This window comes from Typopeltis vanoorti, chromosome 4 (assembly GCF_054136105.1).
Source record: "Typopeltis vanoorti isolate ZY-2024b chromosome 4, IOZ_Tvanoo_1.0, whole genome shotgun sequence".
Lineage (NCBI taxonomy): Eukaryota > Metazoa > Arthropoda > Arachnida > Uropygi > Thelyphonidae > Typopeltis > Typopeltis vanoorti.
Window position 1 is genome coordinate 45,637,793 of NC_143552.1, and position 121,761 is coordinate 45,759,553.

A 121,761-nucleotide genomic window follows, 5' to 3' on the forward strand; every position below is an offset into this window, starting at 1 on the left:
GACCAGTTTCTAGTACAAATGTGAAAATTTGTGGACAGATATTTATGCAAGTTACTCTACTTCTTTTCTAATTTTTATGTTAAAGAAAATAAAATTAATAATACTAAGTTATAATTAACCTATAATCAGTATCTTAATTATTCTAAAAAGAATCAACTCCATAAGTCTTCCAATGAGGCTTTTATCCAACCATCAGTGAATGAAAGATATCAATCGTCTTACACTTTGTATCATGTTTGGTCAACATCTACACACTTACTGGAAGCAGGATGAATAAATGCTGACTTGCATTCAAGTTATAGTTAAATGGAACAAATAACACATTTTCAAAAAATAAAGCAATTTGGATCACTATTCTGATACAGCAGCTTATATATACCTGGACATTTATTTTCCAGCTTGCACTACCAAGCAGTTATCTCTGTCATGCAGGGCTAGGAGCTAACCCACCATCACATAATCCACTGGCAGAGATTACCAGTTTTTACCATGCGACAGAAAATGAACAACAGCTATTTGCAGGAATTACTGATTTTGTCTGGATGTCCAATTCAAACAAATTTGCTAAATTTAACCCTTAACCACCTTACCGGCCATTAAAGATCAAATACGCATCCTCAAACGCTTCATATCCATAATAAATTTCAATGTAATATCAATGGTATTACAATTTTAACACGCATTTCGCATCCATGGAAATGTGGGCATATATATATACGTCCTGGCCAGTAGCGTGGTTAAAGGTTGCAGGGTCTAGTAAATCTAGCAAATCTGAAAAGTCATTTAACTCTTATAAATTATTTTTAGCCTACTACCTTCAAGCCAGGCAATATATTTCGCATCATAACACAGTTGATTTGACCTTGGTATTTTTTAAACTTCAGACAAACAGATTTCCTAGGAGTATAATTGGTACTATGAGAGTAATTATGCACATTGCTTAGAAATGGTAAGTTGTTCAAAAACTACTTCACAATGACGAAACAGAAGAAAGGAAACAGAAACATGGACAGAATAAGTGAATTTAGTGGTACAGATGAAGCAAACTAATTTCAAAAAAATGAGTATGGAATAAGATAGAATACAATCTTTCCAAGATTCTGTTATACTCTGAGAAATTCGGGTAGTTTAATAATTTTTTTTTATTCTGGTATCTGTTAAATCAAAGTACACAGAAGATAAAAATTCAATGTTTCTCCCACAAATGTTTAAATAAACTAATTTTTAAACATTATATGATCAACTTCAATTATATCAGATTGCTTGAGATAACCATTCAAGATCGATTGTGAGCAAAGTCTGTTATATTTGAGTTATAGTAAAATTATATTTTAAAATAAAATGAAAATAAGCATCAAAATATTGAGTTACAATCTTGAAATCTTTTACAACCTCTGCACTGCTATAGCAGGGTCTATCTTGTTATACACTCATTAATTTTAGTCTCATCATCATCAAATTCCTGATATTTCTCTTAGATAGTGTGCAGGATATTATGATATGAAGTTAGTATATGTAAAAATTTTCATGTGATACTATCAACAATCTGACTCAAAATTAATCTGTTATCTGTCAAGACTTCAATATTGTCAGATCATATACTTCAGTCTTCTAAGGCACTTCTGTATTAATCCAGCTATATCTTAGTCTTCCTCTGGGCTTTTTCTGGCCATTTTCTAGCAACAAACACCTGTTTCGCTAACCATTCCTCTCCCATTCTATTATAAGTGATCATACCACCTGAGAGTAGCTATGATCACAAATCATGAATGCTAACAATGTCAAGTTCCTTTCTAATTATCCTCATTTTTAATATGATTCTGCCACTGATGCTATCTATTAGTCTCCCATCTTTAAGTATTTTATTTCTAACCTAACTCTCAGATTCATAAGTTAAAATTTGTATATAGCTAATTTAATGTTTTGACTAATTTGTCTCTTATTCTATATGAAAATATTCAAATGACTGCCTACTATACCAACTTTGCAAATTCTTGTCTATTTCCATATTTAATTTGCCACCTTCACTAGAAATTGTACCTAAATAGCTGAAATGATTTATTTTTTCTATAGGTTCTTTATTCAGGATGCAATTTCATTATCACTTTATCAATCGTAACACGGTCAGAGAAGGCAATTGTGTCACGACCAGAACAAGTATCAGAGGATAACAATACAGTACATTCGCATCATTTTCCTCAAGTCAAAGGCTAGGAAATCTGAAAAATTATTCCTTTCATCTTTAGAAGAAACTTGTAATGATTAATAATAGTTTCTAGTTGTAACAAACCAGGTGAAATCCAAACAATGGCATAAACTAAGAGAATCAAACTCAGATGGACCTAGTTTATCAACAAGTAACTATGTATTCACAAAGTAGTTGCATTTTTATACCATATGGAGCTGACCAAGGAATTGTAGAGGGGAGGGAGCTAATCAGATTTTAGTTATTTGCTAAGGTCAGCTAGACCATTTCTTAAAAGTTCTAGAAAGCATTAATTATCAATTAATCTAACTATTGCAAAATGTTTTTAAAGGCTCAATAACAAGTGATGTCATTTATATCTCCAGATTACAATCCAATATTTTTGACATTTAATTTAAATGCAACTAAATACACAAAGTGAAATATTTAGTGCTAAGCAGATTTAAAACATTGCAAACACAGACTAATAGTTCTGAATCATAACATTCAGAAAAACATTATAACAGAAGTAAATTTACTGAGAGAGAATGGCACAGAAATACATTTAGATGAAAATTCCACTATGACAAGGTTATAAGTAAGTAACAATATAGAAAAGCAATCAGGAAATTAAGGAAAAAAATTCATTATAATTATCTTTTGGGAATGGGGAGGGGGGTTTCTATACTACTTAAACCTCCATCTACATAATATGCTGCATCCCACCATTACAAGAGTAATTATTATTATCATCAACAGACCTCCATGAAGTCAAGAGACAACATGGGAAGTCCCAATCTCACATGCACAGCTCTTCATACCACAACTTGAATGCATTCCAATCACTCACCCACTCCATGCAAAATATCTACTCCCCCCCCTTGCTCACACCCACATAACCTCTCGTTCTCTCCCTGTCTCCAGATATTCTATGAAAAATCTCATCCGAGCTAATTTGGTAATTACCTCCTTACCAACTTATACATCTCGATCATGTCTCACCTCTTCCTTCTATCCACTAGGCTCAGTAATTTGCATTCTCTCAATCTATCCTTATATTCCACATTCCAAAGAGCAGAAATCATCTCTGGACCCTCTCCAACATCTCATCATCCTTTTTAACCCTCTCAACTAAATCAGACAACAGATTACTGTACACAGTAATCCATATGCAGCCTGATCAAAGTATTGTACAATGGAATCAAAACATCATTACTTCTACATGTCAGTGTTCTCTGCATTATTCCCATAATCCGCTGTGCTGTTCTCACAATTTTAGCAAAATGTCCACGAAATTTCAAGTCTCTATCCACCACAATCCCAAAATCCGTCATCTCCTCCACCTCCTCCAAAATATCCACAATAATCCTATAGCCTGCATCCAAAATTTTAGAACCTCACACTTTATAACATTAAACTAACATCCCCCACACACACACCATTCAGACAGTCTATTTAGGTCCTCTTGCAAAGCTACAACATCTGCTCTACTTCTCATAACTCTCCCCAAGTTTGAATCGTCTGCAAACAACTGTATATCACCATTTAAGCCCTTTCAAATGTCATTTACATACAATTAAACAACAATGGTCCCAAAAGAGATCACTGAGGCATGCCACTAGTAACTTTCCTCTTCTGGGATATCACACCCATATACACAACCTATTAGACATCCAATCCCAATCCAATGCACTAATCTACTATCCAACCCCATCTGTTCCAATTTAACTACTAGTTTGTCATGTGGTAATCTATCAAAAACCTTCGCAAAATCTAAATATACTATTGTCCAATGTATTCGTCACCTTGTTATAAAAAGTAAGCAGATTGCTAAAACGCAATCTTCTTTTAGCAAACCCATGCTGTCCATTAAAGAGAATTCTTCTGCTGTCCACCCAGGTCTGAATCCTTGTCCTCACTAGCTTCTCCAATACCTTGACCACAACTCCAGACAAACAGATTGGCCTATAATTCAAAACTTTAGTCTAATAATCTCTTTTATGAAGTGTATGTCATTTATTGTCACCTTCCCATTTCTCTGGGACCTGGAATGAGCTAAGACTAGCATTGAAAATGTATGTTAAAGGTGTTGTTAACTCCCTGGAACATTCCCTCAAGACACGTTGTGATATACCATCAAGTCACACACTCAATTCCTCATATACTTCCTGCTCACTCACCATCAGTGGTTCCTCCTCCATTCCCACTGCTTTCAAGTTCTGCATTATGTTACAATTAGAAGGATGCAATACTTTAATAAATTATTGAACTGCTTCTACAACATCCACCTCAGTGTTTATCATTCTCCCTTCCTCATTGACCAACATCATTCTCCCATAATCAATCATTCTTCCTTCTACTGGCCACATATCAAAAAAACTTCCTAGGATTTCTTTCAGCATCATTTGCTAACTGCTACTCATAGTGCACTTTTGCCACCCTTACTAAGTGAATCATGCTTGCTCTTTGTACTCCTCATGTAACTGATTATATCTCCACTCATCTTGTGCTGCCTCCACAATGCGTTTTCCTTCAAGACTGCATACTTCAACTCTTCAGTCATCCATTTTTACACCTACCTTATTTAATTTCCTGATCTTTGGAATACACTCAGTCAGGCAGTTTGCAGTGATATCATGGAAAGAGGAATTGCATGGGAAGGAAATCAATGTTGCTTGGTATCACTGCAAGCTGCCTCCTGAGTTTGCCATAATCATATGCCTTATAGTTCCACATATAACTCTTTCTCACAAAAGTCCTGATATGACTAGCCACCAAGATCACTTTCACCATCTGGAGTACTAAATTCTATAAAATCTCATAATTAATTTTTAGCATTAAAATAAAATGTTTAAAAGAAACACGTATCTCCTATAACAAGACTTACATCTAAAAAAAAGAAAAAGGAGGCTAGGCTAAACCTCTTATATCAAAAAATGCTGAACTTTGGTGAAGTGTGGCTATTCTGCAGCATATAAATCTTATGACTACACCTTCACATTAAATATATCCCCCTAAACCCAGCATGCAATAAACCATCAAACTGGATGAAACTATCTAGACAAATAAGTGCAAGCAAGGGTTTTAGTGTGCATCCATATTACCCTTCAGAAGAAAGTCTAAGCCTATTTGGTAATAGGAACCACTCACTAGGTGGTGGAAGAATTTATTTGCTTATTGTAATACCATTGTCTGATTTACTAAAGGGCTTCAAGTTGTTAAAGCAGAAGACGCAATTTACAGAAACAAAAAAAAAACAAAACAAAAAAAAACTGTTGTTGGTAGTAGTGATGGGCAGTAGATGGCATTGATAGTGGTTGTGTGTACTAGAAAAGTAAATGAGATGAGTGGAGTATAGTGCCCTCCCATGAAAAGTCCTTGGAGGTGTCACATAATAATTTCAGAGTGGGAAACATTTCCAATTGGCTTTCCCCTATTTCTTTCTGCATGCAAGCTAACTCTTTCTGAATGATGCTAGACATTCACAGAGAGAGAGAGAGAAAAACCCAACATTTTCTTTTCAAGGGTAGGTGCAGTTTTAAAAAAATGATTATGCACCTGGCCACTAGACAATATTACAGGACTGAATTTATTAGTGACAATGAGAGGTTTCCAAGTGGGACAACTGATTAATCTTGCTAATATTTGGCATGTGTATCTGGGATCCAATATAACATGTGGGGGTTAATGTTGAAAACCCCATTTGTAGAGAAGTATTAATACCTTCCACTCTCCCCCCCACCCCCCTCTAAAAAAAAAAAAAATCCATTACAATGCATTTCATGCTTCTCCCAATTTCAATTTGCTTTAAACAAACAATGAAAGCTTAAGCAAAGTTAAACAGATTACATCCCGAAAATAAATAAAAAACTACTCGAAATGAAGTATCCTTCTTTGACTACAGGAGAGTTAATGTAATAATAACAATAATTCTAGACCTTCACAAACATGCATATGATCTTAATTCCAATTTCAGTGATGTGTATACTTTCACCTCCAGGCTGCAAAATTAACAGTGATGGAAGAAGATGGAAATATCAGCTTCTTGCATCACTACTCTTCTCACTTTTCCCCCACTTATATTTTCTTCAACTGTTTGCTTCTCAAATGTGGAATTTATGCATTTCTTCAACTTAATATTTCCTCTACCTTCATTTTGGGCTAAAAATCTCACTGTATACAATTTGTTTGCAGTCTCTTAATCTCCAGATGCCAACATTCTGAAATTTGATTTTTCTAAATCTATAATTTTTTTTTCAGTACCAATCTTCCTAAAAGTAGAGTTACCTTCCTCAAAGATTATAATATTCACAACTCCATGTGGCTCCTATTTTCAACTGTCTGGATCCAGCAGGTGGAGAATAACTAAGCTTTTACTCATCAATCATCTCATGTAAATTGTTCACATGCCTACCAGAATAACCTTAACAACTCTACAAACATTCTTTATCTCTTCTCATCAATCATTTTTCTAAGTACATTACAAATTTTGTATGCCTTTTAAACAATTCAGATAACTCCGTGTTGACCTCTTCATTGGGCAACACTCTACACTTAAATATAATGTGTGCAATTAACCACCAAGAGAATGACAGCAAACTGGCTTCTGTGATTTCTGTTAATTTTCTTAGATTACTATTTCTTCTCTTCTGATCCAAACGAATATTTGCACCTCAAACAATTCTTACATGTCATGGAAAAATTTATTCCTGCATTCTGCTTTATATTTTCATCAGTCTTAGTTCTTCAAGTAGTGGGATAAGCTGTTGAAAGTTAATTTTTTTTGATTAGTTATAAATTAAATTAAAGATGCCAAAAAATTATATTCTTGTTTAATCCTTTATCCAAATGTAAGCAAACAAAGTTTGTGCATGAAGTATCTTCATGACTAGGCATCCAAAAACATCAGAAAATAGAAAAAAAGAGATACGCACATACATCATAAGAACAATGCAAGAAGGAGCACACTTTCTAGAGATGGAAGAAGAAATAAAGGAAATTAAATGGGATATCACTGAACTCAGAGAAGTAGGAAGAAGTGGAAAAACATGCACATAAGAAACAATGGGCAATAGGAACGGAGTTGGCTTTCTAATTCACAAACAAAGAATACAACAGATAATAAGTATACGAGGAATATCAAACAGAATGGTTCAACTGATTCTGAAAATAAACTCAAGATATAAAATTAAATCATTCAATTATAGGCATCAACAGCCATGAAGACAAATGAAATAGAAGAATTTTATAAAAAACTGGAAGAACTTATGAACAAAGAAAAACTCACTATACACCTTAATCATAGGTGACAAACTCAAAAATAGGAATAAAATCAAATGCAAGAGAACTTCTGACAGGAAAATTTAGATTAAGAAACAGGAATGACTGTGGAGAAAGATTAATCGAATCTGCAACCAAATATCAGATAAAAAAAATGCCAACACCTTCTTTATGAAAAGACCTAAACAAAGATGGACATGGAAAGAACCAAATGATTTAACAAAAAATGAAACAGATTACATTATAACAGAATGAATATAATAAACGATATAGGTATCTTAAATCATTTGGTTCTTTCCATGTCCATCTTTGTTTAGGTCTTTTCATAAAGAAGGTGTTGGCATTTTTTTTTATCTGATATTTGGTTGCAGCATGTACAATGGAAACGACCATAAAATGCAATAAATACAAGAGTAAAAAGAAGAAAAATTACACAAAAGAAAACAAGATGACTCCATAACAAATGAAATGCTTAAACAGAATAGAAAAATATATCACATATAAAAAAAAAAAAAAAAAAAAAAAAAAAAAAAAAAAAAAAAAAAATACTGGAAGCAAAAGAAGAAAGATTTAAATACTCTAAACCATCGGTTCCCAACCGATGGTATGCATACCCTGGGGGTACATGCTGAGCCATTCAGGGGTACACAAAAAATAATCAGTAATGGCGGAAAAACAAGTAAAGTAAGCAAATTGTAAAACATTAGTTATGGAACAATAAATGTTAAGTTCGAATCACCGCTAATAGAGACACGTCAAAACTAAATCATATTAGCGAATGACAATTGGTGAGGGTGTGGCTATGAACCCCCTCCCTCAAACCACTCTTCTACCAATCATTACACACAACTCATGCATACAAGGGGTAAACAAGATGGAAAAAGGTTGGGAATCACTGCTCTAAACCAAGATATTATAGATATAATTATAAACAATTTAAATATGATAAAAATAACCTAAAAAAATCATCAGAAATTAACAAAAGAAACTGCACCTGATCGAAAAAAGAAACTTGAATGAAGCAAAACTTAAATCAATAGAAAAAGCGGAATAAAACAAAACCACCATAAAGAGAATAAGAAAAGAAATAAGAGAATATAACACAAAAACTAAAACTATTGAAAAAAGTAAAAACAATAAAACTACTATGAGAATATTACATGAAAGAAAAGCACAAATAATAAATATTAAAGACAAGAATGGTAAATTGATCCAGGAAAGACAAAAAAAAAATACAAAGAACTGCAGAATTCTACAGTAATTATATAGTTCTAAACAGCCCAATCAGGACATTAAAATCCACTACAACATGAAAGTACCATCAATATTATTATTATATATAATAATTATGTAATATTATAATATTACATTGTGGGAGGTTCATTCAACTGACAACATATTTATCACATTGAAACTTAAAATTCTTAACATATTCTGGTAATGTGTTCCATTCACTGACAATTCTCCATGTAAAAAAATCTACTCCTCATATCCCTCTTCACCATACTGTTACATAACTTTCAGGGATGACCTCTAGTTTTTCCTCTCTTGCCTTCTACTCTTTTCATAACCATTAACTTAAATATCTCTATTATATCACCTCATTTCCTCCTATCCACTAAACTCTGCAATTGCACATTTTTCAACCTCTCACCATAGACAGCAGTCTGAACTTCTGATACTGCCTTCCCCAAATGCCTCTGGACCCTCTCCAATGTCTCCACATCACACTGCAAACCAGGTGACCAGTTTTGAACACAATAGTCCAAGTGCGGTCTGACCAGTGCTTTATACAGTGGCACAACCACTTCCTTATTCCTACATTATTATTATTACCCCAAGACCTCATGGAGTCAAAGACTCATCTGGGAGGTCCTTTTATCACACACATACATCTCATCATACCATGTCTTAAACACACTCAAACTCCTTGCAGACACCACACTCTCAGGCAAGCATTCCAATCATTCACAACTCTGCATGATAAAAACCTGCCTCTCACTCCCCTACTCACACCCTCTTTATACAGTTTCCAGGGATGACCTCTGGTTCTCCCCTGATCTCCTGCTATTCTCTGTAGAACTTCTCCACCATTGATCCTATAACAACCCCTTACCAACTTGTAGGTCTCTATTATATCTCCCCTCTTCCTCCCCTCCACCAGACTCTGCAAATTACATCTTCTCAATCTTTCCTCATATTCGACATTCCAGAGGTCAGAAACTACATTAGTCAGGTGCCTTTGGACCCTTTCCAACATCTCTTCGCCCTTCTGAAAACCTGGTGATAAAATCTGGGCACAATAGTCCATGTGTGGCCTAATCAAAGCCTTATACAACTGAACAAGAATCTCTCTACTTCTACACGTCAGTGTCCTCCGCATCATTCCCAGAAGCCTTTGTGTTGTCTTCACAATTTTGGCAATGTGTCCCCTGAATTTTAGATCCTTATCCACTATCACCCCCAGATCTCTTATTTCTTCTACCTCCAACAATATATTCTCACCAAGCATAAATTCTGCATCCCATCTTTGTTTTCCAAATTTTAAAACCTTACATTTTGCAACATTGACCTTACATTACCATTTCCGTGCTCCAATCACTCAATTAATTCAAGTCTTCTTGTAAGGTCACAACATCTTCACTGCTCTTTATGGTTCGTCCCAACTTTGCATCATCTGCAAACAACTGAATATCTCCATCCAAATCTTCACCTATATCATTAACATACAAGTTAAATAGTAATGGTCCTAAAACAGATCCCTGAGGCACTCCGCTAGCGACTTTCCTTGACATCGCTCCCCCCATACACAACTTGTTGATACCTATCAGACAGCAAATCTCCAATCCAATGCACCAATCTAATATCCAACCCCATCCGCTCCAGTTTGACTATCAATTTATCATGAGGTACTTTACCAAAAGCCTTTGCAAAATCCAAGTATATCAATGTGTATCCTTCTCCTCTGTCCAAGGAAGCAGTCACTTTATTGTAATATGTAAGAAGATTACTAAAACATGACTTCCCTTTAGCAAATCCATGCTGTCCATCAAAGATAATACCATTGTTGTCAACTCAACTCTGGATCCTAGTTCTCAGAAGCTTCTCCAACAACTTAACCACAACACCTAACACACAGATAGGCCTACAGTTTGATGCTTGAGTTCGATCACCTCCTTTATGAAGTGGCACAATCTTGCCCATTGTGCCACTTCATAAAGGAGTGGCACAATCTTGCCCATTGGAGTACTTCATAGCAGCCTTTGCAACACTAGCAATATGCCCTCTAAACTCCAGTCTACTGCCCACAATATCTCACAAATCTCTAATCTTATCCACTTCCTGCAGTATGGCAACATCGATATAGTACACAGCGTTATATTTTTGCACTCCAAAATTCAACACCTTGCATTTATTGATATTAAAGCTACAAACCCACTGTTCTGTCCAAGTCGAAAGTTTATTCAAATCTTCCTGAAGGGAATTAACATCAGGAGTTCTCCTTTTAATTCTTACCGACTTTGCATCATCAGCAAACAACTGAAGATCCACACTCAGTCCACAACATATATAATTTACAAATAAGTTAAACAGCAGGTGCCCAAGAACAGAATCCTGGGGCAAGGCTCTGGTTATCCTCCTTTTTGAGACACTGCTCCATTATACAAAACTTTCTGTATCATTCAGAGACAGAAATCTCTGATCCATCTAACCAATATACCATCTATTCCCATCCTTTGCAGCTTGTACACCAAGCTGCTAAGCTTGGTGTAAAAGTGTAACTTATCATAATAAATTTAGTTTAATCCTTTATCCAAGTGCGAGCAAACAAAGTTTGCACCTGAAAATATCTTCAGGACTGGGGTAAGGTAGTACAACACCAGGCAACTCGTTGCAAAGGTGGAGCAAGCTAACATCACTCCTATCTCAGTATCTCCTATAATGCAAAACACATCTCCTTGCAGATATGTCTAATGTTATGCATTAAGGGAAGGGCCACTACCCAGACTAGTTTCGACCTTTATTGAGGTCTCTTCAGTGGGAGCCAGGCCCAAGTGGAGATACCAGGCAGAAGCATTAGCAAGGTCATCTCTAAACTAGTCTGGGTAGTGGCCCTTCCCTTAATGCATAACATTATACATATCTGCAAGGAGATGTGTTTTGCATTATAGGAGATACTGAGATAGGAGTGATGTTATCTTGCTCCACCTTTGCAACGAGTTGCCTGGTGTTGTACTACCTTACCCCAGTCCTGAAGATATTTTCAGGCACAAACTTTGTTTGCTCACACTTGGATAAAGGATTAAACTAAATTTATTATAGTCTAACCAAGTGAAAAATAAACTTGTAACTTATTATGTGGTAATCTATTAAATGCTTTTGCAAAGTCCAAGAATATCACTGTATGTGATTCACCCTTATCTAACACACCTGTTACTCTATCATAAAATGCAAGTAAATTGCTAAAATAGGACCTACCCTTCACAAATCCATGCTGAACATCATAAAGAATGCTATGCCCATCAACCCAATCCTGTATTATATTCCTAACCAATCTCTCCAACATCCTGACCACAATTGTAGTTATACAGACTAGTCTATAATTGGAAACTTCTGTCCCAGACCCATTCTTCTTAAGTGGTACTATTTTGCCTTCTTTCCACTCCTTAGTAACCCTATCCACTGCAAGACTTTCATTAAATAACTAACTCAGGGGCATAGCCAACTGTGATGCATTTTCCTTAAGAATACATGGTGATATGTCATCCATTCCAACAGCCTTATTAGTTAGCATCTAATCCAACCAACTCCTGATTCTTTCAATTTTCCTAATATTTGCCTTCCTTCTATATATTGCACTGCATCATTTACACCAGTATGATATATGCTGATAAAGTGCTTGTTCAATAATTCCACTATATCCTTTGCAACTGTTGTTCTGCTATCATCCACCGGTGTCAACAGGTCATAATTTTTCTTTCTCCTGCTTGCCATATAGTGGAAAAATTCCCTTGAGTTAACCTTGGCCTAACCTGCCAATCTCCTCTCACACTGCATCTTTTCTTTCTTTACCATGTTCTTCACATCTCTAGCCTGCATTTTATACTCTTCGTGGATCTGATTAAAACTAAATGTCTTCTACTTCCTCCATAACATTTTCTTTTCCAGCATAGTTTTGCTTGATTTCACTGTTCTTTCATTTCACTCCTACTCTATTTAACTTGCTGAACCTTCGGTATGCAGTTATACATTGCTTTTGTCAGATACTGACTTGTGAGTTTCCATGCACTGTCACCATCTTTTCTGCTCAGCTCATCTACACAATGTACTGATGCTAACTGACTACAGAGCTTCCTATAATCACTTACTTTATACTTTCACATATATCTATTTTTGGCAGTAACCTTTTCTTATGTCGTCACCTCCCAAACAAGCACCTCACGGTCACTCTCACCAACCAGTGGCAGTGTCAACACCTTATTAACAACTACATTTTGTGAAAATATCACCAAATTCAAAACATTAAAGTCTCTAGTTGCTTCAATCACACTACTGCTTAAGATATTTCTCTCTCAGAAATTCAACAAATTCACTCTCCTTGCTTCCATACATTATCTACTCCTTCCATTCTATATTCCTGAAATTCAAGTATCTCATAGTGCATACACAGATTCAAAATCTGTGTATGCACTACTATCGACTTCCACACTTTGCAGACACAATTCCTATACAATCATTAACATCACTTCCCCTCCTATTTTCACATTTCTATCCTTCCAGAAAATTATATCTTTCTATTCCCAGCATTACATCCTCCTCACACAACCAAGTTTCACTTATTCGAATTACCTTTGAGCATACCGACTCAATCAATGCAAACACCCAGGTATCTTGTTTCTAATACTCCTTATATTTGTGTATAAACATAACAATATCTGTGACCTTGAGACCATTCTACCAGCACCAACATTCTCTATTCTAGCTGCTTTCCACACCTCTCTCTCTCTGGTCTGACCAATCCCGTTTCCCTAATCCTGACTATGATTTCCATTTCGACCTGTCTCATCCTCACCTTTATGCATTCCATCACTATGTGCTGCTGTGACTACATCTTCATATCTATATTCCTCGTATCATACAATCCATTTAGTTGTGCTATCCTGCTTCACAAGTAGACTCCAATCATTTACTAGAGACTTATGTTGGAGGTATAATGGATTTTTTACAACTCTCAAAAAGAATTAAAATAGAATTTAATACTTCCTATATTTCGTCCTAGTCACTAGGACATTTACGGGATTACAAAAACAATTAATGTAACATGCACACAAAAACTTACAATACTAAGCCTAACCACGTGGGTGACACTAAAGTCCTATCTAGGTGGAGCGCCCTCTAAGGGCGGTAGTAGGTGGCCTGGAATGTAAGGTGGGACCTCTGGTGATGAGTGTTTCCCAAATCTTCGGAAGCTTAATGCAACCGTATTTATTAAGATTAGGTTGGTTTCTGAGAGCTGCTGCTTCTAAGAAAAGTCTCTCTTTCTTGAATTTGCTGTGGTGGAGCATGGTGGTTTTCTTCCATGATACTCTGTGGGTGGTGTCCAAAACATGGTCAGCCAAGCCTGAATGGCCATAGTTGTGTTTAACAATGTACGACTTGTGTTCCTCCAGGTGGATGGATGCTGATCTGCCTGTCTGTCCAAAGTACGCAAGCTTACAGGAACAGGGTACTTTGTAAACTCCAGGCAGAGAGAGAGGAGGGAGCTGATCTTTCGTAGAACGGATAAGGGTAGCAAGTTTGCGGTAGGGCTTGTATGCTGTGTGTGTAGGTTATACTTTTTTAGTATCTTGGCTATTTTTTCCGAAGTGCCATGGATGTAGGGTATGGTGATGGCATTTTTAAAATCTTGTTGACGAGAGGGACAAGGAATAGGGGAGGAATTGATTATTTTTTTGATACTGTGTTCGCTGTGGCCATTGGAGAGGAAAGTTCTGTGTATGTGGTTAAGCTCAGTAGTGAGGGCGGTTCCACTGGAACAAAGATTGTGGGCTCTCTTGGTAAGAGTTTTAATGATGCCATATTATTGTGAGGGGTGGTGGTGGGAGAGTTTGTGAATGTATCTGCCTGTGTGTGTGTGTGGGTTTTCTGTATACAGTGAAGGCAAGTGTATCATTAGGCAGGCGTGTGACTAAGGTGTCTAGGAAGGGTAAACAATTATTCTTTTCCTTTTCCATAGTAAACTGGATTCTTGGATGTAGGCTATTGAGATGACTGAGGAAGAAGTCTAACGTGTCTGGGCCATGAGGCCAAATAGAGAACACATCATCTACATATCTTAGCCAGATAGAAGGTTTGAGTGGGGCTGAGTCTATGGCTCGTTTTTCGAAATCTTCCATATAGAAATTGGCAAGGGGGGGTGAGAGGGGGGGAACCCATGGCGGTTTCCTCTATCTGCTTGTAGATTTTGTTCTTCCAAGAGAAATACCCAGAGTTGATGGCAAAGGAAAAGAGATCTAAGATGTCAGAGGGAAAAACGTTTTCTAAGAGAGATAAAGTGTCAGTTAAGGGAATATTGGTAAAGAAAGAGGAGATATCAAAGCTTACTAATATGTCTGTATTATTCAAGGTTAAATTTTCTGTGTAGAGACTTATTAGCTCATTTGGTATAGGTTCAATTCCTTTCCATGACATGCCTTTATCTGGTCTTGTTTGACTAAAGGCAAGTTAGCCGGTCTCATACAGAGGTAGAAAGTTTGTTTCTCCTGGAAACTAGGGTTTTTTTCATCCCTCAGAACAAGCAAACTAGCCAGGAAAACATATTCAATAGACAGACAAAAAACATTATAACCAATAACTTCGTGTTGGTTTCATAAGATGGTGCCATACTATCCATATGTAGTAAATGATCAGAATTAATTAATTCTGATCATTAACTTCTTGACTCTGTGCCTTCTCAGAAAATAATAGCCTTTCTAAATACCCAACACCAAACCATTCAAATGTAATCTATCAGTTTTAAACCATTCCAACTACTCTTCAAATTCACTTCATAGATTTACAAATTGAACTCCTTTTGCCTCACGCTACTCAGCCATCTTACTATTCATTACAGCGCCTCCGTAGTGCAATTGGAAAAATTACGGTACATTGCGCCCTTTGATTGGAATAGGCCTAAGTTCGATTCTCGTCGCAACGGGAGGAATCTTTATGTGGACTTTTTCGACCGAAGGTGAGTTAGCCGATCTCATACGAAGGTAGCAGGGTTTTTTCTCCTGGAAACTCTGGTTTTTCATCCCACATACAGACAAATCGGCCCTTCAGAACACACGCAATTTACAGACAAAAAATACTAGTTGTGGTTGTGGGAGGTAGATGTCGTTGATGGAGATGATTGGTAGAGGTTCAGTGTAGTGGTGGAGACACCACTACACTGAATCTCTGATTGGTGGAGACAGTTGTATAGTAGGTGTCCTCCCATAATGAGTCTTCGGACTCCTTGGAGGTGTCACGAATAATAATAATAATAATTATCTCTGCTCTCCTTCATTCGCTGTTGTCATATCTGGGCAACATGCACTTTTCCGACAACACTATTCTTCTTTACCTGCTGTAACAACTTCCTGAATCTCTATCAACATTATTTTTTTCCCCAACTAAGTCATTTGTGCCCAAGACTATCACTAATTTTGATCCCTAGTCTTTCCTTTTCTGCAAAGCATCAGTTATTTGCTTCATTGTTCCACCAGGTTAGCATATTTTGTGCACTTTATTAGTCATCACATCCCTAATGATCAAGTTCCCATACAACGATATACAACTATCCTTTGACTCCTTCTACTATCAGCCAATCTCTTCTTTAGATTTTAATATCCTCTTCCAGATGCTTCATTTCACTTTTCATTTTCACTAAATCTTGCCTAAGCTCTTCTATGGTTCTGCTGCTTACTCCCATTTTCTAATCACTCTAATCAAGACACTTTTCACATACGTTAATGCTTTCCTTCTTCTCCTTTAGCCAAACAGTTCACAAATCTTTCACATTTTTTCAGTGCATGCATACATATAGCAATTTTCACAATGCATCTACTATGAAAAATCCAAGGCAGAGATAGATCTTCATACCGAAGCCTTACATACCACTGAATTGTGTTTCTTTATGGATGCCATTTTCAGAATTGATTGTAGTTTTTTCAGTTTTGATTGAAGAAATAAAAGCCTGGGACCAGATAAAATTACAGCAGATATAATAACACATAGAGGAGGAGAATTATTAAAAAAAAAAAAAAAAATTCAAATGCTTTAATAAATGCTTGACAAAATCTAAAATCCCAGATGACTGAAATAAAACAACATTAATATACAAAAAAGAGATCATATAGATCTAAAAAACTACAGACCAATCAACCTGCTTTCACATATAAATTATTTTTAGAAATAATTCAGAAGTGGATATTCAACTAATAACCACCTCCAAACTTTTAACCAGATAGTAAAAAAAAAAAAAAAAATGAATACAAAGTGGTAACATTGTACAGCATTTATCGACTGAAAAAGCATGTGATACAATAGAAAGAACAGCAATAATAGAGGCACTAAATAACCAAGGTATTAATAAACCAGACATAGAACTTGTACAACCAAAGTAAAAATAAAATAGGCAGAGGAATAAGACAAGGGGATACAATGTCACTGAAATTGGAAGTTGGCCACTACAGGGCTACATGGTATGTAGGGTTTGTAGAGAGCTCCTGAACAGATAAGTATCATTTTAAGTAATAATTGGTAAATTTGCTTGAATTACGTAGTATTATTTACTTTTTGTATCTTAGCATGTCTGTGTGATTTTTGTGTTTTCTGAGTTATTTTAATTAGTAATTTGATAGATACGATTGTCAGCATGCACATGGCACCGATAAGAAGGAATACAATGTTGTCCAGATCACCATCTTTGTCCAAAAATTTTAATATAAAGGATTTTATTCGGTGTACCGTTTGTGAAATGTATGCTTTGAGGAGAGCGGTTGGAGTCTGGTTAGACAATGATAGTGGAGTGAATGTGTGCAGAAAGTGTAAGGAATGTGAGGATTTAAAGTGCGTTTCAGGTCGTGAGAGTATATCGTTGTTGAAAGTGTGAATGTAGAAAATAGTGATATGGGAAGTATGAATAGTGATATTTGTGAGATAGTATCAGATAGCTGTGAGAGTGCCGTTGAAAGTGAGAATGAAGGTAAAAATACAGAACGAATGAATGAATTAACAGATGATAAAAATGATGAGACAGATGCAATGAGTGAGATTGCACGGTTACGCGGAGCGATACATAGAGCAAATCGGCAGCTGGAGCGTTGGTAAAAATGTTTACCGAGTGTACCAACTAATAAATGGCAAAAGTATGATAAGAAAAATAACAGTATGTCAGTGAGTGTAAACAAAATGAAAGAGCGAGTGTTGTACGGAGATTCTTTAGTAAGAGGTGTGATAGATGAGAGTTTGACAAAATCGTACCTACCTGGTGCGAACGTTAAGGATGTAAGTGAGAAAATTAAAATGCAAAAGCAGAGGGTGAAAGAATTGATAGTAGTAGCAGGAACGAATAATTTGAAAGGAGACAAAATGGCTATGAGAGAGGATTTGAAGGAATTACTTGTGGCAGCAAAAGAGAAGAGTGAGAGTGTTAGGATGGTAAGTCTGTTGCCACGGTATGACAGTGAAGAATATAGAAGGAGGACCAAAATTGCTAATGATTTTATGTGCGGATTATGCAGGACAAGTGGTGTGGAATTTGTGGATGTGTGGAGTGAGTTCGATGGGCGAAAGGATTTATATAAGATGGGTGGTTTACATTTGAATGGATTTGGCGTACGGAGACTTGAAAAGGTGTTGTTGAATGAAGTGGATGTGCAGAATCAGGGAAACTAGAGTTATTAAGGTGGGGGAGAAGTAGATACGCAGACTTTAGGGAGACAGTTGAGTGTATGAATGTGTAATATGCCCGAGCGAGTATGAAGGACAAAAAATCAGAATGGGATAGTTAGTATAAGGCATCAAAATAGGGATGGGACAAATCGGCTTCTGCAATTCATGTATACTAATGCCAGAAGTATTAAGAACAAGAAGGAAGAATTTTTTACCTTGGTTGGCACTTCCAGGCCACAGGTTATTGGCATTAGTGAAACATGGCTGACAGAAGATGATATAGCTAGTGGGACTGAATGTGAGGGGTATGGTGTGTTCAGGAGTAACAGGGAGAATAAAATGAGGGAGGAGTGTTATTGATGATAGCTGATGAGCTGCAGCCAAGGAGAATAGAAGTGGAACTGCAGGATAGAGAAAAGAGCACATTTGAGGCTACTTGGTGTGAGATTGAGACTAGCAGAACAAAATATACAGTTGGGTGCTGCTATAGACCAGGAGATGGAATAGATGGTGGAGATAGTATGCATAAGCAAATAGAAGAAATGAGTGGAAGGAGGGTAATTATTATGGGAGATTTCAACTATGGTAACATTGACTGGAAGGAGGAGAGGACGCATGGGAGGAAGGAATTGAATTTTATGCGGTTATTAAGGGATAACTATCTGCGACAACATGTAATGGAAAACACTAGGGGACAGAGAGTGCTTGACCTAGTAATTGCATCTGAGAATTTGGCTGTAACGAATATGACCACGTTGCCACGAATTTGTGAGTGTGATCATAGAGTCTTGAATTGGAAGGTGGCTTAACGTGTGGAATTTACAATTAAGACAGGGTCATCATCATGCGTATCAAGGATTTAGGCCTAGCATGGCCTGTTCCAGCCTTAGAAATCATCGTTGAATTGTTTAAGAGGACGTACTGATTTTTTTCCCCTAATGGCTTGTACTTTAAGGCTTGTTTTGGTAATCTTTCTGTTTTCATTCTTTGAACGTGTTCCATCCATTTATGTTTATATTTTTTAATTTTTTCTATTACTGGTTCTTGGTTTAATTCTTTCATAATTTCTTCATTTCTTTTGTGATCAAATAGGGTATACTTTGCAGTTTTTCTCATAAACTTCATTTCTGCTGCTGTTAATCTTTGTTTGTCTTTTTGTTTTATTGTCCAGATTTTGCTTCTATACATTAAGACTGGTAGGACTAATGTATTGTATACTTTTAGTCTGGTTTGTTTTTGAACTAGGTTTGGTTTAAATATAGAGTTAATTACACCTGTTATTTTTAAATATTTTGCAATTTTTTCATTTATATCTTTTTCATTTTCATATGTGATCGTACATCCCAGGTAGTTAAATGAATTCAGCTGTTCTAAGATCTTGTTATCTATTACTATTTTAGTTCTTGCTGGATCTTGTCCTTTAAAGGCCATAGTTTTTGATTTTTCTATTGATATTATCATACCATAATCTTTGGCTATCTCATTTAGATCTAAAATAGCTTTCTGTAGTTTATCTTCAGAATTTGTAATTATTATTTGGTCGTCGGCAAAGAGTAGAGTGTTTAAGTTTACTGTAGGAGAAAGTTTAATTCCTTGATGTAAATTTTTATTCCATTTTATTATTATTTCATTTAAGTAGATATTAAAAAGAGTTGCTGAGAGGAGGACATCCCTGTCGGACCTCTTGGTTTATCTCTCTCGTATATGATAGCTTGTGATTTAATCTTATTTGTATTTGATTATTTTCATATATATACTTGTGATAGCTTTTAGGATATTATTTGGTATTTGTCTTTCTTTTAATATGTAAAATAATGTTTCTTTTAACTTTGTCAAATGCTTTTTCAAAGTCAATCCCCCCCCCCCCCCACCCCCCCCCCCCCCCACCCCCCCCCCCCCCCACCCCCCCCCCCCCCCACCCCCCCCCCCCCCCACCCCCCCCCCCCCCCACCCCCCCCCCCCCCCACCCCCCCCCCCCCCCACCCCCCCCCCCCCCCACCCCCCCCCCCCCCCACCCCCCCCCCCCCCCACCCCCCCCCCCCCCCACCCCCCCCCCCCCCCACCCCCCCCCCCCCCCACCCCCCCCCCCCCCCACCCCCCCCCCCCCCCACCCCCCCCCCCCCCCACCCCCCCCCCCCCCCACCCCCCCCCCCCCCCACCCCCCCCCCCCCCCACCCCCCCCCCCCCCCACCCCCCCCCCCCCCCACCCCCCCCCCCCCCCACCCCCCCCCCCCCCCACCCCCCCCCCCCCCCACCCCCCCCCCCCCCCACCCCCCCCCCCCCCCACCCCCCCCCCCCCCCACCCCCCCCCCCCCCCACCCCCCCCCCCCCCCACCCCCCCCCCCCCCCACCCCATATGGTGGGAAGTCATCATCATCTCATCTCATTCTCATCATCAAATTCCTGCCATGTACCCTCAAGGGGTGTACAGGATATGACAGTACTACATGAAAAAATTACATCATTACTAACTTCCTATCTACAATTTTCCTCCAAATCAGTCTGTTACTTGTCAAGACTCCAACATTATCAGATCTTATATTTCTATCGTCTAAGGCACTTTGTACCGTATCAATCCACCTATATCTTGGTCTTCCTCTGGGTCGTTTTCCTGCCAACCTGGCAGAGAACACTTGTTTTGCTAATCTTTCCTCTCCCATTCTATTTAAGTGACCATACCATCTGAGATTAGCTCTGCTAACGCATTCCTGGATGCTGACAATGTCAAGTTCTTTCCTAATATCCTCATTTTTAATATGATATTGCCATTGATGCCATCTGTTCACGCCTCTAATCTTTCTCAGGACTCTCATATCTGCGGTCTCTAGTCTTTGGTCAAGTGTTTTACTTCTGACCCAGCTCTCAGATCCATAAGTTAAAATTGGTTTGAACACAGTCTTGTATACAGCTAATTTAGTGTTCCGACTAATTTCTTTCTTATTCCATATGAATTTATTCAATTGACTTCCCACCATACCAGCTTTGCTGATTCTGTTGTCTATTTCTATATTTAGTTTACCATCTTCAGTAAAAATTGTGCCTAAGTAGCTGAAATGTTTTACTTGTTCCACAGGTTCTCCATTCACAACACAGTTGACATTTTCAATGATTCTGCCTATTTTCATTGTCTTTGTCTTTTTATTGCTGACCTTCATACCATATCTATTACAACAGCTATTCAATTTAGTCAGAGAATCTTGCAGACGTGTAGCGGATTTATTTAGAAGTATAACATCATCCGCATAAAGCAAAGAGCTGACATTAACATTTCCAATTGTGATATCAGGTTTAATACCACATTCCTTCATAATGTGATCCATATAGATAATGAATAACAGAGGGGATAATGTACATCCTTGTCTCACACCAGATTTAACATTAAACCATCTTCCTGTACTTCCTTCAATTCTAACTGCTGACTCACAACTCAAATAAAGACTAAGTATTGCTTGATATAATGCCCCATTGACACTATATAACTGCAGCGTATTGAATAGCTTCTCTCTTGGCACCTTGTCATATGCCTTTTCCAAATCAACAAAACTTAAATACAGATCTTTGTTATATTCCCATGCTTTCTCGACTATTTGTCGTAAAGTGAAGATCTGATCCTGACAGCCTCTATTTGGCCTGAATCCAGCTTGTTCTTCACCAAGCTTTTCTTCCACAATTCTTCTCAACCGTTTCTCAAGTATACTTGCATAGATCTTGCCAGGAACACTCAGTAGGGAAATACCTCTGTAATTCTCACATTCAGTTTTATTTCCCTTTTTATATATGGGTACTATGAGAGCTCTACTCCAATCATCGGGAATTCGTCCCTCTGTCCAGGCTTTCTGAACTATGCAGTGCAGCCACTGTAAGACTTTTATACCACCATACTTCAGCATTTCTGGTCGAATATCAACTACTCCTGCTGCCTTTCCACATTTCAAGCCTTTGATGGCTTTTTCTACTTCAAGTATGGATATGTATTCCTGACTGCATGCCTGGTCAGTGTTTTTTATCACTGTGCTGTCATCAGTGCTTGTTTCATTTAGCAGTTTTTCAAAGTAATTACTCCATACTTCAAGGATATCTTTTTCTCCTGTTTTCATTTCACCTTTATCATCTCTAATTCCTTTTACAGCACTCTTTCCTCCATTCCTAAGCTTCTTCAACAACCTCCAGAATATTTTGCCACCTTCTTGATATTTATTTTCTATATTCTTGCCAAAGTCCTCCCATGACTTTTGTTTAGCTAGTTTTACACACTGTTTAGCTTTCTTACATTTGTCTCTGTATTCTGTAAGAGTAAAAGCTGACTTATTTGCCAGGAACTTTTGATATGCTTTCTTCTTTTCCTTCACTGCCTCTTTAACTTCCTGTGTCCACCAGGGAGTTCTGATTTTTTTATCTTTGCACACAACCTCACCACATGCCTCTCTGGCAGAATCAATCAATGTTTCCTTCAGAGTTTGCCACTGAATCTCCAAGGTTTGATTCCTGTTCTCAAACTCTTTCATTTTCTTTTCAATAATATTTCTGTATTTTAGTCTACAGTTCACATCTGAGAGCTGCTCAACTTTTATTCGCTTTAAAACTTTCTTACATGTTCTTCTTTTCAATATGAAATTCAATTTTATCCTGCTCAAGACTAAATAGTGATCACTTCCAATTTCAAATCCTCTGTACACTCTGGTGTCCTGCACCAGGGAGAAAACATCACTATCAACAATAACATAGTCAATGAGACTTTTCTTATTCCTAGCCTCTTCTCTCCATGTGAATTTGTGCACATTTTTATGTTGGAACATGGTGTTAGTAATAACCAGTCCATGTCCTGAGCAGAAATCCAACAGATATTTGCCATTATTATTAGCTTTGCTCTTTTCTCCAAATTTTCCCAAAATATTTTTGTATGTCTCACAATCATTTCCTACTCTACTATTTAGATCCCCAACAAGGACCAACTTTTCCTTTTTCATTGTGTCAGTTGCTTTTTCTAAAGCCTCAAAAAATTCCTCCACTTCTACCTTAGTAGAACCTTCTGTGGGACCATAGGCACAAATAAGTCTCATTGTCCAGTTCCCCATTCTCATATTTGCCCACATTACTCTACTTGAGACTGACTGCCATTCAAGAAGATTAGCCTCGTATTTTGTGTTGAATACTATGGCTACTCCTTCTTTTCCTTGATTGTTATTGCCTGAATATAACATTTTGTATTTATTGCTCAGAAAGATCTCACCAGTTTTGGTCTTTTTTGTTTCAGTCACCCCTATTATGTCGATCTGGTACTTATCTAATTCCTCAGCTAGCTCCATTTCTTTGCCATTCAGGCTTCTTACGTTGATAGTACCGATCTTTAACTCTGGTGATGTTGAGTTGGGGTTTGTTTTCAGATTTGTTCCAGTAGCTGACTTTTCGCTGTTCGCCCTGGTTCCCTGGCGAAAACAACGGGGGCCTTGTTTAACCGGGCGACGCCCCAGCCGGCATGAAATTTTGTCATGTTGTACCATCATTTTTTATTTTGGTTTAACCAATAAGAATACAATTTGGTCGGCTAAATCCCAAATTGCCAGCCCATCCTCGTTCGTTCAGTATCAAAGTAGATACCCAATAGGGTGCACCACGAGAAGGTAAGGATTGGACATTAGGTCAGAAGCCCTGGTCGGTTCTCCGCATTCCTTTAAAGGCTATGTGGAGGTCTCCTCTCAGTTATACAGCTTTGACCCTTAAGCACCCCATGGTGGGAAGTCAATTGAATAAATTATGGAGTAAGAGAGAAATTATTCGGAACACTAAATTAGCTGTATGCAAGACAGTGTTCAAACCAGTTTTAACTCATGGATCTGAGAGCTGGGTCAGAAGTAAAACTTTACTAAAGACTAGAGACCACAGATATGAGAGTCCTGAGAAAGATTAGAACAGATGGCATCAATGGCAATATCATATTAAAAACGAGGATATTAGGAAAGAACTTGACATTGTCAGCATCCAGGAATGCGTTAGCAGAGCTAATCTCAGGTGGTATGGTCACTTAAACAGAATGGGCGAAGAAAGATTAGCAAAACAAGTGTTCTCTGCCAGGTTGGCAGGAAAACAACCCGGAGGAAGACCAAGATATAGGTGGATTACGGTACAAAGTGCCTTAGATGATAGAAATATAAGATCTGATAATGTTGGAGTCTTGACAAGTAACAGACTGATTTGGAGGAAAACTGTAGATAGGAAGTTAGTAATGATGTAATTTTTTTCATGTAGTACTATCATATCCTGTACACCCCTTGAGGGTACATGGCTGGAATTTGATGATGATGATGAAAAGACATCAAAATTTTCACTAGATGTTAGAATTAGAGTTCACAGAGGATATGAAATAAGCAGTGACCACTTCCTTGTTAAAATAAAATTAAGATTACCACCTAAATGGCTACAAGTAACAAGAACAGAAAGAAAATTTGAAACATTTGTTTATAAAACTATACTATTGAATGACACAAATGTACAATGGCTATATGAACAAAGAATTAACCAATATCTAGATAAAATAAAACAAAATGAAGAAATAGAAATATAATGGCTTAATATAAAAACGATAAAAATTAAATGCAGCAGCAAATGAAAGCTTAGGAAAGTCCAAAAAATTCAATAAAAGGAAAAAACTGAGGATCTTGAATGATACAATCAAAGAAACAATCTAAAAGAAAAAAGAAGCCTATCAAAAATGGTTAAGCAGTAAAAGATTAGAAGATGAAATAGAATTTAAAAGAATAAGAGCCATAGCTAAAACAGAAGTCAGAAAAAGACAGAGAAAATCATGGAACAAATTTGTTTCTAATTTAGAACATGATTTATATAAAATAAGACCCAATGTATATAAGATTTTGAAACACTTAAATGCAGATACCAAAGAACACACAAAAATTAAAAACCGAATTGAAATTAGAAGAATTTCTAAATTACTACACAGAATTGTGGACAGACAAATATTTTAAAAAAGACAACTGGCAAACAATTAACTAAAATGAAAAAGAAATAACTAAAGAAGAATTAGAAATCAGCCTGAAAGAAACAAGAAATGGAAAATCACCTAGAGAAAATAAGCTAGGTTGAGAACTATATAAATACGCAGGAACAAGATTCAAAGAAAGACTTTATTATTTTTAAATAAAATTTATTCAACTGGTATCCCCCCCCCCCCCAATAGAATGGAAAAAAAAAAAGCAATTGTGATTCCTGTCTTTAAAAAAGATAATAGAGATGACCCTAAAAACTATAGAGGTATCAGTATACTAAATTCCTGTTACAAAATATATAGCAGAATCTTAAATAGCAAACTAATGAAATATTCCGATAACTTTATTCTAGAGGTACAGAATGGATTTAGAAAAGGACGATCATGTATAGACCTGGCCTTTTGCCTAAAATTAATAATAGAGAAAAGAAGAGAATACAATTTAGAAACACATAATGCATTTATTGACTTTGAAAAAGCATTTCACAAAGTTAAAAGAAACATTATTTAACATATTAAAAGAAAGACAAATACCAAATAATATCCTAAAAGCTATCACAAGTATATATGAAAATAATCAAATACAAATAAGATTAAATCACGAGCTATCATATACGAGAGAGATAAACCAAGGGGTCCGACAGGGATGTCCCCTCTCAGCAACTCTTTCTAATATCTACTTAAATGAAATAATAATAAAATGGAATAAAAATTTACATCAAGGAATTAAACTTTCTCCTACAGTGAACTTAAACACTCTTATTTTTGCAGACGACCAAATAATAATTACAAATTCTGAAGATAACTTACATAAGCTATTTTAGATCTAAATGAGATAGCCAAAGATTATGGTATGATAATATCAATAGAAAATCAAAAACTATGGCCTTTAAAGGACAAGATCCGGCAAGAACTAAAATAGTAATAGATAACAAGATCGTGAACAGGTGAATTCATTTAACTACCTACAATGTATGATCACATATGAAAATAAAAAAGATATAAACATAAAAATTGCATCATCATCATCAATTTCCTGCCATGTACCCTCAATGGGTGTACAGGATATGACAGTACTACATGAAAAAATTACATCATTACTAACTTCCTATCTACAATTTTTCTCCAAATCAGTCTGTTACTTGTCAAGACTCCAACATTATCAGATCTTATATTTCTATCATCTAAGGCACTTTGTACCGTATCAATCCACCTATATCTTGGTCTTCCTCTGGGTCGTTTTCCTGCCAACCTGGCAGAGAACACTTGTTTTGCTAATCTTTCCTCTCCCATTCTACTTAAGTGACCATCCCACCTGATATTAGCTCTGCTAACGCATTCCTGGATGCTGACAATGTCAAGTTCTTTCCTAATATCCTCATTTTTAATATGATATTGCCATTGATGCCATCTGTTCACGCTCTAATCTTTCTCAGGACTCTCATATCTGTGGTATGTAGTCTTTGGTCAAGTGTTTTACTTCTGACCCAGCTCTCAGATCCATAAGTTAAAACTGGTTTGAACACTGTCTTGTATACAGCTAATTTAGTGTTCCAGCTAATTTCTCTCTTATTCCATATGAATTTATTCAGTTGACTTCCCACCATACCAGCTTTGCTGATTCTGTTGTCTATTTCTATATTTAATTTACCATCTTCAGTAAAAATTGTGCCTAAGTAGCTGAAATCTTTTACTTGTTCCACAGGTTCTCCATTCACAACACAGTTGACATTTTCAATGATTCTGCCTATTTTCATTGTCTTTGTCTTTTTATTGCTGACCTTCATACCATATCTATTACAACAGCTATTCAATTTAGTCAGAGAATCTTGCAGAATTGTAGCGGATTTATTTAGAAGTATAACATCATCCGCATAAAGCAAAGAGCTGACATTAACATCTCCAATTTTGATATCAGGTTTAATACCACTTTCCTTCATAATGTGATCCATATAGATAATGAATAACAGAGGGGATAATGTACATCCTTGTCTCACACCAGATTTAACATTAAACCATCTTCCTGTACTTCCTTCAATTCTAACTGCTGACTTACAACTTAAATAAAGACTAAGTATTGCTTGATATAATGCCCCATTGACACCATATAACTGCAGCGTATTGAATAGCTTCTCTCTTGGCACCTTGTCATATGCCTTTTCCAAATCGACAAAACTTAAATACAGATCTTTGTTATATTCCCATGCTTTCTCGACTATTTGTCGTAAAGTGAAGATCTGATCCTGACAGCCTCTATTTGGCCTGAATCCAGCTTGTTCTTCACCAAGCGTTTCTTCCACAATTCTTCTCAACCGTTTCTCAAGTATACTTGCATAGATCTTGCCAGGAACACTCAATAAGGAAATACCTCTGTAATTCTCAATCAGTTTTATTTCCCTTTTTATATATGGGTACTATGAGAGCTCTACTCCAATCATCGGGAATTCATCCCTCTGTCCAATCTTTCTGAACTATGCAGTGCAGCCACTGTAAGACTTTTATACCACCATACTTCAGCATTTCTGGTCGAATATCATCTACTCCTGCTTCCTTTCCACATTTCAAGCCATTGATGGCTTTTTCTACTTCAAGTATGGATATGTATTCCTGACTGCATGCCTTGTCAGTGTTTTTTATCACTGTGCTGTCATCACTGCTTGTTTCTTTATTTAGCAGTTTTTCAAAGTAATTACTCCATACTTCAAGGATATCTTTTTCTCCTGTTTTCATGTCACCTTTATCATCTCTAACTCCTTTTACAGCACTCTTTCCTCCATTCCTAAGCTTCTTCAACAACCTCGAGAATATTTTGCCACCTTCTTGATATTTATTTTCTATATACTTGCCATAGTCCTCCCATGACTTTTGTTTAGCTAGTTTTACACACTGTTTAGCTTTCTTACATTTGTCTCTGTATTCTGTAAGAGTAAAAGCTGACTTATTTGCCAGGAACTTTTGATATGCTTTCTTCTTTTCCTTCACTGCCTCTTTAACTTCCTGTGTCCACCAGGGAGTTCTGATTTTTTTATCCTTGCACACAACCTCACCACATGCCTCTCTGGCAGAATCAATCAATGTTTTCTTCAGAGTTTGCCACTGAATCTCCAAGGTTTGATTCCTGTTCTCAAACTCTTTCATTTTCTTTTCAATAATCTTTCTGTATGTTAGTCTACAGTTCACATCTGAGAGCTGCTCAACTTTTATTCGCTTTAAAACTTTCTTACATATTATTCTTTTCAATATGAAATTCAATTTTATCCTGCTCAAGACTAAATAGTGATCACTTCCAATTTCAAATCCTTTGTACACTCTGGTGTCCTGCACCAGGGAGAAAACATCACTATCAACAATAACATAGTCAATGAGACTTCTCTTATTCCTAGCCTCTTCTCTCGATGTGAATTTATGCACATTTTTATGTTGGAAGATGGTGTTAGTAATAACCAGTCCATGTCCTGAGCAGAAATCCAACAGATATTTGCCATTATTATTAGCTTTGCTCTTTTCTCCAAATTTTCCCAAAATATTTTTGTATGTCTCACAATCATTTCCTACTCTGCTATTTAGATCCACAACAAGGACCAACTTTTCCTTTTTCATTGTGTCAGTTGCTTTTTCTAGAGCGTCAAAAAATTCCTCCATTTCTACCTTAGTAGAACCTTCTGTGGGACAATAGGCACAAATAAGTCTCATTGTCCAGTTCCCCATTCTCATATTTGCCCACATTACTCTACTTGAGACTGACTGCCATTCAAGAAGATTAGCCTTGTATTTTGTGTTGAATACTATGTCTACTCCTTTTCCTTGATTGTCAATGCCTGAATATAACATTTTGTATTTATTGCTCAGAAAGCTCTCACCAGTTTTGGTCTTTTTTGTTTCAGTCACCCCTATTATGTCGATCTGGTACTTATCTAATTCCTCAGCTATCTCCATTTCTTTGCCATTCAGGCTTCTTACGTTGATAGTATCGATCTTTAACTCTGGTGATGTTGAGTTGGTGTTTGTTTTCAGATTTGTTCCAGTAGCTGAATTTTCGCTGTTCGCCCTGGTTCCCTGGCGAAAACAACTGGGGCCTTGTTTAACCGGGCGACGCCCCAGCCGGCATGAAATTTTGTCATGTTGTACCATCATTTTTTATTTTGGTTTAACCAATAAGAATACAATTTGGTCGGCTAAATCCCAAATTGCCAGCCCATCCTCGTTTGTTCAGTATCAAAGTAGATACCCAACAGGGTGCACCACGAGAAGGTGAGGATTGGACATTAGGTCAGAAGCCCTGGTCGGTTCTCCACATTCCTTTAAAGGCTATGTGGAGGTCTCCTCTCAGTTATACAGCTTTGTCCAAATAATTAAAAATAACAGGTGTAATTAACTCTATATTTAAACCAAACCTAGTTAAAAAACAAACCAGACTAAAAGTATACGATACATTAGCCCTACCAGTCTTAATGTATGGAAGCGAAATCTGGACAATAAAACAAAAAGACAAACAAAGATTAATAATAGCAGAAATGAAGTTTATGAGAAAAACTGCAAAGTATACCCTATTTGATCACAAAAGAAACGAAGAAATTATGCAAGAATTAAACCAAGAACCAGTAATAGAAAAAATTAAAAAATATAATCATAAATGGATGGAACACGTTCAAAGAATGAAAACAGAAAGATTACCAAAACAAGCCTTAAAGTGCAAGCCATTTGGGAAAAGGAGGTATCAAATAATAATAATAAGAAGAAAACCAGGATATCCTCTTAAACGATGACTTCTAAGGCCGGAAAAGGCCATCCTAGGCCTAAATCCTTGATATGCATGATGATGATGAGTTTCATAACACGCATTGTCCGCACTTGCGATGTGCCCGTTATTGAAATTGTTTTGTCAAAATGAATTGTAAAGAAGTTAAAAAAAATTGATGTACTTACCGGATTTGAATAGTTGTTCTAGTTTAAAGGCATTTTATTGTAGTTTAGAATTATTAAGTGTTTGTGTTTTTTGAAGACATTCTCTTATCGCTAACGTAATCTGCATGTCAGCCATTATACCTACCTTCTTGCTTGCCAGTTTCATGGAGTGCGCATGCTCGTCGAAAACGTTTTATGTGTGATTGACAGCTGACAGAAAGTTTTCGTTATCGCAGTAACGGAGAGAAAAAACAAGAGTGTGTTCGGAAGGAATTTAGAACACAGGATGGCAGATATTTAGATTCGGAGGAAATTGAGTTTTTTTATGTGACAGTTGGAGGAAAATTAAAAATATATTCAGAAAAAGGAATTGTGGAACTATTAAGTTTTAATGTGGAATAAGTATGTGGATAAATAAATGAAAATATTGCTATATGCGTTTTTAAACTGAATATTGGAGGAAACACTAATTGAAAGATTTATAGTAGATTCCGAAAAGGGAATCATAGAACTGTGAGTTTTTTTAAGTGGAAGAGTTAAGACTGTCAATAAGCATTAGTGAATAAAAGAAGAAATTGCTATTTACATTCTAACGGAATGTTCGAGAAAACTCTGATTAGGAAGTTTCATCTGTATGAAGGACGCCGGATCTAACTATTATTTCTACTAAAAAGAGACAGAATTAAGTCAGGAAGAATTAATGTGTGCTATATAAGTGATGAGAAAGGATCCAGTAAAAATGAAGAATAGAGTCATATATCTTCTGAAAAGGGCCTTGACAGAGAAAGAAACTGGCTATGAACATTTTGTGATTGTGCAAACAAACTGTTTAGTCTAGTCTTAAGTGTAAGTTTATTTTTAAAAGGCCTTGGATCCAATTAATTTGTAGTTAGTTATGTAATATTGTTTGGAGTGTATATATATATATATATTGTTTTTGTTTTATTAAATGTGTTTATTTTGTATTTGGTCTTGAGTCAATGATTATTTGGATTCTGAAAGAAAGAGTTAAGATCATTGCACCAATTAGAGTGAACCCTTGTGCATATAATAATATATAGGTACACTCGGAAATAAAATAAAAAATAATTTATAGAAAAAGAGATTGATTAAAAATCTCCTCTTTAAATAAAACCAATTATTAACACTTTCTCTAAAGCATTAAAAAATTCCTCCACCTCTACCTTAGTAGAACCTTCTGTGGGACCATAGGCACAAATAAGTCTCATTGTCCAGTTCCCCATTTTCATTTTTGCCCACATCGCTCTACTTGAGACTACCTGCCATTGAAGAAGATTAGTCTCGTATTTAGTGTTGAATACTATGACTACTCCTTCTTTTCCTTGATTGTTATTGCCTGAATATATCATTTTGTATTTATTGCTCAGAAAGATCTCACCAGTTTTTGTCTTTTTTGTTTCAGTCACCCCCTATTATGTCAATCTGGTACTTATCTAATTCCTCAGCTAGCTACATTTCTTTGCCATTCGGGCTTCTTATGTTGATAGTACTGATCTTTAACTCTGGTGATGTTGAGTTGGGGTGTGTTTTCAGATTTGTTCCAGTAGCTGACTTTTCGCTGTTCGCCCTGGTTCCCTGGTGAAAACAACAGGGACCTTGTTTAACTGGGCGACGCCCCAGCCGTCATGAAATTTTGTCATGTTATACCATCATTTTGTATTTTGGTTTAAGCCAATAAGAATACAATTTGGTCTGCTAAATCCCAAATTGCCAGCCCATCCTTGTTCATTCAGTATCCAGGTAGATACCCAACAGGGTGCACCACGAGAAGGTGATGATTGGACATTAGGTCAGAAGCCCTGGTCGGTTCTCCGCATTCCTTTAAAGGCTATGTGGAGCTTTCCTCTCAGTTTTATAGCTATTTGTTTATTATTTATTTATTATTATATTTATTTGCCTCCATAGCACAATTGGAAGAACGACAGTATGTTGCACCCTTTGATTGGAAAAGGCCTAAGTTCGATTCTCATCGTAATGGGAGGAATCTTTATATGGACTTTTCAATCGAAGGTGAGTTAGTCGATCTCGTACTGAAGTACCAGGGTTTTTTGCTCCCAGAAACTTGGGTTTTTCATCCTGTATACAGACAAATCAGCCTTTCAGAACACGCAATTTACAGACAAAAAATACTAGTTGTGGTGGTGGGCGGTAGATGGCATTAATGTTAATGACTGGTAGTAGAGGTTCGGTGTAGTGGTGGAGACAAAGAGTTGTACAGTAGGTGTCCTCCTGCGATGAGTCTTCAGACTCCTTGGAGGATTCCATGAATAATAATAATTATTATTATTAATAAATATTTTTTTAAGTTTAAAATGTAATTATACGTTTATTTTACAAAAAAGTCGTGTAAATGATTTTTTATGAAGTTTCAGATATGACTTATGGACTTGTTGGAATATCTCCAAACTCTAATCCATATATCACATAAAGAAGTCTGCTGATCAAGTTTAAAATGTACTGAATTAGACCAGGGAGGGGATCTCCAAACTTCTTTGACAGGTGGACCAGTAGGTAAGTTTTTTTTTTTTTTTTAATTTTAGCAGGCAGAATTCTAATTAGAATAGAAACTAGTAAATTTGTAAAAGTATGCAGAACCTCAGATAAAAAAAAAAAAAAGGGATTAAATACTTCTGCTCTGCACTTAATCTTGTTTCTTTAAATTTATATTGAAAATTTATTTAAACATATTATTATTTCTTATTGGGAAAGTCTAAAGGATTTTGAGTGCTGTATGTAGCCAGTAGTCTCTTACTGTTGTGCCAGATGAAAATCCAGTCTACTAAACTTGTAGCTCACTCACATCTTCTCTGTTTACTATAATTTTACTCATATGATTATTATAAATTCTATAAAAAAGAAAAGGTTACTGCCTTTAATTAATTATTATTTACTTGAAATGTTAACTACTTGGCTATCTAATTATCATACAGCTACTTTTTTTTTTCTTTTTCAGGGTTTACAAATTCAGATAATGAATGTTATGATCTTCAGGATATTACAATACATGCAATTAAGCTGAATCACACGAAAACTGCTCTTCAAATAAACTATTTTTTTCAGAATGAACGGAACAGTTGGATTTCATTAACACTGCATTTAGTCTAATTCTATGGAGAAAGTGGATACATCCAATGATTATGCAGTTTTTATTGGAACATCACATATAACTAATACTCTTCAAACCACTTGTTCCTCTTTTGATGGTGGTGCTTCTGTTTTCTGCATTCCAAGTATAAATCAGATTGTAATACCTAATCTTAAGACTAGTATTCATTATATTGTTTCATCAGAAACCAATAATTCTCTGTCTGTTATAAACACTGAGGTGCCAAAAGCTGTAACCTGTACTGAAGATAGTGGTTTTGAAGCCCGATATAACAAAGGCACGGAGCTTAGTTCTCCTTCTTGCAAAGAAGATAAATTGTCCCAGAGAAATGACTTTGTATTAGCTGGTCATGTTACTAGTCCAACTCAGTTTTTTAATCTTCCAGAACATAATCAAAAGAGTCCAAACCCAAAAGATGATGGTACTCTTTTAGAGATTGATACAGAAAGAACTGATGAAAGTTTCAGCATACCTTCATCAAGATTTTGTGACTCTCCACTGTCCCATAATTTGAAGAAGGATCTTACTTTGATTTCTGAAAATAACATTCATATTACAGAGGAAATATCTTCAAAGTCTTCATGCTTTTCTGATAATTCAGAAATATCTAATGAGTTATTTTCTTCCACATCGACCTTTCTTGAGGATCACCAGTCTCTCTCTGAACTTGTGCATGCTTCTAACCAAACGAGAAGGCTAAATTATAGAAACTGTGAATGCATTGCTCTTCCTAAGGATGAAAAGCAGCAGGAAGAAAAAAAAAGTTGTTTAGAGAAATCCTTGCAGTATAATTTTATGAATCCAACTTCAAAGGAAATTTTAATTACTCACATTCCAGATGCTGATTTTGAACATAAGAACTTGAAAGGAATTGAATCTCCAGTAATAGTGCGTACAGAAAGGCACCCACAACATTTAATTGGCTTAGACAATAAGTCAGAGAAATCACTTCATTGTGCTACTCTCTCCATTGTGCCAACTTGTTTTTCAGATTCACCTAGCAACCTAACTTGCCCAGATGCTTTCAGTGAAGGAAGCACAAAGTGTAATATCCCACTTAATCTTCCTGTGACTGCTATGGATGTTGGTTTCTTTTCTCTTTTACCTTTAGAATCCTTAGTTTTGGATAACATGACTCTTCTTCCTCAAATACCATCTATAAAATTTCAGGTAAGGATTTTGATATGCCTACTGTTCACACTTTATATACTGCACATATTCCACTGTATTGTCATGTACAAGTACACAGAAGAGACATCTGGTTTGAAAACCTCTTTTTTTTTTTTGTTTGTACTGTAATAAAACTAGTAAAATTCTGACAAAAGAAACATGTAGAGTGAAATTTCAGGTCTCTTTTATCTCTGACATTTATCCCTGGCATTTGGTTTCATTATGTGTGCTAATGATGCAACTAATAGTCACTCCTCTCATTTTCTAAATTGCATTTTGTCCTTTATAGAATAATAGCAAAGGAAATCTGGATAGTTGCCTAGGACTTTCTGCCTAAAAATTCAAAGTGAGGGGGGGGGAAGAAATGTTTATAGTGAGTTTTAAAAGGATTAACACAAAGTAATCTCATCACATCCCCAACATGTTAGATCTAGTGTGATAGGCCAAATTACTGCTGGTGCAACTAATAGGCACTCCTCTCTTCTTTTAAACTGCTTTTGTCCTACATGGAATAACAGAAAAGATGGTTGCCTAGGACTTTCTGCCTAAAGTTGTAAGATATTTAGTTAAAATAAAATGTTATTGTGGAGGCAGGGGAGAAATGTCTGCAGCAAGTTTGGAAAGGATTAGCAAAAAGAAGTAATCTCATCTCATTCCTAACATGTTAGGAACATGATGAAATAGCATCAAAAACCGACAGGACAAGTTTCTTTTCCTCCTCCTTTATCCCTGCTACTGTTGTATTGTGGAACAATGTTTCCACTTATCTGTTTCCCAAGGAATACAATATATAGGCTTTTAAATCAAATGTAAACAAGTTTCTCTTTTCCCAACCCATTACCCATACATGGTACTAATATACTACAGGTTGATTGACCACCCTCTCATGTATGGGCTCAACAATATCATCCCGAAGGATGATTTAAATAAATTGACATTGTGGGCAAAGGATAATGATTGTTAATTTAATGTTGCAAAATGTAAGGTTATGTAATGTAATTAATGTAATTAATATAATTAATGTAATGTAATGTAAGGTAATGTAAGAGACAAGTGACCATTTTGGGGTTGAAAAGGTTACATACTATGTATCACATACCTTGATGGTACTGAATTGCAGGAAATTGATGAGGCAAGAAACTTGGGAGTAACTGTGCAGAGAGTTGAAGTTCAGAGAATATATTGCAAAAGCAGGTGAAATAGTTCAAAGGATTACTTGAATGTCGAAACACTAAGTAGAGATAGGGAGTTTATTATCCCTCTTTATAAGATTATGATTTGACTACATCTTGACTACTGTGCCACAGATATGGTCATCTGGGTTTCTTGAGGATCAGGTGGTGGAGAGGATTCAGAGACAAGTGACCAAGCTTGTGACAGGTCTGTGGAATGCTTCTTATGATGATATACTGAAAGGCATGTGGGTTTCAGAGTTTAGTTGACAGGTGGAGGAGAGAGGGAGGGACATGATAGAAACTTATTAAAGGGGTTCTATAAGATTGACACAAAAGAAAATTTAATACATGAGGAGTAACAGATGAACAATGGGTTATTTCTTGCAGTTGTGTAAGTGCATGGTTAGTAAGGGCGCACAGAATAGACTTTTTGCTTGGAGAGTGGTGAATGAGTGAAATGGATTTCCAGAATTAGTATACTTGAGTGCCTCGATAGTGAATGGGTTTAAGGAGAGGTATGATAGGTGTTGTGTGTATAAAGGTTAGTATGGGTTTCCTGCAATGAGTCGTTTAACTCCATGATGATAATATTAAATGGCCATAGTGATTATTTTATGTTGAAAAGTAAATGGTTTTTGTTTGTTTGTTTTGTTTTTGTAATGACTTGAAAGAAGATAACATTAGTTTTGAGAATTGATAGGATATAGCAAAACTTTTTTGGTAACGCTGCTTTTTGGTCATTGAGTTGTGTATTGGTTCTTATTGCTAAAATTCATAGTTTTTTTTTTAAATTCATTATTAGTTTTCTTCATGTTTTATTTCAGCTATTTTATATAATTTGCATTCTCACTTATTCTTCACCTTCAACATTTTTTTCAAAATTTCATGCTATTTCGGCTCACTTAACAAGCCTGTGCCAAATAATGTACAAACTCTGCCTTTAAAAAATACATTAATTTTTTACATACAAATTAATGGAGGCAGCTCCGTTACCTAAAATTTTGCTATTTCTTGTTGATTATCTAGGTGCTACATGGGAATTTCAGAAAATCCAAAATATTAATTACTTTTCAGATTTTCTATACAATTATACTGTTCACAAATACTAGTTTCCCCACATGAAACCTAAATGTCATATATATATATATATATATATATATATATATATATTGACCAGTTTGGATAAATGTGCCTGCCTGATGTGGAAAGGACATAGTATACAATCAGAAAAGTTTCCATCTGATGCATAAGATGAGAATTTGTTAACATTACTTTGTTATAGGGGTGCTTAAGGGTCAAAGCTGTATAACTGAGAGGAGACCTCCACATAGCTTTAAAGGAATGCGGAGAACCGACCAGGGCTTCTGACCTAATGTCCAATCCTCACCTTCTCGTGGTGCACCCTGTTGGGTATCTACTTTGATACTGAACGAATGAGGATGGGCTGGCAATTTGGGATTTAGCCGACCAAATTGTATTCTTATTGGTTAAACCAAAATAAAAAATGATGGTACAACATGACAAAATTTCATGCCGGCTGGGGCGTCGCCCGGTTAAACAAGGCCCCCGTTGTTTTCGCCAGGGAACCAGGGCGAACAGCGAAAAGTCAGCTACTGGAACAAATCTGAAAACAAACCCCAACTCAACATCACCAGAGTTAAAGATCGGTACTATCAACGTAAGAAGCCTGAATGGCAAAGAAATGGAGCTAGCTGAGGAATTAGATAAGTAACAGATCGACATAATAGGGGTGACTGAAACAAAAAAGACCAAAACTGGTGAGATCTTTCTGAGCAATAAATACAAAATGTTATATTCAGGCAATGACAATCAAGGAAAAGAAGGAGTAGCCATAGTATTCAACACAAAATACGAGGCTAATCTTCTTGAATGGCAGTCAGTCTCAAGTAGAGTAATGTGGGCAAATATGAGAATGGGGAACTGGACAATGAGACTTATTTGTGCCTATGGTCCCACAGAAGGTTCTACTAAGGTAGAAGTGGAGGAATTTTTTGAGGCTTTAGAAAAAGCAACTGACACAATGAAAAAGGAAAAGTTGGTCCTTGTTGGGGATCTAAATAGCAGAGTAGAAAATGATTGTGAGACATACAAAAATATTTTGGGAAAATTTGGAGAAAAGAGCAAAGCTAATAATAATGGCAAATATCTGTTGGATTTCTGCTCAGGACATGGACTGGTTATTACTAACACCATGTTCCAACATAAAAATGTGCACAAATTCACATGGAGAGAAGAGGCTAGGAATAAGAAAAGTCTCATTGACTATGTTATTGTTGATAGTGATGTTTTCTCCCTGGTGCAGAACACCAGAGTGTACAGAGGATTTGAAATTGGAAGTGATCACTATTTAGTCTTGAGCAGGATAAAATTGAATTTCATATTGAAAAGAATAACATGTAAGAAAGTTTTAAAGCGAATAAAAGTTGAGCAGCTCTCAGATGTGAACTGTAGACTAAAATACAGAAATATTATTGAAAAGAAAATGAAAGTGTTTGAGAACAGGAATCAAACCTTGGAGATTCAGTGGCAAACTCTGAAGGAAACATTGATTGATTCTGCCAGAGAGGCATGTGGTGAGGTTGTGTGCAAGGATAAAAAAATCAGAACTCCCTGGTGGACACAGGAAGTTAACGAGGCAGTGAAGGAAAAGAAGAAAGCATATAAAAAGTTCGTGGCAAATAAGTCAGCTTTTACTCTTACAGAATACAGAGACAAATGTAAGAAAACTAAACAGTGTGTAAAACTAGCTAAACAAAAGTCATGGGAGGACTTTGGCAAGAATATAGAAAATAAATATCAAGAAGGTGGCAAAATATTCTGGAGGTTGTTGAAGAAGCTTAGGAATGGAGGAAAGAGTGCTGTAAAAGGAATTAGAGATGATAAAGGTGAAATGAAAATAGGAGAAAAAGATATCCTTGAAGTATGGAGTAATTACTTTGAAAAACTGCTAAATGAAACAAGCAGTGATGACAGCACAGTGATAAAAAACACTGACCAGGCATGCAGTCAGGAATACATATCCATACTTGAAGTAGAAAAAGCCATCAAAGGCTTGAAATGTGGAAAGGCAGCAGGAGTAGATGATATTCGACCAGAAATGCTGAAGTATGGTGGTATAAAAGTCTTACAGTGGCTGCACTGCATAGTTCAGAAAGCCTGGACAGAGGGACGAATTCCCGATGATTGGAGTAGAGCTCTCATAGTACCCATATATAAAAAGGGAAATAAAACTGAATGTGAGAATTACAGAGGTATTTCCCTACTGAGTGTTCCTGGCAAGATCTATGCAAGTATACTTGAGAAACGGTTGAGAAGAATTGTGGAAGAAAAGCTTGGTAAAGAACAAGCTGGATTCAGGCCAAATAGAGGCTGTCAGGATCAGATCTTCACTTTACGACAAATAGTCGAGAAAACATGGGAATATAACAAAGATCTGTATTTAAGTTTTGTTGATTTGGAAAAGGCATATGACAAGGTGCCAAGAGAGAAGCTATTCAATATGCTGCAGTTATATGGTGTCAATGGGGCATTATATCAAGCAATACTTAGTCTTTATTTGAGTTGTGAGTCAGCAGTTAGAATCGAAGGAAGTACAGGAAGATGGTTTAATGTTAAATCTGGTTTGAGACATGGATGTACATTATCCCCTCTGTTATTCATTATCTATATGGATCACATTATGAAGGAATGTGGTATTAAACCTGATATCAAAATTGGAGATGTTAATGTCAGCTCTTTGCTTTATGCGGATGATGTTATACTTCTAAATAAATCCGCTACAAGTCTGCAAGATTCTCTGACTAAATTGAATAGCTGTTGTAATAGATATGGTATGAAGGTCAGTAATAAAAAGACAAAGACAATGATAATAGGCAGAATCATTGAAAATGTCAACTGTGTTGTGAATGGAGAACCTGTGGAACAAGTAAAACATTTCAGCTACTTAGGCACAATTTTTACTGAAGATGGTAAACTAAATATAGAAATAGACAACAGAATCAGCAAAGCTGGTATCGTGGGAAGTCAATTGAATAAATTCATATGGAATAAGAAAGAAATTAGTCGGAACACTAAATTAGCTGTATACAAGACAGTGTTCAAACCAATTTTAACTTATGGATCTGAGAGCTGGGTCAGAAGTAAAACACTTGACCAAAGACTAGAGACCACAGATATGAGAGTCCTGAGAAAGATTAGAGGCGTGAACAGATGGCATCAATGGCAATATCATATTAAAAATGAGGATATTAGGAAAGAACTTGACATTGTCAGCATCCAGGAATGCGTTAGCAGAGCTAATCTCAGATGGTATGGTCACTTAAATAGAATGGGAGAGGAAAGATTAGCAAAACAAGTGTTCTCTGCCAGGTTGGCAGGAAAACGACCCAGAGGAAGACCAAGATATAGGTGGATTGATATGGTACAAAGTGCCTTAGACGATAGAAATATAAGATCTGATAATGTTGGAGTCTTGACAAGTAACAGACTGATTTGGAGGAAAATTGTAGATAGGAAGTTAGTAATGATGTAATTTTTTCATATAGTACTGTCATATCCTGTACACCCCTTGAGGGTACATGGCAGGAATTTGATGATGATGATGATACTTTGTTATATCCAGTCTTACATAGATTTAAAGGAAGTTTGTACAACAACCATGTAAAGGATCATTACACAAGTTTTCTTAATTAATTTCATTAGAGAGTGATCTGTTTAACAGCAAAGTACTTTATATTTGATTATCTAAATCTAAAGTTACTGAAGCATGAATCAAAAAGCTAAAATTTCTACTAATACTGCTGACGTAATATAATAGTGTTTTGCACTTCCATATGAATTAAATTTATGGTTAAAATAATTTAGAATATCAACCTTTCTTTTCGTGATATTAAAAATGTAAATTTGTTTAAGTCAATTCAAATTAATAAAATAATAAATTTTTTACTTCGGGAGCCTCCCCACGTAAAATGCTCTTGGAATATTTTTATATTCAGCATAATTATAGATACATACATTATTTTTAGGTAATACAAGAGGATGGCAGCATTAAATGTGTTAGTGTAAAACCCATATGTCGAAGTGAAGTAATTGAGACCAAGGAAGTATTAACAGGTAAAAAAAAATCAAGTATATATTAAATTTTTTTCTATGAAATATTTCAGTTGAATATTGTTATTTTTCTCATTAATTAATGGCTGTAATTAGATACATTCATTCACTCTCTCTCTCTCTCTCTCATGTGTGCATATGTTAAAGAGAGTAAAAAGAAGATGCGAATTAAGTTTTATTTCAACAAACAATCCTGCTTACAAAACAAGTACAATAATGTGGGAAGTTTTCGGTATTGAGACCACATTATAATATAAATAAGGAGTTTATTAAAAATAAGCAATTAAAACCTGACAAGTTTCGTACGTTGTAAGACTTACATCATCAGGGGGTAGTATTACATGAAAGTTTTACACAACAAAAGCCTTTTTAACAATTAATTACACATATTAGATGCTTTTGATAACTTCACAACTGTTAAACATAATTGAAAAACCAGAATGCGAATGATAATTTGTTACTGTATGCATGTTGGAATATTGCTAGTTGTTGCTATCATGTTCTGTGGTATCATGTGTGCTTTATCCTAGGTCCGTGCAAGTTAAATTTTTAATGAAAGCAGACCATACTTGATGTAAAATTAAGCCTTGATTTTTATTGCATTGTGTAAGGATCCTAAGCATTTGTGAAGCCTCTTTAAATTTTCTTGTAAAACAGTTATTATCAGTATATGACATTTTTGTTTGCTTCCAGAGTACTTGATGGCCAGTGGTGGTTGTGTGGAATGCCAGGCCTGATTTATGCTCTCTTTTTTGTTTGATGTCTTTTACGTGTTCAGACATGCGGATTAAATCCTGAAACTTGTTGGGTTCTAATTGCCAAAGAAATTAGTGCACCATGAAGGAAGCATAGGATTCAACTGAAATTTTATTGGTGTAATGATACAGTTGAGTGATGCACATGATGGCAAAAACAGAGTCTGAAGGACAATTACAAAGGGATCTCTGGTATGCAATCCAGTCATCATCAATAGCACGTTGCACCGCCTCGTGCAGCATTACATGCTGCAATACGGTCCGGCATGGTGGCAAACAGATGCCTGATGTTGCCCTGCGGCAGACTGGCCCACACGTGTTGGAAGCTGTGCTCCAAATTGCAGATATTGCAGCACGGCGGGAGCTGGCATTTCAGCTGCTCCCAAACATGCTCGATAGGAGAGCAGGCAGGCCATAGAAGTCATCCACATACCGCTGCCCCCCATCAATGTGCCACGTACCACTACAAGGGGTGATCGGCTATTGTAGGCTATGGCTCCCCAGACCATAATAACTGCAGTGCGGAAGGTGTGGCACTTGATAGCGAGGTCGGGATTGTATCCTTGACCAGGGGTCCTCCATACCCAGACATGATGATCATCTGTCCTCAAGACGAAGTGGCATTCATTGCTGAAGACCACACGTCGCCAGTCTGTGGTGTTTACTGGCGACTTGTGGTGTTCCATGTCGCTCTCGCCTGGCACCACTGCAAACGGAGTCGGCGATATTGCGGTGTTAATGGGAGCACACATAAGGGGCACTGGGATCGTAGATTCGCCTCCGTGAGGCATTGGGAAATGTGGCAGTGCCGGAACGTGTCCACAGCTCCCAACACTGTCAGATGGTATGGTCAGAACGGTTCGTGTGCACGCCTATACGGCGTGCCGACCACCCTCTGGTTTTCAGGCCGATGATCATGCCTCTGTCAAAGTCCGTAAGTTGCTTAAATCGATGTCTCTGGCATCTTCCCAGCATTATTGTCACTGTACTCTAGCTTACATCGGCTGGTGCTTTTCGCATTAATCGGCTATCGACTACACGCCAGCTCGTGCTTGCAGCGCCACTGCAGGGTGTGTGGGCATGCGCAATCGCACCAAACTTGGATCATTTGCATATCACCCTGCACTCTAGCTATTTGCTTAGTTTTGTTGTTGCACCATGTTTTCTTCCAGGTGCGCTAATTTCTTTGTCCGTGTGTGTATATATTATAATGTGTGTATATGTTATAATGTAGTCTCAATACTGAAAACTTCCCACAGAATTGGTTAATCACAGAAACCTACGTGTGCATCAAGTACAATAATAATAATACTGGGGGGGGGGTATGCCCCCCCCCATGTTCCAGACTGGTAGGCTGGTTCTCCTTGAATTCTGATGGCTCGAATTTTGAAGATTCAACACTCATGCTACCCTGAGTGTCCAGTCTTCGGGGGGGGGGGGGGGGGGGGGGGGGGGAGGGGGGGGGGCTGGCACTCATCCCTCCCGAGTTCCAGACTGATAAGCCGGTTCTCCTTAAATTCTGATGACTCGAATTTTGAAGACTTGAAAGGGGGGGTTTCTTCCCCCTGGCACCTACAGCGCCCAATCCCCCAAGTGCTGGACTCGTAAGCCAGTTCTCCTTGAATTCTGATGACTCGAATTTTGAAGACTCGACACTCAGGGTAGTCTCTGAGTTTCAAAACGTGACATAAAAAGGCTTATCATTTTATATATATAGGGTAGATATAAATAATATATATAATATACTATACAATAATATATATATAAAACTGGTGAGGATAAATTAGCTTCTTGAGCAGAAAAAAATGCCTCGTTTTTTAAAACTGAGGAAACTGTTGATGTGATGGAAGTTTTTTCGCTTGGCTATGTTACTAATTATATATTGAGTTTTTATCCTTTATCCAAGTATAAGCAAAAAATGTTTGCACCTGAAGTACTGAATAAGAATTTGGCAATAAGGACTGATGAAGAAACTCAGGAGTATGAGGAGAGGGTTCTAGAGCTGTTGCACAAACTGAATAAGAATTTGGTAATAAGGCCTGATATCCCATCTGATATTCAGGATATCCCATCCTGATATTCAGCTTAACTAGCTATTCCTTTGACCAGACTATATGATTTGAATCTCAGCACAGGGAAGATTCCACAGGAGTGGAAAGAATTTATGGTAAATCCATTACACAAGGGTGGTGCAAAGAGTGATGTATTCAATTATTGACTTATTAGTACCCCTGGATTGGTGGTAAGATTTCGGAAAAGTTGGTTAGGGCTCACATACAGAAATGAATTGACAGGGAATCTATACTTTATATGAAGAGCATGGGTTTACTAAGGGAAAGGTTGTATTTGAGCAACTTGCTCACATTCTATAATAATGTTACTGTTGCATTAGACAAGGGGAATGGATACGTTGAATAGACATGATACTTTTAAATTTTGCTAAGGCTCTTGACAGAATACTGCATTGAAGATTGTTGCATAAATTGGAGAATATGGAATTGGATTATGGACTATCAGCATGGATAAGAGGATGGCTGACTGACAGATATCAAAAAGTAGTATGGCGATGGGTGGGGGGGGGTGAAGGTCTGCAAGATTTAAGGTAAATAGTGGTGTGTCTCTAGGATCAGTTCTTGGTCCATTGGTTTTCAATATATAAATTAATAACATTGGTAAGGATTAGACATGAGACATAGTTGTTTGCTGATGATGCAAAGATAGGCAGAGTAATCAAGAATGTGGCTGATATGCAGTATTTACAGAATGATTTGAATAGGCTGGAATTGTGGGCATGTGAAAATGGTTATCAGTTCAATGTTAGTAAATGTAAAGCCATGCACATTGGTGTAATTCGATATCCATTGTTATATTATATTAGTGGAATTATGCTAGGAGAAACTCGTCAGGTTAGAGACTTGAAGTTTTAGTGGATAGGAAGGTGAAGTTCAAGGATCAATAGCAAAAATTGCAAATACAACTCAGAGAATAATTGCAATGCTGAAATGAACTTTAACATTTAAAGATAAAGAAGTCATTTTGCCTCTTTACAAGGCTTTAATAAGACTTCACTTGGATTATTGTGCACAGGTCTGGTCTCTTGGTTTCTGTGGTGATTCTGATACAGTGCAGAGTGTTAACAATGATATCAGGATTGTGGAATACTGATTATGAAGACAGACTGAGAATTTGTAGACTGCACACTAGCAAACAGGAGAAAGAGGGATAATATGATTGAGACTTACATACTTCTGAAAGGGTCATACAGGTTACCAACAGATGAGATTTTTCATTTTATGGAGGGTGGGGGAAAGGATGAGAGGGTATCCTTGGAAGTTGAAAATTAATGCATAAGGAAGGGAAGAGTTCTAGATTTTTTTCTCATAGAGTAGTGCGTGATTGGAATGGATTGCCATTGGATGTTGTGTGTGTGCAAGTAGCATGAATGAATTCAAGAACAGATATGACAGCTGGTGCAAATAGTGTGGTGTCTCTTGATGAGCTCCTGACTCCCTGAAGGCCTCTCTTAATAATAACAATAGAGCATTTCTGGTTGAATATCATTTATGTGTTTTAGGTTTCGTGTTTTTTTTTCTATCTCAAATATTGATATTTACCACTGATTGCATTCCTCTTAAATATTTGCTACTAGTGTAGTGTCACTGCTCATTTCATTTAAGAATCTCAAAAGAAATACTCCAAAAAAGAATATCTTTGTCCTCAGTTTTAATGTTATCTTTATGAACCAGATTTTTCTGTCATAGAGTGGTGCATGATTGGAATAGATTGTCATTGGACGTGTCTAGTGCAGGTAGTGTGAATGAATTCAAGCACAGGTAATATGTGATCTTCATTTCTCTTGAATATTTGCTACTAGTGTTGTTCACTGCTCATTTCATTTAAGAATCTCAAAAGAAATACTCAAAACATTAAGAATATCTTTTTGTCCTCAGTTTTAACGTTTTCTTTATGAAGAGGGTGAGAGCTAGATTTTTGGTACGTGATTGGAATGGCATTGGATGTGGCGAGTGCAGGTAGTGTGAATGAATTCAAAAATAGTTAATATGTGATCTCCTTTGATGACTCCCAAGAGGCCTCTGTAAATATTATTTTTTTTTTTAATCATTCAAAATTTTTTTATTGTTTATACATACTGTTTACTATGTATACATATGCACACATACAGGGTGGTTCAAAATTCCACGTACAAACTTTGAGGGGAGGTAGAGAACATCAAAATCAACCATATTCACATAGGAAAGCATGATTGGAAATGCCACCTGAAAGTGATAGGTGGCGCTGTTCGCCAGCGCTCCAGGTGAGCAATTGGGTCTTCCTCATTCAAGCTTTTGACATCGTATGAAGAACATGCGTCGTTTTACGAACGCTGAGATGGCAGGCATGCACCTTGTTTACGGGTTAGCTGACGGTAATGGATGGGCTGCTGTATGAATGTATCGCGAAAGGTACCCAAACAGACGTGTTCCGCATCACCAAATGTTTGCGCATTTGCATCAGAATTTGTGTGACTATGGATCATTCAGGGATCGCAGGCATGATAGTGGACGGCCACGATCTACGCGAAATCCCGCCATGGAAGAAAAGGTGTTGCATGCGATGGACAATAATCCAGAGACAAACACGTGCTGTTGTCTCTGCTATAGGAGTATCTCGATCCAGTGTATTGCGTGTTTTGCACTCTGAGTCCTTATATCCATTTCATCTGCAATGGGTCCGGTTATTGATAGCTGAAGATTATCCTTGACGTGTGGAATTCGCGCAGTGGTTTCTGCAGGAAAGTGCTATAGACCCGGATTTTCCAACTTGTGTTTTGTTCACGGATGAAGCTTCATTTACCCGCGAAGGGGTTTTCAATCAATCACCACAATGCTCATGTGGGCCCATGAGAACCCACACGCTGTGCGATCACATGCTGCACAACAGCACTTCGCCATTAATGTATGGGCATGTATCGTCACTGACTGTTTAGTCAGCCCATACCTGTTACCACCCCGACTGGACTCCCAGAAGTATTGGACCCTTCTGGAAGAAGTTCTGCCAGATTTACTGAACAATGTTCTAATGACTGTGCGTCAGCAGATGTGGTTGCAACAAGACTGGGGCTCCAGCCCATTTTGGCATTTCTGTGCGTCAGTATTTGGACAGGTCCTTTGGGGCTCGATGGATTGGGCGTGGTGGATTCGTCGCATGGCTCCCACGCTCACCTGATTTGTCGAGCATTGATTTCTTTCTGTGGGGGACCCTTAAAGCCATGGTGTACGAAATGCCTTTTGCCTCTGACATGGACCTCGTGGCAAGAATCGTCATCGGCACTGCTAATATCCAGGAAACTCTAGGTATTTTCGAAAATGTATGGCAATCAATGTATTGTCAGTGTCAGGCATGCATCACTGCTGATGGTCGTAACTTTGAGCATCTGATGTGAAACCATATTATGTATCCAACTACTATTGAACTGTTCAGTTACACCTAATAAAGTTTTTTACACTATTTGCTGCCTTGTGTTATTTCTGTATCTTTGTATCACTCTTATACCTTCCAGTGGCGTTTCCAGTCATGCTTTCCTATGTGAATATGTCTGATTTTGAGGTTCTTTACCTTCCCTCAAAATTTGTACGTGGAATTTTGAACCACGCTCTATATACAAGTACATACATGGACATAGGTTATATGTATAATGGTAATATGGTATCATGTATAATTATCATCATCATCACGTGCATGGAGTAATGATATATACGTGTGTGTGTAGGTATATACGAAGGTGGTCTGAAAAGTTCTTGGCCTCAACCATCGATGCCAACAGTATTGGGAAGATTTTTTTTTCTAAATTAGTATATCTGTCATAAGCATCCATGTGAAATTACAAGTCATTCTATTAAGTAGTTTGTTTTATACAGCTCTCTGAAGCAAAAGTGTTGTGTGTATCCCCCTTGAAATGGATAAAATTCAGTATTGTGCGGTTATACAATTCTTTATAACAGAAGGTTTAATGCTAAAAGAAATTAATTCGAAGCTCACAAAAGTTTATGGGCACTCTTCTCCTTCACTTTCGACAATTAAGAAATGGGCTGCCGAGTTTAAACGTGGGCGTACCAGCCTTGAAGATGATCCACGTCAAGGTCGTCCAAAAAGTGTAACGACACCAGAAATCATTGATCAAGTGCACGATATGGTATTGGATGACTGGCGAGTCAAAGTACGTGAAATTGCTGAGACTATAGGCATTTCAAAAGATCATGTAGGATATATTTTGCATGAAGAATTGCAAATGAAAAAGCTTTGCACAAGATGGGTGCCGTGCTTACTAACAGCATATCAAAAATGCAGTCGCATGAAAATCTCTGAACAGTGCTGGGAGCATTTTAACAAGAATAAAACTGATTTTGTGCATCAATTTATTACTATGGATGACACTTGAATTCACCATTACACTTCAGAATCCAAACAACAGTCAAAACAGTGGACAGAAACCGGTTGTTCAGGCCAAAGACGACAGAGTCGGTTCTATCAGCAGGAAAGGTCATGGCATTGGTGTTTTGGGATGCTAAAGGCATTTTGTTTATTAATTATCTTGAAAAGGGTAAAACAATAACCGGGGAATATTATTCCAATCTTTTAACTAGACTAGATGAAAAAATTCGTGAGAAAAGACCTTTTTTGCAGAAGAAAAAAATCATCTTTCATCAGGACAATGCACCTGCCCACAAATGTATTTTGGCAATGAGAAAATTAAGGGATCTGCACTATGAATTGTTGAAACATCCGCCCTATTCCCCAGATTTGGCTCCCTCTGACTTCTATCTCTTTCCGAAACTAAAATTCTTCCTCGGTGGTCAGCGTTTTTCTTTGAATAAAGAGGTGATTGCAGCTATAGAGGTGTATTTTGCAGATCTTATTAAGAATCACTACAGGGATGGGTTAATGGTGCTGGAGCATTGCTGGAATAAATGTATTAATCTTAAGGGAGACTATGTTGAAAAATAATTTTGAAATTATAAATTCGTTTTTTCATTGTTAGGCTAGAACTTTTCAGACCACCCTCGTATATATATATACATATTTATACACACACACCACTAAAATATTAAAATTTCTGTTCACTAAGACATTTAGTACATTCCTTTTCTTTTTATAATATATATAATATATATATTTTTTAACTAACAAAAAGTATATTAATAATATTTACAATATATGTATGAGCATGAATGTATAGTACAGTCACATATATCCATATACATATAGTAGGTACAATAATCTTCGGAATATGTTTACCGTTTATTTTGTTTACGTCTTTCAACTCACTGTTTGGCTTACATGAAGATGTTTTAGATGCTATCAGAGTATATGATATATATAATTAGACTACTCCTTAATACAATTAATTATTGCTATTGTGCATAAAGCACTGATATATGTGCAATTAAGGTATTAGAATTATTACATTTCTTGCATACAATCAATGTGAAGACATTATCATCACATTCCTGCCATGTACCCTCACAAGGGGTGTACAAGATATGATAGTATTACATGAAAAATTACTAACTTCCTATCAACAATTTTCCTCCAAATCAATCTGTTATCTGTGAAGACTCCAACATTATTCTTTTCTTATATAAACTATTACACTTTTTTTTTATAATGTTAGTCAAGTTGCTTTTTATTTTATCGTAATACATGTTTCGCCAATTTTTTTCTATCGGCATCTTCAGGGAATACAAATTAGTAAGCTATATGAAGGTAACAGACTAGGTTATAACTGATGGTTCTAATTCATACAAAAATTAGTATTGTGCGAGACGATGCGCGTGTCTTGGGAACGTGATTTATTTGTTATGACTCATGATGTAATTGTCATGAAAGTTCATTTCTTTGATGCTTAATGATCTGATTAAAGCTTTCCAAATTTCTGGTAAGGTTAGACCTTGATTCTTGTTTAGGTTTTTAGTTGTACGGGCGACTGTAGCTGCTTCCTTGAAGGTTCTTGAATGGTAGTTATCTTTTATATAGGGCATAAGGCTCTTATCCCACTCAATGTGATGGTTGGTAGAGGCAAAGTGGCAAGAAAGGCCTGAAATGTCTTGTCTGTTGTTTCTGACATATCCTATGTGTTCTTTCTTTCTCATTTCAAAGCTTCTAGAGGTCTGACCTACGTAACTAATACCACATGAGCAAGGTATATTATATACTCCAGAGTACTTGTAGAATGGATGAGGGTCTTTCGGTGATCTTAAAATTTCCGAATAGTGTTGACTGGCTTGAATGCTACTCTGATATTATGTGGTTTTAGAAGGTTAGCCAATTTTTTGGAAATGCTGCTGACAAATGGAATAGTAATAATACTGATGTATTGGACGTCATCACGTTGTCTATGTGGTATATCAGTCAAGAGAATCTTGTTGTAGAGTCTTTTTGTATAACCATTTAAAGATAGCTCTCTGGATATTGTGGTTAATTCCGTTTGTAGGTCTTCTTGGTCTGTTGTGTACTGTATAGCTCTTTTCTTGAGCATATGGATAATGCTAAGTTTCTGAGCTGTATGATGAGACGAGTTGAAATGGAGGTAACGTCCAGTATTTGTAGGTTTTCTATACACAGATAGGTTGATGCTATTATTGGTTTGTTTCTTTATTAGGATGTCTAGGAATGTCAGTTTTCCATCTTTTTCGATTTCTAATGTGAATTTGATGGCATGGTGGAAACTATTGATTTGGTTGAGGTAATCCATTAGTTCTTCTTTTGTATGATCCCAAATGAGAAAGATATCATCAACATATCTATACCAAATTTTCGGTTTTGGAATGATCTGGGATAAGATTTTTTCCTCTAGATCTTCCATGAATAAGTCAGCACAAGGAGGAGAGAGGGAGCTACTCATGGCTAATCTGGTGAGTTGTTTGTAGACAGTTTTTTGCCAAATAAAATAGAAGTTAAACAGTGATTGAACAAAGTAGTGATGTTTCTTGGGAACAAGTTGTCTAAGATGTTGATGACTTCAACCACTGGAATGTTTGTAAACAGAGATGTAATGTCCAGGCTTGCTAGTATATCCTCTTCATAGATAGGGATGTTTTTTAATTTATCTATAAAACGTTGTGAGTTTTTAATATAAGTATCCGAGACGTGAATGTGTTGTTGTAAAATCTTTGCAAGGTACTTGGACAGTTGGTAAGTAGGAGAATAGATTCCATCAACTATTGGACGTAATGGTATACCTTCTTTATGAATTTTAGGAACGCCATACAATCTTGGAGTTAGTGGGCACATTGATTTTAACTTTCTAATTACTTCTATAGGCCAGTTAGTCATTCCACGTAATAGTTCATTGATGTCATTATGGTTTTTTAGGGTAGGATCTGTACTGAGAACTTCATAGACAGACATGTCAGATAATAGATTTTTAATTTTTTCTTCATAATCTTTAGTATTTAATATAACTGTATTATTGCCTTTGTCGGCTTTAAGTATGATGATGTCTTTATTATTCCTTAATTTGAGAAGCGTTCTTCTTTCCATTTAGTTAGAGTTGGTGTTAGGAGATCTTGACGGAGCTGAAAGGATTATGCTGCTTTTTAATCGTAAGTCATTAGCTACTGGAAGTGGTAGCAATGATCATACGAAAGAAGAACTAATGGATTACCTCAACCAAATCAATAGTTTCCACCATGCCATCAAATTCACATTAGAAATTGAAAAAGATGGAAAACTGCCATTCCTAGACATCCTAATAAAGAAACAAACCAATAATAGGATCAACCTATCTGTGTATAGAAAACCTACAAATACTGGATGTTACCTCCATTTCAACTCGTCTCATCATATAGCTCAGAAACTTAGCATTATCCATATCCTCAAGAAAAGAGCTATACAGTACACAACAGACCAAGATGACCTACAAACGGAATTAACTACAGTATCCAGAGAGCTATCTTTAAATGGTTATACAAAAAGACTCTACAACAAGATTCTCTTGACTAATATACCACATAGACAATGTGATGACGTCCAATACATCAGTACTATTACTATTCCATTTGTCAGCAGCATTTCCAAAAAATTGGCTAACCTTCTACCACATAATATCAGAGTAGCATTCAAGCCAGTCAACACTATTCGGAAATTTTTAAGATCACCGAAAGACCCTCATCCATTCTACAAGTACTCTGGAATATATAATATACCTTGCTCATGTGGTATTAGTTACGTAGGTCAGACCTCTAGAAGCTTTGAAACGAGAAAGAAAGAACACATAGGATATGTCAGAAACAACAGACAAGACATTTCAGGCCTTTCTTGCCACTTTGCCTCTACCAACCATCACATTGAGTGGGATAAGAGCCTTATGCCCTATATACAGGGTGTCCCAAAATTCACGCAAGATTTAAATTTAGCGCCATTTGTGTGGTAAAGTGTTGCCAGCGAGAAAAAAAAGACAGCGTGACAGCTGACAGTTCAGGGTTATTAAAAACTGACCCCACACAGCGAAGAGAGTTCATTGAATGGATTATGGAACAACAACAAGTGGATGCTTATTTTTCGAACAAAATCATCTTCAGTGATGAGGCTATTTTCATCTTGATGGCTTCGTTAATCGACAAAATTGTCGCATTTGGGGTTCAGAAAATCCACGAGTTATTGTTGAGAAACAAATGCATCCGCAACGTGTCACTGTTTGGTGCGGATTTTGGGCTGGAGGCATCATCGGTCCATTCTTCTTCGAAAATGCAGCTGGTAAGGCATTAACAGTTAATGGTGCTCGCTATCGTGACATGATAATCCAGTTTTTTGTGCCTAAATTGCAAGATATGGATGTGGACGACATGTGGTTTCAACAAGACGGTGCCACATGCCATACAGCCTGAGAAATAATTCAATTACTGCATCAGTCATTTCCTGGTCGTGTAATTTCCCGTTTTGGTGATCAGAATTGGCCGCCCAGATCATGTGACTTAACGCCATTGGACTTTTTTCTTTGGAGTTTTTTGAAGTCTAAGGTTTATGCCAACAAGCCCACGACCATCCATGCCTTGAAGGAGGAAATTGAGCGCTGTATCAATGAAATTCAGCCATATTTATGCAAAACGGTCATGGAAAATTTCGACAAAAGAGTGCATATGTGCCAGCAAAGCTGTGGAGACCATTTACCCGATATGCTATTCCATGCATAACCCTATACTGTATACTTTATGAATCAATAAGAAATTACAATTTTTAATTAAAAACCTGTGTTTTCTATCAAAATTACTTCTTGCGTGAATTTTGGGACACCTTGTAGAAGATAACTACCATTCAAGAACCTTCAAGGAAGCAGCTACAGTCGCCCGTACACTGAAAACATAAACAAGAATCAAGGCCTAACCTTACCAGAAATTTGGAAAGCTTTGATCAGATCATTAAACATCAAAAAAATGAACTTTCATGACAATTACATCATGAGTCAAAACAAATAAATCACGTACCTGAGACACGCATCGTCTCGCACAATACTAATTTTTGTATGAATTAGAACCATCAGTTATAACCTAGTCTGTTACCTTCATATAGCTTACTAATTTGTATTCCCTGAAGATACCGATAGAAAAAAATTGGCGAAACATGTAGGACGATAAAATAAAAAGCAACTTGACTAACTTTATAAAAAAAGTGTAATAGTTTATATACATAATAGTCAAGAAAAAATACCACACATTATCAGATCTTATTTTTCTATCTTCTAAGTCACTTTTTACTGTATCAATCCACCTATGTCTTGGTCTTTTTCCTGCCAACCTGGCAGAGAACATTTGTTTTGCTAATCTGTCCTCTCCCACTCTGTTTAAGTGACCACACCACCTGAGATTAGCTCTGCTAACACATTCCTGAATGCTGACAATATCAAGTTCTTTCCTAATATCCTCGTTTTTAATATAATATTGTCATTAATGCCATCTGTTCATGCTCCTAATCTTTCTCAGGACTCTCATATCTGCGGTCTTTAGTCGAGTATTTTACTTTTGACCCAGCTCTATTCATAGGTTGAAATTGGTTTGAACACTGTCTTGTATACAGCTAATTTAGTGTTTTGACTAATGTCTCTCTTATTCCATATACAATTATTCAGTTGTTTTCCTACCATACCAGCTTTGTTGATTCTGTTGTCTATTTACATATTTAATTTAGCATCTTCACTAAAAATTGTGCCTAAGTAGCTGAAATGTTTTACTTGTTCTATAGGTTCTCCATTCACAATGCAGTTGTCATTTTCAATGATTCTGCCTATTTTCATTGTCTTTGTCTTTTTATTGCTGACCTTCATACCATATCTATTACAACAGTTATTCAATTTAGTCAGAGAATCTTGCAGACTTGTAGCGGATTTATTTAGAAGTATAACATCATCTGCATAAAGCAAAGAGGCTGAGATTAACATCTCCAATTTTGATATCAGGTTTAATACCACTTTCCTTCATAATGTGATACATATAGATAATGAATAACAGAGGGAATAATGTACATACTTGTCTCACACCAGATTTAACATTAAACCATCTTCCTGTACTTCCTTCAATTCTAACTTGAAGGAAGTACAGATCTTCCTTCAATTTTAATGCTGACTTGCAACTCAAATAATGACTGATATAATGCCCCACTGACACCATATAACTGTAGCATTTTGAATAGTTTCTCTCTTGGAACTTTGTCATATGCCTAATACAGATCTTTGTTATATTCCCATGATTTCTCAACTATATGTCGTAAAGTGAAAATCTGATCCTGACAGCCTCTATTTGGCCTGAATCCAACTTGTTCTTCACCAAGCTTTTCTTCCACAATCCTTCTCAACCATTTCTCAAGTATACTTGCATAAATCTTACCAGGAACACTCAGTAGGAAAATACCTCTGTAATTTTCACATTCAGTTTTATTTTCCTTTTTATAGATGGTTACTATTAGAGCTGTATTCCAATCATCTGGAATTCGTCCCTCTGTCCAGGCCTTGTGAACTATGCAATGCAGCCACTGCAAGACTTTTATACCTCCATACTTGAGCATTTCCGGTCGAATATCATCTAATGATACTCCTGCTGCCTTTCCATGTTTCAGGCTTTTGATGGCTTTTTCTACTTCAAATATGGATATGTATTCCTGACGGCATCCCTGTTGAGTGTTTTTTACTAGTGTGCTATCATTGACTGTTTCATTTAGGAACTTTTCGAAGTAATTACTCCATACTTCAAGGATATCTTTTTCTCCAGTTTTCATGTCACCTTTATCATCTCTAATTCCTTTTACAGCACTCTTTCTTCCATTTCTGAGCCTCTTCAACAACCTCTAGAATATCTTGCCACCTTCTTGATATTTATTTTCTATGTACTTGCCAAAGTCCTCCCATGACTTTTGTTTAGCCAGTTTTACACAGTGTTTAGCTTTCTTACATATGTCTCTGTATTCTCTAAGAGCACAAGCTGACTTATTTGCCAGGAGCTTTTGATATGCTTTCTTCTTTTCCTTCACTGCCTCTTTAACTTTCTTTGTCCACCATGGAATTCTGATTTTTCTATCCTTGCAGACAACCTCACCACATGCCTCTCTGGCTGAATGAATCAGGGTTTTCTTCAAGGTTTGGTTCTTGTTCTCAAACTCTTTCATTTTTTCTTTAATAATCTTTGTGTATTTTAGTCTACAGTTCACATCTGAGAGCTGCTCAACTTTTATTCGCTTTAAAACTTTCTAACATGTTATTCTTTTCAAAATGAAATTCAATTTTATCCTGCTCAAGACTAAATAGTGATCGCTTCCAATTTCATATCCTCTGTATGCTCTGGTGTCCTGCACCAGGGAGAAAACATCACTATGAACAATAACATATTCAATGAGATTTTTCTTATTCCTTGCCTCTTCTCTCCATGTTAATTGTGCACATTTTTATGTTGGAACTTGGTGTTAGTAATAACCAGTCCATGTCCTGAGCAGAAATCCAACAGGTGCCATTTTTAATAGTTTTGCTCTTTTCTCCAAATTTTCCCAAAATATTTTTGTATATCTGACAATCATTTCCTGCTCTGCTATTTAGATCCCCAACAAGGACCAATTTTTCCTTTTTCATTGCTTTCTCTAAAGCCTCAAAAAATTCTTCCACTTCTTCCATAGGCACAAATAAGTCTCATTCTCCAGTTCCCCATTCTGATATTTGCCCACATCACTCTACTTGAGACTGTCTGCTCATTCAAGATGATTAGCCTCTTATTTAGTGTTGAATACTATGGTTATTCTTTCTTTTCCTTGATTGTGCTGAGTGCATTAATTTTTTAAATATGCAGCATTATAATAATAATAGTAAGTACAATATTTTAACAGTATATTTATTATTTTGTTCACATCTTCTGAAGTCAATGTTTTTTTATATGTTTTAGATGGCTTTAGAGTACTAATAGTTTTTTAATTTTTAATTTTATAGTAGATACATTTTATAAAAGTGGGAGTGGAATGCACGCAAATTCAGGTGACATGTTGCAAAAGAGATCATATCATGTACTGTTACCATGATATGGAAAACACTTGTGATGGTGCTATTGTATAAGATCTGATATGACTATACCCAAAATATTGTGTATAGGGTCCAGTGAAGAGTAAGGCAATATTGGAATGATAGTTATCAAGAGACATTGAGGAAACAAAGTGCAGAGGGAAGTTAGGATAAATACTTTTAAGCTTATAAAGAGCAGATTTATTGTTATTATTGGTCTTCCACTTGGAGACACCATGATGATATCCAAATTCATATTTATATTTGGACAGTCAAGGCCGGCTCTACTGATGGTGCAAGATGTGCATTTGCACGGGGCGGCAAAGTTGGCATAAATATACGAAAAATAAGGGAGAAGGGACGGCAAAATTCCTAGGGGCAGCCCTGTGGACAGTAGTATACATATCTTCTACCAGAAACGTGTTTAAAGTCAGTTTAATGTTTGTGAGAGTAAAACTATAGAACCTAGAGGAAAACTAACTTCATAACCCAAAACTGGCTGCCCTGTGGACAGTAGTATACATATCTTCTACCAGAAACGTGTTTAAAGTCAGTTTAATGTTTGTGAGAGTAAAACTATAGAACCTAGAGGAAAACTAACTTCATAACCCAAAACTGGCTACCCCATGCTGGGTTAAAAAAAGAGAAATACATAGCAGGTGAAACATATATTTGAGTAATTGCGACTGTGGTGGCCATACTGATATGCCTAACACTATATTCACCACCTTTGTTGACTTATGAATACTTTTCTATTTTTTAATTAAATTTTATTTTTATTTTTACACATAATTAAGCACAACCACATAATTGACCAACATTTTAACATTGCTAAATTAGACAACCATTATACATAAATTTTTTTTAAATTAACCTATCTTCCAGCCATAAGAATTATCTGATTATTCTTTCTTAACATTATATAAATTCACTGCTTCTGTATTTCATTGCTGAAGGCTTTTGTACATATTTTCATTTCAACGTACACATGGAAAGATAGAATATGCTTGGAAACTTTGACTTTGCGTGGTTTGGATAGAATGAGAATGAATGATGTATGAAATGAATTTTGAGGCCAAGGAGGCCAAGAGGAAGACTAGGGAAATGGGGGGAAGAGATGAAATAAGTAAAGATCTAGGGGGGGGGGAACTGAACCGGAATAGTGTTTGTGAAGGAAGAATTTGGGAAGACAGAAAGAAATGGAAACATTTGAGCCACCTTACCTTACAGTTTCTGTTGGAAAATTGTAGATAAAGAAGAAGAATATACAGGGTGGTTCAAAATTCCACATACAAACTTTGAGGGGAGGTAGAGAACATCAAAATCAGCCATATTCACATAGGAAAGCATGAATGGAAACACCAGAAGGTACTAACAGGGACACAAAGATACAGAAATAACACAAGGCAGTAAATAGTGTAAAAAACTTTATTTTAGGCGTAACTGAACAGTTCAGTAGTAGTTGGATACATAATATAGTAAGCGAGATGCACGTATGCCATCTCAGCGTTTGTAAAACGATGCATGTTCTTCATACGACATCGAAAGCTTGAATGAGGAAGCCCCAATTGCCAACCTGGAGCGCTGGCAAACAGCGCCACCTATCACTTTCGGGTGGCGTTTCCGATCATGCTTTCCTATGTGAATATGGTTGATTTTGATGTTCTCTACCTCTCCTCAAAGTCTGTGCATGGAATTTTGAACCACCCTGTACATTTGTTTTTTTTCTTCTCTATCTTTTTTTTTTTAATTTTTTTTTAATACTCTCTGGTTTCCTCATTCAGCCAAGTGGATAGTATACCTATTTTCCAATCATCTGGTTAAAATCCTACTGTAAGCATGGATGTTTGTCTGTAGGTGGTAGGTGAATATCATCACCTGGTGTGAGATAACCACAATGGAGATGAAGTGGCTTGAAATATTTCTGGTTTGTTCTCTTGAGCATGGTTTCCAGATATTTTCTGTCCCTCAATCTACTCAGTGTTAATTCTAAAGTACTGTAAGTTTATACCTTTCTTGTACCATAAGCACCTGCTCAGGCCACTGCCCCGGACAGTGGAAAGTAGCACTGTCCGGGATTTCAACCTTTCAACAAAAAAGGTTGAAACCAGTCTGGGTAGTGACTGCATCCATAATGCATTGCAGTATACATCTTCTAGTGAGATGCGTTTTACATTATGGGAAAATACTAAGAATAGTGATCAGAGCTTTACCCACCTTTACAATGAGTTGTCCTGGTGTTGTATCATCTTTAGACTTGAACTTTGTTTCAGGCACAAACTTAATTGTTTGCATACTTGGGATTAGGAGTTAAAATAACCAAGTTTATAAAATAACTTGGTTATCCTAATATACAATATCCCCAAGTTAAAAAATTTATTACATCTATATCTCCTCCAGAGATTTTTATTAAAAATAAAAACACCTTGTTGCAACTTCTATAAGTAAAGTTGATAAGGCTCCGTATTACTATAACCTTGGTATTTAGGGTCTAGCTACTCACTGAGGAGACCTCAAAAAAGGTTGAAACTGGTCTGGGTAATGACCCCACCCATAATGCATTACAGTATACATCTTCTAATGAGATGTGCTTTACATTATGGGAAAATACTAAGAATAATGATCAGGGCTTTACCCACCTTTACAATGAGTTGCCCTGGTGTTGTATCATCTTTAGACTTGAACTTTGTTTCAGGCGCAAACTTAATTGTTTGCATACTTGGGATTAGGAGTTAAAATAACCAAGTTTATAAAATAACTTGGTTATCCTAAAGTACTTATATATATTTTAGTTACAACAGGACTCTGGTTCTAATCCTTTATTTTTAAGGATTTGGTTGTTTATTTCACTGTCGTTCCCATCTTATGTTGATGTGGTAGGAATGCAAAATCCTTCCGAGATATATTTTCTTTTTAAAACCCCTTTTGTTCATTTGTTTGCAGCCATTTTGAGTTTTCCACTCCAGTTGGATTACCTCATTTTAAAACCTGTTCTGATAAAGTCATACTAGTTCAAAATGAAGTTCTTAGACTGATTGCCTCTGAGTTAGGTATATATCATTCTCTTGATTATTGCAAAACATATTTTGGATATTATTCACTCTCAGATGAAACAGTCTGACTTAATAGTTATTTTATATAAATATAACTATATGGAATTTTCCCAAGTTTCTTCACTTAATATCATTCAATGTTACTTCTAACTTTTCAAGATCGCCACCCAGTGTTTTCATCTTTTCACCATATTAGTTATTTTGAGATCTTACTTTTTTTTTTAATTCTTGCATAATTATCAGTTTTGATTGTCTCCATATGTATAATGCATAGCATTATTCATGTCCGTAAGGATATATACATTGTAATATGGGATACTAAGGCAACTGATGTGAAGTCATTAGACTCTGTATACAAGAAGCCCAGTTATGAAGTGATTTCACATGCAAACTTTGTTTGCTTACATGGATAAAGGATGAAACCATTCTTGGCATCTTTAATTTATGGTATAATTAAATAAAAAAAATTTCAAAATCTGGAAACTGCTCAAGAGAACAAACAAGCACGGAACATTTTCAAGCCATTTTGAGCCTCTAATAACCCATTGTACAGATCTAAATAGCAGAGTAGAAAATGAATGAAAGAATGAATGAAATGATTGTCAGACATGCAGAAATATTTTGGGAAATTTGGAGAAAAGAGCAGAGCTAATAATAATGGCAAAAACCTGTTGGATTTCTGCTCAGGACATAGACTAATTATTACTAACACAATGTTCCAACATAAAAATATGCATAAATTCATATGGAGAGAAGAGCAAGGAATAAGAAAAATCTCATTGACCATTTTATTGTTGATAGTGTTGTTTTTTCACTGGTGCTGTATACTAGAGTGTACAGAGGATTTGAAATTGGAAGTGATCACAATTTAGTCTTGAGCAGAATAAAGTTGAATTTCATATTGAAAAGAAGAGCATGTAAGCCTGAAATGTGGAAAGGCAGCAGGAGAAGCATTAGACGATATTCGACTGGAAATGCTCAAGTATGGAGGTATAAAAGTCTTGCAGTGGCTGCATTGCATAGTTCACAAGGCCTGGACAGAGGGACAAATTCCAGATGATTGGAATACAGCTCTAATAGTAACCATCTATAAAAAGGAAAATAAAACTGAATGTGAAAATTACAGAGGTATTTTCCTACTGAGTGTTCCTGGTAAGATTTATATAAGTATACTTGACAAATGGTTGAGAAGAGAAGCTTGGTGAAGAACAAGCTGATTCAGGCCAAATAGAAGCTGTCAGGATCAGAATTTTCACTTTACAACAAACAGTTGAGAAATCATGGGAATATAACAAAGGTCTGTAGTTTTGTTTACTTGCAAAAGGCATATGACAAGGTACCAAGAGAAAAGCTATTCAAAATGCTACAGTTATATGGTGTCAATCAATGCTGTAAATTAGTCTTTATTTGAGTTGTAAGTCAGCAGTTGGAATTGAAGGAAGTATAGGAAAATGGTTTAATGTTAAATCTGGTGTCAGAGAAGGATGTACATTATGCCCTCTGTTATTCATTATCTATATGGATCACATTATGAAGGAAAGCTATATTAAACATGATATCAAAATTGGAGATGATAATCTCAGCTCTTTACTTTATGCATATGATGTTATTCTATTAAATAAATTCAATACAAGTCTGTAAGACTCCCTGATTAAACTGAATAACTGTTGTAATAAATTTGGTACAAAAATCATGAAAATGGGCAGAAACATTGAAAATATCAACTGTCTTGAGAATCTATAGAAGTAAGACATTTCAGCTATTTAGGCACAATTTTTAGTGAAGATGGTAAATTAAATATGGAAATAGAGAACAGAATCAAGATGGTAAATTAAATAGGAAGTCAATTGAATGAATTTATATGGAATAAAAGGGAAATTAGTCAAAACACTAAATTATCTATATACAAGATGGTGTTCAAACCAATTTTAACTTATGGATCTGAAAGTTGGGTTGGAAATAAAACATTTGACCAAATACTAGACATCACAGATATGAGAGTCCTGAGAAAGATTAGGGACATGAACAGATGGCATCAATGGCAATATCATGTTAAAAACGAGGATATTAGCAAGAACTTGACGTTGTTAGCATCCAGTTAATGTCTGGAATGACTTCTAATGGGACTATATCGATCAAGTACATAAAATAAACAACCATGTTATACCAACTCGTTTTTCCAACAAAGGCTGTTGGCATTTTCAGGGTACATAACTGATGTAAGGCACTAAAAAGTTAAAAACTTTTACAAACTATAAACAACTGATTCCAATTATATTAGACAAAGAACAGAGTGCGTACAATACATGCATAGAGCGTGCATGATCTCACTTGTTATTTAGGAACGTTCTGTAGTTGGCACTGTAATTCAGTTCTGGTGAGTTAAGAGTTAAAATTAGGAGTTAAAATAATAAGAGTTATAATAATAAGTTAAAATCTGTTAAGGTTTTGTATACAGCGGGCAACTGCTGTGGCTTCTTTAATAATTTGGGAGCAGAAGTCCTCCTCTATGTAAGGAATTGTGCTTCTATCCCACTCTATGATATGGTTCGTTCTTGAGAAATGAAAAGCTAACCCCAGTTTTTCTTCTCTGTTATTATTGACGTCACCAATAATAATGCGTTCTGATCGTTACCGGAACCCATAGCTAATGATATTAGATTAAAAAGTAGTCTCATCCTCTCATCTTCCAGAACTCCTAACAAAAACATCACTCCTCTGGAAAAAAAAGAACATTGTATAGTTTGAAGAAAAAGAAAGACATTATCATATTAAAGGGATAAGGAAAATTCCACAGTGATTTTAAACACCAGTGATTACGAAGATAAGATTAACAGCTTACTATCGGATACATCAACCTACCGTGTCCTAGTCACAGATCCTACACTAAAGAATCACAATGACACCAATGATTTAATATGTCTCATGGTGAACTGGCCTATAGACTTAAAACGAAGACTGAAATCTATGCATCCACTAACACCAAGACTATATGGTGCTCCTAAAGTACACAAAAATTGAATACCACTACTCCCGATTGTAGATGGAATCAATTCGCCCACTTATCTGTTATCTAAACACCTGGCAGGCCTCCTCAAACCACACGTCCATAATTCGGATACTTATATATGAAATTCGCAACATTTCGTAGAGAAACTGAACAACATCTCAATCTCCAATACGGATCTACTCGCCAGCCTAGATGTTACATCTCTATTCACTAATATCCCTGTGGAGGAAGTCATCAACATTTTAGGAAGTTTGCTTCCACAAGATATTACTTCTCTGTTCTGTCATTGTTTAACATCAAACTTTTTCATATGGAATAAAACCATATATCAGCAATTGACTGGCCTTGCAATGGGTAGCTCCTCTCTCTCTCCATCTTGTGCTGATCTCTATAATGAGGATTTCGAAAGTAAAATCTTATCTCAAGTAGATCCTAAACCCACAGTATGGTGGAGATACGTGGACGATATCTTTATTGTTTGGAACCACACAAAAAAGGACCTGTTAAACTTTCTAAACAAGATCAACTCTTTACACCACACAATCAAATTCACTCTAGAACTTGAAAAAGATAACCAATTACCATTTCTGGACACTTTATTAAGAAGCTAACGAATGGTATATCAACCTCTCAGTTTACCACAAACCTACCAATACAGGACATTATTTACATTTCACTTCCTCCCACCACATTTCTCAGAAACTTAGCATTGTACACATGCTGAAGAACCATGCCTCTCTCCTTACAACAGATCAACAAGACCAGGAAGAACTATCCCTGATATCTAACAACCTTACCATGAATGGATTTCCTTGAAGACTCGTCCACAAGATACTTTCCTCTGATCCCCCACAAAGACAACGAGATGACATACGTTATATTTCTACCATCGTCATTCCATACTTAGGGACAGTTTAGAATAAGATTGCAAGACTCCTTAGACCACATAAAATAAGAGTGGCATTTAAACCTACAGAAACGATTAGGCAATTCTTAAGATCTCCAAAAGATAGCCATCCTTTCTTCAAATATGCTGGAATTTACAACATACCCTGCTCCTGCGGCTTGAATTACATCGGCCAGACTTCAAGGAGCCTTGAAATTAAGCAAAAGGAACACATTGGTGACGTCAATAATAACAGAGAAGAAAAATCGGGGTTAGCTTTTCATTTCTCAAGAACGAACCATATCATAGAGTGGGATAGAAGCACAATTCCTTTCATAGAGGAGGACTTCCGCTCCCGAATTATTAAAGAAGCCACAGCAGTTGCCTGCTGTATACAAAACCTTAACAGGAACCAAGGACTAATCTTGCCTGTGATCTGGAAGACCCTTATTAGATCTCTATCTCTTAACTCACCAGAACTGAATTACAGTGCCAACTATAGAACGTTCCTAAATATAACAAGTGAGATTATGCACGCTCTATGCATGTATTGTACGCACTCTGTTCTTTGTCTAATTTAATTGGAATTGGTTGTTTATAGTTTGTAACAGTTTTTAACTTTTTAGTGCCTTACATCAGTTATGTATCCTGAAGATGCCAACAGCCTTTGATGGTGAAACTAGTTGGTATAACATAGTTGTTTATTATATGTACTTGATCAACATAGTCCCATTAGAAGTCATTCCAGAGCTTTTATGGTCAAGAAAATTAAACATTTTTTAACATCCAGTTAATGTGTTAGCAGAGCTAATCTCAGGTGGTATGGTCACTTAAACAAAATGGAAAAGAAAAGATTAGCAAAACAAGTGTTCTCTGCCAGGTTGACAGGAAAAAGACCCAAGATATAGGTGGATTGATACATTAAAAAATGCCTTAGAAGACAGAAATATAAGATCTGATAATGTTGGAGTCTTCACAGATAGCAGATTGATTTGGAGGAAAATTGTTGATAGGAAGTTAGTAATGATGTAAGGTCTTCATGTAGTACTATCATAATATCCTGTACATCCCCTGAGGGTGCATGTCAGGAATTTGATGATGACAAATCCTACTGTGATATGGGCATTTTTTTTTTTTTTATTTGAAAGTGGAGATACTGTTACAATTAATCAACTGCTGGCTGATGCATTTCAACTTGTATCGAAGTTATCACTAATAAGAGGATAAATCCTCGAGTGTACTCATAGCAGAAGTCATAAAATAATCGTATATTATAATTTTAACTGCAATACATGTTTGATTGTTGATTTGTTTTTGTCCATTAGGATGAGAAGTGTATTATACTAGACAAGAAATAATATTCTCGATTTTGTATGTAATCAATACCAAATGTGTGCACAAGAGGAACATGTATACTTCTTTGCTTCATGTCTATTTTATTTTTCTATACCAAAAGCATTTGATGCTCTATGAATTGTCTTGAACTCATCTGTATATACATTCAAAAACCATGATCATGCACAAACTATTGTTTGCATATTATATTGAGTAATTGGACATACACTGCTTGGAAAGAAGTCAACTGACACATAGTGTGAGGAAAAAACCAGCCATGGCACCAACCTTAACAAGATGAACCTCCTTTTGCTGCAATGACTTCAACAATCCTATAGGGCATACTTTCCAAAAGCATATGATAGCAATCAATGGAGGTTGTGGACCATTCTTCCTGTAGGCATGTAACGAGGTCCTGGACTGTTGTGATAATGACATGACCTCACCTGACCCTCCAATTGATCCCACAGATGTTCAATAGGGTTGAGATCATGGCTCTGTGGAGGCCAGTCAAATGTAGTCCACAAACCACATGGTTACAGCAGCCTTATGACACAGTGCACTGTCTTGCTGAAAGAGACAATGGTCATTTCCGTAGAGATGCGACAAAGTTGGAAGCATTGCATTGTCTAGAATGTTGAGATATCTTTCGGAATTCACTGCTTGTGGCACCACAAACAGAGCTATGAGGCCAAACCAGGACCATACTATCACACTGCCACCTCCCAATTTCATAGTTGGGGTTATACACTCAGGTAAGAGATGTTCACTGGGTCTGTCACAGCCGTCCATCTGCTTGGTAGGTGTAGCATGATTCGTGGTTCCGTAACACAGATTTTCAAGCTTCTACATCCCTCTGTACATGCTCTTTTGCACCACTGAAGATGCTGTATATTGCTTTGGATAATTAACTTGCGTATTGTGGTCCTATCATGGAAACCCATGTTGTGAACCTTGGTTCTGAATGTTTTTTGTGCAGATTTGTGTTCCAGTGAATGCCTGGAATTCAACATCTTGGTCGATGAATGGCAGTTTTTATATATTATCCTTCATAGCACCCTACAGTCATGTCTGTTGCATCATCCACTGTGGAAAGCACTTGCAGTTGACTCCATGTACTTCCATTTCAGTATGGTATCACTGATTGTTGACTCAGTGATACCATGATGCTCCAATTTGTCAACAGTTTACCTTACAGATAGGTCTGCATGGCATCCTACCACCATGCCAATTTCAAACTCAGTCATTTCCCTTCCACAGCCATTTAACCTGGACACAGTTGCACTGATTTGGGAGCATCATATTCCTTCAATTTATACTGGCTACAAACACGCGACTCATTACCTCTGCACACCTTGCCCATAGGGGGGGGGGTGTCTGTTGATTTATTTCCAAGCAATGTATTTCTCTATTATAATATGCTACTCAGTGCAGGAAAGAACTTTCTGTGAAATCTAGAATATAGTCACAGTATGTTAATACACTTTTTTATATGCTGATACTGACTTCTGCTTTCAAGTTAACTAAATTATATTTCAGGATTATTTTCTTACTAATGAAAATCTCAGTCAAAGTGCATGGTACCTTGGAAGGACATGTTATTCATATCAAAGCTAACTGCTCATCCCAGCATACAAAAAAAAAAAAAAAAAAAAAGCAAGCAAGCATATATATTTTTTAAAGCATAATCCTTTCAAATGAAGAACAAAACTCCAAAATTGTTGAAATACATTATGATTCATAATACTCGCTTGTCATTTGTCTCTTTTACTCACAATTTTGAACAGTCCCATTGTTAGCATTTCAAAAGCATTATAACTTACAGATATGCATGTTCACTGTTAATGGGTCTCTCTCTTTTTTTGTTAACTTTACAAACCGAATGTATATTTGTTTACATTACCAGAGAACTATAATTCCTTTTCTTGTTAAAGAGGAAAGAGGACCATTAGGGACAAACACACACAATTTTGTAATGTTTACAGCATTAAAATACGTGATTTGTTATAATTAAAATTGTGTATTATTATCACTTAAGAGATTGCACATGATAAAACATTTTATTGCAAGTTTCTTTATTAATACTTTTTTCTCTTTAGACAGAGAGGAAAATTCAGGTTCTATATCTAGCTGTCCTGCTTTACTAGCAGAGGTTATGTCAACTAATTCTAAAAAATTCTTCAAATGTGATCTTTGTAGTGCTACTTTTAATCGCTTAGGAAATTATACAAGGCATAAAAAGATTCATACAGTAACTACTAAAGTGAGTTGAAATTCATGTAATGCTACTATCAGTTACTACTAAATTGCTGCATAAATAGTTGCTTGATAATTTTTTTTTTGATATATTTATTTATAGGAGGATCACAGATTTCATTGTGAACTATGTGATAAGAAATTCCTTCAGCGCTGTGATCTGGCTCGCCATATGCACATACATGATGGAACAGAACCTCATCGTTGTTCTGTTTGTGGTAAAGGATACCTGAGACACAGTGATTTGATTACTCATCAGCGTTTTCATAATAAAGAAAAACCATTTACTTGCCCTCATTGTACCAGAAGATTCTCCCAGAAAGGTTTGGTTTAGTTTCTTTCCTTAGGGAAGTTATTTAAATTAACTTTTTTTATTCATCATAAAATCTGTAATAAAAGTGCAACAAATAGTACAAACATATGTTACATTGTGTTATTTTACTTTTTCTGCTCTCACCTAAAAACCAAGGCTTTTCTGCCACATAAAACACAGCAGTGGTTTAGTCTTATAGATACTTGTCACAGCTTATTTCAAGTAAGGACTACTATCATGTGAGAAAATACCCCCCCCCCCCCCTCAAGAAAATATTGAAATAAGGCTAGAGATCAAATGACTCAATTCTCTTAAGCTGAATTTTGCACTAGTGAACTGGAGTGCTATCAGAGAAATATATAAAAATCACACGAGTTTTATGCAGTAAGATTTCATTAATTGTGCCTATCACCTGGCTGGTGGTTTTCCAAGCCATGAATTCAACAAAAGATGATGACAGGCTTTTCCCAACATGTTTAAATTTTTTTTGAAGATGATATATCCTTATCATTCTTTAGTTTCTAATTATTACTACATGTTAGTAGCAAATGTATATTTCGTTTCCATTCAGTTTTGAGTATGCATGATTCATGATTTGCTTGTTCACCATAACCTTGGTCATTTCTAGTTTTCATGTATTATAACAAGAAAACTAAAATGCTTGATATATCTAGCATTGATATTTTCATTCTTCTGCTGCATAAACAATAATTAGCTTTCATTAGAGACAGGTTTTGGCAAAATCAGAAAGCATCCTTCTTTGATTCTCATTACTATATGAATTATTTCTTCTTCTTCCTTTTTCGTATTAGGCCAGTTGGCTTGTTACAGAGCTGTCCTAAGCCCTTCCAAGTCGTACCCATCCCAAGGATAAGGTGGCTAGCCCTATGCCTCCCGGTGTGTCCTATGTTTGTAGATGCATGTGTTATGGAGCCAGTTTGCCTGCTTGCGGGAGGAAAAACTCCAGATAAACTGGGGAGAAAAACCCTGCAGTCCACGTTCAAGACCGGCTAACTTGGCTTTGTCTGAGAAAGATCCTAAGCTCCTCACATCAGAGACATGAATCGAACTCAGGACACTCTTTTCCCAGGCACATGGTTGCAAAGCGCATAGCCACTCGGCTAACTGCACGGACATATGAATTACTTAACTGAAAATATTTACTTCAAAATATGAATGAACAAATTCTTTAACAGAAACATATCTTAACTATCATATGCTGTATCAAAAAGATCACATGGCAGTACTTCTGTTTCACTAAATGCTACTTTATACATGACTTCATTCACTTTGGATCATAGTGAATTTGACTGATAATCTTAACATGTTTAGATATTCATAGGAATTATGTCTAAATCAGCTAACTCCCTAGCTCTTCAAGTGTGGATAACTTTTTTTTAGTATTCCTTGATAATATGATGGGGTGCTTAAGGGTCAAAGCTATATAACTGAGAGGAGACCTCCACATAGCCTTTAAAGGAATGCGGAGAACCGACCAGGGCTTCTGACTTAATGTCCAATCCTCACCTTCTCGTGGTGCACCCTGTTGGGTATCTACCTGGATACTGAACAAATGAAGATAGGCTGGCAATCTGGGATTTAGCCAACCAAATTGTATACTTATTGGCTTAAACCAATATACAATATGATGGTACAACATGACAAAATTTCATGCCGGCTGGGGCGTCGCCAGGTTAAACAAGCCCCCCCCCCCCGTTGTTTTCGCCAGGAAACCAGGGCGAACAGCAAAAAGACAGCTACTGGAACAAATCTGAAAACACACCCCAACTCAACATCACCTGAGTTAAAGATTGGTACTATCAACATAAGAAGCCTGAATGACAAAGAAATGGAGCTAGCTGAGGAATTAGATAAGTAAGTACCAGATCGACATAATAGGGGTGACTGAAACAAAAAAGACAAAAACTAGTGAGATCTTTCTGAGCAATAAATACAAAATGTAATATTCAGGCAATGACAATCAAGGAAAAGAAGAGTAGCCATAGTATTCAACACTAAATACGAGGCTAATCTTCTTGACTGACAGTCAGTCTCAAGTAGAATGATGTGGGCAAATATGAGAATGGGGAACTGGACAATGAGACTTATTTGTGCCTATGGTCCGACAGAAGGTTCTACTAAGATAGAAGTGGAGGAATTTTATGATGCTTTAGAAAAAGCAACTGACACAATCAAAAAGGAAAAGTTGGTCCTTGTTGGGGATCTAAATAGCAGAGTAGGAAATGATTGTCAGACATACAAAAATATTTTGGCAAAATTTGGAGAAAAGAGCAAAGCTAATAATAATGACAAATACCTGTTGAATTTCTGCTCAGGACATGGACTGGTTATTATTAATACCATGTTCCAACATAAAAACGTGCAGAAATTCACATGGAGAGAAGAGGCTAGGAATAAGAAAAGTCTCATTTACGATGTTATCATTGATAGTAATGTTTTCTCTCTGATGCAGGACACCAGAGTGTACAGAGGATTTGAAATTGGAAGTGATCACCATTTAGTCTTGAGCAGGATAAAATTGAATTTCATATTGAAAAGAAGAACATGTAAGAAAGTTTTAAATCGAATAAAAGTTGAGCAGCTCTCAGATGTGAACTGTAGACTAAAATACACAAAGATTATTGAAAAAAAAAATGAAAGAGTTTGAGAACAGGAACCAAGCCTTGAAGAAAACCCTGATTGATTCAGCCAGAGAGTCATGTGGTGAGGTTGTGTGCAAGGATAGAAAAATCAGAACTCCATGGTGGACACAGGAAGTTAAAGAGGCAATGAAGGAAAAGAAGAAAGCATATCAAAAGTTCCTGGAAAATAAGCCAGCTTGTGCTCTTAGAGAATACCGAGACAAATGCAAGAAAGCTAAACACTGTGTAAAACTAGATAAACAAAAGTCATGGGAGAACTTTGGCAAGAACATAGAAAATAAATATCAAGAAGGTGGTAAGACATTCTGGAGGTTGTTGATGAAGCTTAGAAATGGAGGAAAGAGTGCTGTAAAAGGAGTTAGAGATGATAAAGTTGAAAAAGATATCCTTGAAGTATAGAGTAATTACTTCGAAAAATTGCTAAATGAAACAAGCAGTGATAGCACAGTGGTAAATAAACACTCAACAGGCATACAGTCAGGAATACATATCCATACTTGAAGTAGAAAAAGCCATCAAAGGCTTGAAATGTGGAAAGGCAGCAGGAGTAGATGATATTCGACCAGAAATGCTGAAGTATGGTGGTATAAAAGTCTTACAGTGGCTGCACTGTATAGTTCAGAAGGCGTGGAAAGAGGGACAAATCCCTGATAATTGGAGTAGAGCTCTCATAGTACCCATATATAAAAAGGGAAATAAAACTAAATGTGAGAATTACAGAGGTGTTTCCCTACTGAGTGTTCCTGGTAAGATATATGCAAGTGTACTTGAGAAACAGTTGAGAAGAATTGTGGAAGAAAAGCTTGGTGAAGAACAAGCTGGATTCAGGTCAAATAAAGGCTGTCAGGATCAGATCTTCACTTTATGACAAATAGTGGAGAAATCATGGGAATATAACAGAGATCTGTATTTAAGTTTTGTCGATTTGGAAAAGGCATATGACAAGGTGCAAAGAGAGAAGCTATTCATTACGCTATAGTTATATGGTGTCGATGGGGCATTATATCTAGCAATACTTAGTCTTTATTTGAGTTAGAATTGAAGGAAGTACAGGAAGATGGTTTAATGTTAAATCTGTTGTGAGACAAGTATGTACATTATCCCCTCTGTTATTCATTATCTATATGGATCACATTATGAAGGAAAGTGGTATTAAACATGATATCAAAATTGGAGATGTTAATGTCAGCTCTTTGCTTTATGCGGAAGATGTTATACTTCTAAATAAATCCTCTGCAAGATTCCCTGACTAAATTGAATAACTGCTGTAATAGATATGGTATGAGGATCAGCAATAAAATGACAAAAACAATGAAAATATTTAGAATCGTTGAAAATATCAGCTGTGTTGTGAATGGAGAACCTGTGGAACAAGTAAAACATTTCAGCTACTTAGGCACAATTTTTAGTGAAGATGGTAAATTAAATATGGAAATACACAACAGATATGGTAGGAAGTCAATTGAATAAATTCATATGGAATAAGAGAGAAATTAGTCAGAACACTAAATTAGCTGTATACAAGACGGTGTTCAAACTAGTTTTAACTTATGGATCTGAGAGCTGGGTCAGAAGTAAAACACTTGACCAAAGACTAGAGACCGCAGATATGAGAGTCCTAAGAAAGATTAGAGGCGTGAACAGATGGCATCAATGGCAATATCATATTAAAAATGAGGATATTAGGAAAGAACTTGACATTGTCAGCATCCAGGAATGCGTTAGCAGAGCTAATCTCAGATGGTATGGTCACTTAAATAGAATGGGAGAGGAAAGATTAGCAAAACAAGTGTTCTCTGCCAGGTTGGCAGGAAAACGACCCAGAGGAAGACCAAGATATAGATGGATTGATACGGTACAAAGTGCCTGAGACGATAGAAATATAAGATCTGATAATGTTGGAGAGTCTTGACAAGTAACAGACTGGTTTGGAGGAAAATTGTAGGTAGGAAGTTAGTAATGATGTAAATTTTTCATGTAGTACTATCATATCCTGTAGACCCCCTGAGGGTACATGTCAGGAATTTGATGATATGATTGTTCTCATATGAAAATTTAATTTAAAACTTGAATGTTTTCAATGTACTTGTTTACTTTCCAGATATGCTTTGTAAAGCAAAAGAAATCCTGACTATATTTGTATTTATGAATTAAATTGGTGTACACACACTGATTAATGTGGAAATATTTCAGCATATATATTTATAAGTCATAAGTATTAATACAGTAGTGAACAAATTAATCTGAAAAAGCTGAATTTTCATCAAGTTTTTGGTTTTAGTTCACTATTTTGGTTGAGTTCTGTATATTTTAACTGTTTTATTTATTTTGTGTAGCTATAAAATGGATACATCTCCAAGAAAGCATTCAAAAATATGTACTCTTTCTCAGCATGCATCCATGACTCAAAGACAAATTGCTAATGAGTGCAATATTGGTTTGGGTACTGTTAATGTAATTTTAAAGAAGTCTAGGGAGATGAGTAGCTTTTCTCCTGACAGAAAAAGAAAATGTGGGTGAAAATGGAAAACCACACTTACTCAAGATCGTTTATTAGTTATGAAAAGCAAAATGAATCCAAGATTGTCTGATGTAGATTTCAATAGAACTTGGCATCTAGTATGATTAATGTTTCTGACAACATGACGGTGCGTTGAAGATTGTTGCAAGCAGGGAGGACTGCCCACAGACCAAAAAGAAAAGAAAACTGTTGACGAAGGCTATGCACTAAAAGAGGCTGCAGTGGGCAAAAGTATATATACAAAAATTGGACTGTTGAGAAGTGGAAGGTCATATTCTCATATGAGAGCCATTGCTTTGTTCAAGGAGAGCGAGTATACCCTATGGTCATAAATCAGTGGCTGAGAAGACTTCTCCTGCCCACCTTCAACAGGGACTGCTAAACACCCAGCTAAAAAGATGTTCTGGGGTTGTTTTACACATGCGGTCCAGCATCACTTGTGCCTGTTAAATGTATGATGAAAAGTGACCAATATATAAAAATATTGACGAAAAGAGTGGTCCCACAGATCCAGAAAGACAAAGAACTCATCTTCCAACAGGATCTTGTTCCATGCTACACTTCAAAAAAATTGAAAGAGTTCCTCAAAAATCACAACATCCATTGCTTCAGTGGCTAGGTAACTCTCCTGACATTACTTCAATAGAAAATTTGTGGGCCTAGTGAAAAAGAGACTTGGAAAATTAAATTGTGATATAAAGGATAATGCAATACAATCCATTACAAAAGTATTTTTATATAACAAAACCTGTGGTGAATTCATCACTAAAAACACACGTAATAACCACAGTAATGACTATTTAATTCATAAATATTTCATCCCAAGTATCTTGGCACATCATCAGTACAGTAGCTTAAACAATACTAGGAATAACATACAGTTAGGGCGCATGATTACAATGGAATCTCAATATGCGTGCAGTAACGTGTTATAGAAGTAAATTAAATATAACAAAAAAATTGAAAAAATTGTATATATATATAAAGATTATTTTACACAATTTTGTATGACAATTTCCCATCCTTTTGGAATAGTAAGAACATCATTGTGGTTTAAATTTGGTCTGTGTAGTAGGGCTTCGGCACTTTCTTTATATAAACGTTCATATTTATATAAAGATCCATGTAAAAGTTTCGACTTCTCCCAATGGATCCTATGGTTTGGATTTTCAACTCCGTGTTGGGAGAGACCAGATTTCTGCAGTTTGAAAAGACGAATGTGGTCTTGAATATGGTATGAGGGTCAGCAATAAAAAGACAAAGACAATGAAAATAGGTAGAATCGTTGAAAATGTGAACTGTGTTGTGAATGGAGAACCTGTGGAACAGTAAAACATTTCAGGAATTTAGTGAAGATGGTAAATTAAATATGGAAATAGACAGCAGAATCAACAAAGCTGGTATGGTAGGAAGTCAATTGAATAAATTCATATGGAATAAAAGAGAAATTAGTTGGAACACTAAATTAGCTGTATACAAGACAGTGTTCAAACTAGTTTTAAGTTATGGATCTGAGAGCTGGGTCAGAAGTAAAACACTTGACCAAAGACTACATACCACAGATATGAGAGTCCTGAGAGAGATTATAGGCGTGAACAGATGGCATCAATGGCAATATCATATTAAAAACGAAGATATTAGGAAAGAACTTGATGTTGTCAACATCCAGGAAATGCGTTAGCAGAGCTAATCTCAGGTGGTATGGTCACTTAAACAGAATGGGTGAGGAAAGATTAGCAAAACAAGTGTTCTCTGCTAGGTTGGCAGGAAAATGACCCAGAGGAAGACCAAGATATAGGTGGATTGATATGGTACAAAGTGCCTTAGACGATAGAAATATAAGATGATAATGTTGGAGCTTGACAAGTAACACACTGATTTGGAGGAAAATGGTAGATAGGAAGTTACTAATGATGTAAATTTTTCATGTAGTACTATCATATCCTGTACACCCCTTGAGGGTACATGGCAGGAATTTGATGATGATGTATATTTGTCCTCAGTCATATTTCCAATTCATTATCATGTACAGTGATTGTAATACAGTAATAGCAAATGTTGAAAAGCGATTATTAGTAATTTTCGTACTACAAATATAAATGCAACTCCTGGCTATTTGGCACGAATATTTGCATTCTGTTTTATTGCTCACATACAGTTCCATCGAAACCAAATTTGGTTATTAGATTATGCACATATCTATGATGCCTTTAGCATAACATCTTGTTCTCTAGCAGCATTGATGGTTCAAGGTAAAGTTCAAGATTATGCTGTCCATTTAAGGCCATTTCATCACACAACTACAAAAAGTATTGTATATTAGCATTATATGGGTACCTCCATGGAGTCTAGTGACTCATTGTAGAAGGCCTACAGCAACCATTATTATTCACACAGTATCTATCATAATATTTCATTGAACTAATTCATTTGCTCATAAAGCATTTATAACCACCTCCGGCTCATGTATCATTCTCCAAGCAAAAAACTAGTTCCTGATACCTTGCTAACCACACTCTTACACAACTGTCAGAAGTGACCCTTTCTCTCCCATCCAGTCATGTATTGTAAAATTTCTTTAGCATCTACTTCTATAACTTATATGATCCTATTATATTTCTCTTTTTTATGTTGGGAGGGTGATATTTAGACTATAGATAAAAATGTATATAAAGATCATTGAAATTGACTAGATAGTTCTCTCAATGTAGAGTTTTTGATTTAAGGCAGGGGTTGTTAATTTTAAAGCTTAATGTGTTTCAGTACTGCAAAACTTATCAAATGAGGAGGAAGTGACTGTACTGTTTTACAAAACTGTGGATAGGACTGGAAGTCAGTAAGAGAATATCATTAATGTATGTGATGAAGTGATTAGGCAAAAGAACAGTTCTGGAGCACTTCATAAGAGAAAAATGATAAACATAAAGCTGTCTGCTATATCACATGCTTGAGAGCAAGTGAGAAATCTGGCCACTGTTATAAGGGATGAAAGTAAGAATGTAGAACAGGAATTGAAGGCTTCTGTGCCAAACTTTCCTTTTGTAATGTCCAGAGGTGGTCAATGCTGTCATAACTTCTATTATTTTAGATGGATTGAGATAAATGCAATGGGAAAATAGGTTGATACATTATTAGAATTGTTCAATATCTTATAAATTACTTTTAATTTGTTCTATAACTTAAACTTTTCCCTCACTTTCTTCCATAATTTCTAATGCAAGTTATTTCTCTCTTCTAAATATCTACTTCTCACTTTATTTCCCTACTCGTCCATTTCCTTCCTATACTGTTTTAAACAATTTTATGCATAAATGATTGTATTTGTCTGTAGTATTGGTTGGTATATCTCATTGCATTTAGTAATTGTATAAACTTTTCCTAATGATGTTTGCAAATTCTGTCACCTGAATATAATGGTGAAATATCAGATTAATTATTGATACTTCCATATTCCCATTACACTTTGATGTACCAGTTGCAGCATGTCTGTTTTCATAACATAACACCAGATTAACTTACAAAATAGTGTGGAGACATTTCATTCAAATTCAGATTAGACACAGTTTGAGAAAAAGTAGCATGTTTTGAATTGGTGTTATCTAAAGTATTAACTAATATAATGTAGAAAACATATATATTATGATATTGCAAGTATTTTTAATTTTTTATATCTGTATTAAGCATGATTTTTTGCACTTTTTTCAGGTGATTTAAACAGACATTTGAGATCTATACACTTTCAGACAAAGCCTTTAGCTTGTGGACATTGCCAGAAGAAGTTTGCAAAAGAAGCAACATTGATAAGGCATATGCAGGTATCCCACACAGATATTATTCTTCATTCTGCAATAAGCAGATAAATGACAATAAAACTTAAAAAAAAAAAAAATAAATAAAGGCTACACAAAAAAATTAGATTATTGGTCTTGAATTAAATTCAGAAAAGTGCAGGAGAGCTTTTTGTGATAGTATGTTTGCAGTGGTTCTCAACTTTCTAGCACCCTGGTGGGGAAGAGGACTGCGATCAATATGTGATGTTAAAAAATGTCAAATCACAATGAGAACTGAGTGTTTCATTGATATAAATAATGAATTATCTGGCTTTCAGTTTTCTGTGCAAAAGGCTAACTGAGGTCTCATGAGCTTGTGAAAACTGCAACATATGTAATAACTATTTCATAAGAATATATTACTTAATGATTCTGCAGTATAATGATCTTCATTTGTCCCAGCCTTTTTTTTTTTTTTTTGGATTAACTGTATTTCTTATAATAATCTCATAGACAGTTGTGGTTATAACCCCTACATATTATTTAAGTCTCATTGAAGGGAAGAGGTTGAGAATAGATAATCTATTAATGTTCATTTTGAATAGCCTCAGGTTATGATTATTAGGAAATGCTATATGAGGAAGGCTGTGCCAAAGGATATGGGTAGAGAGGATAAAAGAAAATATGCTAATCACATCATCTTATGATAAGAATTGGAAAGTCTATAAAAAGTATAGAGTGGAGGAAGGCATCACTTCATTGAATAACCTTCTGACAGCATAAATAATTTTTTGAGAGGCTTTTTTGGTTTGTTGCTCCAAATGAGAGAATGGGATTTGTAGCTAAGGCAAATTGGGGATTTGTACATGACAGTTTATTAAATGGGATTAATTCACAACACAAAATGCAAGAAAATAATTATTTATTTCACTTATTTGCTAATATTTTGCTGTTATTGTATCCAGCATCTTTACAGTTTGTCACAGTACACGAAATCACAACAATTTGGTATAACAGTGGAATTAGTTTAAAAAAATTGTAACTGACAATTCAAGGAACTAAAGTCCTAATTGATGCCATCTGTTGTTGGATAAAGAGAGAAAAAACAAGTATTAATTTGATCTTAAAATCACTATCTCCCAGATTTTTGGGAGACAGTAATAATAAAAACAATCTGTGATTTATATTATTTTTGGAATCAGCAGCAGTTTTAAAACATTCTCCAAATTTCAACAAATATTTGCTGTATCAAATTTGTTTTAAAATGTTTAAACTAAGGACAAACTGTGTTTGTGCTCTGAAGATGTTCGATATAACATAACAGCAAAACATCAGCAAATAAGTTAAATAAATTAAAAAAATTTTCTTTTGTTTTGTTAATACCATTAAATAAACTCCCATGTACTGCCAACACATAAGCCTTTCTATTCATTTAGGGGCTTTGTACAGCATTAGCATTTTACATCCAGCAGAGAAGTAACACCATGGGTTAAAAGAATATGTTTGTTTGTTTTTTTTTTTTGTTAGGAAGCTACAGATGTGATGTCTTGTCAGCTCAAAAAGAGAATTTTAATCTTGCCCAAGAATTGCGTATTATTAGGATAGAAGGTGAAGTGATGTAGTGTGTGATTAGTTTCAAGGAGACATAGAGTGCATTGTTTTTGCATGTTTGGAAGTAATTACTCTACATCATCAGTATACAGGAGTAGTAGTGAGAGAGAATTGGTGCCAGGAAGGAAGTCAGTTTGTCTTTAAATGATATTTATGGTGGCATTATCAGCATGAGAGAGAGAGAGTAGGTGGATAGTTAGATTGACAGAAGCTGCATCAAGTGACTTTAGTCATTGTCCAGCAAGAAAAGTTTACTGGTTGTTGTTCTTTTGAAATCGCATTTGAATTTGTTAATGCCCTTTTAAATTTGTTTGTTTCTTCTTAGTTGTTGGGAGCTTCTTTACACATCAAGACTGAAGTTGAAGATGTTTTAACCACATAGCTTGGACTGTCCAGCTGGAGACTAAGGTTTAATTAATAAGCAAGGATTTTGAATGAAATGGGGAGATTGAAGATCTTCATTTCATTAAAAGTTATTTCAGTAACTTATCAAAACAGTATTATTATGGTGTCAAACACCATGAGCTGACACTTTTGAATTTGACACAATCAGCCCAATAAAACTGCACAACAATATATGGCTAATTATGATCAACATAAAATGATAGAATACGATGATGGTCTGAAAAGTTCTCGGCCTCGACCACAGATGGCAACACTAGCGGCAAGATTTTTTTTTTTTTTCTGAGTTGCTACATTTGTCATAAGCATCCATTTGAAAGTGCAAGTAATTTGTTTTATACAGCTGTCTGAAGCAAAAGTGTTGTCTGTATCTATTTAAATGGATAAAATTGAGTATCATGCGGTTATAAAATTCTTTGTAAAAGAAGGTTTAACGCCAAAAGAAGTTCATAAAGGTTTATGGGCACTCTTCTCCTTCGTTTTCGACAATTAAGAAATGAGCTGCTGAGTATAAATGTGACCGTACCAGCCTTGAAGGTGATCCACATGAAGGATGTCCAAAAAGTGTAACAACACCAGAAATCATTGATCAAGTGCACAATATGGTATTGGATGACCGGTGAGTCAAAGTGTGTGAAATTGCTGAGACTATAGGCATTTTAAAAGATCGTGTAGGATATATCTTGCATGAAGAATTGCAAATGAAAAAGCTTTGTGCAAAATGGATGCAGCACTTGCTCACAGCAGATCAAAAACAAACTCACATGAAAACCTCTGAACAGTGCTTGGAGCATTTTAACAAGAATAAAACTGATTTTGTGCATCCATTTATTACTATGGATGAGACTTGGATTCACCATTACACACCAGAATCCAAACAGCAGTCAAAATAGTGGAGAGAAGCCGGTCGTTCAGACAAAGTCGATTCCATCAGCAGGAAAGGTCATGGCATCGGTGTTTTGGGATGCTAAAGGCATTTTGTTTATTAATTATCTTAAAGGATAAAACAGAGCCTGTGTAGCTCAATGGATGTGGCATTTGCATACCACTGCGCTTGGCCGCACGGGTATTGTGCAGATTTTACTGAGAACTACTACAGGGATGGGGTAATGGCACTGGAGCAATCACTGGAATAAAGGTATTAGTCTTAAGGGAGATTATGTTGAAAAATAAAAATAATTTTGAAATTATAAATTTGTTTTTTCATTGTTAGGCTGAAAACTTTTCAGACTATCCTCGTATTTTAGAGCATCACAGTTTAAATGATGTGCTGTTTCCTTTTAAGTGATGCATCTCATTAGCAGTGAGTTGGTTTGCTTATGTCAGAAGTTTATCAATTATGCCCTTCTAATTTAGCAATAGAAGGAATAATATTTACATAATGAAGATACATGCATGCTGTATTTCCTCAAAACCTCATAATAATCAGTGAGTCACTCCTAAAAGAGGAACTACAAATACAGAGAATATACTTAATGGATATAAGAGATAATTGAGACGTGAGGATAAGAACGAAAGAGCAAACTGGCATGCATTTCAAAACAGTAATGTCTGTCTTTCTAAGCAGTGTATCTAAGGAAAATGTAAGCAGTTCTTGTTTTCCCTGGCCTGGCATAAAAGTGGCTCAGTTCCATCAAGCATATTCACAATCAGACACTGACCTGGCACACATAAAATCCATTTTTGATACAAGCCAATAACTAATTAATTATATATAGTTAGGATAAAATGGTATCTTTTTACCAGAGTTGCATCCAATTCTCTTAACAGACAATCACTGGATGTCACTCTCTTGTTTCTGTTCAGCAGACTACACATTAAATAACCATTCCAATATATGCTTCCATTCAGTCCATCTTACTTCACTGCTGAGAGCAAGACTTGGATTAAAAAATGAAAAATCTTTTGAAATTAGAAAACATTGATGCAGGTTATGATACGAACGAGCCTTCAGTAGATATGTCTGAGGGACTTAACAGTATTTCATCACATACCTTTGTCAGTTGTGCACCACATAGTTTATTAACAACTTTTCATCTTTATGCAGTTCATATCAAGGGCGTTTCTCATTGTTATTATTATTTTTGTCCAAATAGTGGAGAGTTTGAACCTTGCAAGCCACCAGTCCATTAAGTAGGTAGTGGTGGTTGCATGAGAAAACACTTAAGATTTCAAAATATCAATTTGACTGCTATTCCTGATGAAGGTGTCCATAAGGCTGCATGAAACATTTTGTCTTGTGTTATCAACTGTGAATGAGATTAAATGGCACTGACATACAACTTTATGTATGCAGTTCAAACCTCTCAGGGTTAAACAAATCACAATAATCGTGAGCCCCATATTCTATGAATATCCTACTAGTAACTGTGATACCCAGTTCCAGTTTCTTAAATTCCTAAGGATCCTGCTGTTGAAAACCATTGGAGTACAATATCTTAGCAAATTTGAGACTAGTGCACACATTTAAGAATTGTTACATCAGACTCTATGATAATTATGAAACATGAATTATTATTGTGAACAAATCATTACTTAAATATTTAACACAAATATAATGCAGCTTTTGTGCATTAGCTAAAATGTCCCAAGAGCATTTTTTAATTGTACAGTTTTTTTCTGCAGTTGCTCAGTTTTACTCAGATGCCTATTTCAAGCAAAACAGATTTTTGAAATCAAAAGATTTCAGGTAAATGGACATGTATCTTCCTATCTGTTTAGGAAGAGAAGAATATTTAAAAAAATATATTTATATTTAGCCATGGAGTTATATATATATATATATATATATATATAAAACTCTTCTCATTATTAATCAGTTGTACCTTATTAAATAATATTACACAAAGCTTCTTAAATTATTTAGCAAAAAACTTAATTTGTGGTAAAGATTTCCTTCACACTCCATTATCTCTGGATTTAGTTTGTCCCTCTTTTCTCTCCACAAGAAAAACAAGCCCACTCTGTAGAAATAATAGCTTAATTAAGCTATTGTTTCTATAATCTAAAACAGTCTTAGATCACATCAGACTCCTTAAAATTTATCAAGCTCAAATATAAATTATTTAACTACATAAAACAATAATTAAAATAGTTGATTCTATTAGCTAAAAATAGTCAAATAAATATGAACTGGAATCACTAGCCATCAAAAGCTCATTCATATAGCACAATTAAAATTCAAGGTGTGGAGCTAAGTTTTCAATGCCATATGAATAACAAATATGAGCATTTCCTAATATTATATGGAGAGCAGGTATAGTAAAAATGTCTCTCTCTTTTTTTAAAAAATTTGTAATGGGAGTAGACATTTTACTGAAACAAAACAGATACTTTTCCCTTTAACTTTATTTTGCAATTTTACATAATTATTTCCAATCAGTCATGGAGTCTACTCACTTGCACCAGCATTCATATAGTTTTATCCATCACAAAGGACTGAGTGTCATTTTAAACACTGCTTTGACTCTATCTGATATGTCAGTGATAGATATCTTCTCAGATTTCTTCAGTTGCAAGAAGAAATTGGAAGTTCATCGCTCTTCTCTTCCAATTCCTGCATTCATGACCTGGGCAAAGTTCCCTCCACTCCACAAAGAATGGCTCCCTTCATGTCTCCCATAGCCTTCCGATAAAAGAAATCCAAAGAATCCTTAACAACCTGAACATAAACAAGGCATCTGGTACTAATGGTATCCCACCTATTGTGCCCCAAAACTAACACCTATCCTGTATCACCTCTTCAATCAATTCTATTCAACTTGCAACTACTCGACAATATGGAAACAGGTTCACATCCAGCCCATCCCAAAGAAAGGTGCTAAAAGTCAACAATGAACTATCATCCAATTGTTGTCACTACTGTTCTCTCAAAAATTATGGAGGTCATCAACAACCAACTCTTGAACCAATCTAGAGACATAGCAACTAATCAGTGACCAGCAGTATGGATTCTGCAACTTGCAATCTACAGCTGATCTTCTTGCTTTCACCACCCAACTATGGACTTAAGCCATGGAGAAATTGGGAGAAACTCACATGGTTGCCCTCAACATTTCAAAGGCATTTGATTGGGTTTGGCACAGGAGCCGACTCACCAAATTGCCACTCTATGGTCTTCCTTCCCCACTCTGCAACTGACTGGATTGCCAACTTACATTTTCACTGGTTGCTCACTACGTGTCATGGTGGATAGCTCATTCTTCTCAGATTTCCCCACCAATGCAGGAGTACTCCAGGGTTCTGCTCTTTCAAATAAACGACCTGCTCTCACAGGTCATTTATATAAAAGTGAGGAAAAAAAGTCCTCTATCCATAGCTTTGCTGTTGACAGTACACGCCATTCCTCCTTTTCATTTGACAAACCTGTTAGTGCTTAAGTACTAGAATCCTCAAGATCTACCATGACCAGGGACCTGAACTCAATATCTCCTAGCTATATTCCAGTGGGGCAAGGACAACATTGTAAACTTCAATGCTACCAAAATTCAGTTCTGTCTGATCAAAGAACTTGCATCCTTCAGTAATACTGAGATATCCAAACATGATCGGATTTCTCTTCTTGGACTGACTTGTACCTCCGATCTTTCCTAGCACAACCATATTTCAACTGTAGCTTCTGAAGTCACCAAAAAATTTGGTGGATTTTGTCACATAAGACACTACTTCACAGTTGCTAAATCTGTACAAAGCCCAAATCCACCCATCCATGGAATATTGCTCCGATGTTTGGGGTGGTGCACCAAAATCCTATCTAAGATTGCTTGATTCTATCCAGCGATCTGGCTAATTAATTATTCCCCCCCTCTCTCTCATAGACGTATGTTCAATTTCTGCCTCTTCTAAAGATACTTTTATGGATAGTGCTCTGCTGAATTGACCACTATTATTCCTTCATTCTCCTCCAAAATCATTAAAACAGGAGCCACTGCTAATCAACATCCTTGTACAGTTCATCTTAAAACTCACTGAACCAACTTCACTGCCTCCTCTTTTATTCCATTTACTTCTGTCCTTTGGAACACTCTCCCACTCTGTCTTCCCCAAAGATTACAACCCTCAGCTCTTCAAGCAAAATGTGAACAGACTCCTCCTTTCTTCTTTTCCTCTTGCTCACACATGGCACTAGTGTGCTATAGGTCTTGTGGCCTTTCATGTGTGGGTGTGTAGACCATATACACTAGTGGTCAAAATTGTGGAAACCTTTTGGAAAAAGTATGTTTTTGAGGTTTGATGGCTCATAACACCACGTTTTTTTTTGTGTAATACCATACAATTGTATTATATATCAATGGAAAGATAATTTAATCAACAATGTAATGCAACAAAGTTTGTTCAGTTATCTGTATTCTATGAAAAGTTATAGCCAAATAACCAGAAAAAAGAAGCACAACTTGCTTAGGATGAAGTAGCTTTCCTTCATTTGAATGTAGTCAATAAGCATGAGTGTTTAGAGAACCAATCAGGTGTCATCTTGTTTTGGCAATGAGTCAATAAGGTCACAGTAGGATTCAGCTATTGTTGTCATGTATTGGAGTTGAGAGGAGGACGTTTGTCAGTGTGTTATGTGATTGCTATCAAGTTGGTTTTTTTTTTTTTTTTTTGTGTTCATTCATTTAGTGAGCTTGTAAAACATAATAAAATTAAAGAAATGGCGCGAAGAGTTGACTGGTCACCCAGAAAGCAATGTAAAATAGTACTATTAAGTGAACAAGGCTACAGTTATGAAGAAATTAGAAGAAAAATTGGTGGAAACTTAACCAAAGGTGGCATTTCTAAATTTTTGAAGAGGCATAAGGAGACTCAGTCACTACAAAACCAGACTGGTAAAGACAGGAAAAGGTGCATAACAGCAAGTGATGATAGAAGAATTGAGAGACTGTGCCTACGTGACAGAAGAAAATTATCTGGGTGTATACAAGATGAAATGCTGCAATACAATGTGAAGTTCAGTGCAAGGACTGTTCGGCACAGACTGCAGGAATTTGGTCTAAATGCTAGAATTCCATAAAAAAAAAGCCATTTTTATCTCTCAAATAAAGGTTGAAAAGATTAAACTGGGCTAAAACCCATGTTAACTGGACAGCGGAACGATGGGACAGTGTTATTTGGAGTGATGAGAACAAAATCTCCCTGTTTGGTAGTGATGCCATAAAATACGTAAGGAGAAGAATCAGAGAAGATTTGCATCCTGATTACATTACACCTATCGTGAAACACCCACTTAGTGTTAAGATCTGGGGTTGTATGACATGAAAAGGTGTGGGCAGAATTTGGTGATTAATAGGAATATAAATGCCCAAAAATACATAAATGAAATACTTGAGTCCAAACTGAAGCCTTCCGCACGTGATCTTTTCCAAGATAATGAAGCATTTATATTTCAACAGGATTCAGCTCCAAATCATGTTAATCGAAAATCTATGGAGCCGACTAAAGAAACTTGTTAGTCAGAAGCAACCCACCAATAAAATCCAATTAATAGAAGCAATAATTTAATTCAATCTTGGTTTCACATTATAACAGCTACAGAACTAAAAAACTTGGTTCACTCCATGGGAAGGTGTTGTAAGGCCGTAATTAATGCTAAAAGTTAACCAACTAAGTATTAACTCACATTGTGAGAATTTTTGTATTTCTCATTTTTTCTGTTTCAATTTTCTTCTTTATAACTGCTGTTCTAATAAAAAATCCTTCATAAAAGTTATCGCATTACATTCTTGATTAAATTATCTTTCCATTGATATATAATTTTATGGTATTACTCCAAAAAAAGTGGTGTTATAAGCCATCAAACCTGAAAAATACACTTTTTCCAAAAGGTTTACACAATTTTGGCCACTAGTGTGTGTGTGTATATATATATAAAAGATGGAGCCAAGGAAGTGAATCTCTACAGTCATCTGGACAATCATTTATAAGGAACACCAACTGTCATGCTAGGGGAAATTTAAGACCACAGACACTGTCATGCTAGGGGAAAAGGTGATACACATTAGGACAACTCATCAACATGATATGTAGTTAACATCGATGCATAACTTTGCTGGCAAGGGACAGCTTTTGTGTTGGCAATCTTTTGTGATGCTGTTTCATAAACTTATTTTCAAGCTTGATAGAATGTTTTTGATACTCAAAAACTTGGTTATGGATTATGCTTCATCTACAATTGGATTAACTCCTCACGCTACATCATTTTTACTATTGATTTCTTGAAAATATATTAGAAAAGGTGTTAAATTAATCTACTTTTCTCCAGTAAGTTTTACAATTAGTTCTTGATGTGGTCCTCACTGCATTTACGATTATGCATGTTCATTGTTGGTGATTTAAGGAACATACATCTCTATGTATTGTTTTGAGAATGCATTGTAAAGTAATGTGAACGTTTTATAATTTAAACATCACTTAAGTGCAACAATAAAAGGAGAACTGTTTTCTGCAGGCCACGATCTTGCTAGGATAATAATTAATTTAAAAATCACTCAGGTGCAACAATAAAAGGAGAACTGTTTTCTTGAAGCCATAATCTTGCCGGTATAATAATATTGCTATATGAAGCTCAGCATGAATTTATCAGGTTTGCCATATTGGTTCCTATTAATATGTATGAGGGACTTAGCAGTATTCCATCATATACCTCTGTTAGTTGTGTACCAAGCAGTTTATTAACAAGTTTTCATCTTTATCCTGTTAATAGACCGCGCGGTTAGCCTAGTGGCTTTGCGCTTTGCAACCATATGCCTGGGGAAGGAGTGTCCCGGGTTCGATTCCCGTTGTAGACGTGAGGAATTTGAGGATCTTCCTCAGGCATGGCCAAGTTAGCCGGTCTTGGGCGCGGTCAGTAGGATTTTTTCCGCCAGTTTATCTGGCGTTTTTCATCCCGCAAACAGGCAAACCGGCCCCGTGAACATACGCCTCTACAGTCAAAAATATATCTCCCCCCAGCGGCAGACCAGGCGACGGGTCGGTTGGGAGTAGTACTAACAGGTAGTCGCATCTAAGTAACATGCGGACCCTGCATAGGAAGCGGGAATAACGCGAAGAAGAAGAAGATCCTGTTAATAAAACATAGGTTGTATCCAGGTTTTTTATTACTTTTTCTTCAACACAATATCGCTTAATAAAATCTTACTGAAAGAACAAAACAAATTCAAATTAATATCTTCATTTACTACAGTTCTTGAAATGTATAAAACCTTGGTCATAAATTTTAATTTTTTTTTTAAGCCAAAAATAAAGAGTTCCAAAAATAAAAGGAATTCAAAGTGAGTCCTTTTTTTTCCCTTGATACTTTCTACTCATTTATTTAGTCAAATAAATGAGTAGAAAGGTTTATGTGTTGGCAACACATGTTAGCTATTTAACAATATTGATTCACAATATAGAATGATAAGAAAATAATATTTATTAACTTATTAGATGATTCACTGGCAGATTTTTGATAAATTGATATAGCCATACTTCTTGAGGCTTGAGTATGTTTTCAAGCTGCTGTTAATTCCAAAAAAAAATCTCACTAACATAAAATTACTTCTGTGTAGCACTTTAGCTTTCTTCTATTTCATCCTGTGTGAAGAGCCAATGCATGGTCTACTAGACCCCCCAACTTCCCATAACGACAGTGCCGGATGTAATTTTTTGTTCTCCAAGGCAGATATCAGCAGTTCTTCCTGTCCGTCAATAGTAAGCCAGGTCAAAAACAGGGTACTTCATAATACTCCTGGATGTGATAAACAAAAGAGTTTGTCCTTAGGTGAATGGGTTAGAGTTGCTAATTTGAGATATAGTTTAAATATGGCATAGCTAATATTTGTTAAGCCCTCTAGATATCTTTTCAGATGTGCATTAGATGTATGGGATAATAACAGCTTTGCTGTAGTCAGTGAACAAGATTCCAGGGAGCATTTAGCATTTTTTTTTCCCTATTCAATAGGGATTATAGCCATTGGCTAATAATGTGGCACAAGTAAATGAGTTCAGTGGGGGGGGGGGGGGGGGCACAAGTATGTCATCTCAGTCACACTCATAATCTTCTGATGCTATGACCAAATCCAAAACTCTTGATCCTCATGTCCCTTCCACCAGTTGCCCTCAAGAAATCCAAAAATCTGGTTCCCTTATTACTGCATTTTGTCTCTTCTGTCCAATTTATATCGCTGTAGTTAAAGTCCCCTATAATGATTGCTTACTTTGCACTTGCCCAATTAATCTGCCTAAACATTTCCTGCTCATCACCACCTATACTCCCTGGATTGAAGCAGCATCCTACTAAATATCTTGTCTTATATCTATCTCACAACATATACTCTCAAAGCCATTGGTGTTATTTCAACTGAGATTCTCCACCCTGGAGTGCACAATTCATCTCTTATCATGAGTAGGACTCCACCACCACATTTATCTTTCCTATCCTGCCAAAACATGTTATCCTTCGATTTCTATCCCTGTTAGAACATCCTCCTCAGTTAACCAAGTTTCACTGATACCAACAGCCAGTGGAGAGACTGAGTTAATCAATGCCATTCCCTTCATTCCTAATGCTGCTAGCACTTGTATACAGAAAAACTAGTGTACCACCAATATTCTTATAGCCATTATTATCCTCTCCTCATATTCCACCTGGCTCTATAATATAGTCTACATCAGGGATTGGCAACATTTTCAGACTCACGGACCACATTCAACTTTTATTTTTAATAATCGGGCTGCAAGCCTTTATTTAAGAGAAAATATTGAGTGAAAAATACTTCAGTTATCAATTTTTATTATATCAATTGGAACAAACACAGATATACTTAAAGTACGAGATATGAAACAAGCATGAAAATGAAACTCATGAAAAATTATCATCACATAAAACAAAGTAATATAGTTTATGCATCATAATGTGTCTCCCTGCTTAATGTGACTTTTGTGATTGTGTTCCCTTAGCCAAATTATCTAGATCCACTTTATAACCTGAGGTGCAAATTCTTTCCTAATGTCCTCGTTTTTAATATGATATTGCCATTGATGCCATCTGTTCACGCCTATAATCTCTCTCAGGACTCTCATATCTGTGGTCTCTAGTCTTTGGTCAAGTGTTTTACTTCTGACCCAGCTCTCAGATCCATAAGTTAAAAGTGGTTTGAACACTGTCTTGTACACAGCTAATTTAGTGTTCCGACTAATTTCTCTCTTATTCCATATGAATTTATTCAATTGACTTCCCACCATACCAGCGTTGCTTATTCTGTTGTCTATTTCTATATTTAATTTACCATCTTCAGTAAAAATCGTGCCTAAATAGCTGAAATGTTTTACTTGTTCCACAGGTTCTCCATTCACAACACAGTTGACATTTTCAATGATTCTGCCTATTTTCATTGTCTTTGTCTTTTTTATTGCTGACCTTCATACCATATCTATTACAACAGCTATTCAATTTAGTCAGAGAATCTTGCAGACTTGTAGCAGATTTATTTAGAAGTATAACATCATCTGCATAAAGCAAAGGGCTGACATTAACATCTCCAATTTTGATATCATGTTTAATACCACTTTCCTTCATAATGTAATCCATATAGATAATGAATAACAGAGGGGATAATGTACATACTTGTCTCACACCAGATTTAACATTAAACCATCTTCCTGTACTTCCTTCAATTCTAACTGCTGACTTACAACTCAAATAAAGACTAAGTATTGCTTGATATAATGCCCCATTGACACCATATAACTGCAGCGTATTGAATAGCTTCTCTCTTGGCACCTTGTCATATGCCTTTTCCAGATTGACAAAACTTAAATACAGATCTTTGTTATATTCCCATGCTTTCTCGACTATTTCTCTAAAGTGAAGATCTGATCCTGACAGCCTCTGTTTGGCCTGAATCCAGCTTGTTCTTCACCAATTCTTCTCAACCGTTTTTCAAGTATACTTGCATAGATCTTGCCAGGAACACTCAGTAGGAAAATACCTCTGTAATTCTCACATGCAGTTTTATTTCCCTTTTTATATATGGGTACTATGAGAGCTCTACTCCAGTCATCAGGAATTCGTCCCTCTGTCCAGGCTTTCTGAACTATGCAGTGCAGCCACTGTAAGACTCTTATACCACGATACTTCAGCATTTCTGATCGAATATCATCTACTCCTGCTGCCTTTCAACATTTCAAGCCTTTGATGGCTTTTTCTACTTCTAGTATGGATATGTATTTCTGACTGCATGCCTGGTCAGTGTTTTTTACCACTGTGCTGGCATCACTGCTTGTTTCATTTAGCAGTTTTTCAAAGTAATTACTCCATACTTCAAGGATATCTTTTTCTCCCGTTTTCATGTCACCTTTATCATCTCTAACTCCTTTTACAGCAATCTTTCCTCCATTCCTAAGTTTCTTTAACAACCTCCAGAATATTTTGCCACCTTCTTGATATTTATTTTCTATATTCCTGCCAAAGTCCTCCCATGACTTTTGTTTAGCTAGTTTTACACAGTCTTTAGCATTCTTGCATTTGTCTCTATATTCTCTAAGAGCACAAGCTGACTTATTTGACAGGAACTTTTGGTATGCTTTCTTCTTTTCCTTCACTGCCTCTTTAACTTCCTGTGCCCACCAGGGAGTTCTGATTTTTTTATCCTTACAGATAACCTCACCACATGCCTCTCTGGCAGAATCAATCAATGTTTTCTTCAGAGTTTGCCACTGAATCTCCAAGGTTTGATTCCTGTTCTCAAACTCTTTCATTTTTTCTTCAATAATCTTTGTGTATTTTAGCCTACAGTTCACATCTGAGAGCTGCACAACTTTTATTCGCTTTAAAACTTTCTTACATGTTCTTCTTTTCAATATGAAATTCAATTTTATCCTGCTCAAGACTAAATAGTGATCATTTCCAATTTCAAATCCTCTGTACACTCTGTGTCCTGCACCAGGAAGAAAACATCACTATCAACAATAACATAGTCAATGAGACTTTTCTTATTCCTAGCCTCTTCTCTCCATGTGAATTTGTGCACATTTTTATTTTGGAACATGGTGTTAGTAATAACCAGTCCATGTCCTGAGCATAAATCCAACAGATATTTGCCATTATTATTAGCTTTGTTCTTTTCTCCAAATTTTCCCAAAATATTTTTGTATGTCTCACAATCATTTCCTACTCTGCTATTTAGATCCCCAACAAGGACCAACTTTTCATTTTTCATTGTGTCAGTTGCTTTTTCTAAAGCCTCAAAAAATTCCTCCACTTCTACCTTAGTAGAACCTTCTGTGGGACCATAGGCACAAATAAGTCTCATTGTCCAGTTCCCCATTCTCATATTTGCCCATTACTCTACTTGAGACTGACTGCCATTCAAGAAGATTAGCCTCGTATTTTGTGTTGAATACTATGGCTACTCCTTCTTTTCCTTGATTGTCATTGCCTGAATATAACATTTTGTATTTATTGCTCAGAAAGATCTCACCAGTTTTGGTCTTTTTTGTTTCAGTCACCCCTATTATGTCGATCTGGTACTTATCTAATTCCTCAGCTAGCTCCATTTCTTTGCCATTCAGGCTTCTTACGTTGATAGTACCGATCTTTAACTCTGGTGATGTTGAGTTGGGGTTTATTTTCAGATTTGTTCCAGTAGCTGACTTTTCGCTGTTCACCCTGGTTCCCTGGCGAAAACAACGGGGGCCTTGTTTAACCGGGCGACGCCCCAGCCGGCATGAAATTTTGTCATGTTGTACCATCATTCTATATTTTGGTTTAACCAATAAGAATACAATTTGGTCGGCTAAATCCCAAATTGCCAGCCCATCCTCGTCCGTTCAGTATCTAAGTAGATACCCAACAGGGTGCACCACGAGAAGGTGAGGATTGGACATTAGGTCAGAAGCCCTGGTCTGTTCTCCGCATTCCTTTAAAGGCTATGTGGAGGTCTCCTCTCAGTTGTACAGCTTTGACCCTTAAGCACCTCTTTGTTTCTTCTTTATATAGTATATCTGAGTGAATAAAAATGATAAGTAGAAATAATGAAGTTATGAAATTATTAATAATTTGAAAAAATATTTAGACTTACAATTAGAAAGTACTTAAGTATAAAAACAACCAAACAAAAAACTTAGGGACACCACACACACACGAAGTCTGTGCAGGGCACGAAGTTATCTTGGTCCACTTCTGCTGGTCTCCACGGTGTCTACTAGTGGTATCACTTGATTTCTGCACCAATTTTTCTTGTTTGTAATCAATGACACAACTATTGTCTCCATTTTGTAGTCGATGATACAACCAGTCTCCTTGTTGAAGTTTTCTTGAAGTTGTTTTCAAAGTTGACGTCCTTGTTCTCGGGGCAAAAATTAGGTCCGGTTGAGCACGTATGTGAAAATGCTTTTGAACTTATTAATTGCTGTTATTAGATGTGCTTGTTGGTGTCACAAGTCACTTTTACTAGGAGTGGAAAGTTTGTTCTGTCCTTTCTTTTATTTGTGGGTCTGATACAATGACACCTGATGATAGTCTGGAATCAAAAGTTGCATTCTCCTGCTAATTTGCTTATGTCATCTTTTAGTAATTTGCCAGTTTTTTTGGAAAGTTGTAAATAAACACATTTTTGAAAATTATGGAGACAACCACCATGTTTGAACAAAAACTTCAGCCCAATATAACCAAAATCCACATTCTGATATATACCATCAAAATTAAACAACATGTACGACAAACACATAAGACTTTCTACACATTTGAGGATTCTTCACAGAGATGATATTATATGCAAGACATGACAATACAGTAAGTGGAAGTTAAAATTGGTGTGGCAACTGAACAGGTTAGCCTTCTTAAAGAGGTGCCGAGACATCAATTTAATACCTAACTGTGTGAAAATTAAAAATAAGTTCCACTCGGCCAATGCCCAACGTATAGCAAGTGTAGTGCTCTTACGAGAAACAGATTAACGCTACTCGCCTTGAGTTATCAAAATTAAATTCAACCATTAACGCGCTACATGAACTACTGTGTAATATTTTATACACGGAACTATGGGAGATCTTAGACAACATCACCAACGCAATGGCTAGAAAAGAATTCATCATAGTCAAAAACTGGCACCAAAAAAAGTTTGAAAATCTCCAACAACGCAGTGCTACACAACAACTGAAATTACAACAAGATCGCATCGTTGTGAATTTATCATCGCTCACCTCAACCAAAGAAGCCATTAGTACTTTAAGTCAGGGGCACAATTTTGCTGTTACTCCCAAACAAGTTCCAAAAGCTGAAATAATGGCGTCCGTTGAACGGGGAATATACGACCTACCTCCAGCAATAGCCAATAACATAAGTTTAGATGTGGCCAACACACTAATCAAGTCTCAGCCTCCCAGAAATAATATCCCTCATAAGGAAATCATTGCTCTAAAAGAGTTACATAATAATAATACCCAGATTATCATAACAAAAGCAGACAAAGGGAACGCAACCATGGTGGTGGACACAACAGAATATGAAAACAAAATGCACACACTTTTACAAGATCAATCAACATACAAAATTATAGATTGCAATCCCACCAGCACACAAAAGAATAAGGTGCGTAAATTACAGAAAAAAGTCACTTCCTGGCCAAAAGAAACAGTCAACAAACTCGAACCCTTCCACATTGAAACACCCAGGATATATGGAGCACCAAAAATTCACAAACAAGTTACACCTTTATGCCCTATTGTAGATAGTATAAATAGTCCCACATACAAACTGGCTAGACATTTAGCTTAGCTACTAGCCACTCTCAGACTTAATGGTGAGCTTTGATATCACTTCACTATTCACAAATGTACCCCTAATTGAAATCCTTAATCTGCTAAAGTCACACTTCCACCCTGATATATTTGGAAATTCACAATACATGCAGGATATTTCACATGGAAAGGGAAAATATACAAAAAATTAGATGGGACAGCCATGGGCTCCTCCCTTAGCCAACTTCTACACAGAACACCTGGAAAAACTAGCTATCGATACATCCACTCTCAAACCAACACTTTGGCTACGCTATGTTGACGATGTGCCTGCTATTTGGCCACATGGCCCAGGCACATTGGATACATTCTTCGTGCATTTAAATAGCCAACATCCAAAAATTCACTTTACAATGGAACTGGAAGCTAATAACTGTCTGCTCTTCCTGGATACACTAATCACACGTCTTCCAAATGGTTCCTTATCATTCTCAGTTTTTAGAAAACCTACACATACAGGGAGATATTTACACAAACAATCACACCATCACCCTTCTGAACAGTATGGCATCTTAAAAACGCTAACTCACAGAGCGAGAGCAATCTGTTCCAATGACAATGCTCTTGCTGCTGAACTGGCTCACTTATGCCACACCTTCTTGGCCAATGGCTATAATCCCCATAAGATAAACAAAATACCAAATGCTCCTCCCACTATCCACCACGGAGCACTACAACAAAACAGTGACCATACCACACATTAAAGGCACAATAGAAAAGATATCTAGAATTCTCAATAAACGTCAACTATGCACTGTATTCAGACCTTGTGTCAAATTAGCAACACTCATCTGTTCCCCCAAGGACAACATCCCACCTTTATCACATCCAGGAGTCTACAAAGTACCCTGCTTGTGTGATCAAGCCTATTATGGTCAAACAGGAAGAACTGTGGACATCTGCATCAGTGAACATAAAAGATACATCCGACACTATCACTATGGCAAGTTGGGCCTAGCAGACCATGCTTTGGATACCCCTGCACACAGGATCAACTGGAAGAAAACAAAAGTACTGCATAGAAGCTTTTAAGTCAGAGAGAGAGATTGTTCTTAGAAGCAACAGAAGCCTTAAAACATACTCCGAATTGTAACAAATATGGCTGTATAAATTTCTCTAAGATTTGGGAGACGGGTGCTTAAGGGTCAAAGCTGTATAACTGAGAGGAGAAGACCTCCACATAGCCTTTAAAGGAATGCGGAGAACCGACCAGGGCTTCTGACCTAATGTCCAATCCTCACCTTCTCGTGGTGCACCCTGTTGGGTATCTACTTTGATACTGAACAAACGAGGATGGGCTGGCAATTTGGGATTTAGCCGATTAAATTGTATTCTTATTAGTTAAACCAAAATAAAAAAATGATGGTACAACATGACAAAATTTCATGCCGGCTGGGGTGTCGCCCGGTTAAACAAGGCCCCCGTTGTTTTCGCCAGGGAACCAGGGCGAACAGCGAAAAGTCAGCTACTGGAACAAATCTGAAAACAAACCCCAACTCAACATCACCAGAGTTAAAGATCGGTACTATCAACGTAAGAAGCCTGAATGGCAAAGAAATGGAGCTAGCTGAGGAATTAGATAAGTACCAGATTGACATAATAGGGGTGACTGAAACAAAAAAGACCAAAACTGGTGAGATCTTTCTGAGCAATAAATACAAAATGTTATATTCAGGCAATGACAATCAAGGAAAAGAAGGAGTAGCCATAATATTCAACACAAAATACGAGGCTAATCTTCTTGAATGGCAGTCAGTCTCAAGTAGAGTAATGTGGGCAAATATGAGAATGGGGAACTGGACAATGAGACTTATTTGTGCCTATGGTCCCACAGAAGGTTCTACTAAGGTAGAAGTGGAGGAATTTTTTGAGGTTTTAGAAAAAGCAACTGACACAATGAAAAAGGAAAAGTTGGTCCTTGTTGGGGATCTAAATAGCAGAGTAGGAAATGATTGTGAGACATACAAAAATGTTTTGGGAAAATTTGGAGAAAAGAGTAAAGCTAATAATAATGGCAAATATCTGTTGGATTTCTGCTCAGGACATGGACTGGTTATTACTAACACCATGTTCCAACATAAAAATGTGCACAAATTCACATGGAGAGAACAGGCTAGGAATAAGAAAAGTCTCATTGACTATGTTATTGTTGATAGTGATGTTTTCTCCTTGGTGCAGGACACCAGAGTGTACAGAGGATTTGATATTGGAAGTGATCACTATTTAGTCTTGAGCAGGATAAAATTCAATTTCATATTGAAAAGAATAACATGTAAGAAAGTTTTAAAGCGAATAAAAGTTGAGCAGCTCTCAGATGTGAACTGTAGACTAACATACAGAAAGATTATTGAAAAGAAAATGAAAGAGTTTGAGAACAGGAATCAAACCTTGGAGATTCGGTGGCAAACTCTGAAGAAAACATTGATTGATTCTGCCAGAGAGGCATGTGGTGAGGTTGTGTGCAAGGATAAAAAAATCAGAACTCCCTGGTGGACACAGGAAGTTAAAGAGGCAGTGATGGAAAAGAAGGTAACATATCAAAAGTTCCTGGTAAATAAGTCAGCTTTTACTCTTACAGAATACAGAGACAAATGTAAGAAAGCTAAACAGTGTGTAAAACTAGCTAAACAAAAGTCATGGGAGGACTTTGGCAAGAATATAGAAAATAAATATCAAGAAGGTGGCAAAATATTCTGGAGGTTGTTAAAGAAACTTAGGAATGGAGGAAAGATTGCTGTAAAAGGAGTTAGAGATGATAAAGGTGACATGAAAACAGGAGAAAAAGATATCCTTGAAGTATGGAATAATTACTTTGAAAAACTGCTAAATGAAACAAGCAGTGATGACAGCACAGTGATAAAAAACACCGACCAGGCATCCAGTCAGGAATACATATCCATACTTGAAGTAGAAAAAGCCATCAAAGGCTTGAAATGTGGAAAGGCAGCAGGCGTAGATGATATTTGACCAGAAATGCTTGAGTATGGTGGTATAAAAGTCTTACAGTGGCTGCACTGCATAGTTCAGAAATCCTGGACAGAGGGACGAATTCCCGATGATTGGAGTAGAGCTCTCATAGTACCCATATATAAAAAGGGAAATAAAACTGAATGTGAGAATTACAGAGGTATTTCCCTACTGAGTGTTCCTGGCAAGATCTATGCAAGTATACTTGAGAAACGGTTGAGAAGAATTGTGGAAGAAAAGCTTGGTGAAGAACAAGCTGGATTCAGGCCAAACAGAGGCTGTCAGGATCAGATCTTCACTTTACGACAAATAGTCGAGAAAGCATGGGAATATAACAAAGATCTGTATTTAAGTTTTGTCGATTTGGAAAAGGCATATGACAAGGTACCAAGAGAGAAGCTATTCAATATGCTGCAGTTATATGGTGTCAATGGGGCATTATATCAAGCAATACTTAGTCTTTATTTGAGTTGTAAGTCAGCAGTTAGAATTGAAGGAAGTACAGGAAGATGGTTTAATGTTAAATCTGGTGTGAGACAAGGATGTACATTATCCCCTCTGTTATTCATTATCTATATGGATCACCCTATGAAGGAAAGTGGTATTAAACCTGATATCAAAATTGGAGATGTTAATGTCAGCTCTTTGCTTTATGCGGATGATGTTATACTTCTAAATAAATCCGCTAGAAGTCTGCAAGATTCTCTGACTAAATTGAATAGCTGTTGTAATAGATATGGTATGAAGGTCAGCAATAAAAAGACAAAGACAATGAAAATAGGCAGAATCATTGAAAATGTCAACTGTGTTGTGAATGGAGAAACCTGTGGAACAAGTAAAACATTTCAGCTACTTAGGCACGATTTTTTCTGAAGATGGTAAATTAAATATAGAAATAGACAACAGAATCAGCAAAGCTGGTATGGTGGGAAGTCAATTGAATAAATTCATATGGAATAAGAGAGAAATTAGTCGGAACACTAAATTAGCTGTATACAAGACAGTGTTCAAACTAGTTTTAACTTATGGATCGGAGAGCTGGGTCAGAAGTAAAACACTTGACCAAAGACTAGAGACCACAGATATGAGAGTCCCGAGAAAGATTAGAGGCATGAACAGATGGCATCAATGGCAATATCATATTAAAAATGAGGATATTAGGAAAGAACTTGACATTGTCAGCTTCCAGGAATGCATTAGCAGAGCTAATCTCAGGTGGTATGGTCACTTAAATAGAATGGGAGAGGAAAGATTAGCAAAACAAGTGTTCTCTGCCAGGTTGGCAGGAAAACGACCCAGAGGAAGACCAAGATATAGGTGGATTGATACGGTACAAAGTGCCTTAGACGAAAGAAATATAAGATCTGATAATGTTGGAGTCTTGACAAGTAACAGACTGATTTGGAAGGAAATTGTAGATAGGAAGTTAGTAATGATGTAATTTTTTCATGTAGTACTGTCATATCCTGTACACCCCCTTGAGGGTACATGGCAGGAATATGATGATGATATTTGGGAGACAGTCATCTTAAGACATAACTAGGACCTGCTTTCTCTCTGTTTTTTTTTAGGACTTTAGTCTTTGTCTTGTTGCTACAATTTTGTTAAACTAGTCCTTTTGTTACATTATGTTGTTATAGTCTCATGTACTGTGACAAATTGTGTTTTTGTGCTCTGAAGATGCTGGTTATAACACCAGTGAAATATCAGCAATAAGTCAATAAATAATTATTTACTTATAGTTCTGATATATACTGTCAAAATTAAACAACATTTGTCAGTTGGATTTTGCACCAGTTCATCAGAGAGAGCCGGATGATAATTTGTAAGAAAAAATACAAAATAACACATAAGGAAAATCCTGTACCGAAGGCCAGGTCCAGCATGCCTCATTGAGGTTCCTGTAGAGAGAATGCAGAGTACTACTCTTAGAAACATGGGAAATTGCCAACCCACTGGCACACCTACATGCAGGATGTAAGGTAATGGCTTTCTATTGATGACATTATCAGAGCTGCAAGGTGGTATACTTCATTAAACTCTAACACCCTGCCTCAGCACAGTAACTTGGGAACCTTCTTCTGACTCTCCAACGATGATGTGCTCACTGGAACAAAGATGGCAGCCTTGATGGAACCCCCAGTGACTAACCGATGACTAGTTGCATAAATAACCCCGTGGATGTGTTCATGTGGAAACTCCTGTGCGTGTACAGAAGGGGAGGAATGGAATAGGGGAAGTAGTAGGCAGGTTTAGTGTAAGCAGGTTATCTGGGTTGAGGCTAAAATTCATGAATATCAAATTAAGGTGCAAAGTTCGACTGGCCAAATCCAAGGTTGGCTCTGACCTAGTATTAGTGCGGTTATGATCAATGGCAATAATCTTAGCAATACAGGCCTGTAGAATTATATGTAGTGGTGAGTGTGGCTAATTGAAATGTCATTACAGTACAATAGTCATACACTGTTGTAAATGCATGAATTGAACATCTTTGGGTTCTTGGTGTGGGACAATGACTGAATGCCTCCGAGTCAGAATCCCGTCTAGGATTCTGACTCGGAGCAATATTGTTTGCACCTTGCATGTTGAAAGGCAATGCTAGCCTTGCTTTCGTAGCTGTTGCAGTGATGAGGCCACTAGAATGGAAGAATCAATGCAGCTGTTGAGATTATGTAGTTGCTGCTTCTTAAGCTACACTTCAGGTTTGATGTGCAGGCACCAAATTGTCCACAGACAACCTAGGTACTGGTCTGGGTGTTGTGCTTAAAAGAGCAGTCAACACACTGATCTATTGATCCTCATCCTTAAAAGGCTATGTAGAGGTCTCCTCCCAGTATCTAGTTTTGACCTTTAAGCAACCCTGTGTGTGTGTATTTAGTTCATTAAAATAAGCCAATACCAGGACTCTAGAATACTAGTTATGCAGGGAGGTTGAGGAAATATAAACTGTAGAGTTCAATGGATAAGCAGAAAAAAAATATAACATGATAAAGATGCAGAAGTTGAAATCGTACTCAAAGTGATTATGCATAGTAGAGGTTGGGGAAGAACGACTCTATCTCTTGAAATTGTATTAGGATGTAGTGAAGAAGGGAGTGAGGATTACATCTTTTACATGGAGTAGGTTAGTGGAATGCATTGCTGGCATTTGAATTGAGCTTTAAAGTTTAATAAGAAAAATATGTTGCAGTTTGAGCGAGACCTCTCATGAGTTGCTTCATTCATGGAGGTTTGTTATTAATAATAATGATGAAAGTAAAAGCCTAAAAGCTTCAGTTGATATAAAAAAATTAAAAGGGTAATACATATTCAGTTTGAAGACTATATTCTTGTAACTTCTTAGTGGTAAATTGCTTTATTACCCGTTTCTTTTGATAATTTTTAGCTTTATTGTTGCTCAAAAATCTTCCAGCAGTGTCTCTTAAACAATTTCCAAGCTGACAGTTCTTCTGATGAAACTTTTTTTTTTCAGTTGTTCATATTTTAATGCGTTGCTAACTGTGTATCAGTATTTCTTTATATAAGCTACTTTTGATGTGTTCAAACCAATGTACTATACATTTTCGAACTAATTTTACATGCTTCGAGAGTCAACAGCTTCAAAAGGGCAATTTAGTGATAATGACTTTAATTTTTTCTACTAACTCATGAAATTATTGCAAAACGTGTAAAAAAAAAAGCAAACATATCTATTATAAAAATCCTTATGTGATGAGTGTTTTTTTGGATTCGATTTTTGAATGCAGTACCTCAAAATATATTAGAATCACTAAGTTAATGTCAGTTACTAAAATAAGTAAATAAATAAAAGTTTTACTTTGTTGACCATTGTTAGCTAGGTTTCCATTCATGTTCCTCAGGGTATAGTTAAATGAATCTTATGTAAAATAATAACATACTACTGCAACAAAATAGATGTAGTTTGTAAACATTCAAGTAATTAATGATCAGTGTCATCCTCCCTAAAATTTATATTTGTTATTGATTGTTTCAGAGTGGCCTGGTCAGAAAGTTGAAATTCAGATCAAGGAATAGCAGTATCACAGTACATATCTATCTTCTTTTTCAACAGCTTAATGCTGCCATCATTAGGTTTCCCCATTTATCTCTGTCATCTAGTTTAAAGTCATTTTCTAGCTCTCTTAAATCTTTTATTATCACATCTATCCATTATGTTTGGGTTTTTCCTGTAGTTCTTTTCTTGCCAATTTTATTTGTAGGTGCTTGTTTGATTAAATTTGAAAACATAACAAACTACTTAGTTCTCTTACTTTGTATAAATGACAGGATGTTGGGTCTTTGAAACAGATTTCATAGTTGCTCATTATGTTTTGGTTCATGCAGTGCAGTAATTTTTCTTGATAACATTCTAGGCTTCAGGAGTTCTCAAACATGTATGCTTGAGAAAATGCTAAGGGAAACTTGGATAAGAACAAACTAGGTTCAGGCAAAATAGATGTTGGAGTTAAGATATCATGGAAATATAATAAGGATCTGTATTTGAGTTTTGTAGAATTGAATAAGATGCCAAGAGAAAAGCTGTTCAAAATGCTGCATAATAGATGGTGTAAATCAGTGCTTCCCAAACTTATGGATGTAGGGACCCCTTGGAAAAATTAAAATATTTCACAGCCCCCCATCGAAAAAAAAAAAATTGTAATACAGACATATATTATTATAATATTTATTGTATTTATATTCAATACAAAACATACACAGCGAATATTGCAAAAATCAAATGCAAATATTACATTTTTAGCATCTTATACACATTTGACATGGTACTCTTAGTCTTAAAACATTTTAAATTTGTTTTCATTATTTCACAGCCCTCTCAACAAAATTAACGGCCTCCAGTTTGGGAAGCGCTGGTGTAAATGAGACATTACATCAAGTAATGTATGTTTGAGGTATAAGAAGGTGGCTACATGTAAAATCAGGTGCAAGAGAAGGATGCACATTATCTCCACTCTTATCTTATTCATCATTTATATGAATCACATTATGAAGGAAAGTGGCACTGAACCTAATGTCAAGATTAAAGGTGTTAACCTCAGCTTTTTACTTTAGATGATGTTATACTCTTAAAGAAGTCCAGTACAAGTTTGCAGGATTCCTTAACGAAATTGAATAACAAATTTGGTATGAAAAGTGCAGTAAAAAAGAAACACTATGAAAATAGGTGGAAATGCTAAGAACATTAGCTACATCCTGAATGGGAAACCTATAGAAAAGTAAAACATTTCAGCTATTCAAACATAATTTTTAATGAAGATGGCATACAGGAATAAACAATTAAATTAACAAAGCTAGTATGGTTAGAAGATATATAGGAATAAACAATTGAATTAAGAAAGCTAGTATGGTTAGAAGATATTTGACTATTTTTATATAGAATAAGAAGAGAAATTTACCAACATCCATTTACCATCCACCTTTACACTTATGAAACCAACTTCTCTTTCATTCTATCTACCTCTGTCTTTCCCAAAGACTACAACCCTCAACCATTAAAAAAACATGTCAAGTTTATTCTTCTTACCCTCACTCAGTGATGATGTACTATAGGTCTTGTAACCTGTTGTTTGTGGATCATACAAAGCTACTTCAGTGTCAAAACATTGAAGTAGCTTTGTATACAAGACAGTATTGAAGCCAATTTTAACTTATGGATCTGAGAGCTAGGTTTAAAAATAAAACAGTTGATCAAAGATTGAGAAAAATTAGAGAAGTGAACTCAACTTCTCCACTGCCTAGAGATCCACAAGTTCCAAACCATTCTTCAATGAAAATCTGATACATCAAGCACATCATTATCAAATTCCTGATAAGTACCCCCCATGGTTATAGGATATTATAATAGTGCTGCATGAAAAGTTTACATTGTGACTAATTTCCTAGCAATAGTTTTTCTCCAATATCATCAAATCATATACTGCTGTTTTTTAATATAACATCTTACAATATAACAATCTACCCAGAGTAAGGTCTGACATCCTTCAAAAAAAAAAAAAAAAAAAACCTTGTTTTGCTAATCTTTCTCCTTCCATTCTGTGTAAGTGCCCATACCACAGTTCACACATTCCTGAATGCCAATAAGGTCAAGTTCTTTTCTAATATTCTCATTTTTAATATGGTCTTGTTATTGATGCTGCTTGTTCACTCTAATTTTTTTTCTGAAATCTTCATATCTGTGGTGTCTAGTCTTTAATCAACAGCTTTATTTCTAACCCAACCCCAAATACATAAGTTAAAACTGGTTTGAACCATGTATTGTATACAGATAGTTTGACTAATTAACACTTGGAATATGAGTGGTCTTGAAATGTGTCTAGTCTTATTTTGTTTCTTCATTCCCCACAGTTTAGAATATACAGTGGTGTACAATCAAAGATTTTTGACTAAACATGCAAAATGTTGGGGAGAAGCAAATATAGTTAAGTACTATACACTGTTGAGCACAAAGAACAAAAACAATGATGACAGAGTTGATATTAATGACCAATCACAAAGTGGATGACCAAAAGCGATGTGAAGACTTGTTGAGAAGGTTGAAATGAATTAATCATACAAATGCTGCTTTTGCAACAGGGTCACAATACGTATGAGCACATTCACCTCCACAGAAGAATATATAGAATATGTGAACTAGCTTTATCACTTTATCCATTTTAAAATAACAAATTGACAAAGGAGATAAGAGAAACTGATTTCAAAAACTACTTGAATTTTTACTGCAAATAGCTTTGAAAAAACTGTATTGGAAGATAGGGAAATTAATGTTGATAAACAATGTATGAAAATAAAGTAGACACATCTTTTCTTCTTTTTTTTTTTTTTTTGGAGGGGAGTATCACATGGAGATATTACTTTCAGAATGCCCCCCCCCCACTTTGTGCAGCTCATGCATTCTAATTATTTCCCCAATGAATAAATGAACAGCATGAAAATTGGTGAAGCAATTTTCTCAGTAACAAAGTTGGAAATAGAAAATTTTCAAATTGCTTGGTGACTCACTGGCAAGTTGTTCAGTTTTTTCTTGTAGACTAGAAAAACTCACCAGTGAATTGTCTTGCCACTAAGGTTGAGAAATAGCCTCTTAAACAGCTTAGTTCTCATCTTTAGTCCACTGCTACTTAGCAATGTACCTGGAACACATTAATACAGTAGGAAAGCACAGTGCTTTTCCATGCCACTTCAGGCCTCCAAGTAAACAAGGTAGTGATCTCACAGGTGATGAAAATCATCCCATTTAAGGTCATCATTCCCAAATATCCATGCTACAATGGGATTATCCTAATAATCCTATAGTTTGGAAAGTAGAGATGCTATCCACTCATTCAACCAAGCTAGTAAAGTGAACTGAAATTACAAAGCTTTTTATATCTGATAAACTAAGACAAAACAAATACTTTTTATATGCCAGAAAATTTATAACATTTTCAAATTTGGAAAGATTTAATTTAGAAAATAAATACAGACTTTCTCAACGATTTAATAAAAAATAATACTTTACACAAACAACTGGAATGAATATTAAACAATTCATCAGCAGAAGTAGAGTTGTTTTTAAAACATGACTCACAGTATTATAAAAAAAATTCTTTTACTCATATCTTTTTTCAATTAATCTTAGGGCATAATGAAATGACGATAAATACATGTATCAACTTACTTCACTAGACTTCCGCTTGATTTAACACACACTACATGGCATTCACATCGTGCTATTCAGAATATTTAAAATTTCCTTTTTGTCAAAGTACAAAGTTTAACATCATTAATTAGGACTTAAAATACACATTACAACTTGAATTGTTAAATATACAAAGTAAACTATATAAGAGTATTTTGAAAACAAAGAGTCGGTCAAATTATATGTGATATAAAAAATGAAATTCTTTGAATTTCATGTACAAATACAAATGAAACAAATAGTTTACATTTTTACATAATGACAACACAAAATTCACTGAAAATTGCAAAGTAGTAAAAAATATCCTTCAAATGTTTGAATGTAAGTAAATGTACTATGTTTGTTGTCTGCATATTGGAATGAATTCAGATGTATACAATAAAAGAACATAACAGGGAATAACACATATCTATTAATATGCAAAAATTACTTTAAAGTTTGTTTCAATAAGGTAATACCGTGAGTTGGCATATTTAAATAAATTAGAATACCGAAATAAACTCATGTAAATTGTTTTTTTTATTAGTATAATTTTTGCCTAAGTATCAAAGGCATCTTCATTACAAGAATGTAAAAAGCTAATTGAACAATAACTGACGATTCCAAAAGGTGCCACCTAAGTAGCTAATATGTAAGATAACTAAAAAAGTAATTAAATTTCTTAATTTATTAAAAAAATACGCGCGCACACACAATTAAATAAAATAAAATCAGGAAAGATCAGCTGATTTAAAAAGTACTATTTCCCACAAATGGGATAGACGTAGACCACTGGATCTGTTTAAGTTACAAGAGTGAAGTAAAGTTTCATGTTTCTTTATAAAGCTGTTCCATGAGAAACTGACGTTTGTAAAGGACTCGTCTTATTCCAATGAACCCTATATCTAGCGTTGATAGCATGCTCTGCAAGTCCAGACTGTTCAGGCTCAAGGTATTGAATATAAGGCTTGTTTTCTAGCCAAATAAAAGCATATTCCTGTTTACAATTTTAATTATATATTTAATTGTATAATTTTTTTTAATAAGTTAGGAAACTTGACCTTTTTTTTAGTTATCTTACATATTTAGCTACTTAGGTGGTGCCTTTTAGGCTCCATAGCTCAGCCGGTATAGATAAAGCCCTGTGGTCGGAAAGACCTAGGTTCGATTCCTGTCCATGACATGAGGAATTTATCTGGTCTCTTTCAACGAAAGATGAGTTAGCCAGTCTCATACAAAAGTAGGGGCTTTCTTCACCCGGAAACTTGGGTTTTTCATTCCCTAGAACAGGCAAACCAGCCCTGTGAACACTCATCTACAGACATAGGACACTCTGGGAAGCATAGGGCTTCCCAGGAAATCCAAAAATAGTTGGAAGGTCATAGGTTCTTAAGTAACTGTTAGAACAACTGATGAATGAATGAATGAAGGTGGTGCCTTTTGGAATTGTCAGTTATTGTTCAGTTAGCTTTTTACATTCTTGTGCTGAAGATGCCTTGGATACTTAAGACAAAAATTATACTAATAAAAAAATAATATTAATTTACGTGAGTGAAAGAAAAACACTTGAAATACCTAATGAATTAATATTTTCTTAGATTCTCCTAAAAGTTTTTAATCAAAAAACATAACGTACTTTCCTGTTTCTTTGTTTTGCTTTTTAATTCTAATTTTACACATAAGTGAAAGTGCACATACGTGAAATAACTAAAATTTGGTGTGGGGGGGGGGGGAAGAGTTTTCTAACTACAATTTATACAAAACAGAAATTACTTCTGAAACAGCTAATTTAATTTGATAAAGCATATGAAATTTTTTTTTTTTTTTAAATTTTAACTTGCATTATCTGCTTGGACTTTCTTTATGGTTATTTTACTAATACAGATACCCCTTATAGTATTATATACATATATTATACAGTGTAATTTAAAAGCATTTTAGTACTCTCTAAGCAATTTTCATATTGGTACTTAACAGAGGAAAGAAATGTTCAGGTACTTCCTATTATAGATGCTTTACAGAAAATGCCTGCAACATTTATATTATCACTTATACAAATGCATTAAATCACTTGGAAAGAAAGAGCACATTGTTTTAATATGGCATGGATACAATGAGTAAGGAAACTAATGATGCTTATTGATGTATTTCACTTCGGTAAGCATCGTTAGTTTCTCCAACTCATTCTTCAAGTCGAAGACTGGATTGGTTTGAATTATGACAGTTACTAAGACTATATGAGGCCAATGAGCATATGGTCTTCTGGATAGTTTGCTTTGAAAAATAAAAAAAACCAAGTTTCCAGAAGAGAAACTTTCCATCTCTGTATGGAACCAGCTACCTTCAGTTAAAAAGCCCTCATAAAGATCATTTCTTAGACAGGATTCACACCCAGGACTTTCCAAACAAATGGTAAATGTCACTTTTACTGATTGTACTTGAGAACATTTACTGATTACTTTATTACTGGTCAGTGTTCCCTAGAATAAAATGGTTACAACTGTTTACCATGTACTGGAAATGAATAATCCTAGTTAATGCATTTATTAGGACAACCAAAGGCAAAAATCACAGCTCTCAAAAGCACCACTATGTAAGTTCTGTCTGGAGGTGGAAAATTTAACAAATATAATTATTGGCTAGGTAAAAATCTATACAAAAAATGTTTTCACATACAAAAAAAAATTCTATGCTGTGAAATTTGGCAACAGATTTAACTGGTGATTTTTTTGAATGAACTTGAATGAAAATGGTTTAATTATCTTCTCTTAAAAAATGGTATATTTTTCTTTTCAAGGACCACAATTCCTCATCCTCATTACTGATGTTTGGTGAACAGCTTTCTCAATTCTCTTTATTTCTTTTCTATTTTTGCACTTTATATAACTTTTTAATCGATGATACTGACAATTTAAAATGACACACATTTACACAATAAGTAAAATATAAGTGTTATATTCCATCTTCAGAGGAAGAAGTTTGAACAACAGAAGGATAAACATATGCAACAATCAAGTAAGAGTACCACATTGCAGAACTTTACATATAACTATTAGAATCCTTTTAAAGGAATAGCAGCAAAACTTAAAAAGGGGAGAGTAAATTATTTTACATAGCTCAAGATGATGATTTCCCATAATTTTGTCACCTTTAACTTATCATTTTGATTCTGAACTCTCCTTGAATATAACCAGTTTATAACTACTTCGGTGTGGGTATTATGTGCTCCTCCAAATGACCGTGACTAGTTTCATTCCATGTTGTGCATTCTAGATTTTGGAAAGAAACTATATAGCAAATGACCAAAAGATATAAATTCAAAAGAAGACATCTAAATAGTGTTTAAAGAATAAAGTGCCGTAAGGTTTTCTGGTAAAAATTTATTTCTCCATTCTCAGTATCTTCTCCACAGTGAGATGTTCCAGCCAGTAATTTAAATTGAAAAAAAAAAAAAAAAAAAAACATTATAGTTGTTTTAAGGAAGAAATAAATACATTCATCTCAGTAGTATTCTTCATGTGATGTTTGCACAAATTAAGATTTTGTATATTACATATACCAGAAATAAGGAATGAACAGTTCATATGGAAAAATTGATAAACTGTAGTTAGAGTTTTATGTGCCAAAGTTATTTCTTTGTGAATGTTTTTCTGATACAAAGTAAATCTATGGTAATACAGTAAAATCTCTATTTAACGGGCTTCAGATTTAACAGACATAATTTGACAAATAAATACAGATAATGAAATAATTAATAGAAAAATAAATAATACGATGGTTAATTGAAAGTGATTGGCAGTGTTTATAAATTGATTGTGTCTCTGGAACCAGAATACGCTTTCAGAGGTTTTGAAACCTCTGATTTCCGTGAAACTTTGATGCGAGCTGGTGATAATGTCAGTGAGAATGACACTGAACAAAATGGATAGACATCATTGAGGGTGACCCAGGCTACCAAATTCTCAGCCAGGAAGAGATTGCTGAAGATGTTCTATGGGGCGATCAGGAGGTTGACAACGAGGAAGAAGAAGAAGCAGTTCCAACTGGTTCGAAACTATCAGTGGTTAGAGAACACATGGAGAACATCATCTCATTCAGAGATCCAGAGGTGATTGCTTATTACGAATATTTTCAGCAATTTTGATCGTTAATTATTAAGAAACAGTATAAAAGTGTAAAGCAACTGAAACCTGATGCTTTTTAAGCCCAATCCTCAATAAAATGGTATTTACATAAAAATATTCTCATTAAAATATATTAATACTGTACCACTGAAAGTGTTTTATTTTCAATGCTATTCCTAAGATTCGCGATTTAACGGACTTTCAATTTTACGGACAACCCTTAGCCCCTAATGGTCAGTTAAAACGACAGTTTACTGTACTTTCATACTGAATTTTGCTGAGGTAGAACATATTTAGTTCTTTTTGTTTGTTTGTTTTGTTTCAAGCTAAGAAAAAACAAAAAAGATTCCATTTCTGAGTATGGATGCATATTTTAAATCAGAGCAGAAAAAAAGAGCTCACATTTTGAATTGATTGTATGAGTGCATTGGAAAGCTCAATTTGTAAACTTTGAGATGTTTTTTTTTCTGGTTCATCAAATTTATTTTTTTTTTTTATTCTGAAGAAAATTGTATGAGAGTAAAACATATATATATTTTATAATCAATCTTTTAAATTAAATTTTATATAAATAAATGTCATCATCATCATCAAATTCCTGCCATGTACCCTCAAAGTGGTGTACAGGATATGATAGTACTACATGAAAAAAATTACATCATTACTAACTTCCTATCTACAATTTTCCTCCAAATCAGTCTGTTACTTGTCAAGACTCCAACATTACCAGATCTTATATTTCTATCGTCTAAGGCACTTTGTACCGTATAAATCCACCTATATCTTGGTCTTCCTCTGGGTCGTTTTGCTGCCAACCTGGCAGAGAACACTCGTTTTGCTAATCTTTCTTCGCCCATTCTGTTTAAGTGACCATACCACCTGAGATTAGCTCTGCTAATGCATTTCCTGGATGCTGACAATGTCAAATTCTTTCCTAATATCTTCGTTTTTAATATGATATTGCCATTGATGCCATCTGTTCATGGCTATAATCTTTCTCAGGACTCTCATATCTGCAGTCTCTAGTCTTTGGTCAAGTGCTTTACTTCTGACCCAGCTCTCAGATCAATAAGTTAAAACTGGTTTGAACACTGTCTTGTATACAGCTAATTTAGTGTTCCGACTAATTTCTCTCTTATTCCATATGAATTTATTCAGTTGACTTCCCACCATACCAGCTTTGCTGATTCTGTTGTCTATTTCTATATTTAATTTACCATCTTCACTAAAAATCGTGCCTAAGTAGCTGAAATGTTTTACTTGTTCCACAGGTTTCTCCATTCACAACACAGTTGACATTTTCAATGATTCTGCCTATTTTCATTGTCTTTGTCTTTTTATTGCTGACCTTCATACCATATCTATTACAACAGTTATTCAATTTAGTCAGAGAATCTTGCAGACTTGTAGCGGATTTATTTAGAAGTATAACATCATCCGCATAAAGCAAAGAGCTGACATTAACATTTCCAATTTTGATATCATGTTTAATACCACTTTCCTTCATAATGTGATCCATATAGATAATGAATAACAGAGGGGATAATGTACATCCTTGTCTCACACCAGATTTAACATTAAACCATCTTCCTGTACTTCCTTCAATTCTAACTGCTGACTTACTCAAATAAAGACTAAGTTTTGCTTGATATAATGCCCCATTGACATCATATAACTGTAGCGTATTGAACAGTTTCTCTCTTGGCACCTTGTCATATGCCTTTTCCAAATCGACAAAACTTAAATACAGATCTTTGTTATATTCCCATGCTTTCTCGACTATTTGTCGTAAAGTGTGAAGATCTGATCCTGACAGCCTCTATTTGGCCTGAATCCAGCTTGTTCTTCACCAAGCTTTTCTTTTACAATTCTTCTCAACCGTTTCTCAAGTATACTTGCATAGATCTTGCCAGGAACACTCATTAGGGAAATACCTCTGTAATTCTCACATTCAATTTTATTTCCCTTTTTATATATCGGTACTGTATATTTTTATATTAATTGAATGATTGATTTTTGTATTAAAATTCTGTGTGATTTCTGAATGTAATGAATAAAATTTTATTAAAACTCAAAAGGAAATCTAATGCTTTTTTATTTTTTTTTAATATTCTTTTTAGATTAATAATTTTAAATACTAGAAAGAAAAACAATACTCATGATAAGAAACCTTAGTGCATTAAAAATCTGACATTATTGATATAAAATTTTTTTTATATTTGATTTTTTATAGCAAAGCTATAATTTATTCTTAAGGAAACCCTATATTAGAGAGAATTTCACTTTTTTTTTTTTTTTTTTTTTTTTTTTTACAGGAATATAATAAGTTAATGGTAAGTGCCAATGTCTTATCGTTCTTATCATATTTTAAAGTAAAACATTACCTTTGCCAAACTTAAGAAGACAAAGTTCCTGGAGGCCATAGCATTTTTATCTGTGCATGCCATTCATTAGCATAAAACTAGCTACATGAAAATCATTCTTTATATATTTTCAAATTATGATGCACTTTGCAATTATGAGAATCACCTGGAAAAAAAATATGAATTTTTAAAGCTGATTTGTATAAAAAAACTCACCTAGAGATAAATGGACAATAAATATGGCAAGATGATCTCTCACAAATAATGTGAAATATGTACTAATTTCCTAAAAATCTCCAACTCGGATTTCGTGCATAATATTGATCACTGAAGCCAATTATAATTCAAAGTTGCAAATTGCCTCTTCTGATCATCACTTTCACAAAACTATAATCTCCCAGAAACAACTCTGTTTTGTTTTGAAAAGAGAAGTGATTAAGGTAAAGCAACAGTAGTCATGGCCAGAGCAGAATGCTGCTTCACAAATGCACAATATATAAAGTCAAAGAAATTAAAATATCTGTTAAATGTTAATAAAATGCAGAGAACTTATCACAGAAAAACAACAAACAAGCCAACCTATCTCAATATCACAAGACAAAATGTTTATTAAGAATGATAGTTAATTATATAAATTTCAAGACATACAGAATAACAAAGTATCTTTCACATCTAAGTGCCTAGACCATTCCTTTATAAAGAATACACCTCATTCCTTGATGAAAATGAAGAATCTAAAACTGAGCCTACTAGCATAATGCCCAGTTTCAATGTTACTTCATTACACACCAACATACAATTAGTAAATATCCCCCTATGCATAAATATTTTAAATGGAGAAATAAAATCTGTAAATAGCGAGAAGGGAAACTGCATTGAGAGACTCAACTGTCCACATTGACAATCTAGAACATTTACAAGATCAACTGTTTTCACCTCATTCATAACTATCTCTATGGATAATGTCAGTAATGTTTTCGCCATCTTGTAACTGAAAAGCAGAACTGGAAAAGGAGAAATTCAACAATCTGCCATTCCTAGACATCATGCTTACACCATCTCAGACACTGTCCAGCTACGATTTAGCAAAGCCTACTTTTGCTGGTAGGTGCATACAATAAACTTTGGCTCATCATTCTTCCCAAAAGACTGTTGTCATTAAGCTCACTGTTTATTTCAGCTTTACATTTAAGAATTACAGATATAACTCCTAAAAAATTCAACAATCATTGATTCACTGAAATGCCATGGTAAAACATAACCCTAACACTTCTGCCATATCTGAAACAGTTCCTAGAATTTTGAAGTAGTATCATATTGTACAGTCATACCCCGACTTACGCAAATCCGGAGTTACGCGGTTTCTTATATGTACATATTCCTGTCACACCTCACCACTAGTCGTATCTTTCCAGCGCCAGCCACGTTCGCCAGTGTCGCACATGCTGTGAACAAGCATACGTGTTTTGTGCGGTCTCCATTCATACACGATTTTTATAGTCTACAAACCTTGCGATTGTTTAATGTTATGTTCTTGATAAAAATTTTATCACATAAAAAATAATAATGTCGCCCAAAAGAAGCAAGTCCGATTCTTTTACAGCTAGCAAGAAAAGAAAAACATTCAAAGCGTACTACTCACGGCATTCGTTTGCAAGTCTGAATGAAGCTATGAGGCAAAATGAACAACTGTCTGTTAAAGAGTTTTGGAAACGGTTTAATGTTTTAGATGCTGTAAGGATTATCGGAGTTTTTTGGGGTGTCTCCGATATCGGAGACACCCTTCAGTAGCGAAGAGTCTCTGATATCGGAGACTCTTCGCTACTGAAGAGACTGAAACCTCAGATCCAGTTTTACCAGAAAAGCACATGACAACTGCAAAATTAACAGAAGGTCTCAGCTTAATTAAGAAAGATTTACAGATTTTGGAGGACATAGATTCTAACGAGGAACGAATTGTAGCCACAAGGCAAGGAATAAAAAAATCACTGGCTTGCTATGAAGAAATTTGGCGTGACAAGAAAAAGACATTATGCCGTCAGACGAATCTATTAGATTTTATGAAACCATCGACATCGAAATAACTTTTCTTTTTTTTATGTATGAAAAACTACAATTATGATTATATTTCTTAAAAAATATAGATGTTTTTGTAAACCTTTGGTCCCAATTGTATGTTTGTATATATAAATTACATGCAAAATTATACCCCGAGTTTCGCGTATTCGACTTGTGCGCTTTTTGTTGATCCCACCTACCGCGTAACTTCGGGGTATCACTGTACTTACCTTTTTCCATCAGCAAACTTTCTAGTTTTATGTCAATAGTTTCTTGCATTCATTTAAAGATAAGGAAGTCGGTTTATCTCCCCAGGCATATGAAGTTTCATTTGATGCAATCTTACCAGTGATGTAGCTAGAGCTTTTGCCACCTGGGGCGGTCCCTGAGTTTGCTGCCCTCTCAATACACATCACAAATACTACAAAAAGTCAAAATGATGTATAGGGAAATAAATTAAAACACTGTTTATTTTTGAAGTAAAACTTTAATTCCAACATTCTGAAATGTTATTTTTCTTGCTTTTCTGTTAGCAAAATCGGTGATGACATTGGCAAAGTCTATTTCATAGTAATGTAGGTAATTCTTAATCAATTTTAATTTAGAGAAATTCCTCTCACAACTAGCAACACTTACAGCAATTGTGAGGAAAATTCACAGTAGTATTAGAATATTTGGAAATGAGTTCTCGAGACTGTATTTTAGAATTAACTACAAAAGTTCAAAAAGGTTCAAAGTGCTGCCCAGGGCGGACTTCCCCCTCTCCCCCCAGCTATGCCTCTGAATCTTACATACTTCTGTTCAGACTGGACAGCACCAAGCTAAATTTAACCTATGTCATGGAATCAAAATTAATCACAGAATCCTTTGGAGAAACACAGAAATTATATACACAAACGTATTTCAAAGAGCGTTCAGAAGCACTTATGTGCTGCCCCAATCTGAAATGGAATAATGAGTTGAACATTTCAAAAAGTATGGGAAATTGTTATCTTGAACTGCATAAAATAACTATTTTCTGTTCTTTTATATAGGTTGCTGCTATCCCTTAAAAAAAAAATCTAATAGTTATATGCAACACTGTTTTGATGCCAACATACTTATGATTTTCTAGTGATACCCCTTCCGCCTCAATGTTGATATTTTAGGTTAGTGATATGACAAAAATATAGGCAGATTCTGGAAATACTTTTATTGGGATTATATTGATCAAGTGCATATAACAACAACTAAGTTATACCAACTAGTTTCACCAACTAAGTCTGTTGGCATCTTCAGGGTACATAACTGATGTACGGCACCAAAAAGTAAAAAACTGTTACAAACTATAATCAACCGATTCCAATTATATTAAACAAAGAACAGAGCGCGTACAATACGCGTACAATACATTCATAGAGCGTGGATGATATCACTTGTTATTTAGGAACGTTCTATAGTTGGCACTGTAATTCAGTTCTGGCGAGTTGAAGGATCTGATAAGGGTCTTCCAGATCACGGGCAAGATTAGTCCTTGGTTTCTGTTAAGGTTTTGTATGCAGCAAGCAACTGTTGTGGCCTCCTTAAAAATTCGGGAGCGGAAGTCCTCCTCCATGTAAGGAATTGTGCTTCTATCCCACTCTATGGTATGGTTCGTTCTTGAGAAATGAAAAGCTAATCCTGATTTTTCTTCTCTGTTATTACTGACGTCACCTATGTGTTCTTTTTGCCTAATTTCAAGGCTCCTTGAAGTTTGGCCGATGTAATTCAAGCCGCATGAGCATGGTATGTTATAAACTCCAGCATATTTGGAGAAAGGATGGCTATCTTTTGGAGATCTTAAGAATTGTCTAATCGTTTCTGTGGGTTTAAAGGCCACTCTTATTTTATGTGGTCTAAGGAGTCTAGCAATCTTATTGGAAACTGTCCCCAAGTATGGAATGACGATGGTAGAAATATAACGTACATCATCTTGTTGTCTTTGTCGGGGTTCAGAGAAAAGTATCTTGTGGATGAGTGTTCGAGGAAATCCATTCATGGTAAGGTTGGTGGATATCAGGGATAGTTCTTCCTGGAGGTCTTGTTGATCTGTTGTTAGGAGAGAGGAACGGTTCTTCAACATATGTACAATACTAAGTTTCTGAGAAATGTGGTGGGAGGAAGTGAAATGTAAATAACGTTCTGTATTGGTAGGTTTACGGCAAACTGAGAGGTTGATACCACCATTCGGAAGCTTCTTAATTAAAGTGTCTAGAAATTATAATTTGTTATCTTCTTCAAGTTCTAGAGTGAATTTGATTGTGTGGTGTAGAGAGTTGATTTTGTTAAGAAAGTCGAACAAATCCTTTTTTGTGTGGTGCCAAACGATAAAGATATCGTCCACGTATCTCCACCATACTGTGGGTTTAGGGTCTGTTTGAGTTAAGATTTTACTTTCAAAATCCTCCATAAAGAGATCAGCACAAGATGGAGAGAGGGGGCTACCTAGTGCAAGGCCAGTCAATTGTTGATATATGGTTTTATTCCATAAGAAAAAGTTTGATGTTAAACAATGACGGAACAGAGAAGTGATGTCTTGTGGGAGCAAACTTCCTAAATGTTGATGACTTCCTCCACAGGAATGTTAGTGAATAGAGATGTAACATCCAGACTGGTGAGTAAATCCGTATTGGATCCTGCTATTTCACTTCATCTTGACTTTGATGAATCTTGCTTTTCATTGGAAGTCTGATGCTAAAAATAATCACATTTTATAAAATGACAGATGAGTGGTCAGTGAAAATAGGTTTAGACCTACCTTACTTAGACTGAATGATTAGTATACTAGATTTATCTCAAAACCACCAACTTTATACCAATAGTTTGCATTATCAAGACAGATATACAACAAACTAAAAGTAATACCTCATAAATTGGACATTATATATATATACGCACACACACACACCCTCTAACCCACTGGTATAATTCACTAACAATTAGACATCACATATATCGTGAGCATGCATAACTAAGGCAAACACACACCCCCTGGTTGGCTGAGTGGTTAGCATATCCACTCTACTATCATGGCTATGGATTTGGTTCCTGCCTTGGGCATGGATTTTGTGACTGTCCTTAGGTGGGAGACCACCACTCTGCCTATTGGAGGCCTGAAATGGCTTGAAAAAGTTCAATAACTAGTTCCACAGCTAGGACATAGTAACATCTGACCAATACCTCATCTTGGATCCAGTGGCTAATTCTTCATGCTTGCTGTGCAAGCTCATTAATTGAGAAAGAAGTACTATTTATTTGTTAATAAATGCATACATTTATAAGCATTCCATTTAAGCTTTTATTTTTGTAGACAGAAGATGCCTTAAGCTTGTGCAGCAATAATTGAGCTTTGTGTTGTGTATCGAAGGCCAATGCTTGCTCGTCTAGTCAAACCTACCTTGGCTTGCTCGGTTGTAGGAGCTTACAGGTCCTCGCAGCAGCACTGTGATTTCATGCGTGCAGATAGCCATTTCACGTTGTCTAACTCTGTTGCTTAAACCACAGGCCATACGCAGTAAACGTAGCTCTAGCCAGTGAGCTTGAGCAGCCTTTATAAGTGTGCGTGTTGCTTGGGAAAATTAAGTTACAACTGACTTTTTATGATGTTATTGACAGTTCATAAAGAAGAACCATAGGTAAAATTTGTATTCAAGTAGCTAAATTGAAAAATATAGAATATCATTTGTAAAATAAATGTTGTATTTGTATGATTAAATATACATAAATTTCTAAATATATAGTTTTAAATGGTCAGTACAGGTAACCCTCGTATAACGCAGTACTTATACAACGCGGTCTACAAATTCTAGTAACTCTTGTTCAATGCGGTTTTGACAAAAACACAGTCTAGAAATTGTAGTAACCCTTTACCTTTTCATATATTTTTCACCGCACTACTTAAAAATCAAAATTTATCTTCGTTAAATTTGTGTCTGCCCGTATCGCGCAGGTAGTTATAAGTAGCGAATTTAAATTAGGGGAAACACCCTTTAGCATAAATGTACGTCAATTGTATATCACATAAAGTGTTTATTGTTGAAAATTGTCTTTGTTTTCTGCCAGGAAAGCACATTAAAAATCATGTGTTTTATCTCAAGCTGAGCACTTTATTTTCTGGTGAGTTACATACATTATTAATATGTAATGCTTTTTTATGTAAAAAAAAATATATATTTTTATAGTAATGGCCACAAATTGCATTGAAAGGGAAAAAAATGAATATTGAAAAGAAAATTCGTCTCCAAGAAAATTTCTCTCGAAGAAAAAAAATTTAAATCATGGATCAGTTGAAATATGGAGAAAAACCAGTTGTTGTAAGGACTCTGAATTTGAATAAATCTACAATTCAAACAATCAAACACAATGAACATAAAATCCGAGAAAGTGTTTATTGCTGGGTCAATGGTAAGTGCAAAGCTCGTTGCTTGTGTACACAATTTTCTAAGAGAAAAATGAAGAAATCTCTAATGATTTGGAAAGAAGATGCACTCCAAAGAAAATTCCTTTGGATGGAAATCTTATTAAACAAAAAACTCTCTAAGTTTATACACATTTATAATGCAGACCAGGTGTTCAATGTTGATGAATCCGGGTTATATTGGAAAAAAATGTCGGTAATTACATGACAAAACTAATGTTTATTAAATGATCCTCATGCTATGAAAGATTAAAATATGCACTTATTTTTATTTTACCTAAAACATTTATGCATTACGTGCAATGAAGCTTAATTACAATTTGTAATTTTATAATTTTATACTGTATTTGTGTCATAGTTTATGTTTTCTTAACTTACATGAATTACCTGAATTAAATAAAAATAAATTTTTATTGGATATGTCATTGTTGTTTATATAATTTTTTTTTTTTAAAAAACCGATTTTGGAACATAACCCTACTTTTTGTATGTGATCTGAGTCTCGCATAACGTGATTTATATAGCGCGGCATTTCTATGCAACCTAACATCATCGTTATATGAGGGTTACCTGTAATTCATTATTCCGATAATCAGATTTCAATCACACCTCTTACTCCCTGAATGATAACAAAAGCAAGCGCGAATTTCAAGACCAGCATTCACCCCTGCTCGGATCCAAATGCCAATACGGGCATCCTAAATACCCCCATATACTAACAACTGGCTTGTGCCTAACTTGCATGTGATGTGCATGAAGAACTTTGGTTACAAAAAATATGAAATATGTTTATACTTAGGCAGAGGTTAGAACTCACATTAGTTTAAAAAAAATTCTAACAGACAACACAAGGAACTAAAGTCCTAATGAGGTGCCATCTATGTTGGAAAAAGAGAGAAAACAAGCATTAATTAGATTTTAAAAGGACTCTCCCAGATTTTTGGTAAATTTGTTGGCAGCTGATCTGTTAGACCCGACTTGCCATAACGACAGTACCGGATGTATTTTTTATGTTCACCAAGGTGGATGTCAAACAGTTTTTCCTGTCTGTCCATTGTAAGCCAAGTCACAAGAACAGGACACTTTATAAACTCCTGGATGTGATAAAGAAGTTTGTCCTTAAGTGAGCAGATGAGAGGTACTCTCTTCTTTTTTATGTTTTTACGCAATCCAGAAACTTGCTCTAGAAACCAAACATGGAACTTTTTCAAGCCACTTAAGTATTTTGCTAATTCTGTTGGAATTAGTCCCCCTGTTATACCAAATTGTTGTTGTTTCGTGTACTGTGACAAACTGTTCTTGTGCTCTGAAGATGCTGCGAAATATTAGCTAAGTTAACAAATATTATTTTCTTATCATTCTGTGTTGTAATCAATACTTATGAAAATAAAATTAACAGAGGATTCTATCTATATATTCTTTATTAATTTTTATAACCACTGTCTTCAAACTACACTTGAAGCTAGCTGCCCTTATCCATTCCCCCTAAAAACAATTCTTTCCTCCTCCTTTCTCTCTCTCTTTTTCTCAAAGATCTTGGTGTATCATTTGGAAGAACTTCAAAAAATACATCCGTGATCCTGACAATGGACAGTCGGGTCTAGTGAAATATGGGAAACAGTATCTTATACATCCTGAATTATAAAAGAGGCTTCCTACTAGTGCCCATAGAAACTCTAGTCTATGAAGTTCTATTTAGTGTTGTGTGTTTGTTACAATTTAGATTCTATCCTTAAATGTGTCTCTGTGATACACAAAATACTAGAAGCACTGAACTTGTTTAATTCATTCCTTATCCTCTTTTCATTCCATTAAATGCCTAACACAAGACAAATGTAAATGCTTCCTGTGGGTGTGCTAAAGGTTAGATCTATCCAATTCCCTCGTCCTAGAGAACAAGCATGGTCTTTTTTTCAAGCCCTCCAGTAATTAGAAATACTAGGCAATGAAAATCATCTACCTCCTAAAGACTTCTGCAAATTCATGTTAATAGAATGAATCCTCATCCAATTCACTAAAGACCACCTCATCTCTCTCAGTTCCTGGTGTATGCAGGATTCTTCATTCCTACAAGTTGGCTTACTCTGGGGAGACTAGATCAGCCAACATTCATTTGGAAGAACAAAAAATACATCTTCAATCATGATTATGAAAAGTAAGGTCTTGCACACTTAACTTTTCCAACAGAATAAAATAGGGGAGAACAAAAATGTATGCTTCACTGCATCAAGTTAAGGTGTGAAAAACGTTTTTGGTATTTGTAGCTGCTCTTAAAAACCAACCTGATTTAAATAAATATGGTTGTGTTATACTTCCCAAGATATGGGAAATAGCAATTCTTAGGCATCCTAAGTTACAACCTAGGCTTTCTACTAATGCCCATGGAGGATACATCATAGCTAAGACACTACTTTAGTCCACCTTCCACTTCACTTTGTGTTGCTTGTATGTTGGTCATAATTTACACTGTAGCCCTGAAGATGTTTCTGTGACAGGGATGAAATATCAGCAGCATTCAACTGATGCTTAATTCGTTCCATGTGTGTATTAAAAAAATAATAATAATAGGTGCAGTTAATTATTATTATTATTTCAGGCTACTCCAGGGAGTCCTTAGACTCATCGAGGGAGGCCCTAAACATCATGTCCACACAACTATTCGACATTCTCACAGTATCTATCATACCTTGCCTTGAACTCGCTCACTGTCATAGCACCCACAACAGACTCTGGCAGCTTATTCCACTCATTTACCACTCTAAAAGTAAAGAACCCAGCTCTAACACCCCTGCTAACCACACTCTTGGTCAGCTTCCATAGTTTTCCCACCACCAGTCCTGATCTCAAAAATATCCTCTGAATTAATCCTCTAGAATCCTTTTAGCAATTTGAATGTCTCAATCATATCTCCCCTTTTCCGCCTATCAACTAGTTTCTGCAACCCACAAATCTTCAACCTGTTCTCATATGGTTCATTCCATAAACCTGCTATCATCTTAGTCACTCGTCTCTGGATCCTCTCCACCTCCTCCCCATCAAGAAGGAACCGAGGTGACCAAATCTGGGCACAGTAGTCGAGATGAGGTCTTATCAGAGCTCGGTACAGAGGTACAATAACTTGCTTGTCTCTGCTTGTCAAGGTATTTTTCAACAACCAAGTGAGTTGATGAGCTGATTTAGCTACTTTTGCAATGTGCCCCCCTAAACTTCATCTCCCTATCCACCAACACTCCCAAGTCCCTGGCCTCATCAATCTCTTGGAGTACAGTTCCACCAATGTGGTATACTGCTGCCAATCTTTTCACCCCAAAATGCATAACCTCAACATTCTGTCACATTAAATTGACATCCATTCTCCTTAGCCCAGAACTCCAATCTATCTAAGTCATCCTGCAAGACTTTGACATCTGCATTCACTATCGCCCTACCCAACTTTGCATCATCAGCGAACAAATGAACTGTTCCACTTAGATCCTTCCCTATATCATTAATGAACAGATTAAACAGCAGTGGTCCAAGAACAGAACCCTGCGGCACACCACTAGTCACAGGCCGTCTTTTGGACTCTACTCCTGAATAAACTACTCTTTGATATCTCTCCATCAACCACCCACCTATCCATCTCACCAACCCTATATCCATTCCCATATGTTGTAGTTTACGGATTAGAATTCCATGTGGTATCCTGTCAAACGCTTTTGCCAGGTCCAGCAGTATCACTGTAAACCCATTTCCCTTATCCAGTTCTGCCATCACCTTGTTATAAAACTTGAGCAAGTTACTGAGGCATGATCTACCCTTCACAAAGCCATGCTGTCCCCTGTACAGTATCTCATTTTCATCAATCCATTCCTGTATTTTTCCCTTGACTACTTTCTCCGGGACCTTGACAACGACTCCTGATATGCTGATCAGTCGGTAATTTGCCACCATAGTCTTGGATCCTCCTTTATGCAGTGAAACTATTTTCCCCTCTTTCCATGCCTTCGGGACTAAACCAGACCCGAGACTCAGATTAAACAACATGGTCAAGGGCACTGATAATTCCTTAGCCGCTTCACGCAAGACCCGTGCTGGTATACCATCCAATCCCACAGATGTATTCACATTAAGGTTCTGTAATAGACTATTCACCTCCACTTCATTCATCACAATTCCCGTATAAACTAATGGTTCCTTCATTTTTTCAATGTCACACCTGGATGATATACTTTTGCAAAGTGCGCGCTCAGTAACTCCACTATATCGACTGGTTCAGTGACCTCCTTACCATTGTCATTCCTTAAAATCATTTTGCCATGTACAGTTTTTTCTTGCTTGCAGCATATTGAAAGAACTGTTTGGGATTCTCTTTTGCTTGCATAGCTAGTTTCCTTTCATAATCGGCTTTTGCTGTTTTTACCACACTCGTTACCGTTCTGGCCTGCACTTTATACCATTCGTGTGCCTGCAGGTCACCCCTTTCTTTAAATTCCCTCCACAGTTGTTTCTTTTTTTGCAGATCAAGCTTAATGGTGTTATTCATCCATTTAACCCCTACTTGTTTTACTATTCGGACCCTAGGTATACAATCAGCCATAACCTCCTGTAAATGCTCCTTGACCACTTCCCATGCTCTATCGACATCCAGCCCTTGCAGTTGTACATGCCATGGCATTGATCCAAGCAATCTCCTAAGCTTGTCATACTTGCCAGCACGATAATTCCACATATACCCTGTCTTAATCAAAAATTCCACACCTTTAGCCACCTCCCAGTTCAAGACCTTATGATCGCTCTCACCAATAGGTGGTAACATGGTCATATTCATTACAGTTGAATTGTGAGATGCTATTACCAGGTCAAGCACTCTCACACCCCCTAGTATTTTCAATTACATGCTGTCTCAGATAGTTATCCCTTAATAATTGAATAAAATCCATTTCCTTCCTCACATGTATCCTCTCCTCCTTCCAATCAATGTTACCATAGTTGAAATCCCCCATAATAATTACCCTCCTTCCACTCATTTCATCAATTTGTTTATGCATACTATCTCCACCATCTATTCCATCACCTGGTCTATAGCAGCACCCAACTGTATATTTTATTCTGCCAGTCTCAATCTCACACCAAATAGCCTCAAATGAGCTCCTTTCACTATCCTGCAATACAACTTCAATTCTCCTTGGCTGCAGTTCATCAGCTATAATCAATAACACCCCTCCCCCCATTTTATTCTCTCTGTCCCTCCTAAACACACTATAACCTAAACATTCTATCCCACTAACTATATCATCTTCCGTCAGCCATGTTTCACTAATGCCAATAACCTGTGGCCAGGAAGAGCCAATCAAGGCCAAAAATTCTTCCTTTTTGTTCCTAATACTC

The 121,761-nt window shown here is 35.9% G+C and overlaps 1 protein-coding gene across 2 annotated transcripts; it reads left to right on the forward strand.

Moving 5' to 3' along the window:
- Positions 1–32,677: 32,677 nt before the first annotated feature.
- Positions 32,678–76,359, forward strand: LOC150107275 (uncharacterized). 2 transcript variants are annotated; one of them, XM_090391124.1, is made up of 6 exons: positions 32,678–32,819; positions 33,262–34,584; positions 40,805–40,892; positions 66,558–66,721; positions 66,818–67,037; positions 75,917–76,359. In XM_090391124.1, the coding sequence occupies exons 2-6, from the start codon at positions 33,418–33,420 to the stop codon at positions 76,069–76,071; spliced, it is 1,794 nt and encodes a 597-aa protein (XP_090247250.1). In that variant the 5' UTR covers positions 32,678–32,819; positions 33,262–33,417; the 3' UTR covers positions 76,072–76,359. The 2 variants fall into 2 exon arrangements, with proteins under 2 accessions (XP_090247250.1, XP_090247251.1); XM_090391125.1 differs by having other exon boundaries at positions 32,678–32,815.
- Positions 76,360–121,761: the final 45,402 nt, after the last annotated feature.

What these genes read in the sequence shown, in the direction of transcription:
- LOC150107275 (XM_090391124.1), top strand. Translation starts at nt 33,418, where the DNA reads ATGGAGAAAGTGGATACATCCAATGATTATGCAGTTTTTATTGGAACA. An exon ending in TACCATCTATAAAATTTCAG is followed by an intron (nt 34,585 to 40,804) that starts GTAAGGATTTTG and finishes CATTATTTTTAG; the next exon opens with GTAATACAAGAGGATGGCAG. An exon ending in GACCAAGGAAGTATTAACAG is followed by an intron (nt 40,893 to 66,557) that starts GTAAAAAAAAAT and finishes TTTTCTCTTTAG; the next exon opens with ACAGAGAGGAAAATTCAGGT.